This window comes from Rhinolophus hipposideros, assembly GCF_964194185.1.
Source record: "Rhinolophus hipposideros genome assembly, chromosome: 11".
In the NCBI taxonomy this organism is placed as follows: domain Eukaryota; kingdom Metazoa; phylum Chordata; class Mammalia; order Chiroptera; family Rhinolophidae; genus Rhinolophus; species Rhinolophus hipposideros.
In genome coordinates this window covers 8,349,532-8,493,073 of record NC_138057.1, presented here as the reverse complement: position 1 = coordinate 8,493,073, position 143,542 = coordinate 8,349,532, and the positions used below count along the sequence as shown (strand labels likewise).

Below are 143,542 nucleotides of genomic sequence, written 5' to 3'. Positions count from 1 at the left end.
ATGGACCGAGAACAATGGAAGCTTCATATTTGGTACTTCCCTAGACTCTACTCTATGCTATCTCTTAGTTCTTGTGGCTTTGTGATGAAAGACTATTCTGAAAATTTGCCTTTTTTTGAAGACTGAAAATTACTTGATACTGAAAGATCCCTTTTTAAGAAACTCCCCAGGGGTTTGGGGCTTTTGTTTAGGACAATTCCTTTAGACTGAGCTGTTCATGCATTCTCGTCTTAAACTTGGGGTACTAGCTTCAAGAACTGGGGCTGGATAGTGTTACCATGTATATTGTTTTGAATGGGATGGTCCAATACTTGCGCATTTTATCTAGGAAACCAACTGAGGACATTGCTGATGTCTAGATGACTGGCATTTTCCAACTGTGGTATTATTCTCCTGCTGTGATGGTACCTTCTGGAATCAAATGGCCTGGGTTTACATCCTAGCCCTGCCAATTAAAAAAAAACCAAAACACACAAAAAACAGATTATTGAGGGATTATTTAAACACCATAAAATTTACCAATTATAAGTGTATGATTTAATGGTTTTTTGGGGGTAAATTTATAGAGTTGTGTAACCATCCCCACAATGCAGCTTTAGGACATTTCCATAACCCTAAAAGATCCCTCATCTCATTTATAGTTAATTTCTATTCCTATACCCACCTCTAGGCAACCACTAACCTGCTTTATATACAGTGCATTTCAACAAAATTTTGCCAGTTTAATCTATCACCACTAAGGTATGAAGGAGAATGTCAGTTTCATTGTATCCTCATGAGCACTGCATAACATCCTGAAGTTCTATTTACTAATTTATGCATAAGTAGTATTTTGTTCATTTAATTTGCATTTCTAATAATGTATGAGGTTAAATATTATTTCACACATTTGCATACAAGTTGTATTTCCTCTGTATTTAATTTTCTGCTCATCTCTCTTTGTTCTTTGACCTTTGTCTTTGATATTATGTCCTGAATCTGGGGCCTCCGTTGGGCCCATATCTAGGCTAGGCTTTCCCTAATTTGATGTGTCTTTTTTTTCAAAGTGCTACCAGCTGTTTTATGTTTCTACTGGTCTGCATTCTCTCTTAACCCCCGAGGGTGGTGATAGGGAGAGGCTACTTTGTGAACTTAGTTACTGACCTTATACGGTCCCAATCCTTTCTTCTACCACTATCAAACATGGGATATGTTGCAATTAACTAAATTAGGTCCCCCTTTCTAATCTGAGGTCTTACATGTTTAGTCCGTGGGCCAACTTTGTCCCACACATATGTTTTATTTAGTTTATACAATGTTAAAGTGTTTTTTGAATTTGTTGCTTTATGTTCCAGCTCTGTCATTTAAATAATTTTTTTTATATAAAAATTGAGAAATATTACATTGGAAACTGGATTTCTAGCATCAGTTAAAAAATCAAAACTTGCTGTCTGGGCCAGAATTTTTACAGGACTATAGTCAGCTGGAGCTGAGTTTGGGTGGATAGTTGCCATTTTGCCATGCTCTCCACCATTCTCTGTTATGTCCCTGATGATGTAGCTGAATTTCAGGCTCTATTTATCAGTATGCTTGTAGTGCTGTTTTCCTTAAAACAGAGATAAGAGGAACGCAGGAAAATAAAAGCTGAATCAAGAGAGCCTAAATTTCAAGAGTATATTTGTTTGTGAAAACAAGAATTATACCTACTATGTGTCTATGTTGAAAGAATACAGCGTAAGGTGCCTGGTTTACTTCATTAATTTACATTACTTGTTTGCTTCAACTGTAGGCATTTGAGTTTTTGATTCTATTTCCAGTGGCCCAGTTCTCACACTGTTTGTCTCTGCACTATGCAGAGTTGCTAGATAGGCAAGGAAAATTTTTTTGTTACTATTTATTGAACTTTAAAAATGATGTATTTATAGAGAATAGATTGCTGATTGCCAAAGGAGTAGGGTGGGAGTGTGTGAAATGAGAGAAGAGGGTCAAAAGGTATAAAATTCTAGCTATAAAATAAATAAGTGTGATGTGATGTATAGCAGGGTGATGAATGTAAAAAATGACATAAATGAAGCAATTTCAAAATGGAGTTGGAGCTAAACGTTTGGACTATTCAGATTGGGCCAAGCCAAAATTGTTTTCTAAACAATTGTTTGTAAAGCCAGCAGGAAAGAAGACATCCTGACCACAAGGACTGATGATTCCGGACTTTCTATTTAAAGATAGAATCAGCGACCACTCATATGTAGACAAGAGTAGCTCAGCTTGTCAGCCCCAATAGGGATTTTTTCTTCTTTTCATATAATTATTCCTTTTCTTTTCTCGTAAAAACCCCTCACCTTCACTCTGTAATCCGGACACTATTTGACTTTCTGCCTGAATCACTGCTTCCAAAATTGCAACTCTTTGATTCCAAATAAACATTTGTTGCCTCTCACTTTTGCTTTTTAATTTTAGGTTAACCCTATAGTTAATAACACTGTATTGCATATTTGAAAGTTGCTAAGAGAGTAGATCTTAAAAGCCCTCATCATAAGAAAAATTTTTTTTTAAATTTAAAACTATGTATGGTGACAGATGCTAACTAGACCAATTGTGTTGATCACTGCTTAGTGTATACAAATATCAAATCATTATGTTGTACACCTGCAACTGATATGTTATGTGTCAATTATATCTCAATAAAAAATAAAACATTTAAAATTTGTTGATTTAAGTATACTTATGATGGCTTTCCAGTTTATACAGTTGTTTTTTAAATACAAATATATAATAAATATTTTTTTAAAGATTAAAAATCTATTTAAAAGTTTTACATTGGAATTAATGTTTATTGCTATAATAACATCGCTCATTTAGTTACATTTCTTGAATGGGCAAGAAAACAACAGCTAACGTAGACTGGGAAAAAAATAGCATGGTTTCACACTGAAGAATTTTCAAATTCACTGAGGTACTATTGTGAGTAGGAAAATACAAATTTATTTAAAAGATTTTCTGAATTCATGCTCGGATATTGACATTTCTTAATCTATTAAATGGAATTGAATACACTTTTTGATGTTGAAAAATAAAGGTAGGGACTTTGGTTTAAAACCAAGCCAACAAGTGAACTACTATTTCCATTTTTGGTAATATGGAAGGCAGTTATCCGCATCCCTCCCCCCCCAAATAACTGAAGGATAAAATGAGTTTAAAATTGAGGTATAATTTACACACAGTAAATTACACTTAAGTGTACTGTGCAATGAGTTTTGATAACAGCCTACTCCCACGAGCACACAAATTTATCAAAATTTACAACATCTTCATCAACCTGGAAAAGTTCCTTATGACCCTAACCAGGCAATCCCTGAATCTCTACCCAAAAACCAGTGTTCTGATTTATTTTACTGAAGATTAGGTTTGCTTGTTCTGGGCTTCACATAAATGGAATCATACAGTATGTACATGTGGTAGTCAGCTTCTCAAATGGATCTCAATGATCTCTGTCCGCTCGTTATAGTCACATCCTGTGTAATCTTCTCCCTTTGAATGTGGGCTGGACCTAGAATGTGGGCTTGACTCTCATGCATAGAATACAGCAAAAATGACAGGATATTCCTTTCAAGATTAGGTTACAAAAGAGTATGGCTTCTATCTATCTCTCTGACTCTTCTCACTTTCCCGATCTGATGAAGTGAGAGGCCATTTTGTGAGCTGCTTTGTGACAAGGTCCACGTGGGACCAACAGTTATGTGTGGGAGATTTTATCCTGGCAACAAACTCGAGAATGAATTTGGGATGTGTCTTTCTTCAGCTGAGCCTTGAGAAGATATTTATGATTTTTAATTACAAAAGTAATACATGTTCGTTGTGGAAACTTTAAAAATATAAAAAAGCCAAAAGATGTAAGTTAAAAACAAACAAACAAGCTCATAAATTCTTCCACCTCAATATGAAAACATCATTAACATGTTGGGAATATCCTTATAAACTTTTTTCTACCAATCACCACATCTAAAAGAACAATTGGAGCCACACTGTTTAGTCACCTGCATTTTTATTAATGTTATTTCATTAATCTTCACAATAGTCCTGCAAAGTAAACAATATTTAGCAATCCCATTTTATAAGAATAACTTGAGGGACAGAAAGTTTTGCTTGTGTAAATCACATGGCAGAGCCAAATGCACATCCAGAGTGTCTTTCTCCAGATCCTGTGCTCACCTTTCTCCCAGCTGCCTCCAGACCATGAGCTGGGCCGTGGTGATGACAGGGAATGAAAAGGAATTGTTTTTAATGTTGCTTTTGTTACCTGCTTCTATCTAGTGCATAAAATAAAGAGAGAAATATAACAAATGATACTGTCATGCAAGGTGTCATGCGGAGTCTCTGGTCCTGCTCCCCATATAAGAATGCAGGATATGGTGAGGCCACAAAGGAACATTCACGGAGTCATAGATAGAGGAGTCATACCACTGTATTCTTGCTGAATTGGAGACACAGGAAGCAGGAGCCACACTATCCACAACCTGCCACCCACTCTCTTTCTGCCAATCAACCTCACTTGCTAGCTGCAATCTGCCCTGCTAACTGCAATCCGCCGTGCTAGCTGCAATCTGCCCTGCTAACTGCAATCCGCCGTGCTAACTGCAATCTGCTCTTGCTATCTCAGCCACCATCTTCTTGCTAGCCCCCATTTTCTGCTGGCGTAGCCACAGCAGTTATATTAGTGGCCAATGGCTCACTGGTTACAGCTGACAGCCAACTAGCCACAGTTGATGGCCATCCAATCACAGTTGATGGCCATTTACTACCTGAACCGGCACCTTTCCACGTGAGGCTGAGAGCCTGGAAACTGCACTCCTGGCTCTGTACCCACCGATACCAATTTCATAATCTGTTCAATTATACATGTATCTTCTACTAGGCAAAACGTATTGTCTCAATTTGGACTTGCCTCTAACTATACACACTGGACTGCACACAGTGTGATCCAGAGAGGTCTTATCAAATCTTCAATCTAGTCACTTTGTACTAATGAGAACTGGCCCTGGCTACAAATCTTGTGTGATAGCATGGGGGCTGGAGAACCTCGTTTTCGCAAGCCTGCCTACCCACACTGTACTTTCCCACAGTGGCTCCTCTGTAACCAGCGAGGCATCTGGAACAGGCACCAGGCTAAAGTCTGGTCAAGCAGAATGGCCCCCTCCCCCCTCTTCACCAAGTGGGTGCTATTTCTGCCCCAGCGAGGATGGGGACAACAAGTTTTTGCCAAAGAAAAGAAGAAATCAAAAACATAATGTCTACTTTTTCCCTGGGCTGCATATCCCTGACTTAATTTTTATCAGTTATGTAATACCGATAATATTTGTCAGAACAGTACAGAGAATTTCAGGAGAGGCCAGAAATATAACCTAGGACTTGCTCCTGCAGAGTTCCCATTGCAGAATGTGTTAGATTAACACTAGGTCATCTGTCAACCTCAAGAAAAGTTCTGTGTATGAAGTACACTGTAAAACACCACACAATTCCCACCAAGGCCTCATACCCATAGTCGATCTGATCACCCAGGGACTAATCAGTCCCTGTATCAGCCCCTATAATAGGCTGATCTCGCCAATCTGGAAATCTAATTGGTAAGGATGGTGGCTTGTCCAATACCTGAGTGCTATCAATAAGATAGTGTTTTCCGTTTCCCATTTGTTCTGAACCCAAACATCTTTTTGTCACAAGTCCCACCAGAATCAGATGATTCACTGTTGAAGATTTCTGTTCACCCTTTTTCAGCACCCCTGTAGACCCTAACAGCCAACAGTCATGCTAGGGGTGGTTAATGAAATACCATTAATAAAAATTCAGGTGACTAATGCAGCTGCATAACTATGTTTCAGTCAAGCTGAACCAGATATAAGATGGTGAACCCATAAGACTATAGTGACACCATAGCTGTCATACATCTTATCATTAGGCATTACTTACGTGTTTGTGGTGATGCTGGCATAAACAAACTAACTGTGCTGCCAGTCATATAAAAGTATAGCACATACAGTTATGCACATACGTAATGCTTCATAATGATAATAAATGACTATTTTACTGTTTGATGTATTTACTATACTTTTTATCATTATTTTAGAGTATACTCTTTCTACTTATAAAAAAAAGTTTGCTGATAAAAAGTAGGTTGGGTTATGCGGGCTGTAGCCTCATACATCTCTTTTTTATAAATTTTATTGGGAAATACTGGGGAACGGTGTGTAGGGCCCATCAGCTCCAAGTCATTGTCCTTCAATCTAGTTGTGGAGGGCGCAGCTCAGCTCCACGTCCAGTTGCCATTTTCAATCTTTAGTTACAGGGGTGCAGCCCACCATCCCATGCGGGAACTGAATTGGCAACCTTGTTGTTAAGAGGTCACACTCTAACCAACTGAGCCATCTGCCCCTCTGGAAGCTCAGCTGCAGCTCATTGTCTTTAATTTAGTTGTGGAGGCCACAGTTCACTGGCCCATGTGGGAATTGAACCCACAACCTGTTGTTAGGAGCTTGCGCTCTAACAAACTGAATCAACTGGCTGGAAAATGAACCCTTTTATAGTATGTAGATGATCTTTTGTTGTGCTCAGTTACTGTGGGGACAGAGCCAGGAGTGCAGTTTCCTGGCTCTGGCCCTCAGTGGAAAGGTGCTCACTCGGGTAGTAAATGGCCATCAACTGTGATTGGATGGCCATCAGCTGTGGCTAGTTGGCCGTCAACTGTAACCAGTGAGCCATTGACCACTAATATAACTGCTGTGGCTACACTAGCAGCAAATGGAGGGCTAGCAAGAAGATGGTGGCTGAGCTAGCAAATGCGGATTGCAGTTAGCAGGGCGGATTGCAGCTACAAGTGGGGTTGGTTGATTGACAGAGAAGCGGACAGCAGGTTGCAGGTAATGTGGATCCTGTTTCCTGTGTCTCTAACCCAGCTGCCAGCAAGACAATAGTGGTATGACTCCCCTCTCTATGGCTCCATGGGTGTTCCTTTTTGACCTGACTATATCCTGCGTTCTCATGTGGGGAGTGGGAACTGAGACCCCACATTACACTCTGCTTGACAGTTACCAAAGAGGCATCCATCAAGGATTCCATTTATTTGCTATATAACAGCTGCAAAGGGACATGTAGTCTCTAGAGAGAAATTATAATTATCTCTAGACACTGCTCATTACCTGGGTCATAATCTAAGCGTTGTAGGTAGGTATTCAGCTATCTCCAAAAAGAATTAAGCTAATCTAAGAATTCTCTAGACCCACAACTAAGCAAGAGCTTCATGGATTTTTAGGCCTGGCTGGCTATTACAGACTATGGGTTCCTAACTTTGCTGCCTTCCCTACTTTATGAACCCACTAATATTTCAGTCCCCAAAGCCTTCCTTGGGAAGGTAAGCATGAGCTGGATTTTAGAAGACTAATAAAAATGCTGTAAGAATCACCTAACTATTCAAAACCTTTTGCTTCTTTTTTGCATGGAAGAGATAACCAAACCCTGGTAAAGCTCACACAAGAAGATGGCAATAAACATGGGCTGATTGCTTATTACAGCATAAACTAGATTCAGTTGTTGATGCCTGTCCCAACTGCCTTAAGGTGCAGCTGCAGCTGCAAAGTTAGTGGAAGCCTCAGCAGATTTAATCCTAGGAAATAACGTTTATTTACAAACTCCACATGTTGTCTAAAGTCTTCTGAACTCTGAAATGACTCAGCATTTCTCTGCAAGCTGACTAACCTCCTATGATATCCTTCTACTGTCACCTAATCTACATTTTACAAATTGCAATTTTCTTAATCCCTTAATCCTGCTACATTACTACCCCCCTTAAGGTAAGCCCCATGACTGCAAGGTGATAACATCCCATTTCGTGACACTGCTTCCTGATTTATGAGATACCCCTTTAACTAATTCTGATCTAATTTTGTTTGTTGATGGTTCATACTGTAAAAATAAAAATAAAAAGGAATTTCCAAGCTGGTTATGCTGTTACTACCCAATATGATCTATTTGGAAAAGGAAACCTCCCATAAGCTAAATCAGCCCAACAAGCAGAGCTTCATACCCTAACCAGAGCATGCCATTTATCAAAAGGACCCATTGTTAATATTTATACTGATAGCCGGTGTGTCTTTGAGGTCATGCATTATTTGGGGATGTTATGGAAACAAAAGGGTTTTCTTACGTCTACAAGGACCCCAATCAAAATTGGGCAACAAGTAAACAGCCTTCTTACTGCTATTTTCTTATCTTCTGAAATTGCTGTCATCAAAATTGAGGCTCACACTCAGAGGCCTTAACCTGAGTTTCATGGAAGTGACCTAGCTGACTTTCATGTAAAGGCAGCAACAACAGAATTTATAAAGGTTGTGACACATGTGGATGAAGTCTATTATGCAAAAAATGACCCCTTGTTGCCAGATTTTGCAACATGGCAACAACCTGCTACTGAATCAGAGAAATTAGGATAAGCAAACAATGATTGTAAATTAAATGAACAGTCGGGGCTATAGGAAATCCAAGATGGCTGCTTGGTTCTTTCAGGCTCCCTGGCAAAGCCCATTTTTTGATTTTTTGCATTCCTTTATCCACCATGGTGCTATTAAGATGACTCAAATTATAAATAAACATCGGTGGACAGACTTCTATAAAATTTTAAAAACAGTTTGCTACCAGTGTCTGACCTACCTGGTTCATAATCCTAGAAAGCTATTTATGTCCCCAGAAGTCTCAAACCTCTTCCCTCTGGAACCTTTGAACACCTGCAGATAAACTTCATTCAACTGCCACTTAGTATGTTCAACAAGCACATGAACATCACTATTTATTTATTAACATCACAACGAGATATTATCTTACACTGGTTGGAATGGCTATTCTCAAAAAGACGAGAAATAACGGGTTGAAGAGGTAGAGAAAAGGAAACTGTCATACACTATTCATAGGAATGTAAACTAGTGTAGCAACTATGGAAAATAGTATGGAAGTTCCTCAAATAGTTAAGAATAGAACTACCATATGACTCAGCTTTTCCACTTCTGGGTATTTATTCAAAGAATACAAAAACACTAATTTGAAAAGATATATGCACCCTTATGTTAACTACAGCATTATTTACAATAGCCAAAACATGGAAACAACTGAAGTGTCTATTGATAGACAAATGGATAAAGAAGATGTGGTACATATATACAATGGAATATTACTCAGTCATAAAAAGATGAAATCTTGCCATTTGCAACAACATAGATGGATTTTGAGGATATTATACTAAGTGAAACAAGTCAGATGAAAAAAGACAAATATTGTATTATTTCTCTCACATGTGGAATATGAAACAAAAAACAAATGCACAAACGAAATAAAACAAATTCATAGAAGCAGACAACAGATTGGTGGTTACCAGAGGGGGAAACATAGAAAGGGGGGCAAAATGACTACAGGGAGTCAAATGCATGGTGATGAATGGAAACTAGACCTTTGGTGGTGAGGATGCTGTAATGTATACAGATGTCTAATTATAATGTTGTACATCTGAAACTTATATAATGTTATAAACCAATGTCACCTCAATTAAAAAAAAAAGAGTCCTTCCTATCATGGGGGTGGTGAAGTAAGGAAAATAGGTATATACAAAGTAACACTGGGCATTAAATAATGGTAAATTTCATTGTTAATTGTCATTATAGTTACATGTGAGGTGTGATCAAAAGATATGGTGAATGTTTAAATAAAAAAAAATTATTACAGTAAAAGACACATTGGCATTAATCCCCTTCAAAACACTCCCCCTCGCTTCAAACACACTATTCCATCATTCTTGCCACTTTCTGAAGCAGGTCTGGAAGTCCTTTTTCATGAGTGTCTTTACTTCATCCTCTGTCATGACAGCGAACCATGTCACACACAGCTTCTGGTATGGCAATTTCTGTCAAATAAAAACACTACGGTGTGTGCTCGTCCACTTTATTCACTGGATCCGGTACAGTGTGACTTCTGGCTCTTCCCCAAAGTCAAAATGATTCAGGATATCGAAGCAGACACCACAGCACAACTAAAGACACTGATGAAAGAGGACTTCCAGAACTGCTTCAGAAAGTGGCAAGAATAACAATAGGATAAGTGTATTTGAAGCGAGGGGGACTATTATGAGGAAAATTAATGGCAATGTGTCTTTTATTGTAATAAAATTTTTAAAATTTAAATATTCACTGTATTTTTGGATCATACCTCATACATAATATATAAATGGGGTTCATTAAATTAGTCTCTCTACTTTTGTATGTTTTGTTATTTTTCTTAATATAAAGTTTTATAAGTGCAATTTTTTGAAGAAATTATAAAAAATTATTGAGAGATATTAAGAAGACCTAAAAGGAGAGCTGTGCCATGTTTATTGGTTGAAAGACCCAGTAGTGTAAAAATAAATGTCAGTTCTTCCCCAATCAGCTTACCCCAGTGAGTTCAGAAGCATCCCCACTTGCAGCTTTCTGGCAAGTTTTGTCAGCTTCCCAGTGGGGTTTCCTGTCCCCACAGACAGCAGTTCCCTGCTGACCAGCCTTATCCTCCTGACTGTGAACAGCTCTGTCTCAGGGAAACCCAGAGAACTTCTTCACCATCCAGTTGGCTGCAACTACACTCTTTCCAATGAGGCCTTGTTGCGAACTCCTGGAAGGGCAGTTGCTACATTTCAGTCTCTTCCTGAAAGTCAAGGGGACATTAATCCCTTGGCAGGGCCCTACGTCCCTGTGTGGTAATAGTGACGCTAGTGGGTAACAAAGTCCCGGCACACAGGTTCAGATAGAGTGAGTAACACAGTTTTATTTGGGAGCCAGTGTCCCTCCAGAGGCCAATACTCTGGTAAGCACAGAAGTTTATACAGAATAGAATAGAATTTAATAACGAACCAAGTCCCGGAATCAATCGGGATGGAGAAGGTCCCTAGTCTGGGAGAGGTGACTGGGCCCACGATGGGTCTGAGGCGAGCTGGTCTTGCAGGGAAGAGCTTTGGGGAGTCCTGGAGTATGGTGGCTTGCTCCTCGCAAAGGGTCTTAGCCGGAGCGCCCAGTCAAACTTCTCACAGCATTGCTCAGGAGTTCTGCTTTTATCCTCTTTTCCTCAGACCTTTTTACTTCTAAAGTGATAACCAGAAGTTGTTTTGGTGAAGGTGTTTATCACTCAGTTTTGTTATGCTCAGTGTCACACAAAAACATGTTTTTCACTTCGCTCTTATCAGTCTCACACATGTGTGGCCATAGTTGTGTCCCTACCAGTAAACAACTTGTTTTGCAAACCTCAACCCAATATATATAATACATTTTTATTCTCTATACATGCCATCCCCTAATTTCTGAAATGCTACAAAGAAAACATTGAGGAAATCACAATTATTGTGCTTTAGCAAAAATTTTACCTGTGAAACAGGTGTGTATAATATATTTAAGCAAATACTATCCAAAATCAATACGTATCATAAAAAGCAAAATTTCTTTAAGCTCACTTCAAACATTTCTAATGATAGAATTCCAGGTATTGCAAAAGAAGTACAAAGGGTTATGTGTGCTCCATGAGTCAGAACAAGTGTGTAGGCGCACGGATCTCTTAATGAGTCCCCAAAAGGAACAGGGTGTACTTAATTCAGTGGCCATGCCTTCCTTAGATAACCCTGCATTCCTGGTATAAACCAATGACTGTATTTTGGTTGTATGTGCCTCCAATGCATGGAGGTGTTTAATGGTGTTATCATGAGTGGTTTTTAGTACATACAAATTTTGATGAATAGCTTCCTTAACTGTGGTGGAATTAATCCAAGGAATTGGTTTGCTAGTATCTGTGGGTAGAAGGAAGCGGTATGATAAATGTGTATTAGTAGAGGTCATGTAACTATGACCATTAAAAGCGATATTAGTAACATTCAAAACATGAATGCAAGCTGTAAAGATTAAATTGTTATTTGACATGGCTGTACAATTAAAATAGAATAACCGAGATATGTTGCATGTACACAAAATCCATGAGCCATCAACCAAGCTCTTTACAAGTGTTGGGGTTTCAATTTGTACCATAGAAATATCGGAAAAGGTAACCTCCACAGATTGCATAGTGAAGTAAATAGGTGAAGTGAAAGGATGAACAATCTCTCTAAAAAGGTAACAGCTTTGTAGATAAAAGGGGCTTTCAAGGGGAACAAAGTTTAGTCCCTGAATTATGACGGGTGTAGTATAAATGCCATAGAAAAGTACTGAAGCTGTATTTATTCATTCTATTAGATTGATCTGACATTAACCATAGGCTGTACAGCCAGATGGCCTGGAATAATCCATTTCTAACAGAGAAGAAGTGCTCCAAGAATTAGTAGATGCAATACCATAATTGAGGAGTCTCTGAATGTCAGCATAGGCAAGCTGCAGCAAAATGTACATTTTATCACAGTGTCTTCTTAGCTGGTTTTCTAAGTACTGGGATCTAAGAAAGAAAAAATTTTGTTCTAACTGCTCATGTTGTTCTTGCTGTAGTTGTTGAGTTTTTACAAGTGCATGGATAAAAGCAGCAATACTTAAAAGTTTGGGGAGATTTGGTTGGCTTTGTGGAGCTGTAACTGTCCACGTCTTCCTGAAGTCCAATAAGTACTCCCTCCTCCATCATCGATTATATCCTTTATTTTTATGATCCTTAATGGTGACTTTATAAGGAAATTTACAAGGTTTTTTGTCAATTGGCAAATCAACAATATCTGGTGAGCAATTTAGATAAGAGTGAGGTGGCTCACGACCAAATCTTTCCCTTTGATTTAAATGGAATATGCAACATCCAGTGCCAATTGAAAAGAAGAATGTTACCCTAGTAATTTTAGTTCTGTTTTTTAAAGTCTATTGAATCTTTCAGTATTGCTGGAAGTAGTGGGATTATAAAGCAAATGATATTGCCATTGGATTTCTAAAAGTCGTGCCAGTTTTTTAGTTGCTGTGGAGGTAAAATGTGATCCTTGATCACTTTCAATTATCTTAGGTGGTCCAAGAAACAACACCATTGAAGAATTGCTCCTTGGGCTGCCCTCGATGTGGGTTGTGACAGGCTAATGCAACTTCTATGCCAGAGTATTTATCCATCAAGGTGCATGTATATTTTTGGATGTATGAATGTGTTAATGGTCCAATAAAATCAATTTGACAAAGAAAATTAAAAGTGCATATAGATGTAGTATCAGGTGGTTCTTTGTATCTATATCTGTCACTAAATGTTTTGCAGTCAATGCATGTAGAAATAATATGCTTAATGCGTTGCCATGGAATTTGTAAACCTCTTTTAGTCAGTCAATTATAAAAGGAATGTGTTCCTAAATGCCCTAAGTTACTATGGATCTATTTAATAGTATCACCAACTGTAATAGGTTTGTGTTCTGTAACTGGTGTTGCATGAGTGATATAGTCCTTTAGATGACCTCTAGGCTTACACTCCCTCTGCGGTCTATGTGGTTGTGTTTTGTCCTGTTCATTAGGAACCTTAAATGCTCCAGTTGTATCATAGTCCTGATACTTAACAGGAAATTTGATTTGTCTCTTTAGCCTAGATAGTCAGTCCTTAGATGCTAATGCTAGCCTTACCCCTGATTCTTTGTTGAGAAAGTCTGCAATGTTATTATAGTATTCTTCTGGTGTTTCTCCCTTTCTATGTGCTGATCCATGTATGACTAAGATTTTAATCTGTTCAGCCAATAGGCTTAGGTCTTTCCAGTAATCCCTTGACCAGACTTCTCGTCATTAATTTCGAAACCTGTCTTTTTCCATCTTTGTGACCAAATTGTAATTCCATTAGCAACTGCCCAGGAGTCAGTAAAAATTCTGACCATAGGTTGCTTTTCCTGTACTGAGTGTCTCACTGAACACCACAGCTATGAATTCTGCACGTTGAGCAGAATTGCTCTCACCTTGTTCCTTGAGTACCACCGTCCTTTGGCCTGAAAGCTGCTGCTATCCATGAAGTCATGCCCTTAGTTATCATGTTTGAGCCGTCCATGAAAGAGACATTCTGTAAGACAGGAGACCAGGATGAGCCCCATTTTCCTACTGGGACATGGATTTGCTCATCCCTCGGATCAGGGTCCAGCAAGTCTACCTCTGCCTTGTGAATCTCCTCTGTGAGAAGACTAGGTTGCCCTTTTGTGGCAATATCCCAACCTTGGCTATACCATTTCCAGGCTAGCAACCGCTGGTCACATTGGCCGCCCAGGGCCAAGGGCCTCCTTCCGAGTTTGTTCCTTAGATACTCTCCTTCAGCCCTTGGGTGTTCTTTTGAGTTCTCTTTTATGCCTTTTTAGTAGCTAATTCCCGATAAATAATTAATAACTCTATATTGAGTAGTCCCTGTTCAAGTTGCTGTGTTGTTTGTGTCTCCTGAGTGGATCTGACTGATACACTAGTAAAGTTGGAGTTGTACGTGATTAACATATGTGACCAGCAATTGTGTGTGTGTATGTGAGGAGGAAGGGAGAGAGAGAGAGAGGGAGAGAGAGAAAGAGAGAGAGAGAGAGACTTACATAGGTGTAGAAGAGTACAAATACAACAATATCTGTAGCACTGTTTTCTGCATAATTTAAAACTGGAAACAAATCAAACAAGAGACAGATTGGCTGTAGGATATGAGAGAAAGAGAGGAGTAAAGGGTATTTTCAAGATTAAAAAAAAATTATTGGGGTGACAATTGTTAGTAAAATTACATAGATTTCAGGTGTACAATTCTGTAATACATCATCTATAAATCCCATTGTGTGTTCACCACCCAGAGTCAGTTCTCCTTCCATCCCCGTATATTTGATCCCCCTTACCCGCATCTCCCTCCCCCCACCCCCCTTACCCTCTGGTAACCACTAAACTATTGTCTGTGTCTATGAGTTTTTGTTTCTCATTTGTTTGTCTTGTTCTTTTGTTGTTTTTAGTTTATATACCACATATCAGTGAAATCATAGGGTTCTCTGCTTTTTCCGTCTGACTTATTTCGCTTAGCATCATACTCTCCAGATCCATCCATGTTGTCACAAATGTTCCTATATCATCTTTCCTTAACGCCGAATAGTATTCCATTGTGTATATATATCACAGCTTCTTTATCCATTCATCTATCGAAGGACGTTTTGGTTGTTTCCATGTTTTGGCCACTGTAAACAAAGTTGCAATGAACATTGGAGCACACGTGTCTTTATGTATAAATGTTTTCAGATTTTTTGGGTAGATACCTAGGAGTGGGATTGCTGGGTCATATGGTAATTCTATTCGTAATTTTTTGAGGAACCTCCACACTGCCTTCCATAGCGGCTGCACCAGTCTGCATTCCCACCAACAGTGTATAAGGGTTCCTTTTTCTCCACAGCCTCTCCAACACTTGTTACTATTTGTCTTGTTGATGACAGCCATTCTGATTGGGGCAAGGTGATATCTCATTGTGGTTTTTATTTGCATTTCTCTGATGATTAGTGATGTTGAGCATTTTTTCATATGTCTATTTGCCATTTGTGTGTCCTCTTTGGAGAAATGTCTCTTCAGGTCCTCTGCCCATTTTTCAATTGGGTTGTTTGTTTTTTTGTTGTTGAGTTTCATGAGTTCCTTGTATATGTTGGATATTAGCCACTTATCCGAGGCACTGTTTGCAAACACCTTCTGCCATTCAGTTGGTTACCTCTTTATTTTGTCGATGGTTTCTTTTGCTGTGCAGAAGCTTTTAAGTTTCATACAGTCCTATTCGTTTATTTTAGCTTTTACTTCCCTTGCCTTTGGAGTCAAATTCACAAAATGTTCTTTGAACCCAAGGTCCATAAGTTTAGGTCCTATGTTTTCTTCTATGCAGTTTATTGTGTCAGGTCTTATGCTTAAGTCTTTGATCCATTTTGAATTAATTTTGGTACATGGTGACAGATAGCAGTCCAGTTTCATTCTTTTGCACATGGCTATCCAATTCTGCCAGCACCATTTATCGAAGAGGCTGTCTTTCCTCCATTGTATGTTTTTAGCTTCTTTGTCAAAAATTATCTGTCCATATTTATGTGGTTTTATTTCTGAGTTCTCAATTCTATTCCATTGGTCTATGTGTCTGTTTCTGCCAATACCATGCTGTTTTGATTATTGTAGCCCTGTAGTACAAGCTAAAGTGAGGGAGTGTGATACCTCCAGTATTGCTCTTTTTTCTTAAGATTGCTTTGGCTATTCGGGGTCTTTTGTGGTTCCAAACAAATCTGATGATTTTTTGTTCTATTTCTGTAAAAAATGCCATTGGGATTTTGATGGGGATTGCATTAAATCTGTATATTGCTTTGGGTAATACGGCCATTTTAACTATGTTGATTCTTCCAATCCATGAGCACTGAATGTCTTTCCATTTCTTTGTGTCTTCTTCAATTTCTTTCAAAAATGTCTTATAGTTTTCAGCATATAGATCCTTCACATCCTTGGTTAAGTTTATTCCTAGGTATATTATTCTTTTTGCTGCAATTGCAAAAGGAATTGTTTTTTGTATTTCTTTTTCTGAGATTTCATTGTTCATATATAGGAATGCAATGGACTTTTGTATGTTGATTTTGTAGCCAGCAACTTTACTGTATTTATTGATTGTTTCTAACAGCTTTTTGGTGGAGTATTTAGGGTTTTCTATCTATAGCATCATGTCATCTGTAAAGAGTGACAATTTAACTTCTTCATTCCCAATTTGGGTGCCTTTTATTTCTTTCTCTTGCCTGATTGCTCTGGCAAGGACTTCCAACACTATGTTGAAAAGCAGAGGTGATAAGGGACAGCCCTGTCGTGTTCCTGAACATAGAGCAAAAGGCTTCAGTTTTTCACCATTAATTATGAGATTAGCTGAGGGTTTGTCATATATGGGCTTTATTTTGTTAAGGTATTTTCCTTCTATACCTATTTGATTAAGTGTTTTAATCATAAATGGATGTATCTTGTCAAATTCTTTTTCTGCATCAATTGATATAATCATACGATTTTTGTCCTTTATTTTGTTTATGTGATGTATCACATTGATGTATTTGTGGATGTTGAACCATCCTTGTGCCCCGGGGATGAACCCCACTTGGTCGTGATGAATAATATTTTTAATGCATTGTTGTATTCAATTTGCTAGAATTTTGTTTAGGATTTTTGCATCTGTATTCATCAGAGATATTGGTCTGTAATTCTCTTTTTTTGTGTTCTCCTTACCAGGTTTTGGTGTCAGGGTAATGTTGGCCTCATAAAATGAGTTAGGGCATACTGTCTCTTCTTCAATTTTTTGGAAGAGTTTGAGCAGGATTGGTATTAGATCCTCTTTGAAAGTTGGGTAGAATTCACCAGTGAAGCCATCTGGTCCAGGATTTTTGCTTTTGGGAAGGTTTTGGATGACAGATTCAATTTCGTTATTGGTGATCGGTCTGTTTAGACTTTCCAGTTCTTCTTGGTTCAGCCTAGGAAGGCTATATGTTTCTAAGAACTAGTCCATTTCTTCTAGGTTATTGAATTTGGTGGCATATAGTCCTTCATAGTATTCTTGGATGATCCTTTGTATTTCTGTGGTGTCTGTGATAACTTCCTCTTTTTCATTTCTGATTTTGTTAATTAGTGTCTTCTCTCTTTTTATCTTAGTGAGCTTAGCCAAGGGTTTGTCAATTTTGTTAATCTTTTCAAAGAACCAACTCTTTGTCACATTAATTTTTTTTCTATTGTCTTTTTGTTCTCTGTTTCATTTAGTTCTGCTGTGATTTTTGTTATTTCATTTCTTCTGCTGACCTTGGGTTTCACTTGGTACTTCTTTTTCTAGTTCTTTAAGGTGTAACATGAGGTTATTTATTTGGGATTTTTCTAGTTTCTTGAGATAGGCCTGTAATGATATAAATTTCCCTCTTAAAACTGCTTTCTCTGCATCGCAAAGATTTTGGTAGGATGTATTTTCATTGTCATTTGTTTCTATGTATCTTTTGATCTCTCCTCTAATTTCTTCTTTGACCCAGTCGTTCTTTAAAAGTATGGTCTTTAATCTCCATGTATTTGTGTTTTTCCTGCTTTCTTTTTGCAGTTGATATCCAATTTCAAAGCCTTGTGATCAGAGACTATGCTTGGTACGATTTCAATCTTCTTAACTTTGCTGAGGCTGATTTTATATCCCAATATATTGTCTATCGTTGAGAATGTTCCATGTACACTAGAAAAGAATGTATAGTCTGATGTTTTAGGATGAAGTGCTCTATATATGTCAATAATGTCCATTTCATGTAATGTGTCATTTAGGGCTGCTATGTCATGATTTATTTTCTGTTTGGATGATCTATCCATAGCTGTCAATGATGTATTTAAGTTCCCTAGTATAATTGTGTTTTGATCATTTTCTCCCTTTAGTCTGTTAGTAGTTGCTTGGTATATTTCTGTGTTCCATGATTGGGGGCATAAATATTGATGACTGTTATGTCTTCTTGTTGTATAGTCCCCTTTACCATTATGAAATGTCCATCTTTGTCTCTTGTTATCTTTTTCACTCTGAAGTCTGTTTCATCTGATATCATTATGGCTACACCTGATTTTCTCTGGGTACCATTTGCATGGAGTGTCAATTTCCACCCTTTCACTTTGGGTCTATGCTTTTTTTTGTAGCTGAGATGTGTTTCTTGGAGACAGCATATGGTTGGATTTAGTTTTTTGATCCAATCGGGTACTCTGTGCCTTTTTATTGGTGAGTTCAGTCCATTTACATTTAGGGTGATTATTGATATGTGAAGATTTCCTGTCATTCTATCTTTAGTTTTCTGGTAAGGCTGTGTCTCCATTGTTTCTTTGCCTTTTTGTTGTTGTCCATTATTTCTGTGTGGTGGTATTCTATGATGTTTCCCTCTGTTTCTTCTTTTATTACAGTATATATTTCAGTTCTGGATTGTTTTGAGTGGTTACCCTTAAGTTTATGTAAAAGAATGTTTGATATTTAGAGTATTCCATTTTCTTGTGCATGCTTACTTTCTCCGTTCCCATATTCTGGTTCAGGCCTTAACTCTCCCTCTTTTTATGTTTTGGTTGCCACAAATTGTCCCTGTTGATGGTGGTGAAATAGCCTCCTTTAGTATTTCTTGTAGTGCAGATCGTGTATTAGAAAATTCCCTCAGCTTCTGTATGTCTGGAAAAGTCTTTATTCCTCCTTCATATCTAAAGGATATCTTTGCTGGATATATTATTCTTGGCTCATAATTTCTCTTTCAATAGTTTAAATATTTGGTTCCACTCCCATCTGGCTTGTAGAGTTTCTGCTGAAAAATCTGATGAGAATCTAATGGGCTTTCCTTTATAGGTTACCGTGTTCTTTTCCCTAGCTGCCTTGAGGATTCTTCCTTTGTTGTTGATTTTAGACAGCTTCAGTACAATATGCCTTGGAGAAGGCCTGTTGGGGCTGAGGAAATTAGGTGTTCTATTTGCTTCTTGGATTCGAGGATCCAGTTCTGTCCACAAGTTTGGGAAGTTCTCATCAACAATTTGTTTGAATATATTCTCTGTTCCCTTCTCTCTTTCTTGTCCTTCTGGTATGCCCATTATTCTTATATTGCTCTTTCTGATGGAGTCAGAAAGTTCTTGTAGAGTTCTTTCATTTCTTTTAAGTCTGAAGTCTCTGTCTTCTTCCATCTGTGTAATTTCCAGGTTTCTATCTTCGATGTCACTTATTCTTTCCTCCACCTGGTCAACTCTACTACCTAAGCTGGTTATTTCATTCTTAATTTCTACTATTGAGTTCTTAATCTCCAGAAATTCTATTTGGTTCTTTTTAAAAATTTCAATCTCTTTTGTAAAATGCTCATCTTGTTCTTTGATTGTGTTTCTTAGTTCATTAAACTGCCTTTGTGTTTTCTTGCATCTCGTTGAGTTTTTTCAGAGCGACAATCTTGAATTATCTGTCATTTAAGTCACATATTTCCATATCTTTAAGTTCCTTTTCTGAAGACTTTTCACTTTCTTTCTGAGGTGTCTTGTTGCCTTGGTTATTCGTGGCAATTACTGATTTATTATCTCTCTTCCTAGACATCTAGAGGAGTGGCATCTGCAACAGGTTGATAGGAAGAGGTCTTTCTTTTGTTTTCCAGTATTTGTTGGTAGAATGTTTTATTTTCTCTTCGAGTGCAGCCTTTTTTTCTCTCTCACACGGTAGTGCTATGTTTTCTCTGCACTATTTCAGCTTCTCACACAATTGGGGGGATTCCCTGGGAGATGGGCTTCTCCTCTGTTAATAGTTCTCCTGGGTCATAGGCCGCAGTGTCCGTGTGGGTATGCGGAGAGCTTTTGAAGTTCCAAGGCTCTTCCTGCACCAGATTTAGAGCCCGTATGTTTCAGCAGTTCTGTTTACTCCTGCAGGGATCCGCCCAGATAGGTGGGGCCAGGGGCGGGGTGAGTTGTGAGAGGTGGCCCAGAGCAATGGCGGTGACCACCACCACAGCAGATCCCGCTTCCATAGCTCTCTCCCCTTTGCCGGAACTAGTTGGGCTGCGAATCTGTGTCTGCCATCACAGTTCTCAGAACAGCAAATATTCTGTCCTTTTGATCTGACACTGCTACTGTTCCGCCTCTAGCATGAGGCAGGTTGGGGTGGGGCGAGCTCTCGGAGGATAGAGTGGCGCGGCTAGTCTCAGTCGCCAAAGGCTTCCGTTATCTGCTTGGCAGTGTGGGCTTAAACCACCGTTTTCAGCCTTCTTCCCTCAGTCTTTCCTCCGAGGTCTCTGCCGTGAGCGTTGGGTTCAGCCGTGTCATATGCTGCCCCTTCAGCCCTGTGGGCCGTAAGCGGAGCCCTAGCACAGCTGTGGTAGTTCCGGGATGCAGCGAGCTCGGAGCACTGAGCTAGGTCTGTGTCCTCTTCCCGCTCAGCTCCGTCTCTGCACTTCTCCCTTCCCTCCTCCCCCGCTCACGCGATTCGCTCACTTTTAGGTGAATTCAGTAGTGGGCCTCTTCATCTTGCCTGTCTGCTGTACATGGAGTCCTTTGTGGAGTTATTGTTGTTCGATTAGTTGTAAATTCCAGGGGAGCTTTACAGAGGTTCACCTCATGCCGCCATTTTGATATATTTTCAAGATTTTAACCTAAACAGATGGATGATAAGAGTTGCTGAGTTAGGGAAATCAGCAAGAGGTGCAGGTTTTGACATTTGGAGATAACATCGGAAACCAATTTTAGATATATTAAGATTGAGGTGCTCATTAGGCATTCAAATGGAGGTGTTAAGTAGGTAGTTGGATATGCAAGTCTGGATGACCAGTCTGCGTTACTACTGAAGTTGTGCATTTGGGGTCTTCAGCACATAGAGTCCTTAATGTCCAGAGATGGGGTAATGCCACCAAACACGTGAGCATGGATAGAGAAGAGAAAAAGATCAAGGACTGAATATTGGGATGCTCTTCTTGTATGAATGTCATAGTCTCACACCCCCTGCTTTAGTTGTCATGCCCCCTCCATCCCCACCCACAAAAGGTCATCTTTTTCAGCATCCAAAGTGATCTTCTAAAAGTGTAATTCAGATTATATGAGTCCATTGTCTGAGCCTCTTCAGTGAGTGGCTTCCTGTTGCTTGTAGACTAAAGTCCAAGACTCTACACCAAGAGGATTGGGCTGCTCTCTACACCTCCAGCATACTTTATTCTTCCTTCCCTTGTTCTCTACAGACTGGTCCTTCTACTGTGTCATTTATTCCTCAAGTACATGGATCTTTCTCCTTTCAGGGCATCTGTACTCCCTGTTCCTTAGCCTGGAGGGGGAACTTCATATTTGCATGCTGGCTCTTATATTTCAATCAGATTTCAGCTCAAAGTGCCACATCTTTACAGAATTCCTTCCTGAACACCTTCTCTAACATATTTGCTCACTAGTCACTCTAACAGGACACTGAGTAGCATTTTTCATGGCAGTGATATCTGCTATTATCTTAGCTATTTGTATATCGTTTGTCTCTCCTACTAGAATCTCAGCTACGCCCGGGCAGTGGCCTCGTCTTGTTTACTATTGTATATTCCCAATGCCTTCAACAGTGGTGCCACCTGGTAGGCTGGCAGTCAACAAATATTTGCTGAATAAATGACTTAAAGGATTTTGCATCCTTTTAGCATCCTTGTAAGCTTCCAAATAAGAATAAGGGAGAGAACCTTGGGCTACCATTTTAATTTTGTCCAGGCTTTATCTTTCTTCATGTCTGCCTTTTACTCCTTCACCAGCTCTCCCACGGTCACAAAAGCCCAACAGTGCTGTAAAGATATTAGAAAGAATACTTTATTCCAAAGCCTGTGAATCAGATGATTGTGTAATGAAGTTATTCTAATCTAAAAGTTTCCACCGATGGAATGCACCTGGTGACTAAAAGGTGACACGCCTCCCAGAACAACCATGACCTAGGAGACCTGCAGAGCGCCTGGGCCAGACTTGAAACAGCATCTGCTGCGGTGCCATCATGGGCAACGTTATGGAACAGCTCTTCATTTTTGTAGGGCTGCTGGTGTGCCTGGTCTACCTGGTAAAGTGTGTGAGATTCTCCAAATGTGTTTTCCTGCACTTCTGGAAAGTTTTGCCAAGATCTTTCTTGAAGTCAATGGGACAGTGGGCAGGTAAAGAAAGCGTTCCATCTTTTGTTTTTTGCTCTTCCTGCTTATTATTATTTATGTCTCAAAAGATACATTGTATCTTTTCCGTTTGAGAGCAAAGATGTAATTCCTTTGGGTGATTTTAATTTGGGGGTGTTGGAAAGCATGAGTGAAATTAGAATTGTCTGAAAAACAATTGTGCGGCCTGAGGAGATAACTAGGGAGGAATGTGACTGGATTGTCGCCCATGAGCCTATCTGCTCCTTCTCGCTACCTGGGCTTTCTTTTGGCATTTCTCATGATGCATATAATAAATGCTGCAGAAACTTCTGCAGCCTCTTCTCCAGATTTTCAAAAGCCTAGAGGACTTCTGCTTTGTTAAAGAGCACTTCAAAATTCTGAAATACAAATAATTTTAATTCACTTTACTTAAAAAAATTTTTCTGAGCCCTTTGGAAAGTGAGGGTATTATGAGATCAAGGCAACAAAGATCTCTATGGAGACACGTTTTTAAGATAGATGGAATCTGGATTAGCATTGTGTGCCAAGTAGGTTAATTGCTGCCTTGACTGATTTATCTCCTAGAACTGCCATCTGGGAGTTCTAGCTCCATGACTGGGTTTAAGGTAAAGGGCATGAGGCGACGGTTTCAGCATCTCCTTGAATGAAGTGCTAATGTTACATTTCCAAGTTGGACACCAAGAAATCCAACGACTTAAAGAGAAAAAAAAAAGTTTAAGTGGCTTTAGGAATACTATTCCAGGCTAAATAAAAGAGATTGTAAACAATAGTAAAGGGCTGCCAGATAAAATATAGGATAATCAGTTAAATTTGAATTTCAGATAAATAAGAGCATGGGCATTTGCACTGTTAAAAATGATTATTCAATACTGAATCAGTACTGAATAGAGTTATCATCAACAAGAGTAAAATGTCTTTGGGCACAGACTAAAATTGGGTAGAAAATATATTTCAAGGGTGGGGGAGCAAGAAGCAAATTGAATTACTAGAGACGAACGTTTTAGGCTCCTCACAGCTCTGTGGTGGATTTCATAATTACGTCATTGGTATATCTTTATAGACTTGGGGCCCCAAAGTCAGATAGCCTGGGTTCAAATCCCATCATCATCATTTTTAGCAATGTGATCTTGATGGAGTTAAGAACTTTCTCTCCCTTGGCTTCCTCATCTATAAACTAAGAATAATGATGGTGCCTGCATTAGAAGCTTGTTTTGAATATGAAATGAGACAATGCATCTAAAATACTTGAAACAGTGCATGGCAGAAAGGAAGCACTCAATAGATACCAGCTGTTGACTGATATTATAATGTTAACCATAGTGTAGGCCTTGTATTGGTGATTTTGACAATTGACCCCTGTAATAGAAGGGAAGGTGAGGCAAAAGATGACCCTGAACATAATACCTCTATGAAGAAGAATGGGAAATATGCATGGGTGCACTTAAAAGTACCCAAATAAACAGATAAAATCATTAGCAGTTATTCAAATCAGGGTGGTTCTGCCAGCGTGCTGCTCAAAGCTTGTACAACTGGGCCTGCTCTCACTCTCAAGTAAGCTAAATGTATACGTGCCTTTTGTTCACACGCCGGGAAAGCAGACCTTTTAATTGTTGGTGCAAAAGTAAATTGCAGATATGTATTTACTGAATTGTAGTGCATTTTGAAATGGTGACATTCACTGAATGAGGTCTATCCTAGAGCTCAGTCATTAAATATGCATGAAATGTTGGATGTAAAAGGACTAGAAAGCCAATCGGATTGTTCTATATGAATCAGTAGGTCCTTTGAGCATAAATTCTTTAGGTCCCTTCATTTTATTTCATTCTCTTTTTGTCTTTCTGTACTTTCCTCTTTGCTAAGTTCCCTATCTTCCAGGCTTTGATTGCTGCTGTTCTGTGTGGGAGAGAACTCGACTTTTAGCAGGAAACTTGAAATGTCCTTGCAGTGACAGTTGAGTGTGTGGGGAGAGAGATAATAGGGTACACTGCTTGCCCTTGATGAATGAAGGCTTAGAAATGTCCAAACCCTTATGGGTTCTGAATGAAATGCTCCCTGGCTGAAGTTCTTTGTTTCATTTTGGAGTGTGTTTTTCATGGCCTCACCAACCCTTCCAAAGAAAAAAGAAAAAAAAGTTTCATTTTGAACATTCAGTAAGGAAGTTGAGGGCTGGGAACTTCACAGTTGAGCAGGGTGGGGGTAGGGAGCAGGAAGGCGCTTCTTTGGAATATTGAGTGTCCTAGAGAGTAGGCCTGCAAGAAAATGTAGCCAGCGAGAAAGAGGACTTTAAAGATTAATTCTATCCTTTAAAACCTTTTCTGCTTTTTGCAGTGATCACTGGAGCAGGAGATGGGATTGGGAAAGCTTATTCATTTGAGGTAAGTTGTGTTCTTCCAGACTTTCTCCTCCCCTTGTATTGACCACATTATAGTCATGTGACACCCACCCCAAGCACCAGTTTTGTGATTGTAAAGGTTATAGACATTCACTGATGAAGGAAAATATTTTTTGTGAAAAAGAAAATTTGAAAGTCATAATTTCACTTCCTGGATACCTTTTTTAAAAAATATAATGATATTCAAAGGTGACAGTATCTCCTTTTTGGAGTTGTTTTAAAAATTCATGGGGTATTGTTATATTCTAGTGTAACTGTACCATAAGCATTTATATATATAAACACAATTTAAAAAATTATAAACTATCTTTCTTTTATTTATCCTTTACGTTATAGCTAGGACATATATTGATTTAAAAATTATTTGGGTAGGCAGGAGATATTATCTATGGTTTTAATTTCAAGAAGATTAATGGGCATTACAAAATACTATATAAAGACAGGATATGATCGGGCTGGGAGTCACTGGAATATGATTAGTGTCTTTCAGTATTTCTCTCCGGGTTTCTTGTTTCTTTATAGATAGATAGGTAGATAGATAGATAGATAGATAGATAGATAGATAGATAGATAGAAGATAGACAGATAATAGATGGGTGGTTATACTTTAAAAAATACATTATAGCATATGTAGTTTTATATATTATTATTATTACAAATTCCACATTTTCATTAATGAAGTATTGTTTCCTGGAATTCCTATATATTTTATTTCTTCCTAGTATCTATTATACTGACCTCTAGAACCATTTAAAATACAAAAGAAACAGAATGAATCCTGGAAATTATGAGGATGGCTGTTAAAAAATCAATAACATGGGTGACAGGTTAGCTCAATTGGTTAGAGCGCGTTACTACTAACACCAAGTTTGCCGGTTCGATCCCCGCATGGACCACTTTGAGCTGCGCCCTTCTTTAAACAAAAAAAGAAAGGAAAATCATTGATACCTTAAAAATATACTGAAATGCACTTCAGTTACAAAAACTACATTCAACACTGGTGTAGTACCCATGTGTTTTCTTTTCTCCAAAGGCCTGCATCATGATAGATGCCAATCCATCTTGTGTGAAACGGACAGGGCAAGGTATATGGGAGGCACTTGATATTAGATATTAAATAGAAACTTTTGGGATGTTAATCATGCCAGTTAAGAAAACTCCTAGTGCAGGTCTTTTGTGTCTGCCCCCATCCTCCATCATCTGATGGGCCTGCATCCTGATGGGCCTGCATCCTCCATCCCCTGATGATAATTTCTTTAGTACTGACATTTGGCTTTAACTGGTGTTTTGTTTTGAGCTAAGAGTCTTTGCTTTTATCTTTTGGGGAAGGGAAACAGGACTTTATTGGGGAACAGTGTGTACTTCCAAGACTTTTTTTATACAAGTCAAGTTGTTGTCCTTTCAATCTTAGTTTTGGAAGGTGCCATTCAGCTTCAAGTTGTTGTCCTTTCAGTCTTAGTTGTGGAGGGCGCCGCTCAGCTCCAGGTTGAGTTGCCATTGCTAGTTACAGGGGGCACAGCCCATTATCCCTTGCAGGACTCGAGGAATTGAACTGGCAACCTTGTGGTTGAGAACCCACTGGCCCATGTGGGAATCGAACCGGTAGCCTTTGAAGTTAGGAACATAGAGCTCTAACCGCCTGAGCCACCGGGCTGGCCCCGTCTTTGCTCTTATCTTAATTCACATATAGAACTTTCTGATGACTAGTAGTGCTCGACACTCAGCAGAGGAGTGATCATATTTGAGTTTTAAGGTTGGGGAGACCACTCAGCAATCACTTTCCAAAGCCTTGTGTCTTCTATACTCAAAAATTCAGAAAGAAAGGTTTTTCAGCTATTTACATTAAAACTACATCACCTTTTATGTAACTAGTTTTTACCTTAGACGAGGTTTCTGGAAAGGGCCTAATCCCTCATTCAAAAGATCCATGGCCTTACCTCTCAGTTCTCTGAATTGCCAAGAAATTCAGGTTCTTTCTTTATGATTTTCCAGGTTCTTTTCTCAAATGCATGCTGACCTGACCTACTTGTAGTACGCTTGACATATGATGAAGACTCACATTTTTTTTCCTACTTAGAGGAGACCCATATTGAATCTCTTCTTAGCCGTTGGTTTCTTTACTGTTTTCAAAGCGATGGCCTGGGGGTCAGGAGATGTGGGTTCCAGTCCTCACTTTGACACTGTCTGGAGATTTTGGACAAGTTACACATGGTTTCTGGGCTCCCAGTCTTTACCAGCACAAAAGATACCTCCCAAGAGCCTTCAAGTACTGACTTCTGTTTCTGTTCTAGACTAATTCTTGCTTTGCTCTTCTCCTTGTAGAATTTTTTCCTTTGTTTCCTTTTGTTCTTTTTGAAGGCTGTTTCAGACAATTTTCTGGGCCCCTACCTCTCTTTCATGCAGGCTTTCTTCCAAAGAGCCCATTCTTGTTTCCCTGGTAACTGCTGACCCAAGGAAAGTAATGCGAAGTCTGGGATACCATGGACTGTAAGGGTTAAGAGCCTGAGGCTGGGAATTGATTAGCCATCTTTGTGCCTCCCAAACTCACTGCAGAATTTCCCCAACAATAAACTGGAGGTGATGACAATCCCACCTGGGCTTTTGTAAAGGTTAAATGGTCTGAGGCAGGCAAAATACTTTGCACAGAGTAAGCTCTCCAAGGTCAGCTACTATTATTGGATTATAAAACTGTTTCCTTTACCATATATTGCTTATTTTTTAAAGAAGGAAAATGTATTGTACTTACCCATATTTTCACTCTTTCTAGTGTTCTTCCTTCTTGATGTTCTAATATTCTTTCTTTTGTTCTTTCCTTTCTGTTTCTAGAACTTCCTTTAGCTATTCTTTTAGGGTAAGTCTGCTGGTGACAAATGCTCTGTTTTCTTTCATCAGAGAATGTCTCAACTTCTCCTTCATTCTTGAATGATAATTTTGCTTTATATAGGATTTATGTTGAAAATTGTTTTCTTTCAGCACTTTAAAAATGTGCTACTTCCTTCTGGCCTCTATAGTTTCTGATAAGTTCGATGCCATTTGAATTGTTTTCCTGCTTTAAGTAAGGTGTTGTTTCTCTCTTACTGCTTTCAAGATTTTTTTCTTTGTCTTTAGTTTTCAGAAGTTTAGTTATGTTGTTTCTTTGTTTGGATTTATTTGGGTTTATCTTGTTTGAATTTCACTCAGCCTATTGAATTTTTAGGTTTATGTCTTTTCACAAATTTGGAAATTGTTCATTCATTATTTTTTTGAATACCACTCCTGCCACTCCTTTTCTTCTGGGACTCCAATGCAAGGATGTTAGATCCAATGGGTCTCTGAGATGCTGTTCATTTTTTTAGTGTATTTTTTTCTGTGTTGTTTATATTTAGTAATTTTTATCGTTTTATCCTTAAGTTCTCTGATTCTTTCCTTGGTCCCCTCCATTCTGCTATTGAGCCCATCCATCCAATTTTTAATTTTGCTTATTGTATTTTTCAGTTTCTAAAAATTTCTAAAATTTCCATTTCATTCTTCTTTATCTATACTATTTCTTTGCTGAAACTTTCCATTTTTCATTTGTTTTAATTGTTTGTCATTGCTTGTTGAAGCTTTTTTATAATGGCTGCTTTAAAATCCTAGTCAGATAATTCTAACATTTGTGTCATCTCAATGTTGGCGTCTGTTTTTTTTAAGACTTTTATTAAACTATAACTAACAAAATATTTTATAAGTTTCACGTGTACACCATAGTTATTCAACATTTATATACCTAAAGAAGTGATCACCATGATAAGTCCAGCAACCATTTGACATCATTCTATGCTACCACAATATTACTGACTATAATCCCCATGCTGTACATTACATCCCCATGACTTATTTGTTTTATACCTGGAAATTTGGACCTCTTATTACCCTTTACCTTTCCCCCCCTTTTTAAAATTTTTCAATTACAGTTGATGTTCAGTATTATTTTATGTTAATTTCAGGTGTATGACATAGTGGTTAGACATTTGTGTAATTTAAGAAATGATCCCCCTGATTAGTTTAGTAGTCACCTGGCACTATAGTTATTACCATATTATTGACTATGTTCCTTATGCTGTACTTTACATCCCCATGACTATTTTGTAACTACTAGTTTGTATGTCTTAATTCCTTCCCCTTTTTCACCCTGTTCCCCAACCCCCTTCCATCTATGACTCCAATAAATGTAGTACCAATATGACACCATAGATAGTTATGAAAATATTATTGACTATTCCTTATGTTACCACACATCCCCATGATTACTGTGTAACAACCAATTTGTACTTCTTAATCCCTTCCCCTTTTTCACTCATCTCCAACCCTGCCCCGTCCTCAATCTGGCAACCATCAATGTGTTCTCTGTATCTACAGCCTGTTTCTGTATTGTTTGTTTACTTTGTTCTTTAGATTCTATATAAGTGAAATCACATTGCATCTGTTTTTCTTACACTCAATCTTACACTCCACTATCTTACACTCCACTCAACACAGAATCCTCCAGATCCATCCATGCCACCATAGATGGCAGAAACCCATTCCCTTCCATGGCTGAGCAACATTTCATTGTATATATGTACCGCCTCCCCTTTATCTATTCATCCATCTATGGACACCCAGGCTGCCTCCACATCTTGACCATTGTAAACAATGCTGCAATGAACATATGGGTGCACATGTGCCTTCAAAGTAGTGATTGGATTTCTTCAGATAAATACCCTGAGGTGGAACTACTAAGGCTTTTTTTTGTCTCTAGTTATAGCCTTTGTTTTAAAGTTTATTTTTTCTGGTATAAGTATTACTACCCTATCTTTTTTTTTTTTAATTTCCATTTTCATGATATACCTGTTTCTATCCTTTTACTTTCAGTCTGCATGTGTCTTTCAATCTGAAGTGATTCTCTTTGTAGGCAGCATATGTAAGGTTTTTTTTAATATTAAAGTTTATTGGAGTGAAAATGGTTAGTAAAGTTATATAGGTTTCAGATGTACAATTCTGTAATATATCACCTATATATAACATTGTGTGTTTTCTTTCCTATTCAGCCCTCCTATTTCTTTTGAGTGGAGCATTTAATCCATTTACACCAAAAGTTATTGCTGATACATATGTAGCTATTGCCATTTTGTTATTCATAATTTTGATTTCCCCCCCCCATCTTAAAGAAGTCCCTCTAACATTCCTTGTAGTACAAGTTTGATGATGATGAACTCCTTTAGCTTTTTCTTGTCTGGGAAACTCTTCATCTGTCCATCGATTCTAAATGATAGGATTGCTTGGTAGAGTAAACTTGATTGTAGGTCCTTGCTTTCCATCATGTTGACTATTTTGTGCCAATCCCTTCCAGCCTGCAAAGTGTCTGTTGAAAAGTCAGCTGACAATCTTATGGGAGCTCCATCATAAGTTACTAGTTGCCTTTCTCTTGGTGCTCTTTATCTTTAACATTTGCCATTCTAATTATAATGTGTCTTGATGTAGGCCTGTTTGGGTTCATCTTGTTTGGGAGTCTGTGCTTACTGAACTTGTATGTCTATTTCTTCACCAGGTTAGGGAAGTTTTCAGTCATATTTTCTTCAAATAAGTTCTCAATCCATGGCTTTCTATTTTCTCCTTCTGGTACACCTATGATGCTAATGTTGTTATACTTGATATTGTCCCATAAGTCACTTAAATTATCCTCATTTTTTTTGGAATCTGTTTTCTTTTTGCTGTTCTGATTGGGTGTTTTCTACTACCTTGTCTTCCAAATAGTTAATTCAGTCTTCTGCTTCATCTATTCTGCTGGTGAGTCCCTCTCGTGCATTCTTCAGTTCAGTTATTGTAGTCTTCACTTCTGACTGTTGTGTTTTTTTAAATGGTTTCTATGTCCTTTTTGATGTTTGCTATCACTCTCTTTTTTTTTTTATTAGTTTCAGGTGCACAAGACAAGGTAATACTTAGACGTTCATCATTTATATCCCTCACACTGTGGACCCCCTTACCCCCATCCACTATCCCTCCGACATCGCACCGAGCCATCACATTATATATATAAAATCATAGTTGGCATTCATTATTGTTCAGCTTCCGGTGTACAGTGCTGTGATCAGGCATCTACAGCATCCCTGAGGTGGTCTCCCAAATGGGACATGTGTCCATCAGATACCCTACAAAATCTTTACAACATTATTGATTATGTTCCCCAAATTAATTTTCAAAAACCCTGAGGCCATCTTGTCATTACTGACTGTTTTCTAATCCCCTCACCTTCCCCCTTAGCCCCACCCCCCGCCCATCTAACAACCTTCAGTTTTTCCTCTTTGTCCCCAAAACTGTTTCTGATTAGTTCATTCACTTATTCTTTTCTTTAGATTTTTGTGTATAAGTGAGATCATATGGTACTTGTCTTTCTCTTTCTGACTTATTTCACTTAACATAATGTTCTCTAGATCCATCCATGTTGTTGCAAATGATAAGATTTCTTTCTTCTTTATGGCTGTTTAATACTCCATTGTATAAATGTACCACTGTTTCTTAATCCAGTCATCTACCGATGGGCATTTCGGTTGTTTCCATGTCTTGGCTATTGTGTATAGTGTTGCAATAAACATAGGAGTGCATACAGATTTTTGAATTGGAGTTTTGGATTTCTCCGGATAGATGCCTAGGAGTGGAATTACTGGATCATAGGGAAGTTCCATTTTCAGATTTCTGAGATACCTCCATACCGTTTTCCATAGTGGCTGCACTAATCTGCAATCTCACCAACAGTGCACTAGCGTTCCCTTTTCTCCACATCCGCGCCAGCATTTGTTGTTTGTTGATTTATTGATGATAGCCATTTTGACTGGGGTGAGGTGGTATCTCATTGTGGTTTTTATTTGCATTTCTCTGATGGTCAGTGAGGTTGAGCATTTCTTCATATGTCTGTTTGCCATCTGTATGTCCTTTTTAGAAAAATGTCTCCTCAAGTCCTCTGCCCATTTTTTAATTGGGTTGTTTTTTTGGAGTTGAGTTGAGTAAGTTTTTTATAGATTTGTGATATTAATCCCTTATCAGATATATCGTTGGCAAATATTCTTTCCAATTCAGCAGGATCCCTTTTTGTTTTATTGATGGTTTCCTTTGCTGTGAAAAAACTTTTTAGTTTGATGTAATCCCACATGTTTATTTTTTCTCTTACTTCCCTTGCGTGAGGGGATATATTAGTAAAAATCTTACATTGGGTAATGTCTGTGAAGTTTTTTCCTATCTTTTCTTCTAGATATTTTATGGTTTCAGATCTTACATTTAAGTCTTTAAGCCATTTTGAATTTATTTTTGTATATGGTGTAAGGGAGTGGTCCAGCTTCATTTTCCTGCATGTGTCTGTCCAGGTTTTCCAGCACCATTTATTGAACAGACTGTCTTTACCCCATTGTACATCCTTGCTTCCATTGTCGTAGATTAAATGGGCATATAGGCATGGATTTATTTCTGGACTCTCTATTCTGTTCCATTGATCTATGTGTCTATTTTTATGCCAGTACCATGCTGTTTTGATTACTGTAGCCTTGTAGTATAATTTGAAGTCAAGTATCATTATACCTCCCACTTTGTTCTTATTTCTCAAGATTGCTGAGGCTATCCAGGGTCTTTTATGGTCCCATATAAATTTTAGGATTATAAGTTCTATTTCTGTGAAAAATCGCCGTAGGTAGTTTGATAGGAATTGCGTTAAATATGTATATTGCCTTCAGCAGTATGGACATTTTAACTATCTTAATTCTTCCTATCCATTAACATGGAATGTGTTTCCATCTATTTATGTCTTCTTTCATTTCTTTCTTCAGTGTCTTATAATTTTCTGAGTACAGATCTTTTACTTCTTTGGTTAAATTTATTCCCAGGTATTTTATAGTCTCTGGAGCAATTGTAAATGGAATTGTTTTTTTAATTTCTCCTTCTGATATTTTATCATTGGTATATACAAATGCAACTGATTTCTGAATATTAATTTTGTATCCTGCTACTTTACTAAATTCATCTATCAGATCTAATAGTTTCTTGGTGGAGTCTTTAGGGTTCTCTATATATAGTATCATATCATCTGCATATAATGATAATTTTACTTCCTCCTTACTAATTTGGAGGCCTTTTATTTCTTTTTCTTGTCTGATTGCTGTGGCTAGAACTTCCAGCACTATGTTGAATAAAAGTGGAGATAGTGGGCAACCTTGCCTTGTTCCTGATCTTAGGGGGAATGGTTTTAGCTTTTCCCTGTTGAGTATGATGTTAGCTGTGGGTTTGTCATATATGGCCTTTATTATGTTGAGATATGATCCCTCTATTCCCACTTTCTTAAGGGTTTTTTTTAATCATAAATGGTTGCTGGATTTTATGAAATGCTTTTTCTGCATCTATTGATATGATCATGTGATTTTTATTTTTCATTTTGTTAATGTGGTGTATCACATTAATTGATTTGCGGATGTTGAACCACCCCTGCATACCAGGGATGAATCCCACTTGATCATGGTGTATGATCTTTTTAATGTATTGCTGAATTCTGTTCGCTAATATTTTGTTGAGGATTTTTGAATCTATGTCCATTAGAGATATCGGCCTGTAGTTTTCTTTTTTTGTGGTGTCTTTGTCTGATTTTGGGATCAGGGTGATAGTGGCTTCGTAAAAAGTGTTTGGGAGTCTTCCTTCCTTCTGGATTTTTTGGAAGAGCTTGAAGAGAATAGGTGATAATTCTTTTTTGAACGTTTTGAAAAATTCACCTGTAAAGCCATCTGGTCCAGGGCTTTTGTTTGTTGGGAGATTGTTGATTACTGATTCAGTTTCCCTGGTGGTAATCAGTCTATTCAGGTTTTCTGTTTCTTCTTGAGTTAGCCTTGGAAGGTTGTACGCCTCTAGGAAATTGTCCATTTCTTCCAGATTGTCAAATTTGTTGGCATATAGTTGCTCATAGTAGTTTCTTAAAATTTTTTGTATGTCTGCGGTGTCTGTTGTCACTTCTCTTTCATTTCTGATTTTATTAATTTGGGTCCTCTCTCTCCTTTTTTAAATGAGTCTGGCTAAAGGTTTGTCAATTTTGTTTATCTTCTCTAAGAACCAACTCTTGGATTCATTGATCTTTTGTATTGTTTTTCTGGTTTCTATTTCATTTATTTCTGCTCTGATCCTTATTATCTCCTTCCTTGTGCTCCCTTTGGGTTTATTTTGCTGTTCTTTTTCCAGATCCCTTAAGTGTGAAGATAAACTGTCAATTAGTGATGTTTCTTGTTTCTTTAGGTAGGCCTGCAGTGCTATGAACTTCCCTCTTAGGACTGCTTTCGCAGCATCCCATAGATTTTGGGTCGTCGTGTTCTCATTCTCATTTGTCTCGAGATATCTTTTGATTTCTTCCTTGATCTCCTGCTTGACCCATTCATTATTAGTAATAAGTTATTTAGCCTCCATGAATTGGTGTGTCTTCCAGTTTTTTTCCTGTAGTTCATTTCTAATTTCTAATTTCTAATTTTTTCCTGTAGTTCATTTCCAATTTCATAGCACTGTGGTCAGAGAAGACAATTGGTATGATTTCAATTTTCTTAAATTTATCAAGACTTGTTTTGTGGCCTAACATATGATCTATCTTGGAAAATGTTCCATGTGCGCTTGAGAAGAACGTGTATTCTGCAGCATTGGGGTGAAATGCTCTGAAAATGTCGATTAAATCCAAGTGGTCCAATGTATAATTTAAGGCTGTTGTTTCCATATTGATTTTCTGTCTGGAGGACCTGTTCTTTGTTGTCAGAGGTATGTTGAAGTCCCCTACTATGATAGTGTTACTGTTGATCTCTGTCTTTATGTCAGTCAGTACCTGTTTTATATATTTAGGTGCTCCTATGTTAGGTGCATAGATGTTTACTAGGGTTATGTTCTCTTGTCAGATTGATCCCTTTATTATTATATAGTGCCCATCTTTATCTTTTAATATGTTCTTCATTTTAAAGTCTATTTAGTCAGATGTAAGTATTGCAACTCCAGCTTTTTTCTTGCTTCCATTTGCATGAAATATCTTACTCCAACCCTTCACTTTCAGCCTGTGTGTGTCTTTTGATCTGAGGTGAGTCTCTTGTATACAGCATATACAAGAGTCTTGCTTCCTTATCCACTCAGCCACCCTATGTCTCTTGATTGGAACATTTAATCCGTTTACATTTATAGTGATTATTGATAGGTACATAGTTATTGCCATTTTTTAAATTTGTAGTTAGATTGTTTTCATCTTTCTTCTATTTACAGAAGTCCTTTTAGTATTTCTTGCAATGCTGGCTTGGTGGTAATAAATTCCTTCAGTTTATTCCTTTCTGGGAAGCTCTTTATCTCTCCATCAACTTTAAATGATAGCCTTGCTGGATAAAGCATCTAGGTTGTAGGCCTTTGTGTTCCATCACTTTGAGTATCTCCTGCCACTCCCTCCTGGCATTCAAATGTTTCTGTAGAAAAGTCATTTGATAGTCTTATGGGAGTTCCTTTGTATGTAACCCTCTGTCTTTCTCTTGCTGCTTTTAGGATTCTCTCTTTGTCTTTAAGCTTTGCGATTTTAACTATAATGTGTCTTGGTGTGGACCTGTTTGGGTTTATCCTGGTTGGAACTCTCTGCACTTCCTGGGCTTGTATTTGGTTTCCTTCATCAGGTTAGGGAAGTTTTCGGACATTATTACTTTAAATATGTTCTCAATCCCTTACTTCCTCTCTTCACCTTCTGGTGTTCCTATGTTGCGCATGTTGTTGCACTTGATGTTATCCCAGAGGTCTCTTAAACCATCTTCATTGTTTTTTATTCTTTTTTTCTTTCTGTTGTTCTGTTTGTGTGATCTCTGCTAACTTGTCTTCTAAGTCACTGATTTGATCCTCTGCTTCATCTAACCTGCTGGTCATTCCTTCAAGTGAGTTCTTAATTTCGGTAATTATGTTCTTTAGTTCTAACTGGTTGTTCGTTATGATTTCTACATCCTTCTTTATGTCTTCTCTAAGCTCCTTAAACATTCTTATCACCAGTGTTCTGAACTCTGTCTCTGATAGGTTGGTCACCTCTGCTTCATTTGGTTCCAGTTGTGGAAGTTTCTTCTGTTCTTTTATTTGGGACATGTTTCTTTGTCTCCCCATTCTGGCTGACTCTCTGTGTTTGCTTTGATGTACTAGGTAGATCCCCTAGAGTTCTTAGTTCTTGCTGGGTTATCTTATGTAGCATGTGTCCTTTATATTTGACTTGCACTACTTCGTTCTTCTCCTCTGCATGTGCTCCAAAGGTGACTCTTGTGTTGTGTATATTGTCCTGTTCAAGGAGAACTTTAATTGCTTTTTGCTTGTGAGTAGGTGGGTTTAACTCCTAGGCTGACTCGTTGTGAGACTTGGCTCTGCCCACCGCAGGGTGTTCTGCTGGGTAAGGGTTGGCCACTTAAATGAGGTTTGGCCTCTATGGGCTCTTGTGCCTGCAGAGAATTCCCTCTGGGTGTGTGACTTGTAGGTCAAACCCGGTAGTACTCTGGTTTGGTCTGGAGTTGGCTTCTGGATATGTTGAATCTTGTGCCTCTTAAGCTGTGCCCTCGTAGGGTAGTTTCAGAACAAAGCAAATCACCACGCACAACAACAACAACAACAAAGAAAAAAAAATCAAGTACATTCACATGTAAAAACAACCGACAACCCCCACCTAACACAGGCAAAGATATCAAAGAAATAAAGACAAAACAAAACAAACAAAGAAACAAAAAACCAAAGAAAAACAAAACAAAAAACAAAACAAAAGAAAAAAAAGAAAAAGAAAAAAAGAAAAGAAAAAAATAAACAAAGCAAAGCAAAACAAGAAGCAGCACCAGTTTTGGCTTAAGCCCACCAAGTAATCTCCAGGTTGTCCTCTGATGTGCCAAAGAATCCCCTGCCTATTGTGCAGGCAGCGCTAGTCACTTGGTGCCCAGAGTGAATTTGGGACTGTATATTTAAATGCGAGGGGCTGAGGGGTCTGGATGACAGTTTTTAGAGAGTCAGTGCAGTTTCTGCCCTTGCCTGCATGTATGCACGTTGAGAGTAGCACCACCAGCCCTGTGACCAGTACTCCTGAGACTTAGGACACTTTGTCCGTGTGTGTGGGGAGGCGTGTAGGAGATTTTTGAATTGCTGAAAGCCAGAAGCTGCCTCTGCCACTTACTACTGATCTGAGGGAGTGCCTCTGCAGTTGCACTTGCCCCGCCCCAGGCCAGCCAGAAAGGGTGGGGGCTGGGGATGGAAGGGTCTTCTCTCTCCCAGGCCAGCCCCGTCACACTCCTCCCTCAGGCCGGAAAAGTTGGTGGCTGGGCGTGGAGTAGTCTCCTCTCTCCTCGTCCAATGAAAAAGCCTCTTCCGTGGGTCAGAGCTGGCTGCCAATCTTCCCAGAGCCTGAGCACTGAGGCTTCTCTGTAATCTGACTCTACTCCTCAGTTCAGGGGTCAGTTTAAGTCTCTGGAAGGATGGGGGTAGGATTGGAAGAGCGGGGGGAGGGGCCAGGTGTGGAGTTTGTGTTGTTTGTTCGCCCTAGGGCCCACCAGCTGTCCGACCCAGCGGGTGAGATCAGCCGGGATGCAGGGAAAGAGTCCATCTCCTGGCTTTTGTGTTCTCTGTGGGCTCCCGCGCTGTTGCTGCTGTCGGTGCGCTGCAGGGCTGGGGCTCTACCATGGGGGGGGGCTTGTGGCGCATTTCCTCTTGCCCTCCTCTCTCCTCCCCTGCTCGCCCAATTAGGGCACCCCTAAGCAAACCTTCCACGAATCTCTTAGCTGTTCTCCTGGCTTCTGTGCTCTCCGTTCCTCCCTGGGCTCCCGTATGTCTCTGGAGCTGCGAGAACTGCTGCGCTGCTGCTGTTGTCGGCGCGCTGCGGGCCACGACTTTACTGGGGGAGTGTGCATCTCCACCGTGGGAGTGAGCGTCTCCAGTTCACGCCCTTCTCTCTTCCCCAGCTCGCCCAACTAGTGTACCACTAAGCAAAACTTCCACGAGTCTCTTAGCTTCCCCTGGCTCTTGTGTTCTCCATTCCACCCTGGGTCCTGCGTATCCCTGGAGCTTCAGGCGCCGCGGGGCCGTGGATCCGCTGTGTGGGGGGGTGCGTTTCCACTTCGCTGTCCTGCCTCTTCCCCTGCTTGCAATTAGCACGCACCTTCAAGTAATTCTTCCATGAGTCTCCCAGCTGTTCTGCGTGATGAGCAAAGAACTCCTCTATGGTTATATGTCCCGTTTGCAACAAGATCCGGAGGAGAACTCAGAAAGTGCGCCCTGCTGCTGCCATTCCTATGACGTCACTCTGTTTGCTATCTCTTTGTTGAAGTTCTCAGTAAGTTCCTTGGTCTTTATAGCCATCCCTTTGAACTCCGTCTCTGTTAGGTTACTTGTCTGCTTTTCGTTTGTTCTTTTTCTGGAATTTTTTCCTGTTCTTTCATTTGGGCTGTATTTCTTTGTTTCCTCATTTTGGCTGCTTCTCTGTGTTTGTTTCTATGTATTAGGTAAAGCTTCTATGTCTCCCAGCCTTGGCCGGGTGCACTTATGTAGTAAGTGCCCTGTGGTGCCCTGGCACGGTCTCCCTAATCACCTGTTACGGCTGTTCCAGGAGTGTCCTTTGTGTGGGTTGTGTGTGCCCTTCTGTTATAGTTAACTCTTGATTGCTATTGACATGTCAGTGGGTTGGATTGACCCTCAGGTTGATTGGCTATGGGGTTTGACCATGTCCACAGCTTACAGGCTGCTGTGTGGGGAGCTTACCCCAAGGAGTAGGATTTTTCCCCAGTGGGCTCTGGTACCTGTTGAGACTGCCCTTTGGGTATTCTGCTTATGGGGCTAATTGGGCAGTGTTCTGCTGTGGTCTAAAGCCAACCTCCATGTATATTGCTTCTGGGGCCTCTTGCAAGGGACTCTGGTGCAGGCTCAGGTCACCTACTACCTGTGATTGGCTAGGACTACCTGGTAGGAGCTACAAAGTGATTCATGGTTGTTCACTACCTGTGCTACCCCTGGAGGTGTGTAGGAGAAGCTGTGGTGCGAACCAAGGATGGCTACCACCAGTACCAGGCTTGGGGTATCCCCACAAATTGCCAAGACACTCCGAGGCCTGCTGCCACCTGCTGGCTCCCTTGAGGTTCAGGTTCAGCCATGATAAAGCCTCATGCAGTATGTGAGTTGGGTGAGGCAGCGTCTCAGGGAGTCACTAGAGTGGGATGAGTTATGGTTAACACGTTAATGTAGACTCTGTTTTGGTGCCAGTGCTGAGCCTGGAGCTACTCAGCAAAAGTCTCAGAGCACACTGAGGCCAGTCACCACCCACCTGGGGCCCATGAATTCCAATAGTTTTCCAAGAAAGGGCAATGTGGATGGGGCTGGCTGCTCACCAAGAAAGTGTCCCTGGTGTTGGGTGAGTTGGGTGGAGTGGGGTCTTAGTGAGTCAGCAGGATGGAGTACATTGCTCACCAGCACAATTAGATTCAGATTTGGGCGATAGGGAGGCCAACACAGGAAAGATGGTGCCCGACTGCCAGCTGCATGGGAGAAGGACCCCACACAGGGAAAATGGCAACTGTGGTCCAGCCCTGGCTTTGAAGCCACACGTCTCAGTCTGCCCCTCATATGTCTCTGACATCCCCCGAGTTACTCTCTTTTTGCCAGAGCCCAAGGTGAGTGCCTGTGAGTGAAAGAGTCTGTGCACAGGCCGTTTAAGAAGATGTCTGGGTTTCCCGCAGCCTTCTATCCCACCTAGATGGTCGGAATCCCCCATTATTTTTCACAGCCAGTTGTTGTGGGTGTTACTCTTCCTGGCACCAGTACTCTGGGCTGGGGAGGTTGGTGTGGGGCTGGGGTCCCTCACTCCTCTGGGGAGAACCTCAACAGCTGAGATATTTCTCCTGATTTTCAACCACCACACAGATGTTTGGGGCCAGCCCGTTTTTTGTCTCTGCCCCCCTACTAGTCTTGATGTGGCTTCTTCTTTATATTCTAAGTTATAAAACTTCTGTTCAGCCAGACTTCAGATGGTTCTCCAGGTTGATTGTTCTATAATTTAGTTTTAATGTCTTCACGAAAGGAGGCAAGCTGAACCTTTATCTACTCCACGATCTTGGATCTCCCTCTCTTTACCTGTTGATTGTTTTTATTTCACTCTAATTGAGACCTCCTGGTTCTTGGTGTAATGAGTGATTTTTTATTGAATCTTGGACATTTTGGTTTTATGTAATGAGATACTAGATCTTATTTCAATCTTTTGTTTTAGGCCTATACCAAATTGCTGCAGCAGGGGTCTGGGTGCCGATTTGTTCCTGCCAGATAAGGTAGAAGCCCAGGTTTTCCACTTGACCTTCGTTGGGGGGGGGTGCTGCCTCCTTGTTACTGCTGGGTGGGAGTGAGAATGCTCACTCCCCACTAGGTCACTCAAGATGGGAGGGGCAAAATTGCCTCCTTACTGTTCCCCACGAGTCTTCCAGTAGTCCTTGGGAAAGGCAGCCTCACTACCACTGGGATGATGGGTGAAAGTCCTGACTTTCCACTATTTGTTCTCTGTTATCATTCTAGGAAGAAGGGAGAGGAGAGGGCAGGGAAGGGGTTCCTTGGTACTGCCAGGTGGAAATAGATGTTCAGGTCTCTGCTGACCATGGCAGGGGGTGGGGGTGGGAGGTGGTTGGATGTAAGTTCCAGCTTCCTACTCAGCCTTTTCTGATGCCAATCTGTCAGGTGGATGGGGCCCTTGTTACAGCTGCATCACCAAGATGAAAGTCTTAGCTCCTCACTCAGCCTTTGAGGGCAGGGGTTGGGGTAGGACCATAGATTTTATTTTATTTTTTTTGAGTTGTTTGCTTGGAGTAAAGCAGTTATTATCTAAAGTTTTCTGCCTTGCTAGGCTGCCCCTTTTCTGGTACTTTGGTTAAAGAGCAGGTTTTTGTTGGTACTTTTTATGTATGTGTTTCTGAATAGACAGCATCTCTGACTGTAAGTATGGGATATATGAGACTTTTAGCTGATCTTCTTCTCTCCATCTTTTAGAATCTTCTTATTATTTTTTTAATGTATTATATTGAGGTTGCACTTTGTAGTTGCATTTCATGGTATGAAAAGGGAAGAATACTTTTAGTCCAGCTTTCTAGAAGCCTATTCTATATTACATTTTAACTTAATCTATATTTATATTTAGAGTGGCAAGAGAGACATCACCTCCTGCTAAAGGAATTTCAAGCATACTGGAAGCAGGTGGGAAAAAAATGTGGAGAAGGATGGGCCTGAGAGAAAGGACACAAGTAGGCCTGCTCTGCTGAATGTCTGAAACCACTGTTTCACGCTCTTTTTCACACCACTTTTCCTCCTTTAGCACCTGAATCTAAGCTTCTTTATTCACTGTCACACAGAGGAAGCCCTGTCTTCCCTGGCATTCCTACCACCTGTTATAGATTAGTAGTGACAAGCACCTTCCTTGACCCAGGCCTTAACATACACTAGAAGGAAAACAGGGCCCATTCATCTTGGCAGCAGCCGTTCTTTAGGACGGTGCTCTGCAGTGAATTCTGGGAAAGGGAGCACTTCGGTAGCTTAACTCCCTGAAAAAATTGGCAGCAAAACCCGCATATGGAACCTGTCAGCCGGGACATTCTGGAAATAAGATTGGGCTCCGCTCAAGTGGACAAAGGGAACAATGCCAGCCCAGGCAATCAAGGGTCTCTGCATTCCCCTCCTAGTCCAGACTACTTCACAAGGAAACTTTAAAATGTCTATGGCTCTTGAGAGAAATGGCACAATTCAGGAGAGGCTGGAAGCTCAACAGGCAGAAGGCATCTTTTGTGCTGAAAATGCAAATTGTTTCCCATTTAATGGACAATCTACCCTGCAGGAGACTGATGAAGTGAATTGTGAGACAAAGGTGCTTACTTCTTTAACCATCCTTTGATGGATCCCAAGACTCAAAGTTGAACAACAGGTGTAGACTCTCACTCCTGTGGGTCGTGAAGTGCTGGCTGTGTCCTTCTGCTGAAGGTTGCAGTTCTGACAGGTGTCCCTCTCCACACAGCTCTCTTTCTCCAGTCATGATAACTGTTCATTCCTCAAGCCTTTCAGGTCCACAAGTGACAACAGCCCTGCTATGATTATCCCCAGGTTATCGTGGTTTTTCTATACCCTACACATACTTTGTAAATTGTCCTTTTACTAAGCTCTCTTTAAGTTACCCAGTTTGACTGTGCTGCTTCTGTCAGTTTTTAGCTAATTTTTAAATATGCTAAATTTAAGTTCATCAACATTTGTGCTTTAGCTAACTGGACTTTCATTAGAGGGGTTTTGTCCCTTAGCCAAGAGATATTATGAATGATTTTCCTGAGGAAGTGAAGTCTGAGACAATGTGGATGGGCCAGAAGTATTGTACAGGCACTTCTGCCCCTGTATAAAAAAAGATGTGGGCAGCCAGATGGCTCAGTTGGTTAGAGCGCGAGCTCTCAACAACAAGGTTGCCAGTTCAATTCCCGCATGGGATGGTGGGCTGCGCCTTCCACAACTAGATTGAAAACAGCGACTGGACTTGGAGCTGAGCTGTGCCCTCCACAACTAGATTGAAGGACAAGGATTTGACTTTGAGCTGATGGGCCCTGGAGAAGCACACTGTTCCCCAATATTCCCCAATTAAAAAAAATCCTGTTGAATTAAAAAAAACACACAACATATATAATATCTGTGAGCACAGTAGACTCATATTCTTGGCCTGGAACTGGTATTCTTGGCTGGTATTCTTGGCCTTGAACAGGTGTGGTCCTGTGTCCTGCCTCTTAGTGGAGGATTCTGTCACCTGACCCAGCCAGAAGGTTGAATACATCCTGCCCCAGGACAGTATCATATCCATCATATCCATCTGGGGTGATGAGCCTTCATGTGAAGCTCATGGGAAGCTCTCTGAATGCCTAAGGGACAGAGAGTTGGGACTATGCTGAGCCATTGGAACAGGTTTGTTCTGTTTTGATGCCAGCTTACTGATAAATGTTTCTGTGTGGTAAGATTTGGTCTGAGGCTTGCTTGCATTTTGTAGCATACCATCTGCTGGCTGGGGTGTAAAGGGAAGGGAACCTGTAGCCTTTATCTACTTCTAATTACTGGAGGCTACAAGAAAATCCAAATAATTACAAACAAGCAAATGGGCGTAAGTCAGATAAAGACATCAAATGTACGGTGTCCCAGGGTTCCGACCCTCCAGGGTTCCCGGTCAGCTATGCCCAGTTACAGGACCCCTGAAGGAGCATGTGCAACTATTCTGGCCTGTACAAAAAGCAGCCCAACTGGCCCCAAGTAGGGCCAGCTCCCCTGGTCTCCCAGCTCACCTCAGCCCCCGCCAAACCCCATGCAGCACCCACCCACTCCATACACAGTTCTTGCTCTCTTTTAAAAGCATGGTCATCTACTATTCATGAACTTATTTTGTTCTCTTTTAACTTTAAAAAAAATTAAATCCTTTATTTTGAGATAATTGTAGATTCATGTGCAGTTGTAAGAAATAATAGAGTTCCTGTGTACCCTTTACTTAATTCCTCCCAATGGTAACATCTTGCAAAACTAATGTGCAATATCACAATCAGGTTATTGGCATGGAGATAGTCAAGATACAGAATAGTTTTGTCACCACAAGGATCTCTTGTGTTGCCCTTTACAAACACTCCCACACCCTCCTATCCTCCTCCCTCCTTAACACATGGCAACCATTGATCTGGTCCCCATTTTTACGATTTGGTCATTTCAAGCATGTTATGTAAAGGGAATCATATGCTTTGTAACCTCTTTGGATTAATTTGTTTTTCACTCAACATAATTCTCTGCAGATTCATCTAGGTTGTGTCAATCATTTGTTCCTTTTCAGTGTTGAGTACAATTCATGTTGTGGATGTTCCACAGTTTGTCTAACCATTCATCCATTGAAGGACACCTACGTTATTTCCAGTTTGTGGCAATACAAGTAAAGCTGCTATAAACATTTGCATATGTATGAACATAATCCTACTTTTCTGAGTGCAATTGCTGGGTGGTATAGTAGTTGCATGTTTAGTTTTTTTCAGAAACTGCCAAAATGTTTCCCAAAGTGATTGTGCCATTCCAACCAGCAATGGAATTAGTCACCCATTTGGTGTTGTCACTAATTTTTAATTTTTTTTATTTTAGCCATTCTGATAGTTGTGTAGTGATATCTCATTATGGTTTTAATTTGCATTTCCCTGATGGCTAATTATATTATATTATATTTATATATATATATATATATATATATATATATATATATTTAATTCAAAGTGGTATAAAGAAGAAAACAGTGAAAAAACCTTGTTTCTTTGTCCAGATAATTCTGTTAAAGATAAAATATTGTAGACATGAAATTGGAAGACTTAGGTAGCATAGAAAAGCATAAAAAGAGAAATAAAGGCCTCTACCCACCCCTGCCCTTTATCCTACCCTTCTCTGTAAAGGTCACCAGTGTTTAAAATGTCTTGAGATTCCTTCCAGTAAAGGTAAAGAAACTCCATGACTATATCTTTACTTATATGTTGATAAGGATGTTGCTAGAATGGTGAAGATTGGCTGTAGTGACAGAGAGACCCAATAACAATCCAGATTTTCCTGATTGGCAGGTGGCTTTGTGTTCCTTATGTCTTGTCTTGTGGGCCTTTGCTCTGCTCTTCAAGGCTGGAGCTGGGTCATGAGCATGAATGTGTCCTGTGGGCACATTGACAAAACTCATTCCTGTGACAAAACCCAGGGCAGAAAAGGCTGGGGGTGTCACCTAGTCACATGCCCAGAAAGAAAAGGGGAACAGGTTTTAGTGGTCCACTAGCAATCTCCATCAGAATTTACACCGGTACATTAGGTTTTGCCCATGTCAGCACCTATGGGATCCTACTTCACACAACCATAAATCCTGTTCTCAACTTTGCTTTGTTCGTTTGATATAGCATGGAGATATTGTCACAATAAAGACATACTGTCAAGACAGTTTTCTTGGAAGCTACAGGTAATGGCACAGAATTGGCTTTTGGATTCAAGTCATTTGGCAATCTCTGCCTCAGACCAACCCAAGGAAAGTAACTGCCTTGCCCCATTCTTAACTGTCATCACACACTTAGTTGGCAATATATGATGGTGCCTTATGCCAGTTCAGCAAGGAAATTCTTCTTTGTAATGTCCAAATTACTCCAGTCTAAATTAGTCCAGCTGTACTCTCAGCTAATTCTCTTTCATCTCGCCTTAAATGAAAACAGCAGCTTTTGATTATTTTTATGTTCCCCTGGATTCATTGCTTTGTTCTTGTGAGGCTTGACTTCTACCATATAATTTCTGATCCAGGCTTTGAATACCCTAGGTTCATTGTAGTAAGCCATGACTGTGTGTGTGTGTGTGTGTGGTGTGTGTGTGTGTGTGTGTGTGTGTGTGTGTGAGAGAGAGAGAGAGAGAGAGAGAGAGAGAGAGAGAGAGAGAATAGAAATGTATTGAAAAAGTGTATATAATGTGTAGGTGTGGTTACAGAAAGAAAATAAAATGATTACTGTGTCACTTATCACACAGCTTAAGAATTGGAACATCACCAGTGTCCTTGAAGCAGGCCATACAGGCACATATGTCATGCCTTTGGGTTTCCCCTCCCTCATTCCCACAGATGTAAGCACTATTATGAACACAGTGTTAATAATTTCCTTACTTAAAAAAAAAAAGCTCTATTGCATATGCATGTGTCCCTAAACAATATGTTGGTTGCGCTGCTTGTTTTGAACTTAATGTAAACTGATTCATAGGTCTTCTGCAATCTGCTTATTGATCAATATTATGCTTTTAAAATTCACTCATGCTGATGTGTGTAGAAGATGGTCCATTCATCTTCAGAATTGTATAGTATTCCATTATATAAATATATCCCAATTTAGTTATCTTTTCCTCTGTTGACAGACATTTTGGTAGTTTCTACTTTTGCTGATATGCACACTTTGCCCATGTTTCCTAGAGGACTTACATGGCTGGGAGCAGAATTGCTGGCTCATAAGTTATTAATGGATAATACAAACTAGTTTCCAAAGTTTTGGTGTTGAGGTTATGGCAGCCTTATAAACTTATACCTTTTTGTATTCTTTGAAAAAGATTATGCAGTTTAGGAATAATTGGTTTTTAATTTTTTAATGTTTGATAGAATTTATCTGTAAAACCATCTGTGGGTGGAGTTTTCTCTGAGGGAAAATTTGAACTACTCATTTATATTATTATCATCATCACCTTATTACTATTATTATTGTTTTTAGTGGTTGTAGAACTATTTAATTTTTTCTTGCGTAAGTTTTAGGTTTATATTTTTATTTTCCTTTAATTTATTGGGGTGACAATTTTTAGTAAAATTACATACATTTCAGGTGTACAATTCTGTATTACGTCATCTATAAATCCTATTGTGCATTCACCACCCAGAGTCAGTTCTCCTTCCATCACCATATATTTGACCCCCTTTACCCTCATCTCCCACTCCCCACACCCCTTATCTTCCAGTAACCATTAAACTATTGTCTGTGTCTATGAGTTTTTGTTTCTCATTTGTTTGTCTTGTTCTTTTGTTGTTTTGGGTTTATATACCACATACCAGTGAAATCATATGGTTCTCTGCTTTTTCTGTCTGACTTATTTCGCTTAGCATCATACTCTCAAGATCCATCCATATTGTCACAAATAGTCCTATATGATCTTTTCCTACTGCCGAATAGTATTCCATTGTGTATATATACACAACTTCTTTATCCATTCATCTATCGAAGGACATTTTGGTTGTTTCCATGTCTTGGCCACCGTAAACAAAGCTGCAATGAACATTGGAGCACACGTGTCTTTATGTATAAATGTTTTCAGATTTTTTGGGTAGATACCCAGGAGAGGGATTGCTGGGCCATATGGTAATTCTATTCATAATTTTTTGAGGAACCTCCACACTGCCTTCCAGAGTGGCTGCACCAGTCTGCATTCCCACCAACAGTGTATCAGGGCTCCTTTTTCTCCACAGCTTCTCCAACACTTGTTACTATTTGTCTTGTTGATGATAGCCATTCTGACTGGGGTGAGGTGATATCTCATTGTGGTTTTTATTTGCATTTCTCTGATGATTAGTGATGTTGAGCATTTTTTCATATGTCTATTTGCCATTTGTATGTCCTCTTTGGAGAAATGTCTCTTCAGGTCCTCTGCCCATTTTTCAATTGGGTTATTTCTTTTTTTGTTGTTGAGTTTCATGAGTTCCTTGTGTATTTTGGATATTAGCCACTTATCTGAGGCACTGTTTGCAAAAATCTACTCCCATTCAGTTGGTTGCCTCTATTTTGTCGATGGTTTCTTTTGTTGTGCAGAGGCTTTTTAGTTTCATTCAGTCCCATTCGTTTATTTTAGCTTTTACTTCCCTTGCCTTTGGAGTCAAATTCACAAAATGCTCTTTGAACCCAAGGTCCATAAGTTTAGTACCTATGTTTTCTTCTATGCAGTTTATTGTGTCAGGTCTTATGCTTAATTAAGTCTTTGATCCATTTTGAATTAATTTTGGTACATTGTAACAGTAGTCCAGTTTCATTCTTTTGCACGTGGATTGCACGTGGCTATCCAATTCTCCCAGCACCATTTATTGAAGAGGGTGTCTTTCCTCCGTTGTATGTTTTTAGCTTCTTTGTCAAAAATTATCTGTCCATATTTATGTGGTTTTATTTCTGAGTTCTCAATTCTATTCCATTGGTCTATGTCTCTGTTTTTCTGCCAATACCATGCCGTTTTGATTATTGTAGCCCTGTAGTACAAGCTAAAGTCAGGCAGTGTGATATCTCCAGTATTGCTCTTTTTTCTTAAGATTGCTTTGGCTATTCAGGGTCTTTTGTGGTTCTAAACAAATCTGATGATTTTTTGTTCTATTTCTGTAAAAAATGCCATTGGGATTTTGATGGGGATTGCATTAAACCTGTATATTGCTTTGGGTAATACGGCCATTTTAACTATGTTGATTCTTCCAATCCATGAGCACTGAATGTCTTTCCATTTTTTTGTGTCTTCTTCAATTTCTTTTAAAAATGTCTTATACTTTTCAGCATATAGGTCTTTCACATCCTTGGTTAAGTTTATTCCTAGGTATTTTATTCTTTTTGCTGCAATTGCAAAAGGAATTATTTTTTGTATTTCTTTTTCTGAGATTTCATTGTTAGTATATAGGAATGCAATAAACTTTTGTACGTTAATTTTGTAGCCAGCAACTTTACTGTATTCATTGATTGTTTCTAATAGCTTTTTGGTGGAGTCTTTAGGGTTTTCTATATATAGCATCATGCCATCTGCAAAGAGTGACAATTTAACTTCTTCATTCCTAATTTGGTTGCCTTTTATTTCTTTCTCTTGCCTGATTGCTCTGGCAAGGACTTCCAACACTATGTTGAAAAGCAGAGGTGATAGGGGACAGCCCTGTCGTGTTCCTGAACGTAGAGCAAAGGGCTTCAGTTTTTCACCATTAATTATGAGATTAGCTAAGGGTTTGTCATATATGGCCTTTATTACATTAGTATTTTCCTTCTATACCTATTTGATTAAGTGTTTTAATCATAAATGGATGTTGTATCTTGTCAAATGCTTTTTCTGCATCAATTGATATAATCATATGATTTTTGTCCTTTATTTTGTTTATGTGATATATCACATTGATGGATTTGCGGATGTTGAACCATCCTTGTGCCTTGGGGATAAATAATTTTTTTAATGCATTGTTGTATTCGATTTGGTAGAATTTTGTTTAGAATTTTTGCATCTGTATTCATCAGAGATATTGGTCTGTAGTTTTTTGTGTGTGTTGTCCATACCAGGATTTGGAGTCAGGGTAATGTTGGTCTCATGAAATGAGTTAGGGAGTACTGTCTCTTCTTCAATTTTTGGGAAGAGTTTGAGCAGGATTGGTATTAGATCCTCTTTGAAGGTTTGGTAGAATTCATCAGTGAAGCCATCTGGTCCCGGACTTTTGCTTTTGGGAAGGTTTTGGATGACTGATTCAAGTTTGTTACTGGTGATCGGTCTGTTTAGATTTTCCGGTTCTTGGTTCAGTCTAGGAAAGCTATATGTTTCTAAGAACTAGTCCATTTCTTCTAGATTATTGAATTTGGTGGCATATAGTTCTTCATAGCATTCTTGGATGATCCTTTGTATTTCTGTGGTGTCCGTGATAACTTCCCCTTTTTCATTTCTGATTTTGTTAATTAGTGTCTTCTCTCTTTTTATCTTAGTGAGTCTAGCCAAGGGTTTGTCAATTTTGTTAATCTTTTCAAAGAACCAGCTCTTTGTCACATTAATTTTTTCTATTGTCTTTTTGTTCTCTATTTTACTTAGTTCTGCTCTGATTTTCGTTATTTCCTTTCTTTGCTGACCTTGGGTTTCATTTGTTCTTCTTTTTCTAGTTCTTTAAGGTGTAACATGAGGTTATTTATTTGGGATTTTTCTTGTTTCTTGAGATAGGCCTGTAATGACATAAATTTCCCTCTTAAAACTGCTTTCGCTGTATCGCAAAGATTTTGGTAGGATGTATTTTCATTGTCATTTGTTTCTATGTATCTTTTGATCTCTCCTCTAATTTCTTCTTTGACCCGGTCGTTCTTTAAAAGTATGTTGTTTAATCTCCATGTGTTTGTGTTTTTTCCTGCTTTCTTTTTGCAGTTGATATCCAATTTCAAAGCCTTGTGATCAGAGACTATGCTTGGTATGATTTCAATCTTCTTAAATTTGCTGAGATTGTTTTATGTCACAATATATGGTCTATCCTTGAGAATGTTCCATGAACACTAGAAAAAACTGTATAGTCTGATGTTTTAGAATGAAGTGTTCTATATATGTCAATGGTGTCCATTTCATGTAATGTGTCATTTAGGGCTACTATTTTGTTATTTATTTCCTTTTTGGATGATCTAACCATAGCTGCCAATGATGTATTTAAGTCCCCTAGTCTAATTGTGTTTTGGTCAATTTCTCCCTTTAGTTCTGTTAGTAGTTGCTTGGTATATTTCGGTGCTTCCTGATTGGGGGCATAAATATTGATGACTGTTATATCTTCTTGTTGTATAGTCCCCTTTACCATTATGAAATGTCCATCTTTGTCTCTTGTTACCTTTTTCACCCTGAAGTCCGTTTCATCTGTTATCATTATGGCTACACCTGATTTTCTCTGGATACCATTTGCTTGGAGTGCCAATATCCACTCTTGCACTTTGAGTCTATGATGTCCTTGTAGCTGAGAGGTGTCTCTTGGAGACAGCATATGGTTGGGTTTAGTTTTTTGATCTAATCTGCTACTCTGTGCCTTTTTATTGGTGAGTTCAGTTCATTTACATTTAGGGTGATTATTGATATGTGAGGATTTCCTGTCATTCTATCTTTAGTTTTCTGGTAAGGCTGTGTGTCCATTGTTTCTTTGCCTTTTTGTTGTTGTGTATTATTTCTGTGTGGTGATATTCTACGATGTTTCCCTTTGTTTCTTCTTTTATTACAGTATATATTTCAGTTCTGGAGTTTTTTGAGTGGTTACCCTTAAGATTATGTAAAGGAAAGTTTGATATTTAGAGTATTCCATTTTCTTCAGCACGCTTTCTCCATTCCCATATTCCGGTTCAGGCCTTCACTCTCCCCCTTTTTATGTTTCGGTTGCCATAAATTGTCCCTGTTGATGGTGGTCGAATAACCTTCTTTAGTATTTCTTGTAGTGCAGGTTGTGTATTAGAAAATTCCCTCAGCTTCTGTATGTCTGGAAAGGTCTTTATTCCTCCTTCATATCTAAAGGATATCTTTGCTGGATATATTATTCTTGGCTCATGATTTCTGTCTTTCAATAGTTTGAATATTTGGTTCCACTCCCTCCTGGCTTGTAGAGTTTCTGCTGAAATCTGATGATAATCTAATGGGCTTTCCTTTGTAGGTTATCGTCTTCTTTTCCCTGGCTGTCTTGAGGATTCTTCCTTTGTCGTTGATTTTAGATAGCTTGAATACAATGTGCCTTGGAGAAGGCTTGTTGGGGTTGAGGTAATTAGGTGTTCTATTTGCTTCTTTGATTCGAGAATCCAGTTCTGTCCACAAGTTTGGGAAGTTCTCATCAACAATTTGTTTGAATATATTCTCTATTCCCTTCTCTCTTTCTTGTCCTTCTGGTATGCCCATTATTCTTATATTGCTCTTTCTGATGGAGTCAGAAAGTTCTTGTAGAGTTCTTTCATTTCTTTTAAGTCTGAAGTCTCTGTCTTCTTCCATCTGTGTAATTTCCAGGTTTCTATCTTCGATGTCACTGATTCTTTCCTGTATCTGATCAACTCTACTGCCTAAGTTGGTTATTTCATTCTTAATTTCTTCTATTGAGTTCTTAATCTCCAGATATTCTATTTGGTTGTTTTTTTTTTAAAATTTCAATCTCTTTTGTAAAATGTTCATGTTGTTCTTTGATTGTGTTTCTGAGTTCATTGAACTGCCTTTCTGTGTTTTCTTGCATCTTTTTGTGTTTTTTCAGAGCTACAATCTTGAATTATCTGTCATTTAAGTCACATATTTCCATATCTTTAAGTTCATTTTCTGAAGACTGTTCACTTTCTTTCTAAGCTGTCTGTTTCCTTGGTTATTCATGGCAATTACTGATTTATTATTTGTCTTCTTAGACATCTACAGGAGTGGCTTCTGCAACAGGTTGATAGGAAGTGATTTTCTTTTGTTTTCCGGTACTTGTTAGTAGAATATTTTATTTTCTCTCCGACGGAAGCCTTATTTCTCTCTCACACGGTAATGCTATGTTTTCTCTGCACTATTATAGCCTCTCACACAATGGGGGGGATTTCCTGGGAGACGGGCTTCTCTTCTGTTAATAGTTCACCTGGGTCACAGGGCACAGTGTCTGTGTGGGTATGCAGAAAGCTTTTGAAGTTCCAAAGTCTTCCTGCACCAGATTCAGAGCCTGTATGTTTCAGCCATTCTGTTTCCTTCTGCAGGGTTCCACCCAGATAGGTGTGGCCAGGGGCGGGGTCAGTTGTGAGAGGTGGCCCAGAGCAATGGTGGCAACCACCACCACAGCAGATCCTGCTTCCACAGCTTCCTCCCCTTTGCCGGAACTAGTTGGGCTGAGAACCTATGTCTGCGGTCCACAGTTCTCAGAACCTCAAATATTTTGTTCTTTTGATCTGACACTGCTACTGTTCCTCTTCTAGCATGGGGCTGGTGGGGGCTGAATGAGCTCTGGGAGGGTAGAGCGGCTCTGCTAGTCTCAGTGTCTACGGCTTCCATTCTTTGCTCGGCATTGAGTGCTTAAACCATTGTTTTTAGCCTTCTTCCTTCAGTCTTTGTTCCAAGGTCTGCCGTGAGCATTGGTTTTAGCCGCGTTATATGCTTTCCCCTCAGCCCTGTGGGCCATAAACAGAGTCCTAGCAGTCCGAGTTCTTCCCTCTCCCACAGTTGCAGTAGTTCCGGGATGCAGCGAGCTCGGAGCACTGAGCTAGGTCTCTCTCCGGTGCCTGCGCGGCTCTGTCTCCACACTTCTTCCTTCCTTCCTCCCCTGTTTGCTCAATTTGCCCACCTTTGGGTGAATTGAGTACTGGGCCTCTTCGTCTTGCCTGTCTGCTGTGCAGGGAGTCCTTTGTGGAGTTATAGTTGTTCGATTAGTTGTAAATTCTAGGGGAAATTTACAGAGGCTCACCTCACGTCACCATTTTGGTGATATCTCAGGTTTATATTTTTCTAGAAATATGTTCATTTCACTTAAATTTTCAAGTTTATTGGCATAATTTTTTTTTTGGTAACATTCTCGTACTCTAGTTATAAAACTTTGGCCAGAAACACATATATGCAGGGCTATCATCTAGTTCATAAAAGATTGGGAAGGCTCAACAGTTATGTTCAGAAAACAAGCCAAAATACTGACAGGCTCAGTAGTGGAGGACACAGCTTGGTTGCTCCACAGAGTAAGTTGGGCCAGAGTGTTTACATTCATCCTCTTCATTTTCTCTCTCTTGCTGGAATTTTAACTGCTCAGGAGTTGGATGATATCATTTCTGGAACTCCTACATTTCAGATCCTGAATTCTTCCTCTATTTGTTTCTTTTCATCTAATAATTTCTATTTCTTTGTGTCTTTGCTTTCCTGTCTGCAAAAGGATTTCATCAATTATATCTTCCAACTCTTCTAATGAAGTTTTCATTTTTCTCTCTTTTCTCTTTAAATTTCAAATTTCTAAAAAAAATTAAAAATCAAAACTTTTTTAAAAAATTAAAAAATTTTCACCAATTCTAATGGTGTACTTTTCAACTCTCCTTGGAGTTCTCTGTTAATTTATTTTATTTGGTAATCCTGGATTAGAACTGCTATAACTTCCTGACAAATTGAATCTTTCACTAGTCTTTATTTCTAATAATACTTATTTGATTTAATGCTTGTTTTGATTGATATTAATAAAGCTGTGACTTTTTCTCTTTTGGTTGGTATTCATTCATCTTATATATATAATATATTTTTTTTGTTTTTAGTTTCCACCTTTCTGTGACCTTATGTTTTAGGTGTGTGTCTTAAAAATATCATAAAGCCCAATGTTAAAACTCCTTTCTGATATTCTTGGTCTTAATAGAGCATGGTAGAACATCCATTTCTGAAATCTTGCACACATTAAGGTTATATTATAACCGTTGTGTTCATTTAGCCAAATAACTCAAAATATCATGTTCAGCATTTTAAGAGCACAATTCTCCAACAAACATGCATGTTAGCACTTGTTAAATTTTTGTTCAGCTTCATAAGGAAGGATACAGCAGGAAGACAAAAGAGCAGATTGAAGAACATTTGAGTAACAGGGATTTATATAGTCAGTTGGGAAAGGAATGAGAAATAATATTCGAGTTAGATACCAGATGGGCTAACTTTCTACGGGGTAATAATCATATCGTCTCTGTTAGCTTCTCTGCCAGACTATAAACTCCTCTGTTTCTAACCTTGCTGGCTGTGAGCTGTCTGCACCTTCATCGGCTAAGATGGGTTAAACAATGATTCTGTAACAGTAAAGTCACCTGCCCCAAAGTGTCAGATGAGGTTAAGCAGGCTTATTAGAAAATATCCTAAGATGATATTAACAAAAAATCAAGCAATAATCATTTTGCATGTATCAAAGTTTGGGATAAAGTTTTCTTTAATGATTTAACACCAAAATTAAAAATTCTTTATCAGAATGGTGCAACTGTAGTCTTACTCATTGATAAGGCTAGGGGTAACCTAACAGGAAAAATAAACTAGAATGGCTAAAGGCAGCTGTAAAGTAAGCATTTATGGACAAGAAAATTAAGTTGTTGCATGGGTATTGTAAAATGTAAAATTGGTATAATTTACTTAATAAACTGAATGGTAGGGAGATGACACATTTATTACAGTCATTTCCATCAAAATATGAGTCTACCTAGGCAGGTATACTCTATTTTTTCTATTTTTATCCTTTCTCCATGCTTCACCCCACTTTTTTTTCTTCCTCTTCCTTCTCTTTATTTGTTAGTCAAAGACACAGAGGGTTGAATTATCATCATTGATTCATATGAAGTCCCACTCTCATTTTTTTCCTTTTATTCCCATCCTCTAACCCCCTTCCTCCCATGTGCAAACTTTCTAATATGTGTAAAGTGTATCATTTTGTTTGTATGAATTATTGTAAAATGTTCATGATTTTGTAAGCATTTTTCATGTATTTCAACATTTTTAAAATCCAGATGCAGAACTGGGTTTTCTGTATTTAGTTTGAGAAAAAAATTGGCTATTCTTGTTCTTGTAACTTATATTTTTAAAAAGATATGAGTTTGTCTTTGCTACACTATAATCAAATTCAGTGCTCACTTGCTCAATATGTGGTGTAGCAGTGGGGGCCTTGTGGTGAGAGGATGGAGCCATTAGATGAAAAAATAGGGTGGGGACTAAGGAGACCATGAACCTAAGAGTCAGAACCTCCTTAATTTTTGCACATTAGGTTCTCCGCTAGCCTCATCCTAGTTCCAGGGGGGAAGAAACACTTAGCTCCCTAAGTCATTGCTTGGAGGAAGCTGGCCTGGATGTTTGGTTTACCTGCAGAAGACATTGTGTGAGGAAGGACAAACCTTTCTTGCATCAAGCCACTGAGATTGGGGCTAATTTGTTACTGCAGCATTGCCTATCTTATCCTGCTTACTACAAAGAGAGAAAAATAACAAAATGGAGTAATAGAGAAACTAAAATAAGATAGTAGGAGTTGGTGTAACAAATCTGCGATCTCCTTCATGTGACTTGGTTAAATTTGCTGTTAAGTAGATACTCAGATGGGGCTAAAAAAAAACCCCAGTGTCCAATACAGGAAGGTTACAAATAAAGAAATGGAAAAATATATACTAGGAAAATGAAGAAGAAAGGAGAGGAGTAGAAACAATATTAGTGTCAGACAAAGTATAATTCAAGACGATAAAAGGGAAATATTCATATTGATGAAATTCAGATTATTAATATTGAGCCTATTCTTTTTCTGACAAGATAACTAAAATATTGAATGTAGAAACTGATAGGAATAGAAGTCATTGACAGATTTACACCATTGAGGGTGATTTGCATGTCTCTTTTAGAAAAGTAAATATAAAATGTGACCAGTATTTTTAAAATCAGGCCTGATAGGACTCACTGGGCACACTCACAATCACTCTGTTTCCTTTTATCACTTTGAACTGGCTTCATAGTGGAGGCTCTTTCTCTGCCTCTGGTCCCATTCTTCACTGATCCTTCTCAGGTGAAATGAAGTCCTCTGGTCACTTCCAGATGCAAACATAGTTTCAATTCTGTGGTTACCAGTGTCCAATCACCTGCAATAATCAAACACTGAGCATAAACTAAAGGTAAATCTCCTCTCCTTCACCCAACTGGGACCTGTTTTGGAGACCATGAGCAGTGGGACATGACATGGTGCTGTGGTCTGTTTTCTGTCTTTCCTGGCCTAGCATTTTTCCTTTTCCGGGTTGCTACTGGAGGTATCTTAAGGAGCAGGAGGCTCAGAGAGGGTGGGCAGGGAGGAGAAGGAAGAGGGATCCTCAGGGTCTTATGTACCTGGTACCCTTGTGAACAGCGTCTTGCTCTCAGGGCCTGGCGACTATGTGGGATTGACACTGCCGATGGGTCCCTTTTTTGAGTTCTCCACCACAGTGAGTGCGTCTGACCTTGGCCCTGGTGAACATGCCTTCATCCTACATCCTGCCTCTCACTCTTCCTCCAGCTGCGCTTCTGCTAAGGTCTCTTTGTCCTTGAGGTAATATGGCATTTCCCCCAAAATAAGACCTAACCTGAAAATAAGCCCTAGTATGATTTTTCAGGACGACATCCCCTGAATAGAAACCCTGATGCGTCTTTTGGAGCAAAAATTAATATAAGACCCAGTCTTATTTTCAGGGAAACATGGTAGTTGTGGATAGAATCTAATCCTACACCAGTTCTCTCCCACATCTGGTCCAGAAGAAACACTCAGACAAGTCTGGATGGTGGCAACAGAACACTCCAATGGCAGAGCACCAATAAGCCACAGTTTCTTGCCCATAGATTTTGGGGGGCCTTGGTCAAGTGTGGGTCTACAGTCTGAGCGTAATGAATAAGAAATAAACCTTTGCTATGCTAAACTGCTGAGATTTTAGAGTTAACTTTTTACCACAGGATTGCCTATGCTATACTAACTCATTCAGACAAAAAAAAATAAATAAAAAATAAAAAAGGAGGGGAAAGAGGGATAAAGAACAATAAGGTTCAGTGTTGTATAAAACATGAAATAAGATGGGATAATACTCCTCTCTGTTGACTTGAGGTGAGAGGCAGGCAATGCTTCTCCCTCACACTGCCCTTGGGTGACACAGCTGGGTGACCAAATCAACCTTCTTCACAAATCCTTCTTAATTGCCACTCTACTTGTTATAAATTTTATATGAGTCCATTGGGAAGAGCTCAAGAATCACACTATCAGTTCTTAGATATTGTTTTGAACATTTTTTTCTTGGTTTTCTTCTTGAAATCACTTTGTGATCTGATATCTTTTGGATCTTAGCACTTCTGTTGAAACTTCTAATTTAACATCTTGTTACATAAATAAAAATAAAGGCACAAAAGATCTGAATATCTTCTCATACTGGTTTAACTAATATTTGGTAAGCCATTATAGTGTATTGAAGTAAACCTCAAGTTTAGTTTAATGCACAACAGCATAAAACTGGGTAGCCAACAAAGATCAAATACACATTCTTTAAGGATATACCGTGTTTCCCCGAAAATCAGACCTAACCGGAAATTAAGCCCTAGCATGATTTTTCAGGATGACATCTCCTGAACATAAGCCCTAATGCATCTTTTGGAGTAAAAATTAATGTAAGACCCAGTTTTATTTTCAGGGAAACACGGTATATGTAACATCTATAAAAGTTGTTTGCTTAGTAGGCTACAAAGTAAATCATGGTAAATTACCGATGGCAAAAAACATACCATTACATTTACTGAACACTGTGCAATAAAATTAAAAATAATCTTAGAAAATGATATCCACCCCCTCATCTATATTGAAAAATTATTCTTCTAAGTAGCTCTCAGATTAAAGGAAAGATATAATAAAAATGGACACCTCTGTGAATTAAGGTCAGAGTGCTGTACAGATTAAAAGTTTGGGCTTTATATTTATTTATTTATTTATTTATTTATTTATTTATTTATTTATTTATTTATTTCATGTGTACAAAACACTGTAATAGTTAGACGTTTATCATTTATACCCCTCACAAAGTGATAACCCCCTACCCCAATCTACTACCCCTCTGACATCACATACAGCCATTACATTTTCACTGTCTCTATTTCTTATGCTGTACTCCACTTCTTGTGAATATATACATATATATTAAATTATAGTTGACATTCATTATTATTCAGCTTCAGCTTCCGGTGTACAGTGCAGTGATCAGGCATCTACAGCATCCCTGAAGTGGTCTCCCTAATAAGACAGAAAAGTTTGGGCTTTAAATGCATGTACTAGAAAATAAGAAATACTGTAAGTATCACTTTTCTTAGCTTTCAAGAAATTCTAGAAAAGTAACAAAATAAATCCAACAGAGATAGAAGGATTAAATTAATAAAGAGAGGAACAAAAATTGATGACATAGGAAACGTAGGAATAAACTGAGGAGATAAGTTCAAACTGAACTGATCAACCAAAACTGATTCTTGATAAAGACCAAAAAAGAAAATGAATCACTGAAAAATATCAAGAGATCAATACTCATGGAAGAAATGGAAAAGGCTGTACTTAAATAAAACACCTAGACATTTTTACAAGCAAATATTACTAAATCTTCGAAGAATAGGTAAAAATAAAAATTCTAGGATGACTAACCATTTTGATTTGTCTTGGACTGAAGCAGTTCCTGGGATATGGGACTTTCAGTTTTAAAATTGGGAAAATCCTGGGACAAATTGGTTACCCCACATGTTTCATAAAGTGTGTAGACAGATTAACATGATTCTGATACCAAAATGGGACAAAGATAACACAAGAGTTTTAGGATCTGACTTAAATATTAGCAAACAGAATCCATCAATTTAAAAAAAAATAATTTAGAAAAAAGAAATAGATGAAGATGTTCTTAAATTGATAAACAACATCTTCCAGAAATAATGGAAACATCATGCTTCGTATTGAGAAACATTAAGTGTTCTCAGTTTAGTAAGGAAATGTCCCGACCCGCGGGACACTACACGAGGGACCCCGAAGCACCTAGAAGGGAAGAAAATGGGAGACACAAAGACCAGAGACAAGACAGGAGTTCTGATCAAGTCTCTCTTTATTACAGCTCAATCAGGGGTTATATACATTCTTTTGCTGGGTGGAGGGGCATTAACATAAGAAGGGTTGCTGCAGGCTAGCAGTCTTAAGCCATCCGGACACATCCTACAGAATGCGGGTGTTACCCAAGTAACTTCCTCTATCTCATGCTTCTCAGTTATGTGATGGTGCCTTACAGGCACCCGCCCCCCTACAAGGAAAAGGCACTATGTTTGCTTAACATGGTGCTGGAGGTGTTAGTTAAGATAATTAGGTTAAAAATATGCAAATATTGGAAAGGAAAGGACAAAACTGTACTTTGTAGAGAATATTATTGTTCATGATAAAAAGCCAAACATTCATGAACAAACAATTAGAATGCAATAAAAGACTTTTTACCTAGGTGGCTGGGTGGAATTTCTAATCACAAATATTAACAAATTAGAATATATAGAAAAAAATGGCTAATACTATTGAGTCTTTTAATATGACAGGTTCTGTGCCATGCACTTTTTAATGTAATTTCTCATTTTATCCTCAGAACAAATAGATCTATTAGTGTCCTTGTTTCGCCAATGAGGAAACCAAAAGACAAAGTTGAGTGACTTGTGCAAACAGGTACAAGTCGTGGAAACAGGAATTGAACCTAGGTGTTTTATTCTAGAGTTTCTTCTTCTTTCCATAATAATTTAATTCACAATGGCAACAAATAAACTTAAGATATTGGTGGCAAGAACAGCTACATGTCCCCTCAGATCCCTACTCTTTCTTATTGGTATAGAGTTGTAGCTGATAAGTGGTTGCCCAGCCAGGGAATTTCCCAGACTCCTTTACATCTAGGTAGGAGCATGTGACTAATTTTTCCAATGAAATCAAACAGAAATGATGTGTGTCACTTCTTGGTCAAGGTGGTTAAGGCAGGGGCTGTATCTGCTCCACCCTGCTTTAATCCTTGCACTGGCTGGATATCAATGCCCAAGACAATCTTAGAAACCTAGTGTTGCAGGTGGTATAGACTTTTTCAGCTGTGGGCCCTGAATGACTATGTGGAATAGAGTCTGTTATATAAGACAAAAAACAAACTTCCTTGGGTCAAGTCGCTGAAAATTTGCAATTTTTTTTGTTACAGTGGGTAACGTTATCTTAACTAATACAAATTAATGAGAAATATCCAAGATTTATATACTTCTAAAAGTTTTTAGAAGAATGTATGCAATTTGAATAAAAGGATACCATATTTATGGATGAGAAAACTGATTACTGCAAAGATGTAACTTTCCCTTTACATACCTCTAATTTCAATATAATATTGTAATACATTATATAAAATACAATGTATTAAATACAATATACAATTAAATACAATATAAGTTGTATTTTTAGAAAAACACAATTTTATCTGGAAAATTAAACTAAGAAGATAAAAACATTTTAAAAGAGAATAATAAGTGGTAGGGACTTCCTCTTTCAGACATCAGATACCAAAGCCTATTATAAGATTGTGATTAAATCAGAAGTGGCAATGGCATTGAAATTAAGAAATAGATCAGTGAAATGGAACGGATAGATCAGAAATAGACCCATGTACCTATGAAAATTTTGCATATGACTAAGTTAGCTTTTCAAATCAGGAAAGAATGGACAAATAAAAAATGTTGAGACAACTACATACATATTTTGAAAAAAATAATGTTAGATGATTTTAACCTCACACTATTTTCAAAAATAAACAACAACAAAGCTACAAAGAGTTATAGGAAAATCTATTTATATCCCTGGAGTTAGAGAAAATTATAAAGGAAAAAAATTTAAAACCCTAAGAAAAATATTCACAAACTTGATAACATTAAACAAAGGAGAAAATACTTGTTATATTTATAGTGGCCAATAATTAAAACACAGAACACATTAAAAAAAAACCTCTTACAAATTTATAAGAAAATGACACATAACCCAGTAGAAGAATGGGCAAGAGATTATATAGTGATATTCACACATAGACATACAAAAACATACTCAGCTCCACTGTTAATTGGAAAAATGCAAATTAAAACAATAAAGGTATATAATTTCTTTTTCATTAGGTTGGTAAAAGTTAAAAAGTTTGTTGATATAAAATACTGGCCATAGAGTAGAGAAATAGCTATATTTGTTTTTGATGATACAGTTTTAAGGGAGTACATTTTGACAATACTGTTAAAATTTTAAAAGCATGAACCCTTTGATTCCACTTCTTGTCTATATACTCTAGGAATTAGTTCACTCTAGGTATATTTAAAGAGCTATATAGAAGGGTCTTCATGGTAGCAGTATTGGTAATACGAAAACTTGAAAACAGCTGAAATGCTCATCGAAAAGTGACTTATAAACACTCTGAAGCAATAAAAGAGAATCGAGTGGCTCAACATGGACTGATGTGGAAACAGGTACCATACGTTGAGGTAAAGACACATCATTAAGTCAAAAAGACAATACTCACTTGTATAATGCCATTAATAAAGTGTGAAAAGAAAGAACCCCCACAAAACATTTATTTCTATATGTACGTATGTGTGTATGTAGATGCAAAGGTAAAGTTAGGAAGGATCGACACCGAACTAAAGGCAGTGAGAGCCGAGGGTGGGTGGGGAAATGGGACAGTGGAGCATCAGGGACATATTTTACAATGAGAACGTACTTGTGTATTTAAAGGTATATTTTAATAAATTTAAATAGAAAAAGATGTAAATACTGAGGCTTCAACCCCAGAGATTTGTTTTTAGATGGTTTTAGTAGGAATTGGTGTTTTTTTGACACCTTCCTGGGTGATTCTGAGACCATGGCTTGAAGATTGAATTACCATATTTTGCCATGTATAAAGCACACATTTTTGCCCAAATCTGTGAGGGAAAAATAAGGATGCACATTATACATAGGTAGTACTAATTCCATATGTATAGAAATATTTAAATTCTTTTATTTATGCTTATGAGGTATAAGTGTAACTCTAAAAATCAATAATGATATCCACAGGCAACATAATACCCTGGAATATGATCATCAGTTTTGTTGAACTTATGAGGAACTTGCAACGATGAAGAGTTTTTGGCCTTCTACGATGTGTAAATATCGTAAATTTGTTACCGGTACATAACATTTTTTGTACCTTGTATCAGTTCTTGTGTTTTGTAATTATTTGTTACATAAAATTTTTTGTACCATAATATATTAAAAACTAAATGCTAAAATTCCTTTATAATACAAAACACAAGTACCAAAATGAAAACAAATAAAAATTTGAATTAAAAAATTAAAATTAAAGATTTTTTCCCTGAAAGTTTGGGCTAAAAATGTGGGTGCGCATTATACACAGGAGCACATTATACATGGCAAAATACAGTATTGGTTATTGAAAATCCTATATTCTAGTCTTTAATTCAGCTTGTTATGTGTTTTTCATCATATGTAATTCCTTATTAAAATACTGGCGCAGTGCTCACTTCGGCAGCTCACATACTAAAACTGGAATAATAACAGAATGAGCGTGGGCACCATGGGGTGCCCATGCAAATTCATGAAACATTGCATGTATTGGCAAATTTTATGTTATGTGCATTTTACCACAATTTAAAAAACAGTATAAATCATTTAACTAAAACCACAGAGAAATTTTAATGAACTGGATTTTTTGTCATTAACTCAAATGTCATCAGTCTCTGTTCACGTGAATGTTGGTTTTCCCTTTCATCTTGAGGAAAAGCTTTAAGTTCTCTCACCTGTAGCATTTTAAGGTGTGACACTCAGCACACAGAATTTATGCATTGCCCTATGCCCTGTTAATGCATACCACTTCTGCACACTATCACTCGGTCCCCCAACCCGAGTCTAAGCAGTATCCATTCTGAAGAGAATTCCTTGCTGATCTTGGGGAAATAACCGTTTACCTTCTGGTTCCCTATTCTGTTTTCTGCTCTGTTGGGAGCCAGAGAACAGGAAGAAAGGTTCCATGTGAAGTGAACCACAAGAAGAATGACCTTATAAAAGCAAAGCAGCTCAAAAGTTGCTGCAGAAATACTGTTTTTTATTAGGGGGCACTGCCCTAGACCATATTACATGAATGATAGTATAACATCCTCCACATTCTGATTTCCAACACACATCCGACCCCCGGCGTTTCAGATTGGAGAGCATTCAGATTGTCGGTCTATACAAAAGGAAACTTAGAATTAGTTCCTGGCACATCGTAAACACACACAAATGAACTACTATGATTATGTCATGATTAGCCTGGCCAGAGTGATGGTTTTGCTCATAAGCCAGAAAGCTTTGTTACATTCTGCATATTTAAACCCAGGAGAAGCAAGCACTTCACCAAGTGGGTGATGCCCCAATTCACCTTTAAATCAAGCCTTCCTGTCTGCTCATCATCTTTGTCTTTTTTGGTTTTCCCACCACCACCCTCAGCTAGCAAGACGAGGACTCAATGTCGTACTGATCAGCCGGACACTGGAAAAACTACAAGCCGTTGCCTCGGAGATTGGTGAGTAACCCTGAAGGATAAGGGAGATGTCTGTGGAGTCCATTAGCCAGGTCTGCTCTTGTCAAGCCTGTGGATGTACCATCTGCATCCCTACATCTGTTCTTTGGAGCACGGGGAGCTGGTCCTCCTGTGGGAGTTCCGTTTACAAAGTTAAGTGCAAGCTGTAAAGCAGGGGCTTTCATTCATCAGTGATTCTTTGGGCCAGGTGAAGCAGGAAGAGGCTCATGCACAAGTACGTCCACTCTCTTCTTTGATTCGGTATCTTTATCTCTAGAATCAGACTTCCTCATCCAGAGGCTCCAGCTTCCTGCTTGCTTCTGCCACACCAGTCGAAAGCAGGATATGTGTTTGTGACTTCACTTCCTTATGTCTATGCTCTGCGGTAGGAGGATGAGGGACGATGCTTACTGGTGGTTGTCAGAGTTTTAAAAAAGATTTGATCCAAGGCTGCTGTGTATGGTTGTGAAGGTTGTACACTGTACAACCCTAGGAGGCAGAATTTATTATTATGATCCACTCTGAAGTGTTCTTAGTTAATAATGATCATAGGAGCCCCTTCTAGGTATATGCATTTTAATAATTAATTTAGTAATTAATACACTCCTTAACTCAAAGGAATGAGTCTTTAATTATGAAAACTCGTGAAGACTATTGCAGGCTGTCTAGGGGACGACCTGTGTCCCCGGGGGAGATTAAGGATAGGAGACAAACACGAGAGGCCATCACACCTTGAAGGTTCAGTGCCCTTGAACCAATGAATTCTGCTTTTGTTTTGTGTCTGGATATCAGAAGTAACTTTGACCAGAGTTAGGACATTCTTCATTGTTTCTCTCACAATGCTAAAATGTACTTTGCATTGCCCTCTTGAAAAGCAAGTAGTGTCTGTAGTCTGGAAGCATTCCCCCACCCTTAAACTATACCTCAAGGTCACTTGCCCCCGTAAACATTGGGTCTGACTCCAACGCTGAGCAGGCAGCGGCTGGTAAAATCTGCCTGGTGCTTTCATATCTGCCTGAATGCTCCTACACAAAGGAAGTGCACATGGAAGAGTGGAAAGAGCAGGAAGGAACAAAATGTGGGTGCCCTTGGGCAAGGTAGTTAGCATCTCCGAGCCTAGTTTTCTCCTCTGGAAACTGGAGATAAGGGTGGCCAGTTAGCTTAATTGGTTAGAGCGTGGTGCTGATAACACCAAGGTTGCCTGTTCTACCACTGCATGGGCCACTGTGAGCTGTGCCCTCCTTAAAATAAATAAATAGATAGGTAGATAGATAAATAAATAAATATAAAATGGGGGATAATACCTACTTTACAGGGTTGTAGAGAGGATTAAAATAAATTATTGTGTAGGTAAATGCTAAAGTCTTGAGCAAATACAGAGGGTTGCTGTGTCTACATGGAGGGGACCTGACACAGCACAGGCAACATCACACTTTGCTCTTACAGCCCTTAGTCCTTAGTCTCACACTTGGGTGTGCGACAGATCGCTGTTGCAGAGTCTGGAGCTCCTGTGCAGACAGATTGCTGATCCACTCCCAGGGTGTCCTGGTTCAGCAAGTCTGGGGTGGAGCCTGAGATTTTGTGTTTCTAACAAGTTCCCCAGGGATATTGATGCTGTGGTCTGTGGACTTCACTTTGAGAACTACTGCATTTAATCTGTTTTGATGCATACGAGGTCTCACAATTAATTTTGCCAACTCATCCTAGAAAAAGTGCTGCATACCTCATTGCTGAATGTCACTACGGTCACCTTCAAAGTACTCCCCTTGGGAAGCTATGCACCTATGCCAGTGCCTAGTCCACCCTTCAAAGCAATTTTGGAACTCCCTGGAATGGCCATCAGAGCTGTCGTTGTGCTACACTTGATGTTCTGAATGTCATCAAAATGCCTTTTAAAAAATATTTTCTTTATCTTCAGGTAAATAAAGAAGTCATTGGGGGCCAGATCAGATGAGTAGGGAGGGTGTTCAATATAGTTATTTGTTTACTGGCTAAAAACTCCCTCACAGACAGTGCCGTCTGAACTGGTGCATTGTCGTGATGTAAGAGCCACGAATTGTTGGCAAAAGTTCTGGTTGTCTAACTTTTTCATGCAGCCTTTTCAGCACTTCCAAATAGTAAACTTGGTTAACTGTTTGTCCAGTCGGTAGAAATTTATAATGAATAATCCCTCTGATATCAAAAAAGGTTAGCAACATCATTGCAACAAGCTCATGAATTTAATTGTCAGACCTCATACACTTGTCACTGTACTAACTCTTAGAATCACACAGAAACCATCATTCACAAATCTTTTAGCATATCCCAGCATTTATCTGGGGCTATTTCTCATTTCTAATTGGGTGGTGGGCTTGTGTTCTTTGGTCTCAAGAGCACTGGGGGAACTCCCTGGGCAAGAGGCAGATTGGGGTTTCTGTACATTAAAGTATAGCTATTGTTTCTAATGCAGAGTGGACTACAGCGAGTAGTGTGAAGATTATACAAGCAGATTTTACCAAGGATGATATCTATGAGTATATTGAAGAAAAACTTAAAGGCTTAGAAATTGGAATTTTAGGTAAGTAAATTGCGAAATGCAAGGCTTATTATAATACATCAATGGAATAATAATCTTAGTGACACTTGATTATTCCATGGTGGCTTAAACTTAACCCACGACTCTATATTAAGTTGTAGTATTAAGCTGAATATTAAAGCTTAATTCTTCAAGAGGTGTTACTGGATTAACAAATTTATATATGGCTTTGGAATGTATCAAACTTACATATTCCAACCTTCCTAACCATATTTCTTAATATTAAAATGAATTTTCTTTCATTGACCTGCTATTTACATTTGGCAGGAAGAGGGAATCTCAGAAATACCTGCCTAAAGGAATTCATTTAGAAAACAAACATTGCTGTGATTGATCCATGAAATGGCAAGTCAGTGTGGTTATTTGAGAATTGATTCTCTTATTCAGGAAACAAGATCATATTTTTTCTGTGATGATTTATAAACAAGCTATTTTATAACAGTGATTGTACACAGAAGGAAGTAAGGTTTGATTTCTAAACTACCTGCTGAATTTTAAAAATAAGTACTAATTATTTTTACTAATAATAAGTTAAAATATGTCATTGCAGAAAAAACAGAAAGAGTAGAGGAGCACATAAAAGGATTATAAATTTCTTAAAATCCCAACAGCCTGGGGTAGCATTTTGGTGCATATCCTTCCAGATACACATTTTCATATATTTACACATACTTCACATACCTACACCTGTTTTCGAAACTGGGATTAAACTTACATACTGTACTGTAACATTTTGCAAAACCATACCTCACAAATGTTTTCCTATGTCGATAAAACTTTAAACCCCGGTAGGTTTGAATGCCTGCCTTGCATTGTACCACATGGCTGCACCATGATTCATTTAATGTGCTTCCTATTATTGGAGCACAATGTTTTCCCCTCAGATTTCCTCACTGTTATCAAATCATTTTGCATTGAACAAACTTGTATATAAATCTTTTTGTATGTGTTTCCTTAAAAAACTTCCCAAGAGAAGAATTCCTGGGTTGAATACAACCATTTTTAAGGCTTTCAATAAACACTTGCCATTGGCTCTTCTGACATCTTTTTGTTTTGCTTCTCTCTGTCAGTCAACAATGTTGGAATGCTTCCAAGCTTTCTCCCGAGCCAATTCCTTAATGCACCAGATGACATCCAGGTAGGCTTGTGTTTTTGAGGGTGGTGTCCTCTCACCAGGTACTGGGTCCCCTAACTGGATTATCACCAGGCCTGGGAAGGGTGTCTGGACAAAATACTGTATTCCAGGTGGATATCTGGAGATCTCCGTTTCTTTTCATCTTAGTGCTTGATCCACAGTCAAGGGTACCACTGCTCGTGACCATCTCTGTGATAAGGTCATTTTCCTTCTTCTCTGCACATCAAAACGTACCTGCCTGTGGTCTCAGTCTTTTGGGGGCTCTGTGCTCTGTTTTATAATTTCTCTGCCTGAGAAATTAACAGCTTGTGGATGTAGAGCTTGTGGAGAAGGCCGGTTCTTTGGTTTTCTTTGTCTTCCCAGATCATAAGATTTGTTCAACTTTCAGTGTAAGGGAAGTCCACAATACAAATTCTGTGGTTGGGGGTACTATAAGTTCAGCAAGATTGGCTCAGACCGATGGCTGCCATTGTTGGTCATGAGTAAATTTGTTATGTATTTAACAGTCGCCGAAGGCACTATTTGTTGTCTTCCCCAAGCCTGGACCTTTGAAGTCATGGAGTTATACCAATTCTGAACAGGCTGTCATGTTTCCATTACCTGATTCCACAAGTATTCCTGTGGTCCTATTTAAGCCCTGAGTCTACTGCATGGGAATATAATGTTATTGGTGCATGTCCTTGCCAATCCTCCTCCTGGCCACACATCTATCCTGTGGTCCTTTCTTCTGGCTTAATGTGTGTCTGCCCATTAAGTAGGTTCCATTCTTGCTTCTCTCTATCTATTTATGTCTGTATTTGTGCTTGTTTCTGTGTCTGTCCCTCTTTCACTCTCTGTTTGTCTTGGGTAATCCTAGGAGTTTCTGTATCTGACCTCTGTAGCCCAGAACCTCTACCCTGTGTCATACAATCATTCACCTTTCTATTCTGTACGCTGTTGTCTTCTAGACCCACATATGCTCACCTTTCTTCCACCAGCTGGAAATCAACCATCTCCCTTTGAAAAACGGTATCTATATTATTCTTTAAATTTTTGAGGAAACTCTTAATTGACTTCTTGTCAAGATCACACTTTAATAAAATCATAGTGTGGATGTCAGATGTTTCCCAGTTCTAGTGCCTACTTGCTGAACATCAACGAGAAGCCTAATTTGCAGGCTGAGTGAGTGAGGGAACTGTTCAGACATGTACTTTTGCCCACTTTATGGTTCTTTAGCACTGATTACTTCTCAGGAGAATTTCTCAGATGATCCTTCTGATCCATGGTTGTGATTATTTATTACAGAGCCTCATCCATTGTAACATCACCTCAGTAGTGAAGGTATGTGATCAATGTATGCGCTAAATGCCTTAAAAATGTAGTAGCTGTTGGAATTTGGCAACACTGGAGAATTGGCTCCTTCTCTGTAGAAGCAGAATTCTTTGATATTGAACCACACTTGATTGAGAGGCCATGTAGCAGCCTTTTAATTGTCTTACTCTATTTTCATCAAGTACAGTGATGGATTCATTCTCCCTAGTGTTTGAATCCTATTTATGCATTCAGTGTTGTCACATGTCAGAACACATTTGACCTGATGATGCTGAAACTGATTCAGGATTCCAAGACACCTTTTTTTTTTTTTTCCCAATAATTTCCTCTGATTTTAGTCTTGTAAATAGAGGGAAACTTGCTTTGTTTGGAAAAATGACAGAGGGCACAGCTTGGATTTTATGGACTCTTGTTTAATAAATATTTGTAGAATTGAAGTTCATGTTCAGTTGTATTTCTGATCCCAGCCCAGCTACTAGTTAGTCGGACAGCATTGAGCATGCTACTTAACTTCCTTGAACTTCAGATTCTTCATCTGCTATTAAAAGAGTGTTGGACTAAGTGACATATCAGGAGCCATTCAGCACTCGGGTCCTTTGATTAGAGTCAACTACATAAACATTTGTAGACTTGACTACCACAAAACTGTCCTACACCGTGCTGTTGCATGAATAAGAAAAAGGGGACCGCTCTGGGCAGACAATTTGGAAAAAGGTGTTGCCTAAGGGTGGGGGCAGCTGGATGCTTGGTCAGTAGACAGCGCTTTTGTGCGAACACAGTGTTTTCCTTTCCCTGAATGGTGAGAGCCCCCTCGATGGCTTGCGAGTGAACTCTGAGCTTCCAGTCCTCACTCACCCCCTTACTCAGTACACAAAATTCACAAGGGTGCATGGCCGCCCTTGTGACCACTCTGGAAGACCTGTGGAACTGCAGCAGTGAATCAGGTATGGCCCCTGATTTCATGGAGCTGGGACCCTGGTTGAGAAGCAGCAGGAGTCTCAGTCTCATCCTGAAAACATGAACTGGCAGCGGAGGACAGCTTTCTCAAAGGAAATGCGGTTGGTGTCAACCTAAGGATGGGGGAATGGATGCTGAGCAGACCAAACAAAACATTTTTCAGGTGGATAAGTTGGACTGACAAAAATTATTTTCACCATTTATTGTTTTTCTGTAATCATCCTTTTTTTTCATGGTTTAATGCTCAGTTTTTATTGATACACGTATTCTTTTTATGCTGAGCAATCAATGGCTTTTAACCACCGGCCTCCCCGTCCCCTCCAGCTGATGAAATGGTAGGTTTTATTTGTCCAACTGTTATTGGCAGCCTTTCTGCTAAAATCTTTCACATCATTTTACACATCGATCTTTCATTCTTGATTCATTTGATCACAGGGCTTCCCAAATGTATTTGACAACTCTCTGGCTCCTTTAGCAGAGAAATGCTTTGATTTGCTAAAAAATCATTTTAGATATTGCCAGACTTCTGTTACTAACTTCCCTAAGTAACGGAGAAAACACACTGAAGGTAGCTTCTGAGTATGCCATGACCCAGTTGGCCACTCTGGTTGGAGCCATAACGAGTATCACTTAATTATTCCAAGGAAGCCATCCAGAAATAGTAACGATCCCTATCAAGGGCAGAGATAGGAGATGAGTATGACGTCAAAGGGAAGGTGAGATAAGAGAGTGAATAATGGGAGCTTTGTGACAGGGACCAATAAAGTCTGAAGTTATTGTTCTAATTGGGATTATCTGCTCAATTAAGCTAGTGAATTCATTTGGGAGATTTCAAGGACATGCTGGCCCTGTCCACCAGTGCTCCAATCATACCCTCCATGAAACTGGGAAAGCCAAGGAAAGAGAGATGACACCATCTAGTCCTTTTCCTTCTCTCACCTCCCTTAAAATCCATGGTTCAGGAGGTAGTCCCATGGGTGGTAGGGGGCTCCCCCACTGCTAACCCAGAGCAGTGAAAACATTGGTCTGGAGGCTCCTGCAGATGGGCTTAAGGACCTGGCCTATGAATTGGGGATTGGGTGGGATGTGGGCGAATGGGAGTGGCAGGGACATAGCTTACTGAGAAGCTCCTGCAGGCCTCCCAGACAATATGGAGAAATAGGCAAAACTTGTCTTCTGGTCTCGTCTTTATTTTTCTGCCTCTTTCCATCTGTTTGGTTGCTCTCTGTCTTAAACCTGCACCCAAGATAGAGCCTGAGTCCACTCAGTTGTACTTCCAAGAATATTTTTGTCCATGGGTTTGCAACTTCCTTAATTCTTATAAAGTATGCCCTGTAATTATGATGTGAAAAGCCATTTAACTGGATATTTAAGCTTCAGAAGTGGTAGAGAAGCCATCTTCAGGGAGCAGTAGGTTGGGAGAGGGAAGAGACTTCTTACTGCTGTTGTAATTCTAACAGATGAACACACAGACACGTTCTGTCCAGGGAGCTATTTCACAGACCACCTGCAGGCTGCTTATGGGGCTGCTGTTGAATTGACAGATTCTCATCCTTTGTGTTGTGAGATGTTCATGGCCACTTGTGTGATTTCCCAAATGTCCCCCAAACCTAACTCATGGCTGAGGTTTCTGATGGCCAGCCTACTTTTGCCTGTCTCCCAAAGTAAAGAGTATCTGGGGAACCTCAGTGTTGATCCCACAGCAAGAAGCCATTTTCCATAATTTTTAACGGCTTTCATTTTGCAGGAAGACTTTAGCTTTTTGGGGAAGAAACCAGAGGCCTCTGAGCAGTTTGCCATTTGTCTAGGTTGCCTCCTGTGGGTTCCAGCCAGACTCTAGTGTCACCAGAAACACGTCTAATAAGTGTCAGCAGATTTTCAAGGCCATCTGAGAGGATGAAGCAGGTGCCAGAGTCCTCCCTCACCCACTTCCCCAAGTACCCCTGTCCATTGCGACTCAGTTCCTTTGTCAAGGCTTAACTTTCTCCTTCTCTTATAGATGACACAGATGATTCTGAAACACATGGAATCAAGGTAAGGCTTTTCTTTTAAAAAGCGTGGGGCAGCATGGTCTCCCTGGCCTGGCAATCAGCTGACTTGGAGGCTGGGGGATAGGATGCAGTCAGCTGCTACTTTAACAAATGACATGATGAAAGAACATGGAGATTATAGGAGAAAAAAATAACATTCTGGGCCAGGCCAAATTTGCAAACAGATAAGCATACTTGAAGGTCAAATGTAACATAAACTTTTGTTTAGGGAGGAGAACAGCAGCAGTTTCAGCACACATTGTATTAAAAAAAAATTAACTCATGCTGAGCATAAAAGAAACTTCAGAAGTTGGCCTGAGACCAAGACCATCTCTTTGTTATTATGAATTTCAGCTCTTGTCAGAAGGAATACTCCATTTTAGTGGTAAAAATCACCACCCCATCAGTGCCTCCATTTATTCCATGTTTTATCACCCTATTACAACACCCATTTGGGAGCTGGGTTTTTTTCAGGTGGTATTCATTAAAAGCAAATGGTTGATAGTTTATCTTTCCTAGAGGAAGAAGGGGCTTGGCCTTGTATTCTAATGCACAGTTTCTTGGTTTTTCTGAATTGACTCCATCTACTTGGGATGAATTAAAGATATTGAATTTCAAAAGGATAATTAAGGACTCCAGAGACTTGTGTGGGTGCCTGTGTGAGCAGATGATGGACTGTCAAATTCCACCCAAGACAGGATTCTACATGTGGCATCTGTCCTGTTGTGGGTCATCTTTATGAGTTAGAAAGGACCTTGAGCTCATGCGGTCACTTTTAAAAGAGCAAGATCTCTTCACCTGAGTCTTGTATGAGCCTAGTTGTTTTTCTGCACTTTGGTTGGGGATATTTGTTGCAGCAGAGTCCATTTCCAGTCACAAATCCTTGATGTCAACTGACTGCCAAGTGACATCATTGTGTGGTGCTGTAGTCTATGATGTAGGGGAAGTTTCACTCACAGTTCTTGGAAGCAGAGCATTAGTGCACATGAAAGCCTAGAGAGGATGGGTTTTTCCCAGCATCCTTATGAGCTCCTTGTTCTCTTCCTTCTTGAGTAATGTGATTAGGCGGCAAACCAACTGAAACTTTGCTTCTTTGCCTTGTAGGCGGAAAGGGCTCATCTTGAACATTTCTTCTGGGGTGGCCCTCTTTCCCTGGCCCCTATACTCTACCTATTCGGCGTCCAAGGTGAGTGAGAGCATTGAAGTCTTCCTCCTCTTGCCTTTCCCAGATGATCCATGTACTCTGGATCATCTGGCAAGTTGATGGATAGGTTTCCCAGGAGGCACTCTTCTATGTACAGGGTGGAGCTAGTCAGCAGGTGTTTGGGAGCACATCAGATAAAGGTGCAGCCCCTGGGCTGACAAGGTCTGCAGCAGCACACCTAGGCAGGTGCAACTTCCATGATGGGCCTCCAGCCCTCACTCACTTCCTGACCTGCTGTCTTCTTGCCAACAAGTAACATTGTAGCTTCCTTCCTGCCCTGGAGGCCTAGTCAGCTGTCCCCATACCCCAGTCTTTAAAACAAACCCTTGGAGGAGGGGGTGCTTTAGACAAAGGACAGCTTCCCTGGGTTGGGTCATCTATATGCAGTGGCCCGAGGTATGTATTTATCCCAAAATGTATGTTCCCACCAATTGATGTAGCTTTTCCTAGACCAAGAAATGAAGTTCTAATTCCCATCAAGACAAGCCTCTGCATTTAAAGATAAAGCCGTTGGCTACTTGTGGTGCATTTTGAAATCTGAGTAAGTTGGTTCTGATGGAGAAAGCAAGCTCTGTGTCCTGAGGTGTTTCTCCTTCTTTCTCCAGGCTTTTGTATGCACGTTTTCCAAGGCACTGCAAGCGGAATATAAAGCAAAAGGAATCATTATCCAGGTGAGGTTAACAGTTCTGAGTCCATGGGAACAGGAACTCTGGATTTACATGGAGCTGGGGCCACTATCTCCTGCAGTACTGACAGTGCACGTGTAGCCAGGAGGAAGGTGGTCTGGATGACACCATGGGAGTTATTGGGACCGCTGTGGTAACAGCTGTGCCACCTCTGTTCCACCTGCTGCCGCAGTCACCCATGTCTCTGTCAACCCTCTGGCTACCTGATGCTGCATCAGGACAGAAATGGGGCTTGTTGACCATCCTTTACTCTCTGATATAAGTACAGGAGACAGGTTTATGTGGGAGAAATTGGGGAGAGGCAACAAAAGAAAACTGGACACTCAGTCCATGTTGGAAAAAGTGGCGGTGCTTCTCTTGTGAGCTGTTTCATCTGTGATGAGCCACAGAAATCCTCAAGCATTGGTTCTTGAGCAGTCAGGAAGAGGTGCTCTCTTGCCCCTTTCACCTACAATGGCAGACCCACCATGGAGAAGACCTTGTCCTACTAACTGTAAACAGAGCTGGGTTGTCACTGCCATCTGTAGGCTAACCAATGTGATATCTTGAGGTTTCAGTGACATACATGTACTTGGTTCAGCAACACAGAGTTAAGTGGTTTCTGGAAGCTGGAATAAAAAGTTGATAGAGGGTTTTTGTTAGTCTTTGGGAAGAGGTTGCATGGCATACTTTTAGAAATGAAAAAGGCACACTCAGGGTGATATCTTTAAAATTATTGCTATGCATACTAATTTTCAATTAAAATACCCAGGTGAGAATATCTCAGGTGGCTGTTCTTATAAATTAACCATCTATAGCATAAAACTTATTCAATAGACAGATATGAGTTAATGGTGAGAACTTTGAAAATAATGTCATCTTCCCAGCCACAGTGAGTGACTGTGACAGTTGTGTCACTAGACCACAGCCCCGTTCTCTGCCCTGTTGAACTATAAAGTCTCACCTATCAGAGATTTCCCCCCTCCTATCCATTTTCCAGCTACCAGCTGAAGATCAGTTCCTTTTGTAACAGTGCTATCCCATGTAGGCTAAGTTTACTGCAGTTTAAAAAACAAGCCTTGAAATCTCACTGACTTAAAACCACAAAGATTCATTTATCATTCATGCTACACATTCACTGTGATCTGGCATAGGGGATTAGCTCATTGTAGTGACATAGGGACCTAGCCTGATGGAGCAGCTGCCATCTTGGATATTTGACATGTCAGAAAAAAAGTAGTAGCAGTTCTAGAGGATTTGACTTTGATGATTAAGGGCTCTAGCTCAGAAAAGACACATGCCATGTTTGCTCATACTAACTGGTCATATCTGATCACATGGCCTTACCCAACCATAGAGGGACCAGGAAGTGCAATTCAATCATGTGTCTGGAAGAAAAAAGAACTATAAATATTTGGTGACTAACAGTAATAATTACCACAACTATTTTCTTCCTAGCCATGTGATGGTCTTAGCAGCAACTTGATCTTGATAATTGTGAACCACAGATGCTATAGCTGCCAAATTAGTGGGTTCTGTTGGGCATCAGGGGTAGGAGGAGTTGGGGTAGGAACAGGAGCCCCTTCTCTAATGCAGAAACCTTGGAACTACTCTCCTAGCAAATATGAGGTGAAAAGACCGTGACCTTTCAAAAACCAAGTAGCCTCTCCAAACACACATGTAATTGGTGCTCAATAAATATTTGTTAAATGAATGAGAAAGTATGTACTATATACTTGAGTTTAATTTTCAAATTCCAGTCTGCCATTTAAAATCTGAGTGATCCTGGAAAGCCTGCTTAAACTCTGTGAGCCTCAGTTTCCCCATCTGTAAAAAGGGGTTTATAATACTTTCTCATATCTCTGGGTTATTGTAAAGATCTAATGAATAGGAGAGATCCAAGATGGTGAAGTAGATAAACACTGTGACTGCTTTCTTCCATGAACACATTAAAATTACAACTAAGTTATAGAACAATCAACCTGGAGAGCCATCTGAAAGCTGGCTGAAACAGAAGTTTTATAACTAAGGATATAAAGAAGAAGCCACGTCAAGACTTGTAGGACAGGTGGAAATGTGAAACGGGCTGGCCCCAAGCCTCCATGTGGTGGTTGAGAATCAGGAGGGATACCTCAGCTGTGGAGGTTCACCCTGGAGTAGCAAGGCTCCCCAGCCCATAGTACTGGTGCTGGAAGAGGAGCTCCCACAATACCTAGCTGTGAAAGACAGTGGGGATTCTGACCATCCAGGTGAGACAGAGGGCTGTGGGAAACCCAGACACCCTATTAAAGGCCCCATGCACAGACTCACTGGCAGGCACTCACCCTGGGCTCTGTCGGAGGGATGGTTACTGGGGGTGAGAAGTGCTGGAGGGTGGGAGGAGGCAGATCAATTTGTATGGCTTTAGAACAAGGGCTGGAGGACAGTTGCCATTTTCACTGTTTGGGGTCCTTCTCCCATGCAGCCAGCAGGTGGGTGCCATCTTTCCTGTGTTGAGCCCTCCCCACAAGTCAAATCTGAATCTGATTGGCCTGTGAGCTCCGCTGGGATTCCATCCAACCCAACTCTCCCAACGTTGGAGGCACGTTCTTTCGAGCAGCCATCGCCACCTGCATTGCACTCTTTCTTAGAAAACTATTGGAGTCCATTGGCCCCAGGTGGGCAGTGATAGGCCTCAGTGTGCTCTGAGTCTTTTGCTGGTAGCTCCAGGCTCAGTACTGGCATCAAAAGAGAATTTACATTAACCTGGTGTCCACACCTCTTCCCACTCTAGTGACTCCATGAGACCCTGCCTCACCCAACTTGTATACTGCACAAGTCTTTATCAGTGGCTGAACCTTAAGGGATCTGTCAGGTGGCAGCAGGTCTCATGGTGTCCTGGCTTTTTGTGGAGGTACCCTACCCTTGGTACTGGTGGCAAATATCCTTGGTTTGCTGTATGGCCTCTCCCATGTGCCCAGGTTTAGCATAGACAGTGAACAACCATGGATCACTTTGTAGATCCTACCAGGTAGTCCCTGGGTAATCATAGACAGTGGGTGGCCTGGGCCTGCACTGGAGCCCATTCCAACAGGTCCCAGAACAAACATACTTGGAGGTTGGATTCAGACCACAGCAGAACACTACCTAATTACCCTCACAAGCAGCACACCCAAAAGATTGTCTCAACAGGCACAAGAGCCCTCTGGGGTGAATTCCACTCTGAGGGGTAAACCCCCACACAGCATCCTGGGAGCTGTGGATGTGGCCAACTCCCACAGCCAATTAGACTGAGGGCCAATCCCAGCAATTGGTGTGCCAATATGAATTAAGGTTCACTTATAACAGGAGGGCACACACAACCCACCCAAGGGACAGTCCTGGACCACTCAGAGCAGGTAACCAGGGAGACTATGCCAGGGCCTCACACGGTATGTACTATATAAGGCCCCCTGGCCAAGACTGGGAGACTCAACAGATCTACCTAATACACAGAAGCAAACAGAGAGGTAGCCAAAATGAGAAAACAAAGAAATGCATCCAGAATGAAAGAACAGGAGAAAAATCCAGCAAAAGAAATAAACAAAATGGAGGCAAGCAACCTACCAGAGAGAGAAAGTTCAAAACACTGGTTATAAAGATGTTCAAGGAACTTAATGAGAACTTTAACAAAGAGATAGGAAGCATAAAAAAAGACACAGAAACCATAAAGACGAACCAGTCAGAAGTGGAGAATACAACACGGGAACTGAAGAATGCACTAGAGGGAATCACCAGCAGACTAGATGAAGCAGAGGATCTAATCAGTAATTTGGAAGACAAGGTAGCATAAACACCAAATTGGAACAGCAAAAAGAAACAAGAATCCAAAAAACGAGGATATTTTAAGAGTCCTTTGGGACAATATAAAGCATAACAACATTCACATCATAGGAGTACGACATGGAGAAGAGAGAAACAAAGGGACTAAAAATCTATTTGAAAAAATAATGACTGAAAACTTTCCTAACCTGGTGAAGGAAATAGACATCCAAGTCCAGGAAATGCAGAGTCCTGAACAAAATGAACTTAAACAGGCCCTCACCAAGACACATTATAATTAAAACAGCGAAGGTTAAAGATTGACTCCTAAAAGCAGCAAGAGAAAGGCAACTAGTAATTTATAAAGGAGCTCCCATAAGATTGTCAGCTGACTTCTCAACAAAAACTTTGCAGGCCTGAAAGTATTGGCGTGAAATATTCAATGTGATATAAAGCAAGGACGTACAACCAACGGTATTCTACCCAGCAAGGCTATCATTTAAAATCGAAATACAGATAAAGAGCTTCCCAAACAAGAAAAAGCTAAAGGAGTTCATCGCCACCAAACCAGCATTACAAAGAATGTTAGAGGGACTTCTTTAAGATGGAAAAATAAAATCAAAATTATGAATAATAAAATAACAATAGCTACATATCCATGAACAATTGTATTTATTTATTATTTATTTATTTTTTTAAAGAGTTTATTGGGGAAGGGGAACAGTTCTTTATTGGGGAACAGTGTGTACTTCCAGGACTTTTTTCCAAGTCAAGTTGTTGTCCTTTCAATCTTAGTTGTGGAGAGTGCCATTCAGTTTCAAATTGTTGTCTTTTCAGTCTTAGTTGTGGAGGGCGCAGCTCAGTTCCAGGTCAGGTTGACGTTGCTAGTTGCAGGGGGCACAGCCCACCATCCCTTGCGGGAGTCAAGGAATACAATTGGCAACCTTGTGGTTGAGAGGACGTGCTCCAACCAACTGAGCCATCCAGGAGCTCAGCGACAGCTCAGCTCAAGGTGCTGTGTTTAATCTTAGTTGCAGGGGGCTCTGCCCACCATCCCTTGCGGGGGTCAAGGAATACAACTGGCAACCTGTGGTTGAGAGCCTGAGCTCCAACCAAATGAGCCATCCGGGAGGCAGCTTAGCTCAAGATGCCGTGTTCAATCTTAGTTGAAGAGGGCGCGGCCCACCGTCCCTTGCGGGATTCGAGGAATTGAACTGGAAACCTTGTGGTTGAGAGCCCACTGACCCATGTGGGAATCGAACCTGCAGCCTTTGGAGTTAGGTGCACGGAGCTCTAACCGCCTGAGCCACTGGGCCAGCCCTATTTATTTATTTTTAATTAAAGTTTATTGGGTTGACAATTGTTAGTAAAGTTACATAGATTTCAGGTGTACAATTCTGTGTTACATCATCTATAAATCCCATTGTGTGTTCACCACCCAGAGTCAGTTCTCCTTCCATCACCATATATTTGATCCCCTTTACACTAATCTACCACCCTTCTCCTCCCTTACTGTCTGGTAACCACTAAACTATTTATTGTCTGTGTCTATGAGTTTTTGTTTCTCATTTGTTTGTCTTGTTCTTTTGTTGTTTTGGGTTTATATACCACATATCAGTGAAATCATACGGTTCTCTGCTTTTTCTGACTTATTTCGCTTAGCAGCACACTCTCAAGATCCATCCATGTTGTCACAAATGTTCCTATATCATCTTTTCTCACAGCCGAATAGTATTCTATTGTGTATATATACCACAACTTCTTTATCCATTCATCTATCGAAAGACATTTTGGTTGTTTTCATGTCTTGGCCACCGTAAACAAAGGTGCAATAAACATTGGAGCTCATGTGTCTTTACGAATAAATGTTTTCAGATTTTTTGGGTAGATACCCAGGAGAGGGATTGCTGGGTCATATGGTAATTCTATTCGTAATTTTTTGAGGAGCCTCCACACTGCCATCCATAGCGGCTGCACCAGTCTGCATTTCCACCAACAGTGTATGAGGGTTCCTTTTTCTCCACAGCTTCTCCAACACTTGTTACTATTTGTCTTGATGATGAAAGCCATTCTGACTGGGGTGAGGTGATATCTCATTTTGGTTTTTATTTGCTTTTCTCTGATGATTAATGATGTTGAGCATTTTTTCATATGTCTATTTGCCATTCGTAAGTCCTCTTTGGAGAAATGTCTCTTCAGGTCCTCTGCCCATTTTTCAATTGGGTTGTTTGTTTTTTTGTTGTTGAGTTTCATGAGTTCCTTGTATATTTTGGATATTAGCCACTTATCCGAGGCACTGTTTGCAAAAATCTTCCCTCATTCAGTTGGTTGCCTCTATTTTGTTGATGGTTTCTTTTGCTGTGCAGAAGCTTTTAAGTTTCATTCAGTCCCATTCGTTTATTTTAGCTTTTACTTCCCTTGTCTTTGGAGTCAAATTCACAAAATGCTCTTTGAACCCAAGGTCCATAAGTTTAGGTCCTATGTTTTCTTCTATGCAGTTTATTGTGTCAGGTCTTATGCTTAAGTCTGATCCAGTTTGAATTAATTTTGGTACGTGGTGACAGATAACAGTCCAGTTTCATTCTTTTGCACATGGCTATCCAATTCTCCCGGCACCATTTATTGAAGAGGTTGTCTTTCCTCCATTGTATGTTTTTAGCTTCTTTGTCAAAAATTATCTGTCCATATTTATGTGGTTTTATTTCTGGGTTCTCAATTCTATTCCATTGGTCTATGTGTCTGTTTTCCTGCCAATACCATGCTGTTTTGATTATTGTAGCCCTGTAGTACAAGCTAAAGTCAGGCAGTGTGATACCTCCAGCACTGTTTTTTTTTTCTTAAGATTGCTTTAGCTATTCGGGGTCTTTTGTGGTTCCAAACAAATCTGATGATTTTTTGTTGTATTTCTTTAAAAAATGCCATTGGGATTTTGATGGGGATTGCATTAAATCTGTATATTGCTTTGGGTAATATGGCCATTTTAACTATGTTGATTCTTCCAATCCATGAGCACGGAATGTCTTTCCATTTCTTTGTGTCTTCTTCAATTTCTTTCAAAAATGTCTTATAGTTTTCAGCATATAGGTCCTTTACATTCTTGGTTAAGTTTATTCCTAGGTGTTTTATTCTTTTTGCTGCAATTGCAAAGGGAATTGTTTTTTGTATTTCTTTTTCTGAGATTTCATTGTTCGTATATAGGAATGCAATGGACTTTTGTACGTTGATTTTGTAGCCAGCAAGTTTACTGTATTCATTGATTGTTTCTAACAGCTTTTTGGTGGAGTCTTTAGGGTTTTCTATATAAAGCATCATGTCATCTGCAAAGAGTGATATTTTAACTTCTTCATTCCCAATTTGGATGCCTTTTATTTCTTTCTCTTGCCTGATGGCTCTGGCAAGGACTTCCAACACTATGTTGAAAAGCAGAGGTGATAGGGGACAGCCCTGTCGTGTTCCTGAACGTAGAGCAAAGGGCTTCAGTTTTTCACCATTAATTATGAGATTAGCTGAGGGCTTGTCATAGATGGCCTTTACTATGTTAAGGTATTTTCCTTCTATACCTATTTTATTAAGTGTTTTAATTATAAATAGATGTTGTATCTTGTCAAATTCTTTTTCTGCATCAATTGATATAATCATATGCTTTTTGTCCTTTATGTTGTTTATGTGATGTATCACATTGATGGATTTGCAGATGTTGAACCATCCTTGTGCCCCAGGGATGAACCCCACTTGGTCATGATGAATAATCTTTTTAATGCATTGTTGTATTCGATTTGCTAAAATTTTGTTTAGGATTTTTACATCAGTATTCATCAGAGATATAGGTCTGTAGTTTTCTTTTTTGTGTTGTCCTTACAAGTTTTTGGTGTCAGGGTAATGTTGGCCTCATAAAATGAGTTAGGGAGTACTGACTCTTCTTCAATTTTTTGGAAGAGTTTGAGCAGAATTGGTATTAGATCCTGTTTGAAGGTTTGGTAGAATTCACTAGTGAAGCCATCTGGTCCCGGACTTGTGCTTTTGGGAAGGTTTTGGATGACTGATTCAATTTCTTTACTGGTGATTGGTCTGTTTAGATTTTCCAGTTCTTCATGGTTCAGCCTTGGAAGGCTATATGTTTCTAAGAACTTGTCCATTTCTTCTAGGTTATTGAATTTGGTGGCACATAGTCCTTCATAGTATTCTTGAATGATCCTTTGTATTTCTGTGGTGTCTGTGATAACTTCCCCTTTTCATTTCTGATTTTGTTAATTAGTGTCTTCTCTCTTTTTATCTTAATGAGTCTAGCCAAGGGTTTGTCGATTTTATTAATTTTTTCAAAGAACCAGCGCTTTGTCACATTAATTTTTTCTATTGTCTTTTTGTTCTCTATTTCATTGAGCTCTGCTCTGATTTTTGTTATTTCCTTTCTTCTGCTGACCTTGGGTTTTACTTGTTCTTCTTTTTCTAGTTCTTTGAGGTGTAACATGAGGTTATTTATTTGGGATTTTTCTTGTTTCTTGAGATAGGCCTGTAATGATATAAATTTCCCTCTTAAAACTGCTTTCGCGGCATCCCAAAAATTTTGGTAGGATGTATTTTCATTGTCATTTGTTTCTATGTATCTTTTGATCTCTCCTCTAATTTCTTCTTTGACCCAGTCGTTCTTTAAAAGTATGTTGTTTAATCTCTATGTATTTGTGTTTTTTCCTGCTTTCTTTTTGCAGTTGCTATCCAATTTCAAAGCCTTGTGATCAGAGACTATGCTTGGTATGATTTCAATCTTCTTAACTTTGCTGAGGCTGCTTTTATGCCCCAAAATATGGTCTATCCTTGAGAATGCTCAATGTATAATCGAAAAGAATGTATAGTCTGATGTTTTAGGATGAAGTGCTCTATAAATGTCAATGATGTCCATTTCATCTAATGTGTAATTTAGGGCTGCTATGTCATGATTTATTTTCTGTTTGAATGATCTATCCATAGCTGTCAATGATGTATTTAAGTCCCCTAGTATAATTGTGTTTTGGTCAATTTCTCCCTTTAGTTCTGTTAGTAATTGCTTGGTATATTTTGGTGCTCCCTGATTGGGGGCATAAATATTGATGACTGTTATGTCTTTTTGTTGTATAGTCCCCTTTACCATTATGAAATGTCCATCTTTGTCTCTTGTTATCTTTTTCACCCTGAAGTCTGTTTCATCTGATATCATTATGGCTACACCTGATTTTCTCTGGGTACCATTTACTTGGAGTGCCAATTTCCACCCTTTCACTTTGAGTCTATGCTTGTCCTTGTGGCTGAGATGTGTCTCTTGGAGACAGCGTATGGTTGGGTTTAGTTTTTTGATCCAATCGGGTACTCTGTGCCTTTTTATTGGTGAGTTCAGTCCATTTACATTTAGGGTGATTATTGATACGTGAGGATTTCCTGTCATTCTATCTTTAGTTTTCTGGTAAGGCTGTGACTCCATTGTTTCTTTGCCTTTTTGTTGTTGTCTACTATTTCTGTGTGGTGATATTCTATGATGTTTCCCTCTGTTTCTTTTTTTATTATAGTATATATTTCAGTTCTGGATTTTTTTTTGAATGGTTACCCTTAAGATTATGTAAAAGAAAGTTTGATATTTAGAGTAGTCTTTTTCTTCATCACGCTTACTTTCTCCATTCCCATATTCCGGTTCAGGCCTTTACGCTCCCCCTTTTTATGTTTCGGTTGCCATAAATTGTCCCTGTTGATGGTGGTCGAATAGCCTCCTTTTGTATTTCTTGTAGTGCAGGTGTGTATTAGAAAATTCCCTCAGCTTCTGTATGTCTGGAAAAGTCTTTATTTTTCCTTCATATCTAAAGGATATCTTTGCTCGATATATGATTCTTGGCTCATGATTTCTCTCTTTCAATAGTTTGAATATTTGGTTCCACTCCCTCCTGGCTTGTAGAGTTTCTGCTGAGAAATCGGATGACAATCTAGTGGGCTTTCCTTTGTAGGTTACCGTCTTCTTTTCCCTGGCTGCCTTGAGGATTCTTTCTTTGTCATTGATTTTAGACAGCTTGAATACAATGTGCCTTGGAGAAGGCCTGTTGGGGTGAGGTAATTAGGTGTTCTATTTGCTTCTTTGATTCGAGGATCCAGTTCTTTCCACAAGTTTGTGAAGTTCTCATCGACTGTTTGTTTGAATATACTGTCTGATCCCTTCTCTCTTTCTTCTCCTTCTGGTAAGCCCATTATTCTTATATTGCTTTTTCTGATGGACTCAGAAAGTTTTTGTAGAGTTCTTTCATTTCTTTTAAGTCTCAACTCTCTTTTGTCTTCCATCCATGTCATTTGATAGAAATGAGATTGAAACCAACTATCTTCGATGTCACTGATTCTTTCCTCCAACTGGTCAACTCTACTACCTAAGTTGGCTATTTCATTCTTAATTTCTTCTACTGAGTTCTTAATCTCCAGAAATTCTATTTGGTTGTTTGTTAAAATTTCAATCTGTTTGGTAAAATGTTCATGTTGTTCTTTGATTGTGTTTCTTAGTTCATTAAACTGCCTTTCTGTGTTTTCTTGCATCTCGTTGAGTTTTTTCAGAACTGCAATCTTGAATTCTCTGTCATTTAAGTCACATATTTCCATATCTTTAAGTTCATTTTCTGGAGACTTTTCACTTTCTTTCTGAGGTGCCTTGTGTGCTTTGCTTATTTATGGCAATTACTGATTTATTATTTCTCTTCCTAGACATCTACAGGAGTGGGTTCTGCAACAGGTTGATAGGAAGAGGTTTTTCTTATGTTTTCCAGTACGTGTTGGTAGAATATTTTATTTTCTCTTGGACTGCAGGCTTTTTTTCTCATTCACACTATTTTTATCATGTTTTCTCTGCACTATTCCAGCTTTTCACACAATGGGAGGATTCCCCAGAAGGCAGGCTTCTCCTCTTTTAACAGTTTGCCTGGGTCATAGGGCACCATGTCCCTATGGGGATGCGGCGAGCTTTTGAAGTTCCAAAGCTCTTCCTGCACCAGATTCAGAGCCCATATGTTTCAGCAGTTCTGTTTACTCCTGCAGGGATCCGCCCAGATAGGTGGGGACAGGGGCAGTGTGAGTTGTCCCAGAGCAATGGCGGCAACCACCACCACAGCCAGTCCTGCTTCCACAGCTCCCTCTCCTTTGCTGGAACTAGTTGGTCTGTGAATCTGTGTCTGCAGACCACAGTTCTGAGAACTGGAAATATTCTGTTTTTTTGATCTGATACTGCTACTCTTCCTCTTCTAGCACTGGGCAGGTGGCGGCAGGGTGAGGTCTAGGAGGGTAAGGAGGGGACGGCTAGTCTCAGTGTCTAAGGCTTCCATTCTCTGCTCAGCAGAGAGGGCTTAAACCACCGTTTTCAGCCTTCTTTTCTCAGTCTTTTCTCCGAGGTCTCTGCTGTGAGCTTTGGGTTCAGCCGTGTTATATGCTGTCCCCTAAGCACTGTGGTCCATAAACGGAGCCCTAGAAGTCCGAGTTCCTCCCTCTCCCGCCGCTGTGGTAGTTGCGGGATGCAGCGAGCTCAGAGCACTGAGCTAGGTCTGCGTCCTGTGCCCGTGGGGCTCCGTCTTTGCACTTCTCTCTTCCTTCCTCACCTGCTCGTGAGATTCGCCCACCTTTAGGTGAATTCAGTAGTGTGCCTCTTTGTCTTGCCTGTTTGCTGTGCATGGAGTCCTTTGTGGAGTTATAATTTTTCAATTTGTTGTAAATTCCAGGGGAGATTTCCAGAGGCTCACCTCACACTGCCATTTTGATCCATTAACAATTATTATCAATATAAATGGATTAAATGCTCCACTCAAAAGACATAGGAGGGCTGAATAGATAAGAAAACAAAACTCCTACATGTGCTGCCTATAAGAGACTCACTTCAGATTGAAAGACACACACAGAGGTAAAATAAAAGGAAGGAAGAAGATATTTCATGAAAATTAAAAAAAATCCTGGGGTAGCAATATTTATACCAAACCAAACTTTAAAACAAAGGCTATAACAAGAGACAGGACTCAGTAATCCCACTTCTGGGTATTTATCCAAAGAACCCCAAACACTACTTCGAGGAGACATGTGCATCAATATGTTCATTGCAGCATTGTTTACAATGGCCAAACTATGGAGGCAACCTGGGTATCAGTCAGTGGAACAATGCATAAAGAGGATGTGGTACATATATACAATGTAATATTGCTCGGCCATGGAAGGGAATGTGTTCTTGGCATCTATGGCATCATGGATAGACCTGGAGGGTATTGTGCTGAGTGTCAGGGAGTGTCAGACAGAGAAAGACAGATGTAATGTGATTTTGCTTATATGTGGAATCTAAAGTACAAAATAAACAAACAAAACAGAAAGAAACTCATAGATACAGAAAACATTTTGATGGTGCCAGAGGGCAGGGAGGTTGGGGGTTTGAGTGAAAAAAGAGGAAGGGATTAAGAAGCACAAATTGGTTATTATAAAGTAGTTATAGGGATGTAGGGTATAGCATAAGGAATATAGTCAATAATATTGTAATACCTATGTATGGTGTCAGATGGGAACTAGGTTTGTTGGGGTGATAGATGGGAGAGGATTGGGAACAAGGTGAAAAAGCTGAAGAGATTAAGATGTACAAATTGATAGGTACAAAATAGTCATGGAGATATAAAGTAAATAGGGAATATAATCAATGGTATGGTAATAACTATGTATCGTGCCAGGTGGGTACTAGACTAATCAGAGGGATCATTTCTTAAATTGTATAAATGTCTAACCAGTATGCTGTTCATCTGAAATTAATATAAAATAATACTGAATGTCAACTGCAGTCAAAAAATTAAAAAGGGGAGGGGGAAGGTGAAGGTGAATAAGAGGTCCAAATTTCCAGGTATAAAACAAGTAAGTCACGGGGATGTAACTTACAGCATAGGGAATATACTCAATATTATTGTGATAGCATAGTTCGGTGTCAGATGGTTGGGTTGCTGGACTTATGTTGATCACTTATGGTTACATGGTGATCTTTATGTATATAAATGTTGAATGACTATGGTGTACCCCTGAAACTAATATAATATTGCATGTTAGTTATATTTTAAATAAAAATATTTTTTAAAACTTAATGTATAAATAAGTATGGAAGTTTAACCACTATTTACTGAGCCCTGTTTTGTACAAAAAGGTGTTTTGTCAACCAAAACTCACTGTAGGAATGAGAATACTTGTAAGGATTTCCCTAGTTGGAGACTGTGGTTGGGAATACCTGCTCCTTACATTTCTCTAAGAGTACTATTTTGAGATCTTTTGAAGAAAAGTGTTATGCAAATTAATGACAGCACTAATTTCCATAAGAACCAAGTCAATTGGATTGATTGACTTATAACTGGATTTAATTATGTACATTATTTCAAGTGATATGAAGAAAATGCAATATGACAAGAATTACAAATATGACGTGAAGAAAAATAAAACCAAAGAAAGAAGCATGGATCTTTTTTTCTCTCTGAAGCTGCCAAGGTCTCTATCTGGGGATAAAGTAAGAAACCCCATTACAAAACCTCATGCCAGGCCACAAGGTGGTTAGATTACAGGTGGAAACATGGTGTCAGATTTCCAGGGTACAACGCGTGGTTGTTTATTTTTCTTACCACAAGAGGAATGATTATGAGGCATGTGCCACTCCTGTCTCCTAACAGAATTGTGAAAGTAGGAATCCAGAGTGCTTTAAATTGCTCCCACTTTGGCTGTATATGTTAGAAATAAACTTCTGAGATATGGTTGCCAGATGCAGGACATCCAGTTAAATATGAATTTCAGATAAATAACAAATATGTGTTTTTTTGTTTGTTTGTTTGTTTGTTTTTTTTACTATAAGTATATCCCATACAATACTTGGGACATAATTATCCTGAATTCTTTTTGTTGTTTTTCTGGATTCAAATTTAACTGAGTGTCCTGCATTTTTATTTTTGAAGTCCGGCAACCATGTTCTGAGAGATGGCTCATGTCCTGAGTCTCTTGTGTGCATTTGAACCACCTGCTGTTGTGTGGCTAAAGCCTTATCTAGAGTTAGTGGCACAGTGAAACTAGAAACCCGATTCGCAGCTCTATGTCAGTTCTATGCCTTTTCAGTGATCCATTGTCATTTAGGATCCTGAAACTTTTCACAGGAAGAAGAGCACTGGACAATGAAGGGATGGTAAAGCGGGAGTTTGTTTCTGAGGGTTGGGCAGATTGCTTCTGTCTTACGGTCTTTATTTCCCGTTGTAGGTGCTGACTCCATACGCTGTTTCAACCCCAATGACAAAGCATCTCAATACCAGCCTGATAACCAAGACTGCTGATGAATTTGTTAAAGAATCGTTGAATTATGTCACAATTGGAGATGAAATCTGTGGCTGCCTCGCCCACGAAATCTTGGTAATCGATAATATCTCCTTTCTTGAAGCAAGTGAAGACAGGTGTGATAATAAACAACGGTGTTACTGGTTTAGTATTTACTATGCTATACTATGTATCGTTATTTTACGTGTATCATTTATCGTGTATTCTTTCTACTTATGACAAAAAGTCTGCTGTAAAACAGCATACCATGTTACAGTGGCAGCAGCCTCATAGATTTCATGTTTACCATGTTTCTTGATTGCATCATTTTCTCTTGTGCTTGATTAAATCTTGTGTTGTTTTGTTCATTGTGGCCCCTAAGCATACAAAATCCACTGCAAATGTGGCCAGTAAGAGGCCACATTGAGTGATTGACCTGGAAATGAAATTAAAAATGATTCAAGACCATGAAGGTGGAAAATCAGTAATGGTTATTGCTCACCGGTCAGGCATGTCCCAGTTCCCCATAGCTATGATCATAAACAACAGGAACAAAGTGATGGGAGCTGTTAAAGGATCTGCTTCATTGAAGGCAACAAGATTCACAGAAAATTGAGAAGGGATTATCAGACATGGGGAAACGTCTAATGGTCTTGATTGAAAACCAGACACAGAAGCATATCCTTTTCAGCACCATGATGATCATGGCCAAAGAAAAAAGTTTGCGATGTTGAAGGAAAAGCTTGAATCTGACTATGATGTTGAATTTACTGCTAGCTCTAGATGGTTTAAACAATTCAAGAATCATTACTCAATACATAATGTGAAAGTGAGTGGTGAGTTTGCAAGTGCTAATGTGAAGGCAGCTGAAGAATTTTGGGAAAATCTAGATAAGCTGATTGTGGAGGAAAATTGTAGTCAGAACAGATTTTCAATATGGATGAACGCTCCCTAGTCTGGAATGGATACCTGAAAGGACTTTCATCCATAAGGGGGCCAAGTCAATGCCAGGTTCTAAGGCTGTTAAACACAGGATAACAGTTTTGCCTGGGGGCAGTGTTGCAGGCTAAACTCCTTGTGATCTGGCACAGTGAGAATCCAGGGCCTTCAAGCATATCAATAAGCACACACTGCCAATGTGCTACAGGAGCAATAAGAAGTCATGGATGACCCAGTTCCTCTCCCAAGATGACCTCCTGATTGCTATTCCAACAAAATGGAGAAGTACTGTTTGGAGAATAACATACCTTTCAAGATTTAGCTTGTTGTTGATAATGCTCCTAGGTAGCCTCCTTTATTGGTATTCTTCATCCCAATATCAAAGTGGTGTTTATCCCTCCAAACACCATCTCTTTGTTCCCACCAATGGATCACGGAATTATAGCAGGTTTTAAGGCCTACTACCTGAGGAGGACCTTTGCCCAGGCTATTGCTGCAACTGAGAAAGATGCTGATGCAATTCTGGAAGGATTACAACATCTATGACTGCATCAAGCACCTTGCTTGGGTTTGGAGTGATGTCACCAAGAAGTATATGAATGGCATCTGGAAGAAGACACTCAAGAGGTTCGTCCATGATTTCAAAGAATTTGCCAAGGATGGGGAAGTTACAACAATCAATAAGGCTGTGGCTGAGATGGAAAATATCTGGGTGTGGATGAGGGTGACATGGAGGAGAAACTACAGGGGGTTCTGAGGAACTGACTAATGAAGACTTGTTGGAACTGGAACAGGAACTCATAGCTATACAAGAGGAAAGAGAAAAGGAAACTGCAAGATAAGAAAAAACTCCCAAGAAAATTCACAGTGAAGGGTCTCACAGGAGTTTTGCAGACCTCAACAAGCTCCTTAAAAAGTTTCTCATGAATTAAAAAACACCAAAAGATTTTCATTAATACAGAGGAAGTTTCATGGTGCATTATCTGCATATAAGCAAATCTATGATGAAAAAAAGAAACAAACCAAGCAAACCACCATGGACATATTTCTGAAGAGTGACACATCCTTAAGAAGAGCCTCAGGCAGGCCCTTCAGGAGGTATTTCAGAAGAAGACACTGTTGTCATAGGAGATGCCAGCTCCATGCATATTTTTGTCCCTGAACACTTTCCAGTGGGACCAGATATAGGTCCATATATCATAGGAGACAATGATATTAACGATCCTGACCCTGAGTAGTCCTAGACTAATATGTGTGTTTGTGTCTTAGTTTTTAACAAAAAAATTTTAAAAAGTAAAATAAAATTTAAAAATAGAGAAAAACTTATAAAATAAGGATATAAAGAAAGAAAATATTTTTGTACAGCTGTACAATGTGCTTGTATTTTAAGCTAAGTGATATTACAAAAGAATCGAAAAGCTTAAAAATTAAAAAGTTTATAAAGTAAAAAAGTTATAGTAAGCTAAATTTAATTTTCTATTGAAGAATGAAAAGTATTTTTGCATAAATTTAGTGTAGCCTGTGTCCAGTGTTTATAAGGTCTACAGTGGTACAGTATGACCTACGACTTCACACTCCCCACTCACTCACTGACTCACCCAGAGAAACTACCATTCCTGCAAGCTCCATTCATAATAAGTGCCCTATAAGGATGTACCATTTTAAAAATATTTTATACCATATTTAAAATTTTAAATGTACTTTCTCTGTTTTGATAAATACAATTGTGTTAAAATTGCCTACCGCATCCAGTACAGTAGTAACAGGCTGTATGGGTTTGTAGTCTATGAGCAATAGGCTATACCATACAGTCTAGGTGTACAGTAGGATGTACCATCTAGGCTTGTGTAAATACACAGTATGTTGTTCAAACAATGATGAAATCACCTAAGGATGCATTCCTCAAATGTATTCCCGTCGTTAAGTGACACGTGACTGTGCTTAAAAGATTTTGGGACTTCAGTAGTCAGAAAAAATACTTTTAAAGATGATGAATATAAATTAAGATGTGTTAGTTGTAACTTTCTGTGCTTCTTTTGTCTCAGACACTCATGTTTTTGTCTATTCAAGGCGAGCTTTCTGAACCTGATCCCATCACGGGTCATTTACAGCAATGTGTTCAGGAAGCTACTACTGACACACTACACTGATTACCTCAAGCGGAACACCAACATTAGGTAATCCAGGTGGGCTAACGTGCCATCCAGCATCGCTTTCTTACCACGTTCAGCATTGGCCGCAGAAGACCAACTTGCAGACTAGCACCCATCATCTCTTCAAGCTGGACGGCCATATCACAGATACAGTATTTTAGATGAATACAACTTTTGTGTCATTTTGCTCACTTAAAAATCAAGGACAAATGGAGACCAGCCTTGAAAACTCCCTGAGCAAATAAAGCCAGTTTACTCATAGAAACAAAAGTTAACTTACTTTGCAAGACTACTGATGGGATTCAGGGCAAACCTCCCCGAAATATGTCACTTTGGCATATTGATTATTTCTAATTAAAGTTACTTAAGAAATAGCAAAATGAACACTGTGACTCTCCTTTGCCCTCTATGAAAGCAGTAAATAAATTTCCCACGTGAAAAGTACCCTCTCCTCACCGGGAGAAAGACAGCCATCCTTCTCTCCAGAGGTGGGGAATCAGGGCCCACAGGGCTGTATAAACAAATGTTGTTACTTTTTCAGTAATTTACTACCCCAGGCCCAAACCCCTTTGTCAATTCTTCACAAATAATTGTTTCTTTTTTTAAAAGGTGTAAAAACTGTCTGCTAAGGTCACTTCTCTGAGCTTCATTCTAAGTGTCTGTATTAGTGCTCCAGTTTGCAAACTGTCTTCTTGTTTGTGCAGAATAAATTTTCACTAATTACTGCTTCAATGATTCATTGGTTTTACTTTGGCTATTTATGAACTTTGATACTCAGATCTGGAGATCTTTGGGTCAGCTATGGTGTAAAAAACCATGTGTCATGCAATGGGATTTCAGGGTTTTGTGTGTGAGGAGGAGGATGCCTGTAGGCAAAATTATAAGAATTTCTATAGAGGATTGCAATATAAATGTGGTGAGAAGAAAGCCTCTGATTCTTTGAATATCGAGAACAATTAAACCTAGTAAACTACTTTTATAGCTATGTTGAACAATTTCTGAAGTTGCTAAACTTTATTAAGATTGCTGTAGTCCTAGAACACTGGTCCTCAAAGTTCCTCAGAGACCCAGGAAACTGTCTAGGAAAGGTGTGGGGGCAACAGCTACAACAGGCCAGTTTCTGGGAACCCTTATTTTGACTAATGCAACACTAACTTAATTTTATTTATATTTGCCATTCTATGTACGACTGTGTTTACAAAAATAAACACAGAAAAAGATATGTTGCTAAAAATAGTTTAAAAACTTTTGCTCTAATGCAGGAGTTGATAACTGTGGAAATGAGTTTTTTGCAGGTCTCCAGCTCTTGGGGTGCTGGACTGAGCACTTACTTATTAACACATAGGAGGTAGTGTGTTGGGGAATTACTAACCTTCATCTCGTGAGGGAGCTGGAGGGGAAGCATGCCAGCTGGCAACCGTGTTCTGGTTGGCATTGGTCAGGAGTGCTTCCTAAGACATCGAGGCACCACCAGTGCTAGGTGGCACTCATTTTTTGTTGAGACCATCAATGCCATATATGGTGTGAGGAAAGAATTTTTGTTCTGCTGCTCCATTTAGAAAAAGGAGGCTGGGAGATTTTGTTGGAATTTATGGAACATTTTGATATTTTAGGGAAGAACATTTAATACCGTGGTAAGCTTGGAAAGTGTAGACTATAATATCATAGCTCTTATAACCCTGCTCTGAGGAAAAAACTGGGATGTTATTCATTCTCAAGTATAGATATATATTTATATTTTCTCAGTGATGGGTAACAATAACAATTATAATAGAGAATATTTTTATGGTACCCATACGTACTGGTTATTTACCTATTGTCTTTCAGTTCTAAGCCCCTTTATTCTGATCTATGATGCTGGGCTTGAAGCTTCAGACTCAGGATCTAAGACACTCACGTGAGCTGACTTTGTGTTAGACTGTGCCAATGGGAGACAATTTGGGAGGCAAAAAGAGGTAGGAGGGCGTAGGGAAACTCCTTTCTGATGGCACTCTTGTTACTGTCCTTCTGCAGAGATGACAGCTTAGCCAGTCAGTACCAACCAGGAGATAGCGTGCAAGGAAGGATTTGAATTCTAGCCCCCTTTAGAGGTCTGAGCATTAACCTGAGAGGGGTCTCTCCTCAGAGTACCCAGTTCCAGGAAACACTACCTCTTCCCTTTGGTTCTACCAGCCCTGCAGTTACTGGTATCTGAGTTAGTGTCCTTTTTTTCCCCTCTTTCAGCCTTTTAGTCTTTCTGTCTAATCTTGTAGGAATTTTAGAACAGAATCCAACGTGGGGAAACTGAAAACTTTTTCAGTTTTCTCTTTTTTTAATTGAGATATAATTGAGATACTATATTAGTTTCAGGTGTACAACATAATGATTCGATATAAGTGTGTATTGCAAATGATCACACAAGTCTAGTTAACATCCATCACCACACATGGTTACAATTTTTTTCTTGTGATGAGAACTTTGAAGGTATAGTCTCAGCAACTTTCAAATATACAATAAAGTATTATTAACTATAACCACCATGCTGTACATCCCCAGGATTTATTTGTTTTATGTTGGATGTTTGCACCTTTTGACCACCTTGACCCATTTCTCTCAACTCCTGCCTCTGGTAACCACAAATTTGTTATCTGTATTTTTGTTGTTTTTAGATTCCACATATAGATGAGATCATATGGTATTTGTCTTTGTCTGTCTGACTTATTTGTCTTAGCATAAAGCCCTCAAGGTCCATCCTCATTTTTTTTGAGCTACCTTTGTGTGTGTGTAGGGAGGTCATAAAGACAGAAAGAAAAGGAGGTGAGAAGAGGAAAAGAACTATTTGAGTTTCACATACTTTGGCAAGGTGGTTGACGATGGGCCAAGGCACTTAGTCTCCTTGGACTTTGATTACCTCATCAGCAAGATAAAAAGATTTGACTACATGATCTATAATTTTCTATTCAGCTTTTATAGTCTATACATTTCAAGTAAGTTTTGGAAACAAACATTTTTCCTTTCTCAAGCTTTACAAAACAGTTTTCCTGATTGTAAAAATATATACAGTGTAAGAAATATAAAAACTATAGAGGAAAAAGAAGAAAATAAAAACCACCATTTATCTCACCACCCAACATTAACCATTCTTCATCAGTTGTGGATGTTCTTTTACAAATTTTCTGTGTCTGTGTGTCTAAGTGCATTTTTACATTCTACCTTTTCCCTTAATATTACAGCATGAGATATCCTTGTGTTAATAAATATTCAAAAGATGATTTACAGTTTTTACTTAACACTTACTCATATGAATGAATGTAACTTATTTTACCACCCCTTTTTGCTTTGAATTTAGTTATTTTTTGATTTTTAAAGTCTTATAAATAACTTGTAACAATCTACATCCTTATATAGGCATTGTTTTGTTGTTGTTATTGATATTGACATTTTGAGTATTTTTGTAATGTCTTTATTATTTCACATATTATACAATTCACCCATTTAAAGTGTACACTTTGATTATTTTTATTGTATTTACAGAGTTGTGCAATCATTGCCGGAATAAAGTTTAGAACATTTTATCATCTCACATAGGAACCTCATACCAACTGGCAGTCACTTTCCATTCTACAACCCCCTTCCCAGCCCCAGACAACCACTAACCTGCTTTCTGTTTCTATGGGTTTGCTTATTCTGGACTTTTAATATAACTGGAGTTATATGATATGTGGATTTTTGTTATTGGCGTCTTTCACTTAGCATAATGTTTTCAAGGTTCATTCATGTGTGGCATGTATAAATAAATACTGCATTCCTTTTTTATGGCTGAATAATATCTATTGTATGGATAGACCATATTTTATTTATCAGTTCATTAGTTGATGGACACTTAGGTTGTTTTCATTTTTTGGCTATTATGAATACTGCTATGAGCACTCATGTACAAGTTTTGTATGGACATATGTTTTCACTTCTCTTAGGTATATACCGTGTTTCCCTGAAAATAAGACCTAGTCGGACCATCAGCTCTAATGCATCTTTTGGAACAAAAATTAATATAAGACCCCATCTTATTTTAATATAAGATGGGATATAATATAATATAATATAATACAATATAATATAATATGGTATATAATAACAGGTATAATATAATATATAATATAATATGATATGATATAATATAATATAATATAATATAATATAATATAATATAATACTGGGTCTTATATTAATTTTTGCTCCAAAAGACGCATTAGAGCTGATGTCCGGGTAGGTCTTATTTTCAGGAAAACATGGTACCTAGGAGAGGAATTGCTTGGTCATATGATAACCCTATGTTTAACCTTTTGAGGAACTGCCAAACTGTTTTCTATAGTGGCTATACCATTTTTACATCACTCCCAGCAGTGTACGAGGGTTCCAATTTCTCCACATCTTCACCAACACTTGTTCTTAACTGTCTTTTTGATTATAGCCATTCTGGTGGCTGTGAAGTGATATCTCATTATGGTTTTGACTTCTATTTCCCTGGTTGCCAATGATGTGGACCATCTTTTCACATGCTTATTGGCCGTTTCTCTGTCTTCTTTGGAGAAATCTCTGCCCAGAATGTGGTTCCATTTTTAAATGAGGTTGTCAGTGTTTACTGATGTGCGTGCATCCTTACATTTCTGATTCTTTCCTCAAAGTGGAATTTCTGGATGAAAATGTCTAAACATTTTTAAAACTCCTAATACTTATTACCAAGTTGTTTCTAGAGAAGCTGTATATATTTATACCTCCATCTTTAGCAGTAATTTTCACCCGGGGGTGTGGTTTTGCCCCCGAGGGGACATTTTGTAATGTCTGGAGACATTTTTGATTATCCCAACTCAGGGAAGGAAGATACAACAGGCAACTCTTGTAGGTAGAGGCCCAGGACGCTTCTGAACATCCTACACTGCATAGCACAGCCCCCTTCCCTCCACCCAAGATAAAATTATCTGCCCCAAAATGTTGACAGTGCTGATGTTGAGAAACTTTGAACTTTGGTTTATAAGGTTTCTGTCTCAATATACTACTCTTTTCATCTATTAATTCTTCGTTTTAGAATTTTGTTAAATTCTGTCTGGTCAAATGATTAACCATTATACTTTTAAATTATTTCCCTTTGGATCATTATGTCTTCCTTCAATCAAAACTGGAATGTGATATAGTCAATTCACTCCCTCTAGTATTTGTTGAGACCTACTATGTGTTACTTATTGCTAGAGCCAGAATGGGCTATAGGAAACCAACAAGACATTAACTCAAAGGACATAATGATAATAATAGTTTACTATTATTTTTGATGCCTAATATGTGTTATAGGCACGTACATTTTCACTCATCACAGCATACTATGAAGTAGGTATTTGTACTATTTAGGTTTAAGTTCACTTGTGAACTTATAATTGTATAATGGAGACTCCAACAATGGCTTAAAAAAATAAAAAAGACATTTATTTCTTTTTTGCATGAAAGTCTGTAGCTAGGCAGTCCAGGGCAGCAATGGTAGGTAGTTCTGCTGAACAAAGTTTTAAAGCACCCAGGTTCCTGCCAGCTTAACCACTACTCTAGTCCTAAGGTGTTCAAGGTGGTTGCTGGATCTTCAGCCATCACATTCAGGCAGCAAGATGGAAGAAAGGAATGACAAAAAAGGAGCAAAGAGTGTATGCTGGTTTCATTTTAAGGAAGATTTCTAGATGCTGTCACCTGATACATTCTTTTATTTCTCATAGGGAGAATTTAATCATGCAGCTACACCTACCTGCAAGGAAGGCTGTACTTTGTGACACCATGCGCACAACTTTAGACTTCTATTACTGTGACAATAAAAGGGTAACATTATGGAGAGACAAGAGCAGTCTGTGCACAACTTCCCCCTTCCTTTTACAGATAAAGACATGAAAGTCCAGGGACGTTAAATTGTCATAAGTTACATAGATTAAAAATGCCAGACCTGAGATTTGACCTTAGCTCGGATAACAAAATTTATGTGTTGTTTTATTTTCCTATCACATCACCTTTCACTTAAAGTTTTAATGAGGTTCCAAGACATGAACCAATTACAAAATAAGGCAGATATTTTTAAAGTGTTAGAATATGTGGCAGTAAGCAGTAACCACTCCCTGCCCCCAGTCCTGGCAGTGGTTTTAAAAGCTCCCATGTGCCGACCTCACACAAGAGCTGCGACTCAACTCTCTGGAGAGAACATGCAACATTTTGAGTGGCAGAGGCCCTTGACTGGGGTAGGGTGTTGGGCAGCTCATCAAAAAGGTTGGTTAAATATGGGAATCATAGAAGATAACACATACCTTAAACATCTTAAGAAATTATTATGGAAAATTCCAAACATACACAAAGCGATCAGAATAGTATAATGTAGCTTCATGATACGATTCAACAATCATCAACATTTGCAATTCTTGCTTTATCTCTAACTTCATCTTCTCCCCACCCCCGACTCAAGTTTTTAAATTCCATTTTCTTTAGGTAAAATTTACATACATTAAAATACACTAATCTTAACTGTACAGTTTTGACAAATGGACACAGTGTGTGATCCACAATCCTATCAAGATATTGAACCATTACCCCAGAAAGTTTCCTGAGTTCTATCAGTTTTGTTTGTGCTAGAATTTTATATAAATGAAGGGTCTGGCTTTTTTCATTCAGTATCATATCTATGAGATTTACCCTCTTGTTGCATTCATTCTTTTTTACTGTTGACTATTATTTCATGTAGGAATATATCACAATTTGTTCCTTCTCCTCTTGATGGACATTTGGTTTCCCAGATTGGGTTATCATGGCCAATGCTGCTATGAACATCTTTGCCTGAAGGTTTTTTGTGGACATATGTTTTCATTTCTCTTAGTTTCATACCCAGGAGTGAATTTACTGGGTCAAAGGGTAAATGTATTAAACATTTTATTTTAACTTAAAACATATAAAAGTATATTCCTTTGCCAATCTTTTGATGTAGGGCCAAGTCCTTTCTTTTAAGTGTGGGTTCACTGATTGAAACTGCAGCTTGTCTTTCTTACATAAATCACACCATATAATATATGGACTATAATATGTAGTTTTTATTTCTTTAAAGGGGAATGAGAGCTTAAAGACATTTAAAGGCAATTTGAATGTGAATCCTTTTGGATTTTCAAAATCCCCCCAACAATTCCTTAGTTATCTTGTCCACATCTAATTCTACCGTAATAATTTTTATCAATTTCTCCTTATTGACTGTTTCCAAAGAATTCACCTTAGTTTTCATAATAATAATAATGTCTGTTTTATGCCAAGATTTTATTGGTTTATATAATTTTTAATTCAATTGTGTAAGTATAATAATAAATACAACTGACATAAGTAGGTTTGTGAACAACACGATGCCTCTTCATAAGTACTGGTAGGAAGAAATGAAAGGGCACATATCACAGAGGAACTTTGTACTTGGTAGTAGATGTTTAGCAAGCACACTGACTGATGTGCAGTCAGTTTGTTTTGCAGAGAGAACAAAGAATACCAGTTTGCTCAGGTTACTATTACTGGGTAATGAACACTCCCAAATTTAGCAGCTTAAAGCACCTATTTAATTATGCTCATGGATCCAGCAGGTTATAAATTTGGACAGAGTATGGTGGGAAAGACTTATATCTGCTTCAAGATGGAGGGAGCCTCAGCTGGGAAGGCTTGATGGATGGAGGTTACAATGGCTGAGGAGTGGAATCATCTGGAGGTCTCTTTGTTTCACATCTGGAAATTGATGTGAACTACTGGCTAGGACCTCAGCTGAGGCTGTCAATTGAAGCCTCTCCATGTGGCTTGGACTTTCTTACAGCATAGAGATCTTTTTACTGGGCAACTCGGGGTTTCGACAGACAGTGACCCAGTGAATTTATAGAAAATGCATGTTTTTGACCTAGTATGGAGTTACTTCTGTTCATTACAAATAGGTTATATTGAACATCTTTTTATGAACTTTTTTTGCCCTTCATATCTTTTTTGGTGGTGTCTGTTCCAGTCTTTTACCTATTTTCTAATTGCATTTTTTTTTTTTTGGTTTTCTTACTGTAGAGTCTAGAGAGTTTTCTATGCATTCTGCATACATAGCCTTTGATTTTTGCTGATATGATATGAATTCCCTGCCGCTGCTAACCCCGCCCCCCGCAAGTCTGCAGCTTGTCTTTTTATCCTTTTAACAGGGTTTGAAGGAGAACAAACATTTGAATTTTTGGTTAAGTCCAATTGATCAAGATTTTCATTTATGGATTGTGCCTTTGGTGTCATATCTAAAAATTTTGTACCTAATCCTAGGCCAGAAACACTTTTTCCTCTAAAAGTTTTATGTTTAGACCTATGATCCATTTTTAGTTAATTTTTGTATAATGTTATAAAGTTTAGGTTGAAGTTCATGTTTTTGCCTATGAAGTCCAATTGTTCAAATATTATTTGTTGAAGAAACCATCCCTTTTCCATTGAGTTGTTATTGCATCTTTGTCAAAAATCAGTTTGTCATCCTTGTGTGGGTCTCTACTTCTGAACATTCTATTCTGTTTCTTAGATTTCTGTATCTGTGCTTCTGCCAATACCACATTAACTTTATTGCTTTTACTACAGTAAGTCTTAAAATCAGGTAATACTTAAAAAAACCCAAAACACTATTGTAGTGATTTAGCTACTTTGCCTTTCTATATAAATTTTAGATTTAGCTTGTCTGTATTTACAAAGAATCCTGCTAGGATTTTTGATAAAAATTGTGTTAATCCTAGAAATTGTGTTAATTGTGTAGATTAATTTGAGGAGAACTGATATCTTTACTATGTGGAGTCTTAACGTTGTGTGAGGATGGTATGTCTCTTCAATTATTTAGATGTTCTTTGATGTTTTCATTAGAATTTTGTAGTTTTTAGCATAGAGAACCTGTACATGTATACCTAACTTTTTTCTCTTTCTTTCTCTTCTTCCCTCCAGCAATTATTGTTGATATTGTGTTTTTAATTTCAGTTTCCAATTATCCATTGCTAGTGTAAAAAATACAATTAATTTTTTTGTGCTTACTTTGTATCTTGTGGCTTTGCTAAAGCCACTTACTGTACTAAGAATGTTTTTTGTGGTTCCTTGAGATTTGATATAGAGGCAGTCATGCAAAATAAATCATCTGCAAATAAGAACAGTTTTATTTCTTCTTTTCCAATATGTTGCTCTTTATTTCTTTTTCTTGACTTATTGCATTGCCTAGGACCTCTGATACTACATCAAATAGGAACGATTAAAGCAGAAATCCTTGCTTTGTTCCCAGTCTTAGGCAGAAATGTTCAGTCTTTACAATTAAGTAAAAGGTTAGCTTCATGTAGGTAGTATATAACATCACTTTTAATGGCTACATAATATTCTGGTATAGGTAACCAATGCCTCCATTGGGCATTTAACTTGTTTTTAATTTATTCTTTATTTTTTGATATTATAAACTATGTTTCAATGAATGTTCTTACATCACAAGTTTTAGGCACATCATTATTGCACACCCCTAAATGTTCACACTTTCTATTTTTCTTCTTTTGCTATGGATGAAAGATCCTTGCTCTCATCCAAGGGCACAGTTCTTCTGGCTTCCATCTCATCTTGCCTGGTACTCCTCTCCTTTTTTCACCATTAGTTTCTCTCTCTTCCTGGATAATTGTCATCAGCATACAAACAAGTTCGAGTATGTGCCATTAAAAAAATCATGCCTTCCTATCATTCTCCAACTTCTGTCTCCTCTCTGTGTTCTCTTTCATGGAGCTTCCTAGAAGAGATTTCCTTTGTCACTGTTTTCACTTCCCCACTACACATTCTCTTTTCAACCCATTCCAATCAGCCTCTGTTCTCACCTCTTCAATGAGATTATGCTTGTCAAGGTCTGCAAGACTCTTATGTTGCCACTCCAGTGGTCATTGTTTGGTTCTTATTTTGATGGTCACTCATCGACTCTTCTTGGAATACCTTCTTCATATGACTTCATGACACCACACACTAGTTTCCTTCTACCTCATTGGCTACTGCAGAACATTTCTGCTAATTTATTCTCCCACAAGCATGGAATCGGGATTGTATTAGTTTAGTCACATGAACTTGGACGTTTTTCATTTGTTTCTATCCTACAGAAAAGTTTAAATAGTAAAGACATTTTCAGTTCCTTAAAGGTTTGAAAGAACTTGTCTCTAACACTTCCTGGAGCAGCATATTTTTTTGAAAATGATTCTTAGTTAATACAGTCAGCTTAATACATACCTATTGTCTCAATGGCATTTTTCTCTTTTTCTTTTGCTTGATTCTTCCTTACTTGTTGGATAGTAACTTACAGTATGGACTACTAGCTTAGAAGGTTTTATTGATTTATTTATTAATTTATTTATTCATTTGACATTTAATGGGCCCTATTCTTTTCACTCTAATTTGTTTTATTTCAGTTATGTTTAGAGTGCGTTGTTCTATAAGGAGAATGAGAACATTTGCAACGTTAAGCACTGACTCTTTTCCACACAGACAGTAGAATTAAGGGAAATAAAAGAAAGTTGATCTCCATGCTCTTCCACTTTCCTCTTCCACCTGGTACAAGTTGCAGAATTGTTTGAAATTACCCTGGGACTCTGCTCTGCTTTGCCTGGACAATGAGTTCTCTGGGATCTCACCTCTCCCGGTAGAAGGTACTGCACTGGGCTCACTCTCCCACAGGATCCTTGGCCTTTTCCCGCCACCGGTTGGAAGGGCTATGACTTCCCCAGGCTCCTAGGTGTTGGGCAGTTGGCTTTCCCAGATAACTCTTTTGAAATGCTGGCACCCAAATTCAGACTTGTGCCCAAGTGATTTGCACATTTCTTTGCAGACCTGGTTCCTCTGATGCTTTTCCTGTAACAGAGGGCAATGGGATTTGGAGAGCGTCTCCTGGGATATAAATCCACACTAAGTCTCTAGGATAGAGCCCTGGCCCTGGAACCCGCCTCGTGGGGACAATGCTAATCTTTCTTACTGAGTTTTCCCAGTGGTATGGGCTAAATAAATTGTGTCCTCATATTTCATATGTGGAAGTCCTAACTCCCAGGATCTCAGAATGTGACCATGTTTGGAGATAAAATCTTTAAAGAGGTGACTAAATTAAAACGAGGCCATTAGGGTAAGTCTTAATCCAATCTGACTGGTGTTCTTATAAAAAGAGAAAATTTGACCACACAGAAAAATACCAGGGATTCTCACACAGAGAGAAAAACGAAGGTGGCCATCTGCAGGCCAAGGAGAGAGGCCTCAGAAGACACCAAACCTGCTGACACCTTGATCTTGGACTTCTAGCCTCTTGAACTATAAGGAATACATTTCTGTTGTTTAAGCCACCCAGTCCACGGTATTTTGTTACAGCGATTAAGCAGACCAAGGCACCCAGTAAAGCCTATTCCTTAGCCCAGGATATGGAGTGTGTGGAATTTATTCTAAGTCTAGTGTCTGATAGGTAGATAGTCTCTGGAATGGACTTGATTTGCATGACCTGAACCTAAACTCCTTTCTACTCCCACAGTAACAATATAAAACCACCAATGCATATCAAGAGACATCAATAGAAGATGTCAATAGCATGCAGGTAACAGGAGTAGCTGAGGGAGCGGTAGCTGCTACATTAACAGCATCAACGCTTTGGAACAGCCAGCCCTCCAAATCTCATTATATTACATTTATAGACAAGAAAACTGAAGCTAAGGGAAGTTAAACAGACTGCCTAAGTGTTAGAACCAAGACCAGAACAATTACAACATGGTCTTGAGTATGAAAAAGCTTTACAGATCATCCCCAGAAAGACATGCATGCTGGGAAGTTTTCTGTAGCTGGGAGGGATCTGTAAAGATCCAGCCACTACTTACCCTGGTGAACAACGAGTGAGTGTTCATCAGAGAATGTGAATGGGGTCCCAACATAAACCAGTTGAGAAAGGATGTTTTACTTCCCAGAAGGCTTATAGTTATGAACCACTGTGTAGTGAGTGAGTTGGAGTGTCAGTCACTCACCAAGACATTAGGTGATTCCTAAAGAGAAACAAGGGCTTTATGGCTAAGAATTTCTATTGAAAAGAGTTGTAGGGATAGTTACCTGGAAGGGAATGGGGGCTAGATGCACCATTTTACTGGCGTGCAGATTATGTGTTAGATTATGTGCTACTGGGATGGCTTAGGATATGGGTAGGTGGTTGAAAGGCTTGCTTTCCCAAACTGCCTCCTGTTGTTTCCCTTGCTCGGTGTTGCTTTTTGGGGTGCGCAACAGTTGACAACCACCAAACATTTCTAAAAAATGCCTGGGTGTAAAGGATGGTGCTGGGTATAGATTTGGGGCTGCTGCCCTCTCTTCTTTGGTCCACTGAACCATTGGTTTCCAAACTTAACTGTGCACTAGAGTATTAAGACAAGTTGACAAATAGAGATTTTTCAGGCTCTATTCCTGACTGCCTGACTTGGCTTGCCTCTGAGGGGTACAGCCCAAGGATCTGATGTTTGTTGTTATTGTTTTTGTTAACAGCTTTATTGAGGTAACATTGACATACAATAAGCTTGTACATATTACAAGTGTATAATCTGATTAGTTTTGAAACAATCACCACCATCCATCATGATCAGCACAATTTTGATCGCTACCTGTTAAACTGTTGTTTAGGACACCCAGTCTGTGGTATTTTATTTTGACCGCTCTAGGAAACTTAACTCCTCAAATTTCCTTGTACCCTTTGTAATCCATTCCTGCTACCCCATCCAAGCCCCAGTAAACCACTGATCTGACTTCTGTCATTATAGATTCATTTTCTATAAATTTGTATAAATGAAATCATATAGTATGTATGTACTCCTTTTTGGTATGGCTTTTTCCACTCAGCATAATATTGTGAAATTTATCCATGTTGCTCTGTGTGTAGATCATTCCTTTTTACTGCTGAGAAGTATTCCATGGATTGACTGTACAACAATTTATTTATCCATTCATCTGTTGATGGATATTTGAGTTGTTTCCAGTTTGGTGTTCAAGTCTCTGTATGCACATGTATTTTCATTTCTCTTGGGTAAATACTAGGAGTGGCTGGGTCAGATGTTTAATTTTTTGAAGAAACTGCCAAACTGTTTTCCAAAGCAGTTATACCATTTTATATTTCTACTAACAGCGTAAGAGAGTCCCAGCTGCTTTACATTCTTTCAGGACCTGAGTTTTTAACTAATTCCCCAGTGATTGTGAAGCAACAGGCCCTGTACCAGTCTGACACTGTTCTTGAGCTACCACAGATTAAGGCAATGCTTCCAGGGACCCCAGTCAGCTGGGTGGAGGTGGGGGTGGTGATGGTGGGGAGGGTTTGGAATGAAGCGCTCCGGCTGAGACATGATGGAGCATCACATACACAGGAGCTGCGAGACACTGCGAGACATCGCTGTTTTCTCCTGGAACATCCCTAGTTTCTCTGCAAGTCGAAATCCTATCTCAAATCCTCTCTGTCTTCTTTCTCAGAACCTACTTATCACTTGGCACCTCCTTTATGTGGTGCAGCCACAAAGACCTAGGGTTTAGAGTTAGGTACACGTGACTTTTAAATATTATTTAATCTCTTAGTTTCTTATCTGCAAAATGAGGATAAGGGGATGCGGCACATGGAGCTATTGTGAAATAATGCAGGCAGGTGGAGAAGGGTCCCATGCCTGGCTCGCTCATGATAGGCACCCAACAAATACTATCTCTCTTCCTTTATTATCAGCTCTGTAGTCAGATATTGATGCACTTGGCTTCTTTCCCCTTAACGGCAGGAAATGAGTCCTCACCCCCAACTTTATTACCTACATAGGACTGTGTACCCACATCAGGTGCTAGACAAAGAAACGCTAGTAGATGGAGGAATATATCTGAGGAAACTGCCTGATCTTTCTCTCCGGGCTAGGATATTTTGGATAACATCCTTTCCGAGGCCATTAGAATCCCTGAGTGGAGCCCCAGTCTGGAGACTCTGACCTACTCCAGAGGTTCTGTGATTTTGCTGAGGTTTTCTTTGTTGTTGTTGTTCCATTCAATCAACAAGTATTTCTTATGTGTCTAATATATACCCAAAAGTGTGCAAAGCACTGGAGATCCAGTGTAAGCTGTCCTCGATGGTCCAATAGGGGAGACATATAACTGAATCACCACAGAAACAAAGGTAGAATTACAACTCTGATAAGCACGACAGAGAAGAGGTACGGGAGCGACCCAAGTCCTTGGGGATTTGTGCTTCTGAAGGAGGTTGAGAAGCAGGGCTGGGTGTAGAGTGAGCGAAGTGAGGCGCCTCGTTGCAAAATTTAAGGAGTACTCACTCTCAAGTTCATGGCCTTAGCGGCCCCATTCACATGCTTCTTTTACATCAAGCTGGAAATGAAAGTCAGCCACTGGGCACAGAGGAGCTTGCTCATTTTTGCTGTGAGCGAAAAAGTTATGGAAAGAATAGGAGTTCGGAAAAGTAGTTCTTAATGAATCGAAATGTTTTACCTGGGGTGAGGACACGCAAAGTGCAAGAAGCCACGGGTTCAGGTCTGGTTCAGGGAGGCCGAGATGTGTCAGTCTGTCCTCTCACCTCCCTGGCGAGTTTGAGAATACACCTGCGGGCGTGCTCAGAGGCGCTCCTCCGCTAGGGGGCGCTGGAAGGCAGGCCCGCCCAGTCCACAGCTCTTAAAGCTAACGCTGCCCCCTCACCTAGGATGCCATCTGCCCCCAGGAAAGCATCTGTGTCCCAGAGGCTCACAGAACTTCGGCGAGGCGCAGCTGAGCCCCACCTTTCATTGTCACGAAGTTCTACTCTCTGCTTCAGAGAACCGTTGTAATTCCCGGAACTCAAGGAAAATCAAAGAAAAAAGCTTACATCGTCAGCATTCAAGACGGGGGTGCAGCCTTCACTCTCCCCTTGGTCTTCCACCTTGGTCTTTGGCCCAAGTCATCCCACTGTTTGGCTCATGGCCCTGCAGAAAGGCAGAAGCATATTTAATGCAAAATCACTGTTTCCTGGGACCTAGATGTGGTTCATTCAGTGACCCCGTGGCCGGCCTCTGAAAGATGAGCAGGGCTAATCAGATATTTTCTTTCAGGGGAGTAAGGATGGGAAATGGAGAGACGGTGGCAGTGTTTTGTGAACGTGTAAATGTGAACATATAGGATACTTTGAACTGGGGCACAACATCTCCAAGTCAGAAGTCTTGAGCACAGCAAAGCGATGAGTCAGGTGGAGGAAGGTCATTTAGCAGCAGAATGACATAACACAGGCCCCAGTGAGGTGGACATCCCACAAAGACGAGGCCTCTGTCGCAGTTGAAGGACTGTTTCTCACTTCACCAGCCCCGTTGCAGTAACACCACAGTACACGGCCCACCCTTGAGCCTGGTGGAGGTGGGTGGGATTCCCGTTACTTACAACCAAAATATCCTGGGTGAGCCTGAGAGCCAGACTGTGCTGTGTAGGAGAGCATTAGAAGGGACAGTGCTTTGTTTAAAATCCCTTTGAAACCAGGCAATTACTATCCTGCTGTGTGTGCGTGCGCGTGTGTGTAGGGGATGGTGAAGCTTACATCACACACCTGACCCCATGTAATCTTTACAACAACCCTGTGATGCAAGCAACACACCTTTATTTTCCTCCCTTTCCAGAAGGGAACAGAGATTTCCAGCACCTCGACCAGAGTTCCAGAGCCAAACGTTAAACCTACAGTTTTAATTCCACATTTGGAATGTTCTCCTTCCCAGTCTCAGATCGACCAGTTACCCACACAGCAATCTTCAGATGCAATGCAGGCAAGCCACATTATAGTTTAACTTCCACACCATGGGGAGGAGGTGGTGAGTGAGGGCCCGGCTGGGAGCGCCTAGCGGCCGCACGAGGGCAGTATACCTCCGCGCTAGCGCTGCAGACGCCAGACAGCAAGCTTTAGCCTCAGGGGCCACCCGGTTCCTCGTCAGTATGATTGTGAGGCATTGGAATGGGCTTGGTTTATGAGTACCTTTCCAGAAGTTAAAAAAAAACAACAACAACAACCAACAACCGGGGGGTGGGAGGGGATGGCTGGATAACGAGGGTCACCTAATTAAAGTGGGGGAGAGCAGTGTTTTGCATCTATTGTGGTCATGGCCTCTGGTCTTGTTGATTCAGCTGGGGCCAGTCTGTCCAGGGTCCCACTGAGACACCCAGCTCTAGCCACTTAAAGGGGGACCAGGCACAGACCTTGACTGATAGTGTTTCAAAGTAACACTCCCCTGGCTCAACTAGTCAGTGTGGTCAGTCCGGTGGTGGTGGTGGGGTGGGGGGGGGTGTATTTTCTTGGTTGTTAGGGAGAATGTGGTCTCCAGGGAATTGGCCTTTTGCCCGACAAGAAGCAGTGTCTGAGGTCGGCAGCCACTGAACAGACTGCAGCGCCCACCCAGGCCCGGTGGGCATTACCCAAAGACTAGCAAAGGATACGTTTTCCTAGGTCCACTCTGCACTGGATTTGATGAGAGAGACACTGGTTTAGGCCACTGGCTGTTTTTATAACTTATCTTTTTATTGACTGACATTTGGGGTATTTTTAATCAAAATTTTTTTTTTCAGTTACCGTTGACATTCAATACCCTATTTCCCCGAAAATAAGACTTAGCTGGACCATCAGCTCTAATGCATCTTTTGGAGCAAAAATTAATATAAGACCCGGTCTTATTTTAATATAAGACTGGGTATCATATCATATTATATCATATCATATCATATCATACCGGGTCTTGTATTAATTCTTGCTCCAAAAGACACATTAGAGCTGATGGTCCAGCTAGGTCTTATTTTCGGGGAAACACAGTCTTATATTAGTTTCAGGTGTACGGCATAGTGGTTAGTCATTTCTATGACTTATGAAGTGATGCTCCCGGATAAATCTAGTGCCCCCCCGACACCATTTCTGGTTTCCTGAACTGATCCAAACAGAATGCCATCCCTGTAAATCTGAAGGAGACTTTGGCAGTGACCTTTCTGGCCTCCCTGGGAAGAGGCCCAGCAGTGCCCTCACTCTTGCGGGCACTCTGCCCAGGGGCTGCTCGACCCTGGGGGAAGCACCAGCTGCGGCTTTCAACTTAAAAGAAACTCGCTCTGCTCTGGCTTATGTCGGACAGAGCCCTGGAAGAGTTGGGCTCCTCTCAGCTAGCTGGGGGGCCCCGCAGGCTGACGAAGATGACCTGCAGGCCTTATCAGCACTTATCTTTCAGTAAAGCCCCTCAGAGGCCCATCTTTGTGTGTATCTGGTACTTTGACAACTCAGGAGGGCAGGGCAGGGCTTTTGTTTCTTGTTCTTCCCTGGCAGTTGGGAACTTTGCAGACAGCAAAAATCTATCCTATGAGTTTATAGCACAAGCTGTGAATAAGGGCATATTTTATTTCTGAAAAGTTTGTTTTTTTATTATAAAGTTAATATAGATTTAATTTTTTTAACTTACTGTTTTGAAATTGTTTGGGGCTTATAAAAGTAAGGAAAAGTTATACAAAGAGTTCCCATATACCTTCCCCTAGAGCCTCCCAAGAATAGCATTTGAGAGCGAGTTGCAGACACGATGCCCTTTAGGTCTCAGTGCGTATTTCCTAAAACCATGACCACAGGCTAATGATCCAATCAGGAAGTTAACACGATACAGTACTGTTATTTCACCTACAGACTTTATTCATATTTCCCCCGTTGCCCCACTAATGTCCTTTTCTGGAGCACCCCTTGGGTTGCTTGTTGCGTCTCTAGTCTCCTCTAATTTGGAATAGTTCCTCTCTGGTGTTGTCTTTTATGACCTGGCCATTTTTTATAGAGTCTGGGCCAGTTGTTTTGCAGGAATTCCCTGAATTTGGGCTTGTCTGACTTTCTCTCAGGATTGGACTGAACAGAATCCCACAGAAGCAGCCCTGGGCTCTTCCCAGGGCAACCTGTCAGGAGGCAGATAATGTCTGTTTGTGCTGTTACTGAAGTTGCTTTTATCACTTGATTAAGTGGTGTCTTAATTGTAGTTTTCCCCTTCATGATTAATAAGCGTCTTGTGAAAATCCTTTTTCTCATACACCTTGTACACTTTAGATAATGTGAAAAGTATAGTTAAGGAAAAGGAGAAAAAAAAACACTCAATGCCCCCCCACTCCCGGATCATCACTATTTTCACAGTGAGTATTTACTCTTCTCATTTTCACACGTCTGTGTTCTCTTTTGCTGCTAATCCTCTAACCCAAGCCGGAAATGGAGTATCCTGCGCTGAAGCTGATAGGCTCACAGGAACCCTCCCCTCTCTCCATCCCATTGCTCTCGGGGCACTGTAGAGACTGTCTGAAGCTGAGGTGAAATTCGAATTGAATAGTTAGGTCTGGCACAGGGAAGACAGAGATGTTTTAAGTAGATGAAGCCTTTTAGCTCCTCCAGAACTCAGCACCCTGGGACCTCCCTTCAGGTGGAGTAGAGTAGAATGAAGGCAGACACTCAGAAGAACCGGGCCCTCATCACTGGAGGACTACAGAAGGGTCTTGGCTGACCTTGTGCCCATGAATCTCACCAGGAAGCTGGGTACTTCTGGCCCATCCCCCTGAAGAGACCTGAGAGGAAAGAGGGCAAGGGGCTCATAACAGGTGAGCTCAGGCTGGCTAGTGCGGTGGAAGATGGGAGCGCAGACCCATGGGGAAATTTAGGGACACTCACATCTCAGAATTAGCCCACCCAAGGCACAAGGGCGCTGGGAACTGACACACCAAACCTGAGAGTCACTGACTCAGGGCTATTAGTGGGGGTGGCAGGAGTGTGTCAAGCCTTCTTGCCCACTGCAGGCATATGACAGAGAGACTTCTGAGGTTCTGGGGGACAGTTTCAGGCCAGAGAGGCGTGGGTCTGGGTGGGGGGTGGGGAGTGGGACACTGAGACTTTCACTGTTCACCAGTAAGTCCAGTGAGCTTTACATCAAAATATATCCCTGTCCACTCATTTCTTTCTAGTTCAACTGCTATGAGGGCCACAATGCTGGCTGGAGTCACTGTCACTGTCCCCACCCACCTTCCTAAGGCAGGAGCCTCCTCATGGGTCTCATGCTCGGACAATGCATTCTCCACACAGTAGCCAACATGACTTTTAACAAATATAGTTCACACAGATGTTCTGCTGCTTGAAATCCTCCACTAGCTTTCCATGGGATCATGGTGACACCCAGTCTGTTGCCTAGTCTGTGGGCTCTGCATGACCTGGCCACATCTGACTGTGCTTCCAGTGCAAAGAGTTTGGGAGTCTTTGGACAACACTGGACAGAGGAGGAAAGGAAATACAGTTTTACTGAACAGATGCTAGTGCCAATCCCCAAGCTATGTTTTCACACACTTACGTTTATTTAGTATTACATCCTGTTCTCCTGCCACACCTCCCTCCTTCACTCTCACCCAGGGCGCTGGCCTCCTTTATGTTTCTGCTAAGCTTGTCCCCACCTCGGGGCCTGTGGACCTGTTTCCTGTTCTGCCTGGAAAGCTCCCGTCTCCAATTTTGCATGATTGCTGCTGCTTGGCATTTACATCTCAGGTCAGAGGTTAGAGAACCAATGGGGCTCAGATGCCCCTGGTGGGGCCAGTGTTACAGTGAAATCAGGCTGGATAGAGAAATCAGTGTAAAGAGAGGTGAAGGGCAAAGTTACTGAAGCTCAAATCCACAGTGGGTCGGGGCAGTGGGAAGGAAAGAAGTGGGAAGGACTCTGGGCTGGTGGGGCTCTGGGCTGCAGAGCCCAGCATGGCTGGAGGAGCATGGCTAGGCACTTGCTTGGTTCTAGGAGGTCCTGGGGTGGTGGTGCTGTGGGTGGTTGATCTGAGTGCTCAGGAAAGTTGTAGGAGTCAAGAAAATAGAGGGACTTTGAGCCAGACCTCATGGGATCAAGGACACTGTTACAGAAGTGGAAAATGGTTATTCAGAAAAGAGCACAAAGATCTTGAGGCAGATAAAGATGGTTTTGGATCATGATTAGCTAAACTGGTCAGGTTAGCAGAAAACATTAGTTTTCATGGAATGAACTTTGGCCAGATTCGTTTTGAGGGTATCATGAATTAGGGGAGCCCATCGGGTCTTGGGGCACTAAGAGGAACAGGTCTGGTGGGTTCCCTAATGAGGGTTGGTGGGCCCATTATTCAGGGAGCAGCAGAGGGCCCGGGCACATTGGAAATATAAGGAGTGCAGCAGCTTCTCTTGTGATTGAGGCATGAGTGAAAACGAGGGAAGCAGAGAAGGGACAGAGGAGCCACCCAAAGCACATCTTTAATTTTACAGCCACTTTCAATGTCAGGGCACTAAGCTCCCAGTCAGCCAATTGCCCCTGTGAGTTGGGGACAGTCCCCCGTTGTAATGCTCTGTTCTCTTTTCAGCTAAAATGTTCTCACATCTTAGAGTGGTCAGATATGGTCCCTCTGGGCTTTAAATGAAAGCCTGGCACCTTGAGTGTGTTTTTGCTGCTTCTCACTCGTGATGTCTTTTCCTGGCGTGCTTGGTTATTTTTCATTGTGTCACTTGTTCCCCTTGGAAAGTTATCTGTAGTGATTCTTTGAGGCTTGGAATGAGGGAGTGTCTTCAGGGAGCATCTGTACTTTCCTCTGCCACCCGAGGCCACTGTCCATCTAGAGCATTTTTAACTAAATTCACAGCCCTGAGGTTTTGTGCATTTGGCTGCAAACACCAGTGAGGGTGGGCTTGTCGGTGCAACTTTTCAGGGAAAGATTTCCCTCCCCCTGTTCTGCTCAGCACTGTGGCAGCTTTCCTTTGCAGCTCCCGGGGGAGAGGGGACAGCCTTATGGGTCACACTTTTATATTAGACTTCTCACCTTGGGTGGTCCTTAGGTATTTTCCCCAAGGCTCCACAAGGCTTTAAAAATTGGAGCTCAAACGTGCCAAGTTTAGCAAAAACCTGGGGGAAAGAGCTTCAAATCACAGCTATCTCTTTGGGTTTCTGGTTTCATTTAGATTTGGCCTGATAATGATGAATTCTTTGATGCTTTCAAAATGTAAAACAGAAAAAAGGAAATATTTATTAGCATTTTTGGTTGTTTTTCGTGGAAGAGTTAAATACTAGCCAGCCATAGCACCAGAAGTCTTAGCAACTCCACCTTGAAGACTTTGTGCTGGTCGTCTTTTCCTCTGGGTCTTGTACCCTGTCAGTCATAGGGGCGGTGGCTGTGAGCCCAAAACTGTGTTGCCCTAAGTGGGTTTTGCCTTCTCGCCTCCTTGTCTTGCTGCCTGGTCATCTCATGGTGACCCATGAGATGAGCGATTCCGAAGTGCTCAGCAGTGTGGGCAAGCACTGAGTCGTTGGTGTTTGTGGTGCTGGTAGTTGTGGGAAATCGCTCTCTTTTCCTTCCACCCACTACCCTGAAGTGTTTCCAGTGGCTTGTTTGAGAGCAGAGGGGCTTCTACTCCAGGGATTTGAGACAAAGCTCAAGACAGACAATGTTCTTTTCCTGGAGGCATGAGACAGACTCTAATAAAGAACTTTATACTCCAAGGTTTCCAACAAAGATCCCATAACGCAAATTTCCCTCCATCTAGCTTTAAACTAGATTTGAAGAACTTGACCAGCCCATCCCCAGAAAGGAGAATTTCATTTTATTATTGTTATTTTGTAGCTGTCACAATCATTGCTAGAGCCACTGGATGGTCATAGGTCCTTTATAGTTTGTGTGTCTGTGTGTGTGCATGGGTGTGCCTATTACAAATAATGGAGGACCCAGAATTCTCCTGTCCATCTGACTTCCCACCACTGTCCCTGGTTAGACAAACTCTTTAGATTTTGGTGGATGCTGAACAAAATTTAGGACTTGGAAGTACCCTACCACTTATGGAGTGATTTTTAAATAATTTTTTTTAATTATTAATTTTTAAATAATTCATTTAACTTCTCTGTAGATTAAGAGTAACAATACAAACCTTACTGGGTTGCTGTAGGCATCTGATTAGATAGTGTGTGGAAGGGCTCTGCAGCTAGCCACTGAACACCGTTGTCATCTTGACTGATTGGTTTCTGCCTGTACTGAGCCTCTGCTGTGTTAGGTTCTCCATTCTAACCTCAGGGCATCCAGAGTTGAGTGGGAGATAGCTTCGTTTTCCCAGACATAGGTCAGCCCAATTCATCGTAAGTCCTTGTAGTGTGTCATGGTTATGGAACCTTCAAACCATGTGAGCTTTGACAGTACAGCTTCTCATAATGGTAATTTAGACTTCAGGGGAAAAAAATCATAGGCAATAAGAAGATAATAATAATAAGATAATAATACATTGAATTTTGTAGTATTTTTAAATTGTCATTGTGTTTGAATATTAACTCAGTTGATTCTCAAATTATAGGCAGAGTAAGTATAGCTCTATTTTCCAAGGAAGGAAACTGAAATTCAGAGAAAACCAGGGATTCGTGTGAAAGTAATCAGCCAGGCCTGTAACTCAAGACATAAGCATTGCCCCAGAGACATTGCTGGTTTTCAGTGAAAACACCATCCTGGGGAAGTCTGGTGGTCTGGTGTCTTGGTAGAAACAAGGGTATCAATAATTCTTTGATGGAAGAATGTGGTTGTTTTCTTCTGCTATATCAGCTTTGAGAGCTTACTAACCCTTTCACAATAGTCTCTTGGAGGTCATCCTCAGGTCTTCTGAGATGGTGTAGTTAAGAATGCTGTTTATTATATAACCTGGGGTCTCCTTCATGAAAACTCAATGTGTGAGCGGTAGGCAAAGGCCGGATAATGTAACTCTCTCATGGTGGGGTCTGTCATGTTGGGCACTCATATTTGAATAAATGACCCAGTTTCCCTGTTCATACTGACTGCTAGAAAAGCCAATTTTAAGGTGCTCCCATTGAGAGGGTAGGACTTGATGCATGGTAGCACATGCTTTTTCCCATTTTATATCTCCACTCTGACTTTTTCCTGTCTTTCCCATACTCTTCTAATATGTTTCAATTATAGTATTGTATTTTATGCTCCCTTAGAAACCACCCAAAAGACTTTTAGAAACAAATTCCCAAATGATAAGAAAAGGAATGAATGCATGAATAAATAAATAAGGTTAGAATATATGGTATAAGCTGTAGATATTAAAAAAACTTGAGAACCAAGTGTTATTATGAGCTAAACCAGTCATTGAATGCTTAAGGGAAGCAGTGACATTTGAGGTCAAATTAATTCAAAAGAAATAAGGAAGTGATACCAAGTAAAGAAAACAATGTGAGCAAAAGAATGAAGTTGGAAATGGGTGTGGCATTTGCTTAGACTTAAAGGTCTGCATGAATAAATAGTGGGAGACAAGAGTGGGTATGTAAGTGGGGCCAGCTGATGGATAAAAGCTGTGTAGAGAACTTGAGTTTGATTCCAAAAACAAAGAAGCCTTCTTATTAGACATGGTGTATTGGTCACCTGTGTTTATCTCTTGTCCCTCCAAAGAAACTCACAAAGATGCCAATAAAGGAAATATAAGGGTAACCCATAGGGCCAACATTTCAGTAGAAGAGAGATTTCCGGAAGTCTAGGAAAGACAGAAAGCTCCTGGAGAAGTAGTAACAAACAGAGCAGGGCCCAAAATGTTTGTCCTAAGTGTTGGCAGAAGGTAGACAGGTGAGAAGAGAGTTTTCTTGTCGCCTAGAACCTGTCACATCTCAAAGGTACCCTGTACCATGGAAGGTGGAAACAAAAGCCAAGGGTTGATATAGGTCTGGGTGAAGTTGCTCCTTTACCCCAGCAACTACCACTCCTTCCCTACAGAGGCTGAAGGCTTATCTGGGAGATATTGAGCATGATCGTCTGCGGGCCAGAAGACACCAGGCCCAGTACAAGAGAAGGATCAGATGCTGAGTCAAAAATGGGAAAATCTTCATATTAAGTGGCAGGAGTTGCAGCTTTCTTATTAATCTTTACTCTCAGAACATTAGAGGCAGACACACCACTGGCCCTAGTACGGGCGAATGGGCCCTATCACCACTGCTGCCTGTAGGCTGTGTCCTGGGAAGGGGGCAGTGTCTTTGATTTGACCTTTGACCCACTGCAAGTTTTCCTCTTCCAGGGGACTAAGTGCAAAATAAAATCCAGAAGCCCCAAAGGAATGACCCTTCCCCATGATTGAATGTCAGACAGGTCTAGATGGGTTTAAGGGAAGGTTTCCTAGCATTGCCTCAAAACACAACTCACAGGTTGTAGTTACTCCAAGTGACTCCCCAAACCAGGTCTCATCATAAGGGTGCCTTCTGCCACCCCCCACTCATGGTTCTGTCCCTACGCAAAGCAACTGAAGACCCTGAGTGAGGTGGGGATAGAGAGGAAGAAATGATGGCTCCCCGCCACCCCCTTGAACTCAAGAAGGCTTACTGCTTTCACTGCCCAAGGAGCAGAGGGAAGAATTAAGGCCCGAGAACCCTTTCAATAAAAACTACAAAGGCGGCCCCAGCTGCGGCATCTAATGTGAGATACACAAGCCTTGTGGGAGGCTTTAACTTTTCGAAACCTGTCTGCAGGCTGTTACCGTGCTTGCCCCAAGTATTTCAGAAGTTACTTCCTTTTCTGTGCCTTTGTTTATTTGTGCTTCAATCTGAGGTTCTTCAAAGTGTGACCACAGTGCACACTTTCTCTTTACAGTATGCTCCTTTTTATATTACTATTAACTAATTTCAAAGACAGCATTAGATTTTGATACCAGTGCATTTTTCTCCTTTTTGCTATTATGAAATTGAGGTTTATTTGTGTGCTAAATGACAAGACCATGGGTCAGTTCCAAGTTGTGGAGGCAGAAGGCTGTGTAGGGTGTGTGTCTAAGGTAAGGATGGGAGCAGGAGGGTACAAATAGCCTCAGATGCTGATACTGGGAGGGAATAAAGAGAAAGAAAGAGAAAAAGAAAGCAAATATAGAAAAGTTGTGCTGTCAGATAAAAGTTTCGTGGCAAGGCAAACATTTTCTCATTCCAGAGCCACTTGTCACTCATAGGGACCACCCTTGCCTCTGCCACAGCATGTTGTCATTGGGGTTAGAGAGACATCCCAGATATCCTGGGCTGGCATCTGAACTACACTTGGAAGAGCCCTGTCCTTGTGGCAGAAGGAGTGTTCCCATTTGACACACGTAACCATGTGGGTTCGTGTAAATAGCACGTGTGCCCTCAATTCATATGACTTCAACCTGCTAAGAGTGCTGAGTTGTTTGCCGAATACTAAATCAGATGCAGGTTTTTCAGAACCTCTTTTCAATGAGGGTAAGCACACTCTTTTGGTAACTGACAACACAATGGAAAATGTGAAGTTCATTTCCAAGAGCCAACTCGGACATCTCAGGGGACAGGCTCACGAGAAAGATGTTTGGCTTTTTGCAGCCGAACTACAAGTGTCTTGGTAACCAAATGGGGCTGTGTCAGCTGCAGGCAAGTCTCAGTGTTCTCAGCCCAGGCTCTGACGTGTGCCGGTAGTTCTCGCTCCTGAAAGATGCACAGATAAGCTTGGAATTGATTCAAAAAAACACAATTTTTTTTCCATTAACCAAAATAGGCACTACTGTGAAAGTTTGATTTTTTACCAATCCATCTCCGGAGAGATTAGATCAGACACCAAGATGAAAGTGTTAAGCGATATAGTCTGATGACAACAAAGAGCCCTCGTGTGTAAAGCAGAGAGACGTTTCATAAGCCACAAGCACATTCTGCCCACCCCTTCTCCTTGCCTCGTGGCATCAGTGGTGGGAGGTTTGAGACTTTTTTTGGTCTGTGTCTCCAGCTCCTATTTATTTTTGTCACCAACACAATGCCTCCTAAGCAGTCTTCTTGTGGTTCCAGGCCTGGTGCTGTTCTTAGTTGTGAAAGCCTAAGGTGCGATAGACTTTCATTTAATCTTTCCTCCAGGGTTCCCTTTAAATTTTGTTGCTACAAAGACATGTGTCCCAACTTCCAATGGAAACTTCTGACACCGCGTAGGGTGTGTGAAGGGCATGGTTGTGGTGTGGACTGGAAAGCATATCTATCAGGATATGCCGGGATTTGTTGCGAAAACAACCAAACCCCAAATCTCAGTGACTTAAGAAGAAAGGCTTATTTCTCATTCACATCATAGCATTATTACAGGACTGCCAACACTCTGCTCCATGTTCTGGGGCCCAGACTTAAGAAGCACCTCTGTCTGGAACCTGCTGGTGTGACAGAGGGAAAAGAGATATGCTAACCGCGTACTTGCTTTGAATGCTTCTGCCTGGAGGTGGCACTTTTTACCTCTGCCTGCATTTCATTGACTAACATGGGTCACTTGGCCATTCCCAAGTTCCATGGGAAAGGAATAACAAATCCTTCCTGGAGGAGGGTCAATGTAGAGGGGGAAAGCCAGATTTTCCATGGAGCCAGCAGGCTAGCACTGAAAAGGGGCCTTCTATCCATTGGTCTCTGGCCCGAATTCATGGATGAGACTTATCTATATCTTCAAGATTTCAGGAAAAGCCTAAAGATGATTATTCCTTTGTGAGAGGTACCCTGAAAGCCTGGCATTCTTGTTCCCCAAAGGAACATACAGAGTAAAGAATATATATTTTTTTCAGTTCCACCCTGTCTTTGAAGCTGAGCCATACATAAAAGTCCCAGCTCAGGCCTGGGCCTGCCCAGCCCTGGCCAAGCCACACTCTCCTCCCAGGCCTGGGAGAGCCGCCTGCGTACCCTGGGTGGCCCAGCTCTCCGGAGGCATCTCCCCCACCAGAGAGGAGGCCCCTCCATCCCATCTGGACCCCAGAGCCCAACCGTCTTGGCCGAGGCTGCCCAGGGTGTCAGTCAAACTCAAGAATATTCTTTTAATACTGAATAACCATGTAGGGCTGGCAGGGCTCCCTCCGCCTGACAGATGGCGAACACATGCCTCGGGCTGCCCAGCTCTGCACATCAATCTCTCTCTGACGGCTTTCAGCACATCCTTTCAGCCAAGGGCCCTTTCTAGTTTTAGCTTGTGATTGTAATGCAGGATCTCTTCTGAGGGCTGGGGGGTGTGGAGAGATTTTGGGGAGGAGGGGCAGCAAGTTTGGGTGTTGCTATCAGGTGCTATTAGATAGATGATCAGATTTTCCCCTGACTGAATCTCTTCAGTCCTCTACTGATTGGCCACTGTAGCAGCTCCTGTGTGGGCAGCGGGGCCTAGAAATTGTGCCAGCAACTGAGAACCATTTTGGGTTTGTAAGATCGGACCCTTCCCATTATCACTAGACTACTTGTACTTTGGATTTCAAAATCAATCTTCTTTCACATCCTCTTAAGAAGCTAGAGCATGTTGGAAAAAACAGCCTGTACAATTTCTCAGTGATTGGTAGGAGAGAGGGGGATTCTGTGAGCCTGTGTGGCACGTGGAGACATGGGCAGGTGGGGCAGTCACGAAGCCAGCTCAGTTGTGGTCCAGGCATCTGGTTAAGGTCTGAGTGTCCGAGCCACCCCAAGTTGCTCCCTTCATTGTCATGGCCTGAAAAGCTATCCGCACACCAACAACTTCCAGACGCCTCTCTCCAGAGCTCCAGCTCCACTTTCGGACAGCCAACCACCTGCCTTCTGGATGTCTCACAAACATCTCAAACCTCTCACATCCAAAACCAAACTCATGATTTTCAATCTGAAGTTTGTTTCTCCTCCACTTTTCACAATCTCAGTAAAAGTTGCCACCTTCTCCCTCTGCTCAAGACAGAAAGCTGGGAGTCAGTCTTGGTTTCCTCCTTCTCTCCCCTCAATCCACCCTACCCTTCACACATCTGTTCTATCAGCAAATCCTTTCCAGTCTGCCTCCAACATATATCTTTCTTTGTTTTTTTAAGGAGGTCACAGCTCACAGTGGCCCATGTAGGGATCAAACCGGCAATCTTGGTGCTATTAGCACCACACTCTATATTAGCACCACACTCTAACCACTGAGCTAACCGGCCACCCCATCCAACATATATCTTGAGCCTGTTCACTTCTCTTTGCCTTCACAGTTGCAAGTTCCATCACTTCACTATGCAAGCCTCCATCACTTCACCGCAGACTGTTGCAATAGCATCACTTCTGCTCTTCTCCCATCCCCACCCCATCTTGATCCATTCTCCATGCAGTAGCCATTGAAATCTTCCAACATAAAGTATGCCATTTCAGCATTAGGCTAGGAGCCCTTCAATGACGGAAGAGCTAACTGCTTCTTTCTGACGTGCACGAGCTGGTCTCTGGCTCTCATTCCCTCCCCATGTTGAGCTGCTGTGCTCCCTCTTTTACTACCTTCCAGCAACACAGGTCCCTTACCGTCCTTTGATCTTGCCCAAAGACGTTTTAGCCTCAGAAACTTGGTGCATGCTTCCCCCACTGTCTGGAATGCACTTGCTGCCTCTCTGCTTGACTGACTCTTTTTGGTCATTTAGTTCTCCACTCAAAAGTTTGTAGCTTGAGAGAAATGTAGAGGTGACTCTGGAAGGGGTGATTGAAAGCTCATTTCCAGGATTTATGGAAAGGCTGAATATCCAGGGTGGACCAGCTAAAGCTGCCCTATAAAGCATTAGTGGGGCATGTTAGAATGTAGACATGCTCAAGGCAAGTGAATCAGTTAGAAAGGTGATGCAATAAGCCAGGTGAGAATTTAGAAAGGGCCTGAACTGGGGAGGTGGCCTAGCTTCAGCAGAGTAATAGGGGACCAGTAGCAGGTCGGTGGTGGGAAATCATGCATCGGTAATTGTTGACACTACCTTCTGAGAACCTATGTCTGAGGCTTAGGAAAACTCCTGTGCCAATTGCTTTTCTTCTCTGAACTGGTTTGGGGAGGTTCTCTTCCAGGAGCTGGCAGTCCCAGTTTAGATGATTCTAAAGGATCATTTTGCATTTTCCTCGCCTGGGATTTGGGGTAAATTACTAGTGCTTAAGTTAAGCAACTCTGGTGTCTTGCATGTACGCTTAAGTAAAGAAATCAAGGGAGGAAAGTGGCTAAGTTCCTCCAAAGGAAAAGCTGCAAGATTCCCAAGAGTGTTGTTTGGAGCACCCCACTGAGGAAGCATGGGGCAACTCAGGGAGCCTGTGTTCCCAGGAGCATTCTCGGAAACATCCTGGAGCCATGTGTGCAACACCCCAGCCAAGTAAAAACCTCCCAGAATATGGTGTGAATCACTGCTTAGCAAAAATAGTAATGGTGTGTGTGTGGGTGGGGGGGACCCAAAGCAAGGACCAGCCCTCCATGTACTTTCTCCACCATGTAGTGTCTGTTTTCACGTCGTTTAACACTGACTTTTGCATTCACGATTTTCCTCATTGCAATGGTCCGTCTTCTCAACTCAATGCATCACCTGTCTTTGTGCCCTTGGTTTGTCTACCATCTGGTTGAATAACAAGCTATTTCAGGCTAGTGCAGAGGCAAAAGCCTTATTTGTTTATCTCCCTTAGCTTGAATCGACCTACTGAGGAGACTTCACTGCTTTATAATGCTTCATTCACTATTAAACATGCAAAGCATGTTTGGTTGGAAATGAAAAGAAAATGCTAATGTTGAGAAATAGCCGTGAGGCTTCTAGCAAGAAATAGAGATGTAGGAATGGATTAGGGGAAACAAGGAGTCACTGGCCACCGTCTGGATCACAGTCCACTTAAACAGTTGTAGAAACAGTGTGCAGGGTTTAGGCTATTTTAACTTTTATGATGCTTGAGACATGAAGAAACCACAATTAGATACTTTGGGGAAAAAATAAGCACAGTGGTACTCTGTCCTACAGATACTTTTCATAGACAGTGAATGATTTATTATTCCATAGGACATGCTCAAATCCTGAGTGAATTCACATTTGAGCAGATCATTTTCTTTTATGTAATGTGTTTACAAGCTGAGATTTGCCCCCAAGAAGATCAAAGGAAAGGAAGCTGGGATTGATCCATTCATATTCTTCATCTCCCGGCTCATTCTGTTGAGATTTGGAGGTAACATGGGGGACACAGGGTTTTGAATGAGATTTACTTTGTAGATCCCTCTCCCCTCAATGTTTATCTTTTTATGAAGCTCAGAAAATATCCATGAATTTTTCAGGGGCTTAAAATATTTTATTTATTTCCCCCCTCTGTCTCTATTTTTAATAGGTAACATGTCCAATATTAAACAAGCATATACACTACTTAAACAAGAAATTACCCTCTTACCCCTGTCCCCTAACCTCTATTATGAGTAGCTTTTTTCTCCCACCAGAGATGACCTACACACACGCACATGTGTCTATATATATGCTAAAGAACATAACTTAGCATGCTTATCCACTGTTCTGCACATTTCATCATTCACCTAAATATTTCTCTTTGGGATTGAAATGAAATTATTAAATAAATGAGCCCAACTAGGAAACTCTCTTCTGTGAGCTAGTCTGAGCCTGATTTGCTCTGTTTATTTCATATTTCAATTGCTGAAGGAAGAGAACCATGATGCATTTATTCACCAGTGTTCTTTTAGCTTTTTTCTTCAGCTCCCTTAGTTATTAACTTCCATTTTCTCATGTTTATTCAGTGTCTCTCATCTTTCCTTCTTTTTTCTCCCATAGCTTCTCCCCTTCTCTCTCTTGCACACATGCTCTATAGCAGCTTAGCCCTCTAAGAGCGGGTCCTGCTTTCTCTGACATGTTCTCATTTCTTCCTGGCGATTCTTCTTCTCCCTGAAGAATTAGCCCAGCTTTGCATGAAGCAGCCCCTTGTGTCAGTGATTGACGCAAGATGATCTTTTTGGCAATTGAAGGTCTATCTTTTTGGTAAAATATGTTAGTTCGAGAGGGTTCCGCTTGGAGCTGTTGTTATTTCTGGTCTGTAGGGAAGCGTTACTCATCCTTCCAGCTTTCTAGCTAGAGGAACAGAAGGAGGTTGAAGTGACTTCTTCAGCCATTGGGCTGAAAGGGAAGTCAGCCATTGGGCAAAATGAGGATTCATCATCATCCTGTCCATCTTATGTCAACAATGAGCAGTTGTCTATGAGAGACAGAGAGAACGGAGAAGCAGATAGTCATGGAAGCGAAAAGAAGGGAAGATGAGAGACAATGAATAAACATGAGCAAATGGAAGTTAGTAACAGAAGGAAGCTTCTGCAGGAAGGCCCAGCAGCCAGAAGGAAGTTGCTGCGGACAGAGGTGACTCAGTACACCTTTAAGCCTCTAGGAGGAAGGATTTCCTCTCTGTCCTTGCGTAGACCCTGTGTTCAGACATTAGTTACACGTGCTGCCTTGGTGGGTCCAGGGGTCAAGAATGAAGGGGCCGGCTGGTAGAAAGGGGGCACTGTAGGAGAGGCAGACCCCTCAGGCAGGGAGAGAACTCTGAGGTGGTGAATCTGTAATACACAGGACGGCACTGAATTTGCTGCTCCAGTCAGGTCCTAGGGCAGAAGTCAAGAGGTGCTGGGTGGATGGACCTTCTTCCCCCCCTCAGGCTGTAGCCAGGAGAGAAACAGGGGCTTCACACAAGTGGCTAGGGCTTGATGGAGTGGGTACTTCAGGCTTTGCTGGAGGGGCTCCTCCTCACTGAAGGACTCCTTCCCTGACTTCCTGCCCCCCACACCAATATTTCTGACCCTGCCCAGCATTACTTTTCTCCACAGCACTTGTCACCTGCTAATGTGCTACTTTCCCGGATATTTTATTTTATTATTTTGTAGTACTTTCTACCTTCCTCCATTATAATATAAACTCCACTAAGGCAGAGATTTTAGTCTGTTAATTTTTTTTCTTCCCATTTTGTTTACTTCAGTATCCCCAGTGCTTATAACCGGGTATGGCACTTAGTAGGTACTCATTAAGCATTTGTTGAATGAATGAATGAATGAATAATGAATGAACAGACCGTTAATATCAGGACACTTTGTCCTATAACCAGGGCGGGGAGGGCATGTATGTTTCTTTAGCAAAATGATGGCAGACGTAAGAAACATGGCCAATATCACATGAACTTAAGAAACATGAATCTCTTTTACAGATAAAAAGGGAGGATCTTAGGAATGAAATTAATCCTTGCCGAAGCATGATGTGTTTGCTTTTGGATGTTTTCAGAGCAAACCAGTTGCAGCTGAATGGAAATTGGTCACCATCCCCTGTGCTCACTGGACCCTCCCAGATGGGTTCCTTCCCAGATGGGCTCCCTCCCAGAGCCCATCACCACCACCGAGGGCCCCAAGGTCTGGGCCTTCCTCATTTGAAGGGAGTGATGGCTCTTCTCAGGGAAGAAAAGAGAATGGGGCAGGGAGTGGGGAAAAGCTCGGCAGTTCTGCCCTCCTCCTGGCATTGAGGCATGAGGGGGTGCCCCCACCCCATTGCACCCATCGCCCCACTTCCATGTGGTGTAGGCAAAAAGCAGAGCTCCTCAAAGTTCCTCAGAGGAACTAGGTTCAATGCCGAACATTTGATTTTTTTCATTTTTCTCCCAAACCCATGATGGGCCTCATGCTCCAGTTTACCTCGGGCACCTCAAACTCCTCAGCCCTGTCTCCCCATCCTCTCCCATGCTCTGGGGGGCTCATGCTCTGAGGGGTTGATCCCCCACTGCCTCACCCCCCTCTGAGTGTCATCATGGCATCCAGTCTTCATGAGAGCCAGTTTTCCCCTGAGTGCTGAGATTCCCAAGAGTGTTGCAGAAGTGTTGCAGAAGAAGAGTGTTGGAGAAGAGGCTGAGTGCCTCCCCCGCCCCTTGCTGTGGTGGAGGAAGCTTTTTCTCCTACACTCGGGACCTTCAGGGCGGGAAGTGGAGCTCTGAGGTCTCCTTATTCCCTGTTTCTGCTTCTCAATATCTCTATCCTTCTTCCTGCAGAGATCCCTGTTCCTTTGACGATCAAGCCATGCAGCTATGCCTCCTCCTGCTCTCCTTGCAGTGACAGTAGCATTCCTAGTCCCGGCCTCTTGGTTCCTCCTGTGTACAACTTGGGCCTGTAATGTTTCCCCCACCCCAGCACAGGCCCATTCTCAGGGACTTCAGTATCCATGTAGATGACTCGTCCAATGCCTTGGCTACTTGTCCTTGACATTTCACCAACCACTCCCAAGGTCATGCCCCGGATCTTGTTATTTGCAGAAGTTGTTTCATCCAAATCTCATTATCAAATATCCCACTCTCTGAGAAGCCCTTCTTATTGTTTTAGTCTTCTTGATGCTAAAATACCTCCATGTCATTGAGACTTCTAATCTAAGCACTTGATACTTCCTACCTATCAGTAAGTATCACTTAACTCACTTAATTGTGAGTTATATTTCCTGGTCATATATATATTTCCTGGTCATATATATAGCCATCCCCTTGCTCTCCCTCTGGAATGCTCTGTGAGGCAGATTGCATTTTCCAATCCATGTGGCCCTTCTATATGCTCTCTTCCAACGTGACCTTGTCACTGTCCATCAAGAGCTGGAGTTGAACTCAGTGCCCTTGAATCTGGCCTGGCTCATGACTTGATTATAACTAAAAGGATGTAGAGGAAATAGCACTGAGTGAATTCCAAGGCTGGCATACAAATGGCCGTATAGCTACTACCCCCTTGTTCTTTTGGGATTCTCACTCTGGGGATGCCAGCCAACCAAATAAGTAATGTATTGCCCTAAAACGTCTACGCACCTCTTTACAGTGACAGAGAAAAGTCCATGTGTAAGATTCTTGGATCAGCAGTCTCAGTGAACCCAGCTTCCTAGCCACCTACACCAACGTGCCACATGTGCAAGTGAACCTGATCTGGATGCTCTAGACCAGCTGAGCAACTCTGAGCAACCTCTGTCATGTCATGAGGAGCAGAAAAATTATCCAGCTGAGCCCTGCTTGAATTCCCAACCTGTGAAACATAACAAACTTGCTCTTCTTTTAAGGCACTAGGCTTTGGAAGGTTTTTGTGCAGTAACCATAACAGGAATACTCTATCTGAAAACCATGCTTGCTTGATCCACCTTCTGTGTTCCTATCCCTGAGCAGCTGGAGAAAATCACAGAGTAAGGATGAATGACTTCACTTTAAACATCAAATGGACACCATGCCTAACTATCCTGCTGCACTGTCTGGGGAGCTTTATACATTTCCTCTTGCCTCACATCCTGACTCCCTTCTTCTTTCCTAAGTCATCTGAGATGTCAAATAGGCAGCTGGATATATAAGTGTGGAGTATAAAGGGAAGGTTGGGGATAGAGATAAAAATTTGAGAGTCACCAGGATATAAGTGGCATTTGAAATTATGAAACTGGATTATATTGCCAGTCTGGGGCATGAATGGAGAAGAGTCAAGGACTAGCCCTCAAGCTCTCTAAGGTTTAGAGACCCCATAGAGGAAGCCCAAAGAATAGACTGAGAAAGACGGCCCGGGAGGGTTAGAGTACAGCTAGGAGAAGATAGTATTCCAAAGACCAAGAATGGAGAACGTTTTCAGAAGGCAAGTACTAGAGTAGGTGAAAGGAAATAAGAGAAAGAATAGAAATAGAGGGATTGGTCTTTGACACCTGGAACTTTCTTTGTCGCAATAGGAAGTAACAGGAAGAAGCTGTACACAGATGCTTCTGGATTCTAGATTAGATTGTGGGAATATGAGGTAGCTCCCAAATGATGGTGTTTGTTTTCCCTGTGAAGTATGCATATTTAATAGGCATCTCAGCCTTCATACGTCTACAACTCCTTGCTCACCTTCAATCCCACTCCTACCTTGGCTTTCCCAGCTCACTTAATGCTTTGTTCATTCTCCCTGCTGCTTTGACTAGCAACACTTGGTTCATCATTCTCTCACACCACGTATCCAATCCAACAGCAATTGGGGCACAAAAATATGCCTCCAATCTGATCCCTTGCCACTGATTCTGTCACCCTTGTTCAAGCCACCCTTGTCCATTACCCGCTTATTGCTCTTGCTTGTCTCCCTCCCTTTCCCAAAATCCATTATTTATGGTGCTCTAAAAGGAAAGAAATTTAAAAACCATAAATCAAATTCGATAACTCCCGCCTAGAACCCTCCCATGATTTCCATCATACTTTACATCCCAATGTGATGGGCAAAAATAGGCATTGACTTTGGATTTGATAAATGCTGTATTTGGTGAAATAGATAACTTAACTGGAGAAATAGGAAGCTGAGACCTGACAGTCACCCTCCCCCAAAGTGGACAGGTCCTAAAACCAAGGTTACAAATAGAATTATAAATGTGGCTATATTTTAGGCTATATTTTGGGGCCAATCACATGAACGAGGTTTTATAAAACAGTGGGGCAGGCACACCACAAAAAAATAGTCCTGTGTCCTGCAAAGGGTATCACCTGCTGTCTTCCATCCTCAGGCCTGTGCTTACCAGCTGGGGCCACAGAGTCTCTTGCAGAATAAACAATATTTAAATTTCAAAATTTACACTCCCTACTAGACCTCCACTGATACCACCCTGCTGGGCTGGAGAGGGTTGCCCTGTTCCTGCTCCCCGCATAGCCTCCACTGACTGTGAGGGTGGTGGCCTTATTACTGCTGAGCAGTGGTGAGAGCCTTGACTCTCCAACAGGCGTCCTGACACCACCCCAGTGAGAAGGGGGAGAGGTGGCTTGTTAATGCATGTAGGGGTGGAAGTCCAGGCACCCCACATGATCTTAACTGACATCATAAGGAGCCTGGGGGTGTTGGGGAGAGACTTGTCTTCCCTGTAGGTTGAAGTTCCTGGTTCCCCACTTGGCCTTCTCTGACACCACTCCAGAGGGTTGGGTGCCTTGGTGAGGATGGAAGTCTATTTGCTTGCAGACGTGTTTGGAGCGGCTTATTATTATTATTTTTTCTGTGGTGTTTGGCTGGAGGAGAGCCATTGTTGTCTAAAAGTTTTCTGTCTTGATGGGCTGCCCCTTTTCTGGTCCTTTGGCTAGAGAGAGAAGGCTTTTCTTGCACACTGTTTTTGTTTGTGCCATTGGTATTTTTGGATTGGCCAAAAGAGCAGATGCCCACTATAGAGCCAGGAGCTTACTGATGGTGGAGGAAGGGGCACGGATGCTGGGACTCACTTTCAAAGTGGTTCTAATCCATACTTAAAGGTACTGAAAAAGAAGTATATTAGAGGCCCCAGAAGATTCTTAAGTATAACAGCAGAACACTGTCCTAATTAGCCACTGATGTTCAGAAAGGTTTGATGAATCCTAGTCTTCAGGGTCTCCACACAACAGGCTCCTGGCTTGTGAACATGGCCTACACAGTAGGATTATGACCATAATTCATTTTGAAAAGAGTAAGACTACAAAAGGAAACCTCTGAGGACCTCCCAGGCGTGCCTCAGAATAAGTTGTTTTGATCCTGGGCAAGTGATGCTCAAAGGAAGGTGGCACTGAATTTAGTTGTAGTTCTAAAACTGTAAAAACACATCTGAAAGAAAACCCCAAAACAAACAAATCTGGTTATATGCTGAGACAGTTGCTACAGTTCCACAGGCCACGTTTTGCCTCAGAACACTCCAACAACACTCCTGTTATCCATTAAGCCTCTTTGTCCTCCAGAGAGGGGTCTTCCTCCAGCGAAGTAGCCTGAGGGAAGTTGCTCCCCAAGTTGACACTTGTTTCTTGAATTGTCAGCTGGCAGCCCAGCTTTTGAATCCTCCACTTGAGGGTCATAGTATTTTTTTTTTTTTATAGAGTCAGACTGTTGGGTGGTATGTATGAACTCTTTGCTTCACACAAGCATATGAACCTGTTTAGCCTTAGTTTTTAAAATCAGATAAGTATAAGTCCTAGAGTCAAGTAATTGACTGTGATTATAATACATCTTTTCCCTTTCTACTCTGAAGATGAATTTTGGGGGGCTGCCTATTTAAAGATAGACTGTTGGGGTCTTTGGAGCTATCAACAGGGGTCTGCTATTTAAAGATAATCTCTTCTGATTGGACTTGAAAACTTTTTTCATTCTTTAAATTTTTTTCCTTTTATGAAAGAATAGCTGGCATACAACATTACATAAGTTTTAGGTGTACAACATAGTGAATCAACATTTATATACCTTACACTGTGATCACCACGGTAGTCTAGTAACCATCTGTAATAGAGCAAAGTTGTTAGATTTTATAGACGACGTTCCCTGTGTTGCTTAGTTGTTTTATAACTGGAAGTTTGTATCACTTATTCCTCTTGACTTTTGTCACTGATTTCCCACCTCTCTCCACTTTACAACCATTAATTTGTTTTCTGTACCTATGACTCTCATTTTGTGTTGTTTCTTTAGATAACATATATAAGTAAAATCATACTGTATGTGTCTTTCTTTGTCTGACTCATTTCACTTAGCATAATACCATCTAGGTTCATCCATGTTGTCACAAATGACAGTATTTCATTCTTTTTTTAATGGCTGAGTTATATATATCTCAGCCATTTATATATATGTATATGTATATAAACATATATATGTATATACATATACATGTATATATATATGTATATATAAATGACTGAGATATATATATATATTTATACATATTCTTACAACTTTCTTATCCATTTATCTATCGATGGACATCTATTGCTGCCATATCTTGGCTATTGAAAATAATACTGCAATGAACATAGGGGTGAATATATCTTTTTGAATTATTGTTTTTATTTTCTTTGTATAAATACCCAGAAGTGGAATTGCTGGGGTTTTTTATTCAATTTATTTTATTTTTTAAGATTTTTGTTAAAATATAGCTAACATACAATATTATATTAGTTTCATGTGTACGCCATAGTTACTCAATATTTATATACCTAAGGAAGTGATCACCATGATAAGTCCAGCAATCATCTGAAACTGTACAATATTATCACAATATTATTGACTATATTCCCTATGCTGTACATTACACCCCCTTGACTTATTTGTATTAAACCTGGAATTTTGGACCTCTTATTATTTTTTACTTTTTCCCCTCTTTTAATTTTTCTTTTCCTTTTCTTTATTTCTTTTTTTAAAATAAATTTTATTGGGGGAATATTAGGGAACAGTGTATTTCTTCAGGGCCCATCAGCTCCAAGTAGTTGTCCTTCAATCTAGTCATGGAGGACGCAGCTCAGCTCCAAGTCTAGTTGCTGTTTTCAATTTTAAGTCTCAGGGGGCACAGCCTACAATCCTAAGGGGGAATTGAACTGGTGACCTTGTTGTTGAGAGCTCGCGCTCTAACCAACTGAGCCATCCAGCAGTCCCTCTGGAAGCTCAGTGGCAGCTCGTTGTCTTCAATCTAGTTGTGGAGGGCATAGCTCACTGGCCCATGTGAGAATCGAACTGACAACCCCCTGTTGTTCAGAGCTTGTGCTCTAACCAACTGAGCCACCTGGCTGCCGCTTAATTTTTCAATTACAGTTGACATTTAATATTATTTTATATTAATTTCAGGTGTATGGCATAGTGGTTAGACATTTGTACAATTTAAGAAGTGATCTCCCTGACTAGTCTAGTAGTTACCTGGCACTATGCATAGTTATTATCACATTATTGACTATATTCCCTGTACTTTACTTACATCCCCATGACTATTTTGGGGATACAAACTATTTCAGTTTGTACTTCTTAATCCCTTCACAATTTTCACCCTGCCCCCAACCCCCTCCCATCTATCACCCCCCAAAATCTAGTAGCCATTCATGTGTGACATAGTTATTATAATATTATTGACTATATTCCTTTTGCTATATTGTACATCCCCATGATTACTGTGTAACAACCAATTTGCACTTAATCCTTTCCCCTTTTCACTCACCTCCATCCCCTCTCCCATCTGGCAACCATTAATATGTTCTCTGTATTTATAAGTTTGTTTCTGTTTTGTTCATTTGTTTATTTTGTTCTTTAGATTCCATATATAAGTAAAATCACATTGCATCTGTCTTTCTCTGTCTGACATATTCCACTCAGCACAGTACACTCCAGGTCCATCTATGCCGCTGCAGATGGCAAGAACCCATTCCCTTTCATGGCCAAGCAAGATTCCATTGTATATATGTACCACTTCCTCTTTATCCATTCTTCCATCAACAAACACCCAGGCTGCCTCCATGTCTTGGCCATTGTAAACAGTGCTGCAATGAACATATGGCTGCACATGTTCCCTTGAAGTAGTGTTTGGGTTTCTTTAGATAAATACCCTGAAGTGGGATTACAGGGTTCTTCTTTGTCTCTTGATATAGCCTTTGTTTTAAAGTCAATTTTGTCTGATATAAATATTGCTATCACAGCTTTTGTTTTTTTATTTATTTATTTATTTTCATTTTTATGAAATATCTTTTTCCATTCCTTTACTTTCCATCTGTGTGTGTCTTTCAATCTGAAGTGAGTCTCTTGTAAGCAGCATTGGTGAGGGTCTCTTTTCTTATCCATTCAGCCCTCCTATGTTTTCAAGTGGAGCATTTAATCTATTTACATTGAAAGTAATTATTGATAGATATGTAGCTATTGCCATTTTATTATTCAAAATTTTGATTTTTTGTTTTTATCTTAAAGAAGTCCCTCTAACATTCCTTGTAATACTGGTTTGGTGATGATGAACTCCTTTAGCTTTCTCTTGTTTGAGAAGCTCTTTATCTGTCCTTTGATTCTAAATGATAGCTTTGCTGGGTAGAGTAATCTTGGTTGTAGGTCCTTGCTTTCCATCATGTTGACTATTTTGTGCCAATCCTTTCTGGCCTGCAAAGTTTCTGTTGAGAAATCAGCTGACAATCTTATGGGAACTCCCTTATAGGTTACGAGTTGTCTTTCTCTTGTTGCTTTTAGGATTCTCTCTTTGTCTTTAACCTTTGCCATTTTAATTATCATGTGTCTTGGTGTAGGCCTCTTTGGGTTCATCCTATTTGGGACTCTCTGCACTTCCTGGACTTTTATGTCTATTTCCTTTGCCAGGTTAGGAAAGTTTTTCAGTCATTATTTCTTCATTAGGTTCTCAGTCTCTTGGTTTCTCTCTTCTCCTTCTGGTACCGCTATGATGCATATGTTTTTATGCTTGATATTGTCCCAGAGGTCTCTTAAACCATCCTCATTTTTCTTTTATTTTTTTTTCATTTTTGCTGTTTCTATTCAGTGTTTTCTGTTTTCTTGTCTACCAAATTGCTGATTTAATCCTCTGCTTCATCTAGTCTGCTGGTAATCCCTTTTAGTGCATTCTTTAGTTCAGTTATTATATTCTTCACTTCTGACTGTTTTTATTTTTAAGGTTTCTATGTCCTTTTTTTATGCTTGCTATCTCTTTGTTGAAGTTCTCACTAAGTTCCTTGAGCATCCTTATAACCATTGTTTTGAATTCTGTATCTGGTAGGTTGCTTTCCTCCATTTTGTTTAGTTCTTTTTCTGGATTTTTCTTCTGTTTTTATTATTATTTATTTATTTATTTATTTATTTATTTATTTATTTATTTGGGGCACATTTCTTTGTTTCCTCATTTGGTTCTACGTATTAAGTAGATCTGCTATGTCCCCCAGTCTTGGCCTGGTGGCCTAATGTAGTAGGTGCCCTGTGGGGCCCAGTAGCACAGTCTCCATGGTCACTTGAGCTGGGTGCTCCAGGAGTGTCCCTTGTGTGGGTTTTGTGTACCATCCTGTTATAGTTGAGTCTTGGTTGCCATTGGCATGTCAGTGGGTAGGATTGACCCTCAGGCTGATTGGATGTGGGGTTTGGCCACATCCATAGCTTACAGACTGCTCTGTGGGGGGCTTACCCCACTGAGTGGGATTTGCCTGAGTGGGCTCTGGTGCCATTTGAGACTTTCCTTTGAGTGTGCTGCTTGTGAGGCTAATTAGGCAGTGCTCTGCTATGGTCTGAAGCTAATGTTAAGTATGTTTGTTCTGGGGCCTCTTGGGAGGCACTCCGGTATGCAGGCTCATGTCACCCACTTCCTGTGACTGACCAGGGACTACCTGGTAAGAGCTACAAAGTGATCTGTGGTTGTTCACTGTCTCTGCTAACCCTGGAGGTGTGTGAGAGAGGCCAAGCTATGAATTGAGGACATCTGCCACCAGTACCGGGCCTGGGGTAGCTCTGCAAAATGCCAGGACAACCTGAGGTCTCCTGCTACCTGCCAGCTCCCTTAAGGTTCAGCCACTGATAAAGCCTCATGTGGTATACAAGTTGGGTGAGGCAGGGTCCATGGAGTCACTAGAGTGGTAAAAGTTGTGATCACCAGGTTAATGTAAATTCTGGTTTGGAGCCAGTGCTGATGCTGAAGCTACTCAGCAAAAGTCTCAGAGCATACTGAAGCCAGTTGCTGCCTGTCTGGGGTCTGTTGGAGTCTGACAGTTTTCAAGAAAGAGTGCAGTTGGGGCAGGGCTGGCTGCTCTTGGAGAAAGTGCGTCATTGGGGAAGTTGGGTGGGACAGCATCCCAGTGAGTCAACAATGAGGAGCTAGGGAGCTCACCAGGCCAATCAGATTTAGATTTGGCCATGTGGGGGTGGGCTCAACAGAGGAAAGATGGCACCCACCAGCCAGTAGCACAGGAGGAGGACCTCCTCACAGGGAAATGGAGACTGTCCTCCAGCCCTTAACCTGAATCAACATAACTCAGTTTGCCCTCCATATGTCTCCGACACCCCTCGAGTTATTGTCCGTCTGTTGGAGCCCGAGATGAGTGCCTGGAAGTGACAGAGTCTGTGTGTGGGCCCTTTAAGAGGACCCTTGAGTTTCTCTCCACCTTCCATCCCACCCTGATGATCAGAATTTCCACTGTTTCTTACAGCTAGATGTTGTGGGGGCTCCTGTTCCTGGCAACAGTACTCTGGTCTGGGGAGCCTGGTGTGGGGCTGGGGTCCTTCGCTCCTCTGGGGGGGGGGCAATTTCTGTGGCTGAGGTATCCCTCCTGGCTCTCAACCACCACACGGAGTTTTGGGGTTAGCCGTTCCACATTTCCGCCCTTCCTACCAATCTTGATGTGGCTTCTTTTTTATATCCTTAGTTATAAAACTTCTGTTCAACCAGACTTCAGATGGTTCTCCAGGTTGATTGTTCTATAATTAAGTTGTAATTTTGATTTATTCATGGAAGGAAACAGGCACAGTATTTATCTACTCCTCCCTCTTGAATCTCCTCTGGATTTGAAGGCTTTAATGAACCTTAAATTTTGCTAAGACTATTTGTCCAGTTGTGTTTAAAACTTACTAGGCAAATCCCAGGTAACAATCATGGCAATTCCAAGATGATGATCCAAGTGACCACTCTGTAGAAGGCCCAATAACAATGTTCTCAGGCATCTGAGATGTTCTCAGACATCTAGCCGAGGAGATAGGACCTCAACATACAACAATCTGAAGGACAATAAAAGATTTAAATAATTTGAAACTAATGCTGCCACATGATTAATTGATCAATTGCTGTATATATTATGTTTTGCAGGAAGGAGAGCACTCTTTCTAGTCTGGAGGGCTTGGAGTTTGAGCTGGTTCAGGGAGGAAAGGAGGCTGGGATTTGGAAACATGGAGTGGCCACAGGAGTCAGCCTACATATGCAGGAAGCATGTTCCCAGTAGGGGCAAAATCATGGATGTTGGAACTCACATGGAGTTTTCTCAGGTAGTGAGAAGACCAGTCTAGCTTGGGCAAAGAGTTAGCTAAATTGAGCGAAGGATTAAAGGTTTTTATCAGTGTAGGTGGAGACTTGGCTGCGGAAGGCTTTGAAAATCAAGTTAATAAAATAAGTTGATACTCATTGATTACTTGCTAGGTATCATGCAATGTTCTAAGCCCTTTATGTGTGTTTTAATTCTCATATTAATGTTATTGTTATTGTCAACACCATTTGGTAGCAGAGAGAACTGAGAAACAGGAAAGTTAAATGCCTTGCCCAGTTGAAGTAATTGTGAGGAGCAGAGTGTGAACCCAGGTCCGCTCTGCTCTGCTATCTCTTGTTAGGATGAAGGAGTTTAAATGGCCCTCTTGGTAATAGGGATATACTGACAAATTTGGTGGACGGGTTCTCGGCGAAGTCCCGTGGTGGGTATTTACCTCGAAGTGCTATTGGAGACCCAGACTTTTCCTGGGACTACATTTGCATCTTTTTCCTGGGGGACCATGGAGGGGTGTTACCAGGCTTCCCAGATATCTAAGTCTAGGTATGGCAGGAATGGACAAATGGGTTGACTATAACTCTCTCTGAGTGGTTTTTGGGGGTAGACGGCTCTGATCCAGCTGTGTTAAATACCACATTAAGTCCAAAGGAGTCTGTGTCCTGCAGTGGGGATGAGATATCAGCCAAGGGAATAACATTCACCTATTCTTTCATTCATTCACTCAACCAGTATTAGTTGCGTGCTGGCAATGTGTCAGGAACTGAGCTGGGTGTGAGGAATACAGGCAAACTGCTCTGTTTGATGAACATTAATTAATAAGATCGTTTTGTTTGATGAACATTAATTAATGAGATCATTCTAGATGTCTGTGTGAAGTCAATAGAATAGTGATGCAATGAGTAAAATAGGTGATGGGGGAGAGAGCTGAGTTCATGATATATGGAATGGACCTGAAATGTTTAAAGGAGACAAACAGCTGAAGAGGGGTGACATGCTTGTGCGCAAAGGAAGTACAAAGGCCCTGAGGGGAGAAGGAGCCTGGTGAGTTACAGAAAAGGAAGGCCACCATGGCTGGAGAGGACGGGGGGAAGAGTAACAAGAAATGAAGGCTCAGGGGGGTGGCAGGTTCAAGATAACTAAGGCCTGTTAGAGTTTGCTGTAGGAGTTTGGATTTTACTCTGTGTGTGATGGGAAGTCACTGAGGTTTTCAATCTGGGGAATTGAGCAGACTCATTTCATTAACATGTGTCTGGAGGGGTTTGAACAAGTTTTGTCAAATTGCCCTTCTGAAAAGCATGCTGGTGTCAGTCACTGGTAACACATGCCTGCTGTTACAGGTAGTGGTTGGATGGGAGTTGGAGACACTTCCATGAAGAACCCTCTAAGGTGGGACAGAGGGTAGGTGGTCCTGGACTCTTCAGTCACTGAGAAGACCAGAGGAACCAGGATTCTGAGGGAGCAGTTCTTAGGCACGGCAGATGACGTTTCTTGTAGTTTTTTGACACATTTCACATAGGGAGGTGGGATCCGTCTCCCCATCCCTTGAATCTGGGCATATTTATGGGGTGGAGTGATGCTACGAGACTTCTGAGGCTGGGTAACAAAAAGCCATGCAGCCATGGAGCCCTGAGCTGCCATGCAGGGAGACAGCTCTCCTGAGTCAGCCAGGCCACAGAGGTCACATGAATGACAGTCCACGTGAGCCCAGTCTTCCAACCATCCTTGCCAAGGTCAGGAACATGACAGTAAAGCTGTCTTCCAGCTGAATACCATGAGGGGCCCTCCACGGCTGCCTCATGACATCAAAGAATCGTTCTGCTAAGCCCTTCCCAAATTCCTGGCAATAAAACCTGACCCATAAAATAATGAGATACAATAAAATGGTTGTTGTTTTAAGCCACTAAATTTTGGGGTAGTTTGTTAAGGAGCGACAGTAACTGGAAGAAGGTCCTCTTGCTACAGGCTCTGCCTCTCTGTTTCACCCTATCCTTGAGGGAGACTATCTCCTTAAGGAAGCCCGGAAAATGTAATCCTTTATAAAGTCAACACCAAGGAAATCACGTCTCCCACCTGTTACCTGGAAACAGAGAATGGTAGAGGCAGGGATTGGTTAGCCAACGACACCTAAAATGGTAGTTTTACCTAAGAATGTCAACTTGCAGGTAAATTCAAGGTGGGAGCGGACTGCATTTTAGATAAGCCCAGGTAGGATCTATTTTTCAGCCCCATAGTGTCCTAAATAAACACTTGGGAGTAGGCAAGGAGTGGCAAATTAGTATTAGATGAGGAGACTTCAAGTGGGCCTGTATTACCTCTCAGGTTGCATCTGACAAGGATGCTGTGAGGAATAGAAAGGAAAGTTACACAGGGACAGATAGCCTGCAGGGCCCTAGGGCTTCTTACTGTAGACTGAGCTACTGTGGAGTTTGGGCTCTCAGGCATTCTGTCTGCAGAAGCCTGGGTCCTTCAGCCATGGCCAACATGAGGGTTATGACCAGGGCTGCAGAGGACGGCAGTGTCTTGCCCACCCTCACTTCTGCTAGTCAGGACGGCCCTCATGCATATGTTTCTTAGGATCGTTTCCTCAGGGAATTTCCATGGAGACACAGCTTAGTATGTTTCAAAGACCGTTAGCTACCTTTGGAGGCTAATGACTTAGGCCACAAATTAAAAACAGCAGAATACTAACTTGAGCTGCTGCAAGATCCTAACTGTTGCTGGCTTCTGTTTCATCTTGGTTTGAGAAGTAATTCCATTCTCAGACAAAAACAAGAGAAATCAAAATTCACAGTCTTTCTTCATAATGAATGTGTGTGAAAAGAAAAAGCTGTGTTAGTCTCAGGTCTCTGGGTTGGTGGGGTGACCTCTGGATTGACCTATTTTCTGTATGTCACAAAATAAGTTTATAAATGAGTGCTTAAGAAAACAAAACAGAAAACCTCTTTGGCAAAATGATAGTGGGAATAGAGCTAGCTCGCTCCAGGACAAACTTCTTATGAGGATTCCATATGGTTATTCCTAGTGGCAATGTGAATTGGGTTCCCTTTATTTCGCTTACGTTTTATAACTGGTTCTTGGATAGGTCACAGTAGCCTCATTTCCAAAGGTGAGAAGCCTAAGGACAACGCAGGATGGCCCACGGAAAGTCAGAGGTGAACAGAGTGTCCCCATAGTTCTTGCCCCTGGTAACTGTAGGTCACTCCATTGTATCTCTGACAAGGATGAGGTAATGCCAACAGGTAGAAAGTAATAACTGGAATGCAGATTTCCACTTTCCAGAATTCACTGAGTGCACTTTGGTCTTTTTATTTTTAATCTGTCTTATATTCTTTTACTTATTGTTAAATACTTTTGGGAGCATATTTCAGTTATGTCTATTAAGTTAGCTTTTCAAGAATATTCACATATATACATGTGTGCATGTATTTCTTCTATTAATTTTATCTAAATTTTCTGGTGTTCACTGATTCCAAGCTGGAATCATTTACTTAATAGCTAGCAAGTGTCGATGCTATGAAGATTTTATGGAATTAGGAAAAGTTGAAACCATAACATGGGTTTCCCATTCCTTGAGTCCATACCTACAATGCCCCCGTTATGGTATTATACATTGTTGTTATTGATATGTAGATGCAAATAGTTTTAGTGTAAGCAAGACATCTTAGTTAAAATAAAGGAATAATTCTGGAACCTGAAAAACAGAAATATCAGCCGATTGCTAATTGTTGTTAGGTACTAAGATCTTAAATTGTTAATCTTTTTGTGATTTATATGATTCCATGAATCAGGAAACCGAAACCCAGAGATGGGAATCTAAATTACAAAATGCTCTTCTCAAAGGGTTTTGTATGAAGAGATTAGCAGATCTTTTCTCTTTCCTATGAACACTTAGTGAAATAAATTATTAAATTAAAAAATGCTAATAACCGAGTATTTGACCATCAGTTGGCTGACAACAGGCATACTGTGAGTTAACACATAGCCCAGATAATTTACTTCCATTTGCATCTGTTCTAATACATTGGTTCACTGGATCGTGATGTTGAGAACCCATCCTGTTTTCACTTCTGAGGCTTCACCAGAATGCCACCAGCTTGTGCACAGACTCACCGGGAACACAGCATTGATATATCTTTTTATGGAATCACCTGGAAGCCGTGTCAGATGGCACGTCGGCCTTCCCTTCCCTGGACAGAGGAAGCTGCTGCCCAGAAAGGTGAGGGGACTTGTGCGGATTTGGCTGGGCTTTTCTGTCTCCTGAGCTCCGCATGCTGTTTCATTTATTATTTCTCTTTATTGCCTCTGTGCTGGCAATAAAGTCAGGATCATAAAATTAGAGTGCGGTCGCCACGTCCGGTTTCCCTGATTTCCATGTCATGTTGGGAAGCCCAAAAGTTCCTGATTGGTGCCACTAGGTATTTTGAACGGTCTTAGTTTAGGGTTGCAGAGATTGACAGAGTATGCTTTTAAAAAGGGGGAGCAAAGCCAAGGTTGACATTTTGGAGCAAACATATACCTTATATGGAAGAATGGTTAGTTATTTAAGGCAAATTTGCCATCTTGACAGCCCTACTCTTACATGAGGACATTGTAGGCCGCAGGCAGCCCCAGGAACCCACAGCTGGGACCACACAGGGAGAGCTCGCAACCAGCAGGGTGATCACAGGCAGAACCAAGAGGAGTGCAGGCCTAGGCAGCCACCCCCCAGAGTGTGCACCAGGGCTTGCTCGGGCAGCCATCCTGCTCTGTTGCTGCGCAGACTCCCCAACCAGCAGGTTTTCTGACTTTTGTCTCCCCTGGCCATGCCTTTCTAAGGGACAAGGAGCGGCTGTCTTTGAAGAGAGAAAACTCGAGGAGGTCTAGCCACAAAAACAGTCTGCAAAGAAGTTTTCTTTGTTGCTCTTCCAAAGCAGGGCTCCGATTTAAAAAGAAAAAGAAAACCAAACAAGCAAACACTCACTCCCACCCCACCCCTGCAAAGAACATGCTCCTGAAACACACAATCCAAAAAATATGTCTGTTTTTGTTACAGTGCCAGGGAAATAGCTAATGGTATTGATAACGACCTTGGGGTGAGGGCTACGTACACATGATCTTGTGTGATTTTTACAACTAGGGAGTGAGGTATAGAGGAGAGGAAGTAGACCTACTTGTCCAAGGTCACACAGCTGCTAATTCCACAGCTGACTTCAATGCAGTATTTTTGTCCTTGAACTTAATGTTCCTAGCTATGTGGCAATGGCTGACTCTGAAAGGAGCCCCACAGAGCAGTGGTTCTCAGTCCCCCAGAGCAATTTTGCCCCCCCAGGGGACATTGACAATGTCTGGAGACATTTTGGATTGCCACAACTTGCGACTGGCCAGGGACGCTACCAAGCATCCTATGCTTTGCAAGATAACACCCACCACAAATAATTATCTGCCCCAAAATGCCTTTTTTTGTGACATTTAAATTGAATGTGGTTTACTATGTTATAATAATTAGAAAAAGAGGAAACTAAAGGGTGAAAGTGAAATAGCTCCATGCCCTTATGTACAAAATGCTTCGGAAACCAACCAAACCCTGCAATACTTTTTCCTTAAAACTTGGGCGAGATGTGCACACCTAAGGTCTCAGTGTTGTGGGTGATTGACCACTGCCTTCCTGCTATCATTGTATCCATTTTCTCTTCCCTCTTTGTAATGGCTGCATCTGTATCTCTGCATCTGTGAGCTGACAGTCACCTCAGATCCCGGGGTGGAGCATGTTGACCTAAGCAAAGGGATCATCTGGATATTTTCTGGAAATGCTGGGGCAGCAGCTCTTCTTCTAAGGGTGGGTGCAAGTGAGGTTGGAGGTCAGGAACAGCTCTGGCCATTTTTCTACTGTGAGGGAAACCTATCTGCAACCTGACTCTTTCTCTACCGACAAGCCTTGGCTTCAGCAGTTGCCTCTGCTTAGAACAGTCACCTGTTCCAGGCTGATTTCCTGCCCTCCTTCAAGGCTCAGTCCCCATGCCCTCTCCTCCATGAAACCTTCCTTGATTACTCTGCATTTGTAGTCTGTTTATTGACTGTAAAGGCTGAGTCATATGGTGTATTTTTATTATCTACCCAGCTAGATTATAAGCCCCTGAAAGGCAGTTTTGTGTGTTATGTTTCTCTGTATTCTGGGCAGTACATACGGATATGAGTTGTCTGAATGGGCTAGGGGGCTGCCTCAGGCACAGAGCTACACAGGGCAGAATGACGGCAGTGCCGCTTTGCATGACTTTGTTTAGGAGAAGAGGACAGACGGTTGGTTGGGAAGACAGTCTTTGTGATGCTACACTTCTAAGTCCCTCTCTGCCAACCAAGGGACCCACACATTTGTGTAATACTCATGATCTCAGATGGTTCCAGTGTGTCAGCCTACCGCATCTGTCTTCTTTTCTGCTCCTTCCTCTGTGATCATTTCTTAGCAATTCATCCAGCCTTTCACTTCTCAATGAGGGAACCGCTGGCAAGTTCTTTACTACCTGGGCCTCGTTTCCTCACTGGAACCTGGCTTGTAAGGTCGTGCTGAGGTTTAAATGCGCCACTACATGTATTGTGGGGGCTCATTGTATGGAAGCTGTTATGAAGAGCAACGGGACAGGTGAATGCAGAGGAAGAAGGAGAAACAAGCAATTTTATTGGCTACCAACTATGCAGTTTGTCAGAGCTGGGGCTGTTTTACACAAGGTCCTTCAGCAGACCTCGGCTATCTAATACAGTGGCCACCGGCCTCAAGTAGCTTCTGAGCACTTGAAATGTGGCGGGTGCAAATTGACACGAGTTGCAAATGCAAACACACTGGATTTCAAAGGCTTAGTAAGAAAAAAGAAATGTACACTATCTTATTAATTTTTTAAAAATATTCAATTACATGTTGAAGTAAGATTTTGGATACATTTGGTTGAATAAAATATATTATTAAAATGAATTTCATCTGGGCCGGCCCGGTGGCGCAGGCGGTTAGAGCTCTGTGCTCCTAACTCCGAAGGCTGCGGGTTCGATTCCCACATGGGCCAGTGGGCTCTCAACAAAAAACAAAAAAATAAATAAAAAAATAAAAAAATAATAAAAAAATAAAATGAATTTCATCTGTTTTTTTTTTTTTTTTAACGTGGCCACTAGAAAATTTAAAATTCTATCTGTGACTCCCACTGTATTTCTATTGGACAGAGCTGGTCTCAGCAGAACCTTTTGTAATGTAATTTATGGGTGTGAATGGATTTTCCGGCCCACAAAAACATCTCTTGCATTGGACTATGATGGCTGAAAACCCATTTTAGCAGCCCCATTCCTTAAAGACCTTGAGACCTTGCAAATTTTAAGTGTCCTGGGGGGTTATAAACTGCTAACAGTCATTTGCACCCTAATATGAATGAGCAGTGTGATCTTTTCTCTTTTGTGGCATGAAGAACTGGGGTGGGAGGGAGGCAGAAGGGAGCAGGGAACATGAGACCAGTGAGTAGTGGGAAAGGGTCCCTGCCCAAGTGGGTGAAGGGGATGCTGAATAGGGCGGTGGTGGAACTGACCTGCAAACGTTCCCTTCACAGCTTTGCGTCTTTATTCCTTTTGTACTTCTCACAATGGTGTCACAGTACTTTGCATGTACAGTGGAGCCCACAATAACTCTACAAACTTGGTGACCAAAAGCACAATTTGAAAGGATTCTGCTGTACAGGACAATTTCTCACTTGGCATGATTTGTCCTCGAGGCTACAAGCCATGACCAGATGAGTAGCTGTCATTTCTTCATTGGGTTAGGAGTATTCCTCCTTATCTATTTTCATGGTGCACTGAGATGAGGTCAGGAACCTGAGCCTCAGACAGAAGGAAGTGGCCTGCTTTTGATCCCATAGAAACCATAGATCCAAGACCAAACATTTGGCTTCTATCATTGAACCACCCAATGGGTGTGCCATTTGGTTCTTATAGATTCTTTTTTCCCCCTTTCTTCCACCTCCCCCACCCGTTCAAGCTGTTGTTTCTCAGTCTAGTTGTGTAGGACACATATCCCTGGCCCATGCTGGTATTATGAGCCTTGCGTTCCCCCCTAGCTAAGGCAGTCGGTCACCGGTCATCAGTCGGCTGCTCACAGCAGCTCACAGCAGCTCTCGCTGGCTGCCTGATGCTCATGATGGCTGCCGGCCACTCATGCTGGCCACCGGCCACTCATGGCAGCACACGGTAGCCCATGGCAGCACACACCAATTTCAGGCTGCTCATGCCAACCTCCAGCTGCTCACGGCAGCCTAGCTGCAGGGGGGATGTTATTCAAAGTCTTAGCTGTAGAGGGCGGAGCTCACTGGCCCATGTGGGAATCCAATCGGTGACCTGGGCATTAGGAGCACAGCTGTGCTCCAACCACCTGAGCCACGTGGTGGGCCCCGTTTACAGATTCTTAAGGGAGGTGAGTGCTAATAGATTTTCTTTGATTCATACCTTCAGGAAAGCATCAAGTTGGAGGATGGGTCATTTAAAAAATGGTCACATCCTGAGAGAGCAATGCTAGCTTGAGCCTAACTTTTTGTTTGGTGCTGCTGAGGTGTTTTCAGTATCCTGATAAAAATGATTGGGTTCCTTTAATTCTGAGGATAACACTACTGGTTTTCGAATCATTTCCCAAGAAGAACTTAAATGAGGTAAAAAACAATCGGTTCCGATGGCATGAGACACGGAAAAGCTAACAGGCTTATCACATACTGAGGCACTTAGAATTGCCTGTGCTTCCAGGGTTTGAGTCTTGGGAAGACAAACCTTACAGAAGATTCCGAGTTTTAAATACAAAGCTCTCTCCCCTCTCTAAAATTGTCCTCAAGTAAACTAGCTCACCTATTTTTAACTCCCATCCCTCTCCCCACACCTTCTTCAGAACAAGAAAGATGATGAGAAAGCATCTTACAACAGAACTTAACCTGGGGGAAGAAATAGTAAACTCAGCTCACCCACTTCATTAAGAAACCTAGAAGGATACTTCCCTTGTTAAAATTCTTCTTGTTAAAAAGCGGTGAAATCAGAAAGTTACGGAACAATAGCTCACCCAAAGGGATGCTTCCATCCATCCATCCCTCTGAGTTTCAAGGTTCCCTCAGTAACTATCAGGGAGAACGAGGGCTCTGTCTCCCTGTCCTCTTTGATTTGTTTTCCATTTGGTCTCAACACCATTTTCTTCCCCTTGTCCTTTCCTTTCTCTGTCCATTAAAAAGGCTATCAGAAAAGTGATTTTTAAAACTTCTACTCAAGACATTTATTTTAAGCTAAATGTTAGTCACTGCTGTGATCAGAGTTTTGTCTAAAGTCTGACACTTGACTTAAGAGTATTGTCTGAGATCTACATCAGAAATATATTTGTACAGGTGATTTGCAATCTAGTAAAGTGGTTTGGCTTTCTTTTGTATCATTTATTTATTTTCGGAACACTGCCATGAATTCCTGAAATGGAATGAAAGGTTTTCGGTAATTAGAACTTGAAAAGAGTGGGTCCCTGTTGGTAGGTAGTTTCTGGTGGCTTTTTTTCCTTTCCTTTCCTTTCCTTTCCTTTCCTTTCCTTTCCTTTCCTTTCCTTTCCTTTCCTTTCCTTTCCTTTCCTTTCCTTTCCTTTCCTTTCCTTTCCTTTCCTTTCCTTCCCTTCCCTTCCCTTCCCTTCCCTTCCCTTCCCTTCCCTTCCCTTCCCTTCCCTTCCCTTCCCTTCCCTTCCCTTCCCTTCCCTTCCCTTCCCTTCCCTTCCCTTTCCTTCCCCTTCCCCTTCCTTCCCCTTCCCTCCTCTTCCCTTCCCTTCCCTCCCTCCCTCCTCTCCTTCATTCTTTCCTTCCTTCCTTCCTCTCTCCCTGTTGTGACCCATGGCCTCCAGCAACGGTAAAAAGTATGCCTGCCTGGACCATTTGGCAACCCCAGGTATAGTGGTCCAGCTCAGCTGGAAGGTCAAAGGTGAAAAAGATTCAGTGCCTCCCCTCAGGAAGTGTTCAACAGTTATTTTTGCAGGCTGAGTGACAGTTTTATGAATTTGCTGGTATCCTGTTTATTTAACGCTCTCCCGATCATGCCCATTTTTCTGGAAACATTTAGTACATTCTTGCCAACTTTCAACTAACAGTATCTGTACCTGAGTCTAAGGTCTCATTTCCCATCAGCCCTGCCCCCCAACTCCAGCAAAGCACATAGCCCACCTATGACCTACAAAAAGTGCAGAAGGACGAATATACCCTGGGAGTGGCCCTCAGCAATGACTCCAGGGAGCAGTGTATAAATACCCTTGGGGTGATTCTGGGGAAACCATTTAAACCACACAACAGTACTGTGAGTAGGCAGTTATTTCTCCTAGTTAAAAATGGAACACATGGATGCTTAGAGAGTTAAGAAACTTCCTCAGCAGACTCTGAACTCAGGTCTGTCTGGCCCAGCAGTGTAAGAGCAGAATGAGTGACAGCCCATCATGCACATCTCTTCCCAACTTCAGTTTCAATGACACAACATTGGTAGCTTAATGAGCGTATTTACACCACAGAAACTGGCAAATACTACAGTCAGAGCTTTGTTCTTTTCCTTAGAGAGTCTGTTGTTACCAGTGCACCACTGGTTTGACCTACACTTATTGTTTAAATCAGGAATCACCAGGCAATCTCCCCCGAGGGACTGCACACATAAAGGATGAGGCAGGTTGAATGGACTCATGGTGCTCTGGTGAGCTGTGTGCCCTTTCGAAAATGAGCAG

General features: G+C 40.6%; 1 protein-coding gene across 1 annotated transcript; it reads left to right on the top strand.

Annotated features, from left to right (window-relative positions):
* Positions 1 to 22,422: 22,422 nt before the first annotated feature.
* Positions 22,423 to 90,443, top strand: HSD17B3 (hydroxysteroid 17-beta dehydrogenase 3; the record flags this gene model as incomplete). The annotated part of the gene is made up of 11 exons (XM_081066470.1): positions 22,423 to 22,576; positions 24,902 to 24,948; positions 63,238 to 63,313; positions 65,760 to 65,867; positions 66,956 to 67,023; positions 68,305 to 68,340; positions 71,288 to 71,322; positions 72,423 to 72,504; positions 73,128 to 73,193; positions 87,210 to 87,359; positions 90,273 to 90,443. The coding sequence occupies 11 exons, from the start codon at positions 22,423 to 22,425 to the stop codon at positions 90,381 to 90,383; spliced, it is 933 nt and encodes a 310-aa protein (XP_080922596.1). The 3' UTR covers positions 90,384 to 90,443.
* Between the last annotated feature and the right edge of the window lie 53,099 nt (positions 90,444 to 143,542).